The sequence below is a fragment of the Glycine soja genome, chromosome 9 (genome assembly GCF_004193775.1).
Source record: "Glycine soja cultivar W05 chromosome 9, ASM419377v2, whole genome shotgun sequence".
NCBI classification, from domain to species: Eukaryota; Viridiplantae; Streptophyta; class Magnoliopsida; order Fabales; family Fabaceae; genus Glycine; species Glycine soja.
In genome coordinates, this window is record NC_041010.1 from 35,904,246 (window position 1) to 36,015,162 (window position 110,917).

Sequence of the window (110,917 nt, forward strand, 5' to 3'; positions counted from 1 at the left end):
ATTTTAGATTATTTTATATCATTTGGTGATTTCTGTTTATATTATTAATATATTTTTAGGACTACCAACTAAATTAACGTTAGATTAAAAATTAAGGCAAATTATATATTAAGGCCTTGTTTAGCCTATTATAGAAGGTGTGTTATTTTTTTTTTGGTAAAAACAACTAGGAATATTAAAGATTTAATGTGAAGAAGATTTTTAAATAGGTTTTTAAATAGGCTACCAGGGCAGGCTAGGCTTTTAAAAAGGCCAGGCCGAGCCAAAATAAAAGTCTTTGATAGACTATAGGCCAGGCTCAGGCCTCAAAAATTAATCGTAGGCTAGGCTCAGGCCTTTTAAAGCCTGGCCTGGCCTATTTCCACCCCTAATTACAAGGCATTAACAAAATAACTTTTTGAGAATGAACGACAAATCCATTATGATTAATTGTTTATGAGATGGAATTAGATTAATAAAATAATTATGAATTGTTAATAATAATAAATATGTCTAACACGTATATTTATTTGAAATTAAGTGTATGATGAATTTGTTAATCTTTAAAGTGATCAAATTTATAAGGATATTTAATTTTAAATTAATGATTCAATTACTCAGAATAATTAATACTAAATTATATGAACATTGATTTATGGGTAATTGAAATTTATTCTTGTAAGACATTTATTGACCACCCAAAGGATGATTAGTTGTTCTTATAATTGATGAATATAATTGTAGGTGATTTGCGCTTATCATTGGTTTTATTTATATACCCAAAAGAAATAGGTAATACTAATTGGTACATATTTAATTGTCAATTAATGTTAAGAGTTTTATTAATATCCTCATGTTTGTATGTTATGTGTTGGTGTATCGCCCAAAGGAGAACATCAATATACATTGATAGTTATATGAATAAATTATATGTGTGACATGTGTTTTTGTCTCAAAACACATATGTGAATTATAGTTTACAGTACATGTTCTCGATTCATTGAACTCTCATGTATCATTTGTGTCAATTTTTAATGGGCTTAACTTCTCTAACTGGAATGAGCAAGTCCAATTTCATTTCGGTGTTTTGGATCTTGATCTTGCTATATTGGAAGAGAAGTTTGTTACTATTACTGATGCTAGTAACAATGAAGAGAAAGCTCATTATAAAGCTTGGGAAAGATCTAACGCACTCAGCCTAATATTCATGAGAATGACTATTGTAGAAAGTATTAAGACAACTCTCTCTAAGACTGATAGTGCAAAAGAGTTTATGAGGTTAGTGGGAGAGCTTTCTCAAACAACTGATAAGTCTCATGCTGAGATATTAATGAGTATACTAACCACCATGAAGTTTGATGGTTCACGTACTATAAATGAACATGTCATTGAGATGATAAACATTGCAACAAGACTTAAGATCTTGAGAATCATTGTGAATAAGAACTTTGTTCAATTTATTCTGAACTCATTACCATCTGAGTATGGCTCATTCCAAATGAGCTATAATACCATAAAAGATAAATGAAATGTGCATGAATTACACGGTATGTTAGTTCGGCAAGAAACGAGACTTAAGAATCAAGGAAGTCACTCAATTCATTATGAAAGTCACTAAGGGAATCAAGGAGCAGGGAAAAATTTGTGAAGAAGCATGATAAAGGCAAAAGGTCATTAAAGATCGATGATGGCCCTATGCAAATCCAGAAGAAGACATCAAAAAGCAATAATTTTCATTTCTGTTGAAAATTTGGATACTTCCAAAAGGATTGCCCAAAGTGTGAGTCTTTGTTCAAAAAGCAAGGTGAGCTTAATATTTTTGTATGTTTTGAATCAAACTTAATTGAAGTTCCCCATAATACATGGTGGATTGATTCTAGATGTATGACTCATGTTTCTAATACTATGCACGTATTCCTTACAATCCAAACCATAAGCTCAAATGAGAAGTTTGTTGTCAAGGGAAATAGAGTGAAAGCTCCAGTGGAAGCAGTTAAGACTTATCGTTTAAATCTCGATACTATACATCATTTAGATTTTTACCGTTTAAATCTCGACACTAGACATCATTTAGATTTATTGTAAACTCTTTATGTACCTACTTTATCTAGGAATTTAGTTTCATTATCTAAACTTGATGTTACTAGATACTCTTTTAATTTTGGTAATGGATGTTTCAGTTTATTTAAGCATAATCATCTCATTGGTACTGGTTTATCTATAAGACAATTTATATAAATTGAAAATAGATGGTTTGTATGTTGAAATCATTTTAACTCTACATCATAATGTTGGCACTAAACATAGTTTAATGAATGAACGATCTTCTTTCTTGTGGCATACACGTTTAGGTCACATTTCTAGAGAAAATATGAAAAGATTAATAAAGAATGAAATTATTTCTTATCTAGATTTTACAAATCTAAATATTTGTGTAGATTCTATTAAGGGGAAACAAACAAAACATACAAAGAAACGAGTTACAAGAAGCACTCAGCTTCTTGAAATTGTGCATACTAATATTTATGGGCCTTTTGATGTTAATTCTTTCAGAAATGAAAGATACTTTATTACCTTTATTGATTACTATTCACATTACAGTTATACCTACTTACTGCATGAGAAATCTCAAGCAATGAATGCCTTAGAAATTTACTCGAATAGAGTAAAAAGGCAATTAGACAGAAAGGTGAAAGTTGTTAGGTTTGATAGAGGTGGTGAGTATTATGGAAGATACGATGAAAATGGGCAACATCCAGGTCCATTTGCTAAACTCCTTCAGAAACATGACATTTGTGCATAATACACAATGTCTGGTACCCCACAACAAAATGGTGTGTCAGAACGGCATAATAGAAATTTAATGGATATGATTATGAGTATTTTAAGCAATTCAACTTTACCCATAACTTAGTAGATGTATGCCTTGAAAATTATCATCTATTCATTGAATAGAGTTCCTAGTTAGGTATTTCCAAAGACACCTTTTGAACTGTGGACGAATATGACACCTAGTATAAGGCACCTATATGTTTGGAGTTGTCAGGAAAAAATAAGTGTTTAAAATCCACAAGAAAGAAAATTGGATGCAAGAACAATTAGTGGATATTTCATTGGTTATCCAGAAAAGTCAAAGGGGTATATGTTTTATTATTCTAATCATAATATGAGAAGTGTTGAAACTGGAAATGCAAGGTTCATTGAAAATAGTGAAATTAGTGGGACTACAATTCCACGAGATGTGAAAATTGTCTTTCTTAATGGAGATTTAGAGGAAAGTGCTTATATGGACCAACCAATAGGGTTCTCAGTTGAAGGAAAGGAACACATGGTGTGAAAATTAAAGAAATCAATATATGTTCTTAAGCAAGTTTCCCGCTAATGGTATTTGAAGTTTAATGATATCATTGTTTCCTTTGGATTTATGGAAAATACTATTGATCGGTGTATATATCTGAAGGTCAATGGTAGTAAGGTTATTTTTTCTAATTCTGTATGTTGATGATATATTTCTTACAACTAATGATCTTGGTCTTGTTCATGAGACAAAGAAGTTTTTCTTTAGCAACTTTGAAATGAAAGATATGGGTGAGGCAAGCTAGGTGATAGGGATAGAAATATTTTGAAATAGATCACAAGGATTTGTAGGCTTTTCTCAGAAAACATATATCAATAAAGTACTAGACAGATTTAGGATGGAAAAGTGTTCAACATTACCCATTCCAATTCAAAAATGAGACAAATTTAGTCTCGCACAATGTCCTAGAAATGAACTGGAACCAAAACAAATGGAAGTAATTTTTTATGCATCAATTGTTGGGAGTATTATGTATGCTCAAATTTGTACTTGACCAAACATAAGCTTTGTAATTGGAATGTTAGGAAGATAACAAAGTAATCCAGGAATGGAACATTGGAAACTGCAAAGAAAGTTTTGATATACTTAGAGGGAACGAATGATCACATCTTTACATATAAGTGGTCTAATCATCTCAAGGTGATTGAGTATACAGACTCAGACTTTGCTGGATGTGTGGATATGAGAAAATCCACTCTTGGCTATGTATTTCTTTTAGCCGAAGGAGCAGTATCATGAAAGAGTGCAAAGTAGTCAGTTGTTGTTGCATCTACCATGGAAGCTGAATTTGTAGCATGTTTTAAGGCTACAATTCAAGCCAATTAGTTGCCGAACTTTATTTCAAAGCTTGGAATTGTCAACAATATTGCTAGGCTTCTGAAAATGTATTGTGATAACTCTGCAGCAATATTTTTCTCTAAGAATAACAAGTATTCTAAGGGTGCTAAGCATATGGAATTGAAGCTTTGTAGTGAAGGAAGAAGTTCAAAAATAAAGAGTGTCAATAAAACATATTAGCATAAACCTTATGATAGTTGACCCTTTAACAGAGGGATTGTAGCCCAAGACATTTATAGAATATGTTGAAAATATGAGCATTATTGTTATTGATGATCATTAAGTGTAATTTACCTTATCCATTTTACTGACACTCTAAGCTCATGTATGATATGTTTATGATTATTTGTTCTCTATGTTTGCATGCATATTTGTATTAGAGTAATGTTAACTGGTTTTTTCTTGAATAAAGACATTATGTTGGACCAATTATATACTCCTAACTAATGGTCATATTAAGGAGAAGACTAATTTATAGTACATGAAAGGGACTATGTCAATTAAGTGATGTACAACTTCAATGACCCGAATTGTTTCATATTCTTAATCATGAAATTATGATGTATCCAATGTATAGAATGGTTTAGTCATTTTAATGCGCATTGTGTCAGTTTAATCTATTTATTTATTTAGTCCATAATGTTTAGTAATGTCACATAAGTCAAGTGGGAGAATGTTAGAATTAATATCTCATGTGAGAGGCATGTGACTTATGTAAGGACTAATAAATAAATATTAATAATTAAGGACTAAATTGTAATTTGGTTAAATAGGAGAAGATTCTAAAGATAACTGTTATTTAATGGGAGTAGTGACACTTTAAATTTACTTGCTTGGAAGAGAATGATCCTTATCTTGAAATAGGTTTCGAATATGACAAAAATAATGTCAACTTCGCTAAATTAAAACCTGCTAATTAACCCTCCATATTTTTGAAACCTAATATATATGAAAACAAAAATTAATAAGTTTTTCAATCATAAATATGGTTTCGATGTAAATAAAGCTAATAAAAATATGTATATTTTGTTGAAGGTTAAACTAATTGTGCTAAGTAATGATCATAAGATACCTTCTTTTGAACAAACAAAATGTTGAAAGTATTGTAATTAAGTATCATCATGTATATGACCATTGGGCTAACAATTTATTCATTTCAGGAACATGATTCAAAAGGTTATTCGTGATAGAAGGCATAAGTTCTAGGAGGAAGTCCATGGATGGGGATATTGATCATTTCCATGTTCAAGTGAATTATGTTGAGCTTGTGCAAATCCTAATGGTAAATGCTTTAGTCTGTAAAGAAATTCCAAAATAACCAAGGTCTCTTATTGTCGAGGATAGCCTTGATTAAGCTTTGGAGGAGTTTGATGAGAAAAAGGTTGGAGACATTTATCCCCAAGGAGAATACTTGTTGATTTCCTTTTATGTTTAAGGTTTAGGATTTCCTAGCTTCCTTTACTATTTATTTAAGCCCACATATATAGACATTAATAACAACATTAATTTTCACAAAAAAAATACTAAAACGGCAAACAAAATGAAAAATGTTTTTCATACTTGTAGTAATTAAATTGGCATAACCAACAAACTACTTAATTAACTTGATGTTGGATGGAGAAACTAAGTAGGTCATATGTATAAGCCAATGTAAAGGCATCCTAAGGATAGACAGTGCATGTCTCAAGATCATGAAACTACTCTAAGGAACAAAAAAGCATGCAGGTGCATCAAACTCTTGTCATCAAAGATTGTGCATTGTGCAGCCTAACAATCTTGAGTAAAAGGAAAGCCCTTGTTGCAAAAACATTATATATAGTTGGTTTCCATGTAACTTAGGTATCTCTTCTTCAGCCACGTCAACGGCATGTGTACTAGGCTTTGTTGATCTTCAAGTGTCTGTAGGGCATCTCGAGTAAAGAAAAATTCAATGAGAGAGAGAACAGAGAACATGAAAGGGACAGGAAACACTTGGTGGTATAAGTGGAGAAAATGGAGATGATAAATAAATGGCGAATCGCAGAAGATGTTTCAACATTCTTCTTTTGAAGATTTCTAGAAAGACATAGTGAATGAGATTTATGGGACATTTTCAGGAGAAGGGGGAAAGTGTGGGAGGTATTCATAGCAAAGAAAAGGAATATAGAAGGGCATCGATATGGCTTTGTAAGATTTAAAGATGTAAGGAATGAGAAGGCAAGACATGCGCTTAAATGGTAAGACATATACTGAAGAGGACGATCTAGCAAGAGAAGAATAGAGTTAGGTATAATAACTTGAGATATATGAATAAGTGGAGAGGTTGATATTAGTATTTTGAAGGAGCACATAAAATGGTTAAAAGAAAGTTGGGTGGGGAAGTCAAAGGATTTAAAAATGTTTGACAAAATATAGGATGTGTATGACAAGACGAAACATATGAAGATAAGAATGAGGTATATTATGGATGATATAGTGTTGATATCTAGAGTGACAGGGTAAACATTGCAGAGAATACTCGATGAAGGGGAAGAAGGACAATTATCCATATTTAGTTCCATATAAAAATGGGACCCAAACCTTTCATCCTAAAACAGGTTGGTTTGGATTCAAGGGATGGTGATTCCACTACATATATAGGATAAGGATAACCTAACAAAGATTGTGTTGTATTGGAACGGTGGTGGATATAGGCGAGACAACATAAACAATGACCCAACTATAGTTTGCACGTATTTTGATTAAAACATCAATAATGCCAATAATTAATCAGGTGGTACAATTGAGGGTGAATGGAGAGATGTATTGAGTTAATCTAGTTAATAGATGGTATCTAACACATCCAAATATCACTGTGGACAATTGGCGTACCAAAATTCCATGGAGAATTCATTGATGAACGGGGAAAGTGAAAGGTTATCAAACTATGAAAATGAATGTGATATGGAGGAGGAAGAATTGAGATATAGTGGCGAAGAGGATAAGGGGTGGTGAAACACAGAGGAAGACTATAATGCCCAATATCTAGAGGGTATAGTGGAGGAAGTACAAAAGGACTCTAGGAATGAAGCAAGAATAAAGGTGTCAAATGACAAGAAGGGGAAAGTAAATACAAAGGAAGATTTTAGGGCAAATAAAATCTTACATCAAAATAGGGTAGGGGATTGCTCACAAATTAAGGAAACAAGGTGGAAGGAGGTGAGGGCATAAGAAGCAAATATGGCTCTGAAATGGAAAAGGGGCAGGTAACAGCAGACATAGGAAGAGGTCAAAAGAGGGGAGTGGCTAGACACAATGGCAATAAGGAGGGAAAACGGATAGTGGAAGAGTCCAATGACAAGATTCAAAATCCTAGTCAACATGGGTCGGAAGTTTGCACAAAAGCTCAATCCTTACTTATTAGGTTAGGTAAAATTACTCTTGACAAGAGGAAAACATGTAGAAATAAAGAAGGAGATGCAAGGGAAAATGGGCTTGTGGATGAAAGTGATAGTTAGCCTACCCATCGAAAGAATACTATTGGCGAAAGCAGCCCGTGGTGTAATGGGGGTGTGGATGGGGGATATCTAGTGGATAGTAACCAACCTGGTCCTGAAGTATTAAAAAAGTGAGGCCAAACAGAAATGCAAGTAAAGCAAAGCTTAGAAGTATCTATGGTGGGGGCTACTCAATTTTTTGAGAAGGAGTGAGAGTGTGGATGAACCTATTGATAGATATTTGCAGGAGCTGGGGTAGGGTAATGCATGGACTCATTGATTATGTCCTAAGTGTTTCATTTGAGGAGCCAAGAAGGATACTAATCACGCAAGGCAAGAAAAAGGTACTAAGAAATATGGCTTATGAAATGAATAATAATATTTCTAATGGGGCCATAAGGAAATGTAATAATATGATGAGATGAAGGGAAAAGATTAAGAAAGCAAAAAGAATTTACGATGATAGGACTAAAATTGGCATATCATATAAAGAATGTGAAGGGGAGACTGTCTGGCAAATTGAAGCTATGGAAAAGAGGGGTCAACAACAATTGAAGAAAGCAACAAACGCTCAGAGAAGGGAGAATGACTTGAGTGATCAATGAAAATACTATCACTCAATGTTATGGGGTTGGGATGAAGGATCAAATGGAAGGTAATACAAAAGCTAATTACGAAGGAAGATATACACATGTTGTTCTTGCAAGAGACTAAAAGAGAAGATGTTAGCTAACAAGTATGTGAGGCTTTATAAGGAGGGGATGAAATTCAGTGGGAAGTATGGCTGGTGACAAATTTGTCAGGGGAGATTGTTATGTATATGGAATAAAGAATGGTTTGAGTTGAGAAGCACGCCAAAGGAATTGGGATTTTTTGCATTGGAAGGATGATAAAAAAAAAGGGATATTATTGTTATAGTGGGGAATATATACTCACCATCTAACCTGGAAGGACAAAGGAAGTTGTGGCAAGATTTGAACGAATTGAAAGTTAATAGTTCTATATTCTTGTGGCGTCTTATTTGTGATTTCAATTGAGTTAGAAGACAAAGAGAAATAGTGGGTGTGAGTCGCAATGTATATAGAAAGGGAGAAGCTAGAAAGTTTAATGATTTTATTATGGATGTGGAGATGGAGGATGTACTTATGGTTGGAAGGAGATTTACTTGGTATAGGCCAAATGGAAGTGCAAAGACTCGCATTAATAGGGTGTTGGTCACAAGGGAAAGGATTAGTCAGAAAGGTGGAAGTACACAATATGTATTGGATAGAAATATATCTTATCATTGTTCCATTGTCCTTAAAGATACCACCATTGATTGGGGTTTTAAACCTTTTAGAGCTCTAGATTGTTGGTGGGATGATAAAGGAGTTGTAAAATTTGTTGTGGAGTTTTGGTCATCTATGGAGGTGGAGGGTTGGGGAGAATATGTACTCAAAGAAAAATTGAAGCGGTTGAAAATGAAATTGAAAGTATGGTACAAGGAACATTTTGGTTTTGTGCAAAACAGAGGCCAAATTGTTCAAAATGAGATAAATGATTTAGAAATGAGGAAGGTATAGGATTAAGTGAGGAGGAAGTAGTGGAAAGAAAAAGGCTACAAGAAGAATGGTGGTGGGTTGAAACACACGCTAAATCATTGTTAAGGAATGTTAACGGTTTGGCAAGTGCACCAAATATCCAAGTAGTAAAACTCAAAAGTCCGAGTGTCAAATTCCACAGGGGTTTTGTTTTGTACTTTTCTTGTATATTTTCAATTCCCAAGGGAATAAATAAAGAGTGGTGTAAAATAAGTAAAAGAATAGTAAAAGATGACAACTAATGGTAAAGAAAATAATAGAAAGCAAAGTAAGTAATTAGAGAATTCAATAGACTAAGAATGTTAGGACCTAGCATGCCTTGTTTGCCAAGGATGTATGATTTTTTTCTATATCAATTAGGTGAATTTATTCTACCCACATCTATTTGATTACTTGCCCCTGATGCTTCACGATGACAAGCCTATTTTACCTACCTATCTCCCAAATTCCTTTGCAAAGATTCAATAGATAAAATTCATGAAGCCTTGATTCTAGATGTGTGCTTTAATGCATGGGCATAATGTTATCACTCTATGTCTAGCAATGATTTCATTATGATATCTTTTCATTTTAGTTCTATTAGAAGTTATCCTCTGTCAAACGCCTAACCCCTAAAATTGATGCATGCATATTTTCTTTATATTTTTATTAAGAGTTACCCTCTGTCGAGCATCTAACCCCTAACATAATGTAAAGAGGAGTAATGCGTGAAATATAGATAAGAAAAGACAATAGGATAGAAAACACTTGTGCATAGATAAATATGGAGTACATCATACATCTCTTTGGCTTTTTAGGCCTGACAGACCCTAACTAGGGGTTTAGACTTTCATGGCCATTAAGGGCCTTACACTGAAATAAGGGGATAAGAATTGGTTGAGGAGAAGGGATGGAAGAAAGGAATAGAAAAAATGATCAGAGAGAAAAAAGAATTCCCTAAGGAACGTTCTTAGGTTGTGGGTAGGTATGAGAGTGCTCTAAGACTCAGTGTGTCTTTTCCCTTTGGATTGACTCCCTTTTTATAGTTGTTGTAGTGGACTTGGGCCTACGTACTAGCGCTTAGCGCGCTCTACTCGCTTTGTGCAAGTGCCTATTTTTGCGCTTAGCGCGCGCTGCTTGCTTAGCCTAGGTGCCTATTTTCGCGTTGTATGCTGAGCGTGTCATGGGTTGGGCCTCATGTTAAAATCTTCATCTTTTTTCGTATTTTTTGCTTTTAATCCTTCTATTTTTTATATTTGTAAGCCATAAACAAAAAACATCAATTCCTAACAATTAAGCATGGATAACTGCTAAATAATTATTTTTAAAGATATTTTAACTCTATTTTCATAAAATAAAAAAACAACTCTTATTTATCAGTTATCAAGGAAAAAGTCAATGATCAAATGGATTAAGGAGGAAGACTTTCAATTCAAAGTATTTCCATAATGTGGTGAATTGGGAGATGAGGAAGAATATGATAAAAGGATTAAATACTAATGGAGGATGGGTAGAAGAGCCAAATAAAGTAAAAAAGAAGCGTGCAAATTTTTCAAGAGAGGTTTCATGAAGAATGGATGGAAAGACCTACACTAGATGGTGTGTAGTTTTCCACGATAGAAGAAGTAGATAATGTTATGCTTACTTCATATTTTGATAAGGAGGAGGTTAGGGTGGCAGTGTGGGAATGTAGGAATAACAAGAGTTTGAGACCAGATGGATTCCATTTTAAGTTCATCAAAGAGTTTGGGCATGTTATAAAAGGTGAATTTTTTTAGATTTTTTGCAAAACTTCATCAAAATGAAGTATTTCCTAGGGGATGAAATTTGTCTTTTATCTCGCTAATTCCTAAAGTCAACAATCCACAAGGATTAGGAGGTTTTAGGTCAATCTCTTTGGTAAGGTGTATGTACAAAGTGGTGGCAAAGGTCCTAGCTTCGAGAATGAAAAAGGTATTGTGAAGATTCATTGACCAAAGGCAAAGTGTGTTTTTGGGAGAAATATTTTTGTTGCATAGTGTTCTTATTGCTAATGAGGTCATTAAGGAAGAAAAGAGGAAAAAGAAGAGATGCTTTATATTCAAAGTTGATTATGAAAAAGCATACAATTCTGTTAATTGGCATTTCATTCTATATATGCTTGGGCGACTTGGATTAAGGGGTGTTTGATCTCCAATTCGATTTTCATGCTTGTTAATGGAAGTCCTACAAAGGAGTTTGTGATGCATAGAGGGATTCAACAAGGAGACCCACTAGCACCATTTTTATTTACGGTGGTTGGAGAAGCTTTGTGTGGAATGATGAGAGAGGCAACAAATAAAAAAATATGTTTAAAGGAGTCTTGGTGGGAAACAAAAATATAGAGATCAATTTATTACAATATGTTGATAATGCAATTTTCATGGGAGATGCGACTTTGGATAATGTGTTGGTCATGAAGAGTATTATGAGGTGTCATGAAATGATTTCCAGGCTAAAAGTTAATTTTTTTTCAAAAGTAGTTTTGGAGGGTTTGGGGTGGATGATGAGAGGATTCAAAGATTTATTAATGTTTTGAATTTCCAATCACTCACTTTGCCATTTGTGTACTTGGGTATTCCTATTGGAGCTAATCCGAGGAGGGAGGAGACATGGATACCAATTATGAACAATATATCCAAAAGGCTTACATTATGGAAGTGCCATAAATTATCTATGACCGGAAGGGTATGCCTTATAAACTTTGTTTTGTATTCTTTACCAATTTTTCTCTTGCCATTTTTAGAATTCCAAAAGTGGTTGCAAAGAAAATTCAAAGTTTACAAGCTAGATTTTTATGGGAAAGAGAAAATGATGATAAGAAAATCTCTTGGGTAAGATGGGAACATATATGCTCACCTAGGAGCCATGGGGGACTAGGAATTAAGGATGTGTGTTTGTTTAATGAAGCTTTTATGGCTAAATGGAGGTGGAATCTATATCATCAAAAATGAGAGTTGTGGTGTGAGGTATTAGAGTCAAAGTATGGTAGATGAAGGGATTTGGTTGAGGAAGAACTGCCACCAAATGCTTCTATTTGGTGGAGAGATCTAAAAAAAATATATGAGGGGGAGAATGAATTGAAATGGGTGGATGGTTTGATTATATGGAAACTAGGGAACAGGTTGGATACTATGTTTTGGTTAGACAAGTAGAGAGGAGGTGAGAGTCTTGCTCATAAATATAGTCGACTCTTCCTGAATTCATAGCAACAAGGAGAAATGGTAGGAAACATGGGAGTGTGGATCGAAGATGAGTGGAAGTGGGAGTTTAAGTGGAGAAGATGATGGTTTGAATGGGAAGGGGTGATGGTGGAAAATTTCATGAATGAAGTGAGGGGTATAACATTGCGAAAAATGGAGAAGGATGAGTGGGTGTGGAGAGAGAAAAGTTATGGTTCATTTTAGGTTAGTTCTGCTTACGGGGATCTGCATTTGCCAATTAATTGATGAAAGTTGTCAACAATTGCTCTTTACGTGTGAAAAGATTCATCATATTTGGATGGAATGTTATCAATGGATAAATATGGAAATGACATTACAAGAATGTGCAGTCACACAGGTACTACAACATCAACAATCAATCTAGACGTAGAAATCTGAAAAAAGGAGCAATAGGGAAATAGTTTGATGTGGAATCACTTGGTGCATTTGGAGACATAGGAATTAGTATGTCTTTAACAATGTTCTTTTTGATACAGGAAAATTATGCAGGACATCAAGTTTTTTGTTTGGTCATGGTTAAAGAATATGGGAGATGGGTGGAGCTACTCTTATAACCAATGGATGATAACACAACATGCATGCCCAGTGGGATAAGGATGTGATTGAACTGTGTGGATCTGGATGTAGATTGTGAAATGGTTGATTATGATCACAATATTTTTTGCCTGATATGGATGAAAACTGCCTGCCAATACAAAGGTCCATGGCTACTGTCATCTTCTATTTTCAAAGCCATGTATTAGTGAGGAAAGGGAACATGGACCTTGTTATTTAAATTGATTTACATTTAAATACAAAGTAACCAATAGTTAGCTTGTGGGAAAGTTATGTTTCTGGCATGTGTAGATGTAAGGATTTGTGGTAACCATTGTACCCTATTAAAATAATTTTTGCTGATTAAAAAAAATGGCACGTGTATGCCAGTATTCGTCACCTGAAATACCTTTAATTGAAACACTCTTAGCTTGCTCATTAGCATCGCGATCACCTCCTCATTAATGAACATCTCTTTCTTGTTGAATGAAGCCACCCTAATAGATGTTGGCAGCATTATTTTCCGGTTTGTAGAATCAAAATAGGCATTTAGCAGAAAACAAAAAACAAGAATAGAGAGTAAAAAAATGACATCAAGAATTTTTAACATGGAAAACTCTTTCAATGTGAAAAATAAAAATCACGGGACCAAGCCAATAAATATCTCCACTATTAAAATAGGATTACAATAACACTCTTAATACAAGAAAATATCTCTCAACCTCACCCAATAAGGAAGGTTTGCAATTCCTCGCAACTCTCTCCAACTTTTCACAAGTCTCTCTCTTTATAGGAGAAGGGGGTGGCTTCCTTCAAGAGTGAGTGGTGGATTTCAATAAATGAGTTACATTCACAAAACTGATTGTAACTCTAATATTAAATTTCCTAAGTAGGGTGTGTAAGTCTAAACATCAAAGAAATCAATTTCAACTCCTTAGAAAATGCTCCACAACTTCCCATACATACTTTAAAATGTACTCTTCTATTTTTCATGTATTTGAATTTACATGTTTATTTAAATGTAAACCAACCTTAATTATTGTTGATATATGTTGTAATTCAGTTAGTTAGTTAGGAGTTAGTTAGTGATTCATTTTGAAGTTAGTTTGACAGCTATGAAGGTTGTTATAGCTACATGTGCAGTGTGTATAAAAATAATAGTGATCATGAATGAGATATATGAGAGTGCAAAAGTTTTAATTCAGAACTTTAAGTTCCCTCTATTTTCTCAATCAATTCTTTCATCTTCTCTTATTCTCTAGCACAGAGTGAGTGAGTGCATATTGTGAGTGTGTGAAGAGCTTTATTTGTTCCAACAAACTGGTATTTAGAGTTGAGGTTCAAGATCCTTGGATACTGAAATTGAGATGGCTTCCTCGAATGGAAATTTTCCAGCATCTATGTCTGTTCTCATAGGCAAAAACTATGATGATTGGTGTGCTCAGATGAAGGTAATCTTTCGATTTCAAGATGTGACAGAAGTGGTGCAAGAAGGGGTTCAAGAACTTGACAAGAACCCAATTGATGCACAGAAGGTGGCTCACCGTTATTTGATGAAAAGAGATGCAAAGGAATTGTTTATTATTCATCAGTGTGTAGATGCAGATAATTTTCAGAAAATTAGATCTGCCGATACTGCAAAGAAGGCATGGGATACTCTAGACAAATCCTATGCAGGGGATAGCAAACTCAAGAAGGTGAAGTTGTAGACCTTGAGAAGGCAGTGTGAACTTCTACAAATGAGTGATCAAGAAAGCATTGGTGAGTTCTTTTCTCGAATCTTGGCAATTACAAATCAAATGAATGCTTATGGTGACAAGCAATCAGACGTGGGGATCATTGACAAGGTATTAAGAATCTTGACACCAAGATTCGATCATATAGTGGTGGAAATTGAGCAAGGCCAGAATCTTGAAGAAATGAAGATTGAAGAACTACAAGGAATACTTGAAGCTCAAGAGATGAGGCTCAATGAAAGAAATTCACAAAGATCAGCTGAGCAAGCTATGCAAGCCCAAATAACCAAAGGGAAAACAACTATGATGGTGGCAAGAATAAGAAGGGAAAGGGAAAGTGGAAGAACAATAGGCGGAAGGGGTCAGGTGAGGGCTCCAACAGTTCTGGAAATCATAACCAGAATGAAGAAACTAATAAGAAAAGTGGAGGGAATCACAAAGTGGGCAAGAAGAAATTCAACAAGAAAGGGATTCAGTGTTATAACTGTCAGAAATGAGGACATTTTGTAGATGAATACAGAAATAAATGGGTTCCAAGAAATGCATATGAGGCTCAATTGGCACAAGATGAAGATTCTGACTTTGATAACGTGTTACTGATGGCAACAACAAACTCAGAAGAAGACAATGTTAATTTGTGGTATCTTGACACAGGTTGTTCCAATCACATGACTGGACATAGAGAGTGGTTTGTAAACATTGATGATAAGGTGAAGAGCACGATCAAGTTTATAGATAACAGCTCTGTAACTGCAAAAGGCATTGGAAAGGTGATGATTCAAAGGAAGGATGGACAACAATCATTTATCAATGATGTGCTATATGCTCCCAATATGAAGAATAATTTGTTGAGTTTGGGACATTTGCTAGAAAAGGGCTACTCAATGCAGATGGACGACAGTCAAATGAAGATATTTGATAGCAAGAGGAGGTTGATTCTAAAGGCCTCTTTGTTAAGAAACAGAACATTCAAGATTGGAATTCAGATTGCAGAATTTCAATGCTTGGCTGCTTCTATAAGTGATGAAAGCTGGATGTGGCATCATAGGTTTGGTCATCTAAATTTTAGGAGTTTAAGTGAATTGAAAATTAAGAAAATGGTTCATGGTCTTCCTCAAATTGAGATACCAAAACAATTGTGTGTTGAATTTTGTGTGTCAAAGCAACCAAGGAATTCTTTCAAGTCGGAAATTCCAATCAAATCCAAAAGAAAGCTTGAAGTGATCTCTATTCTGATGTGTGTGGTCCTTTTGAAGTGAAATCTCTAGGAGGTAACAGTTACTTTATGTCATTCATTGATGAATTTACTAGAAAAATGTGGACCTATCTCATTAAGCAGAAAAGTGAAGTGTTTAACATTTTTAAGAAGTTTAAGCTGTCGAGTGAAAAACAAAGTGATAAGGTAATCAAAGTGCTTAGAACAAATGGAGGTGGTGAGTATAACTCACATGAATTTCAAGTATTTTGTGATAAATAGGGGATAATTCATGAAGTGACATCTCCCAATACACCTCAGCATAATGGTGTTGCTGAGAGAAGAAATAGAACCATTTTGAACATGGCCAAGAGCATGATGAAAGGGAAGGGAATGCCTCATTACTTCTGGGGAGAGGCAACTTTTACTGCTGTGTATATTCTGAACAGGTGTCCCACTAAGAGATTGCAGGGATACACACCTGAAGAAGCATGGTCAGAAAAGAAGCCTAGTGTGAGTCATTTCAAAATATTTGGTTCACTGTGTTTTAAGCATGTGCCTGAGCAGAACAAAAAGAAACTTGATGACAAGGCTGAACCAATGATACTCATTGGATATCATCCAATTGGTGCCTACAAGTTGTATGATCCTAGAATAAGGAAGGTTGTGATTAGCAGAGATGTCTTGATAGATGAAACAAAGGGCTCGAATTGGGAAATAAATGTTGTTGACAATGGTGAAAGAAAGGTGATTGTGAACCTTGAAGACAAAGTGAAGAGGATGTACCATCATGTGGAGAGCAACTCAGAAGGTCACAAAGAGAGAGACAAGTACCACAAACACTCAGAGAATATGAATTATATCCTGATACAGCAATCACTGCAAAAAGGGATTTTGTGCACTTTGCTATACTTGTTGAATCAGAACCAATGATTCATGATGAAGCCTCACAAATTTCACATTGGAGAGCAGCTATGGAAGAAGAATTGAGATCAATTGAGAAGAATCAGACTTGGGAGTTAGTACACTTACCTCAAGGAAAAAGACCAATTGATGTGAAGTGGGTCTATAAGACTAAAGTAAAGCCTAATGGAGATGTGTCCAAGTATAAGGCAAGATTAGTAACAAGGGGATTTTTGCAAAAACATGGCTTGGATTACAATGAGGTTTTCGCTCCTGTTGCAAGACTTGAAACTGTTAGGCTCATTGTGGCAGTTGCTAGCAACAAAAACTGGTCTCTATATCAATTAGATGTGAAGTCAGCATTTTTGAATTGGTCACTTAAAGAAGAAGTCTACATAACTCAACCACCTAGTTATATAGTGGCAGGACAAGAGGATAAAGTCTACAAGTTGAATAAGGCACTATATGGTCTCAAGCAGGCTCCTAGAGCCTGGAATATGAAAATTGATAGCTTCCTAGTCCAACAGAATTTCACCAAGTGCACTACTGAGCATGGAGTTTATGTCAGAAACACAGATTCTGGTGAGTTTTTGATAATATGTCTCTATGTAGATTATTTGCTAGTGACTGACAGTAGTAAAGAAGATATAAGAGTGTTCAAAGGAAGAATAATGGAAGAATTTGAGATATTTGATCTTGGTGAACTATCATACTTCCTAGGTATTGAATTTGTTTCTACTAGTAAAGGGATTTTCATGAATTAAAAGAAGTATGCAGAAGACATTCTGAAGAGGTTCAATATGATGGATTACAATTCTTTTATCACACCAACTGAAACTGGAATTAAGCTGCAAATAGATGGGGATGAGAAAGAAGTTGATCATACCTTGTACAAGCAAATTGTAGGCTCATTGAGGTACCTATGTAACACCAGACCTGATATTGCCTATTGTGTTAGGTTGATAAGCAAGTTTATGGAGAAACCAAAGACACCTCACTTCCTGGCAACAAAGAGGATTCTGAGGTATGTGAAAGGAACATTGGATCTTGGCATTTTATATCCTTACAGTCAGAAGAATATAGAAGGAGAAGTGTTTGGTTATAGTGATTCAGATTGGTGTGGTTATAAGGATGATAGGAAAAGCACTACTGGGTATGTTTTCAAATTCGGAACATCACCAATCTCTTGGTGCTTAAAGAAGCATAGTGTAGTTGCTTTGTCAACATGTGAAGCAGAATATATTGCTCTGCTATGGCAGCCTGTCAAGCTCTATGGTTGGAAGCTTTAATGGAAGAACTAAACTTGAGAAATTGCAATCCTATGAGGTTGTTGATGGATAACAAATCAGCAATTGATTTAGCTAAGCATCCTATGGCACATGGCAGGAGTAAACATATTGAAACCAAGTTTCATTTCCTACGTGATCAAGTGAGTAAGAAGAAGCTTGAATTGGAGTTTTGTAGGTCTGAAGATCAAGTTGCAAACATACTAACTAAGCCATTGAAGTCTATCAAGTTCAAGGAATTGAGAGACAAGTTAGGAGTGACATCCTAGAAAAATCTGAATTAAGGAGGGATGTTGATATATGTTGTAATTCAGTTAGTTAGTGATTCATTTTGAAGTTATTTTGACAACTATGAAGGTTGTTATAGCTACATGTGCCGTGTGTATAAAAATAATAGTGATCATGAATGAGATATATGAGAGTGCAGAAGTTTTAATTCAGAACTCTAAGTTCCCTCTATTTTCTCAATCAATTCTTTCATCTTCTCTTATTCTCTAACATGTGAGTGTGTGTAAAGAGCTGTATTTGTTCCAACAATTATAAAGGAATTTCCAATAATAAATAAATGGGTGAGAGATAACATATTGTCTAGTGTTATGATTATCTATCCTTTTTGGTAGATGGAGGACAGACTAGGTATGTTCTCGTTGGGGCAATCTCCCTCCCTAAAATATTTAAATCAGTTACTATCTATATGTTAAAAATGTAATTGTTCACTTCTTTCGATTCCAATATTAATTTGAGATAAAAACTCACATTTCCCAACCTACTATTAATATTTGATTCTAACAATAAAGAGATATAAAACTCACATGTTTGTTACCATGAGAGACAAGTATTTAAAAAAAATTATAACGCAAATTATAACACATGTATTTGAGGTTGTTAGAATATATACTGTGATATTATATTTCTTATTAGATTAAATTATTAAATTAAATTATAATTTTGATCTTTTTTAATTTTTTGTTTTCGATTTTGGATATTTCAATTTTATTTATTTTTGTAATTTAATTTCTATATTTTATAAAAATCATAATTTTAGTTTAATTCTCAATTTTATATTTTAATTTTTTTATTTCTTATATTTTAATTAATTAATTCTTGATGGTACTTAAATGAAGATAGATTTAATTATATCAAAATAAAAAATAAAATTAAATGTAACAAAATTAAGGATTGAATTAAAATTATAAATATCTAAAGGGTGTTGCTAGGTACACCCAGCATTATTGCTGGTGCACCCAGCATTCTTGTAAATGCGAAAAATGTCTCTGGCTTCTTTCTCCCTTAAAAGTTGTTTTTATTCTAAACATCCACAACAGCCATTTTCTGTGCAGTCTTCTTCTCCCATTTCTCTCGTCGGTGCCACATTTTATTCGGTTTGTTGGCAAAAGTTAGGTTCGGTGAAGGTGAAGGTACCCGTGTTTAGTGTTGTGGTGGCCGTTGGCGGCATACTGTAGAAGCAAGCTTCATGATGATGAATCAAGATTGATTCATGGAGTTTTGATGATGTCAAAGAATCAAGAGTCAAGCAAATTCCAAAGATTCAAGAATGAAGTTCCAAGAATCAAGATCAAGATTCAAGACTCAAGATTCAAGAATCAAGAGAAGACTCAATCAAGATAAGTATTAAAAAGTTTTTTCGAAAACTGAGTAGCACATGAATTTTTCTCAAAACCTTTTACCAAAGAGTTTTTACTCTCTGGTAATTGATTACCAGATTATTGTAATCGATTACCAGTAGCAAAATGGTTTTCAAAAAGCTTTAAAACTGAATTTGCAACGTTCCAATTAATTTCAAAATGTTGTAATCGATTACAAGTATTTGGTAATCGATTATCAGTGTGTTTGAACGTTGAAATTCAAATTTAATTGTGAAAAGTCACATCCTTTCACAAAAAAACCTTTGTGTAATCAATTACACTGATTTGGTAATCGATTACCAGTGATAGTTTCTGAACAAAATCAAAAAGATGTAACTCTTCCAATAGTTTTCAGATTTTCTAAAGGTTATAACTTTTCCAATGGTTTTCAAAGCTTTTCTAAAGGTTATAACTCTTCTAATGATTCTCTTAACCAGACATGAAGAGTCTATAAAAGCAAGACTTTGATTTGCAATTTTAATCATCTTGAACAACCTTTACAATACAATCCTTTACAACCTTTGAATCTCTTTGAACTTCTTCTTCTTCTTCTTCCTTTTGCCAAAAGCTTTCCAAAGTTTTCTGGTTTTCTAAACCTTGAAAACTGTGTTATTCGTCTATTTCATTCCCTTCTACATTTGCCAAAAAGAATTCGCCAAGGACTAACCGCCTGAATTCTTTTTGTGTCTATCTTCTCCCTTTTCCAAAAGAACAAAGGACTAACCGCCTGAATTCTTTTGTGTCTCTCTTCTCCCTTGTCAAAGAATTCAATAAGACACAGTCTCATAATTCTTTTGATTCTTCCCTTTCCCACAAACAAAAGATTTCAAAGGACTAACCGCCTGAGAATTCTTTTGTTTCCCCCTTCACAAAGTTTCAAAGGTTTAACCGCCTGAGAACTTTGTCTTAACACATTGGAGGGTACATCCTTTGTGGTACAAGTAGAGGGTACATCTACTTGGGTTGTTGACTGAGAACAAGAGAGGGTACATCTCTTGTGGATCAGTTCTAGTGGAGGGTACATCCACTAGGTTGTTCAAAGAGAACAAGGGAGGGTACATCCCTTGTGGATCTTTGCTTGTAAAAGGATTTTTACAAGATTGAAAAGAAATCTCAAGGACCGCAGGTCGCTTGGGGACTGGATGTAGGCACGGGTTGTTGCCGAACCAGTATAAAAACTCTTGTGTGTTTGTCTCCTTCTTCCCTACTCTTTTAATTTTTGTTGTGCACTTTAATTCCTGCTTTTACTTTTGGTTAAGTTTCATTTATGTTCTCTATTTTCTTAACAACATAGTAAAAGCCTAAGAAGAGTAAATTTTTAATTAGTAAAGGTTTAGGAATAATTAATTCAACTCCCTTCTTAATTATTCTGAGGTCACGTGATCCAACACATACGAGGTACCACAGATCGCGCGGATCATGTTGATCCGTAAGCAACTTGCGGATCAACTTCATTTGTAAGAAACTTGCAGATCAAGTTGATTTGTAAGCAACTTGCGAATCAAGTTGATCCGTAACAAACTTGCGGATCAACTTTGTCAACTACAGATCAATTGCGGATCAACAAAATCATATGCGGATCACATCATAACATACACGGATCAAGTAGAATGAGTTGGGTGCACAAAAACTGCTTTAAATATACCTGGAGGGTATTTTTATCTTTTCACGTAGAGTGTTGGGTGCACCTAGCAACATCCATATCTAAAATGTGGCGAGTAAAATCTTGAGTAAAAATAAAATAAAATCCCAGACTAAAAAATAAATGATGATCAAAATTATAATTTATTTATTTATTATATTTTGTTTATTATATGATAATTTTTGTATTTTGGCCCCCTAACAACGATGTCTGGTTCCGTCCCTATCTTAAGTGCCATTGTTCCACAAATGTCGAAACCAATGTCGCCAACTCCTTGATGGTCACATCTTGAGGCTGAGGGTTACCTTACCTCATTGCTGACTTGCTCAAGTTATTGAGCGGTCTATTTATACTCACACGCATAACACAACATGGTTCGCAACTGTCATCAACAAAGAATCATTTATAAGGACGTGTTTGAGGGTGTGTTTGATAGAGAAAAAATAGGTAAAAAAAAATAAAAGAGAAAAAAATTTCAGATTTGTGTGTGGATCTCGTATTTTTATTTTTCTATGTTAATTTAAATATATTTTTTTCTCTCCAATCAAACAATCCCTAAGACCTCTCGGGTAAAGGAGCCCGGCCTCTGCAACAGCATCTATGCATCAACCTTAACAAGCTCAACAACATCTAGAACATTAATTAGCAGGATTTTTTTTTATCAGAAAAATATATATATTTATATATATAAAAAAACAGGAAACAAAACGGCACCAGAGGTACCTGGAGTACAACATATCAGTAGCCACAAGAGTTACAGCATAGAAAGGGAGCAACAAATCTGCAACCCATTCTCAGCATAACTCCCATACATACCCAAGACACATAAAGCTCACATCATTAGTGCTTTCACTACCAATGAAAACCCAAAAATAAAGATTTATACCCATACAAATCATTGCTCATTGTCAAAACATGAAAGTTGTGGCTATAATAAATTTTCCTGCATGCAGGTAATTGGATAACTCACCCATGCTTGCCATGAAGATTTAAAAGCCTCTTGTCTTTGGATGATAGCCTTATTAGCTCTATTACTTTTCGAATATTACTCTCTTCCTCGTTGAAAATTATCGAGTTCCTATGCAGCCATATAGATTCCACACCACTGCTAGCTTGCCATATTGCCTTCCACCTTTTTTATTTTGGACCGAGTTTCCCTTTAACATGTCATGTTGTTGGAAAGTGTTTTCGTAGCTCACAATGGTGAACCCCTTTAAGGCCAAACCATTCATAACATGAATTTCACACTTGACGTGCAAAATCACAGTTAAGGAGTAAATGGTTTGTTGTTTCAGTATGTTGAAAACAAATGGAGCAAAGTTGATCACCCTCACCACCCATTAATAAGTTCCTCTGCATAATTCGCTTTTGATTGGATTCTATCCAGCAATGCTTTCCACGTGAAGGCCTTCACATTTGATGGAGTGGCCATCTTCCAGATTGAATCAGAGCAGTTGTCCATCTCCCCTGCAAAGCTTTGATGTTGTAGAACTTTGTAACCTTCACTGATAGAGTACAGTCCTGAATCACTTGTCTTCCATCTCCAACTATCCCGAACTTGTTCCCTCACATCTAACATACTCACCTCAGCCAAAAACTCCCTTATTAATTCATGTTCTCATTCAAAACACTTTCTCCTCCATTTCCAGTCCCCTTCCCTCCAATGCCTCATTTCAGCTATAAGACAATTTCTTTTTTTCGGCATAGCATATAATCTCGGATATCTTACAGCCAAAGTCTCCCTTCCCATAATATTTTGTTTCCACAACTCCAAACCTTTTCCCATCCCCTGCTTACAGTGACAATGTTCTCATCAAACCACTCCCCATATTCCCGATTTCCGCAACCCTTCTCTACATCACTCCACCAAAAAGACGGGTTCGAGTACCTATCCCCTCCCCCTCCCCTATAACCCACCCCATACTTAGAGCCAATGCAAGCTCAAAGCAAGCTCAATGCAAGCTCAAAGCACCTAAGGATGGACTTTAGAGTCATGACATTATCCATTGAAGACTTTGCAAAGAAGAGAGTATCGTCCACAAATTGAAGTAAATCAACTTCCACTTGGTTCTTTCCTATGCTAACACCCGAGAACAACTTTTTACTTACCCCCTCCCTCATCAAACTGGCTAGACTTTCGACTACACAAAGGAAAAAAAAGTGTGACACTTTCTATCCCGACATACATATAAATAACAAAAACATATAAAAATGTAAAATTTAATTAAATCAATTTTATTCAAATCATGTAAGCAAATCCACGTGGATAAAAGGATCACATTTACTTCACTGTTATCAAATAAAATTTATTAAAAACATATTCAGATCAAAACAAAGTTGTCCAAGTTTACAAAAGAATTCATGTTAAGCAGCGGACTAAAATAAAATAAAATAATATGTTCAGAACATCATGCAATTGAAACAGAAATTCATGCCCTAATGTCACATCCTATCAGAGCATTATGTCCTAGCGTCCTCTTGCACGAAGTTCTTTAAAGTCATCCACCTAATCATTTGCTCCCACGAATACAAGGTTCGAGATTATTATAGGATTCAAACACAAACAGCACATAAGGAGTGAGTTATCACATTTCTAAATAAAATACGGATAAATAAAGACATAAGCAAAATATATTATAGAAATATTGATCACTTAGCTCAACTTAATACGATACATGTCACTTCACCACTTTATCATTTAAAATTCATTTTTTAATCACTAATCACATTACACATGAATCACACACTCGACTCAAGACGTAACAACACTTACCAATTTCATAATAAATAATTCACATGTGTTATGCAACAATTATACTAAGACTCAAGCATATATACAATGTGGTACCATGTCAGTGAAAAATAACACCAGGGCGCTTAGGAGTACATAACAAGACACGTCACACAATGGGTATGTTAGGTCACTCTCATTAAGTAAAATTATCAAGTGATCAGTTAGGATCACTCGATTTTGCGAGAATGCTCCAACCATATGGGATCAACATAGGCTTAAAGGAGCACTCAAACCGAGTGTATTAATCCCCAAGACTTAGACTCTGAAGAACTCGTTAGGGTCTCACCTTCCTGATTCAAGTCCAACCCATAAAATAACTTTTGCATGCAGTCATAAATTATACAATACCCACGACCTCACACTTGATTTTCAAACATGTTTAACACATTGCGCTACAATTTAACACCTCATGATCCTAACTTAGAACCCTACATTTTTCTTTTAACATCTCACGCATTGTGCTACAATTTAACACCTCAAGTTCTTAACTTGGAATCCTACACTTTCCTTTTAACACTTCGCGCATAAATATTTTTTCAAGGTAAACACCAGTCAAGTTATTATATAATTCATAACTCACAACACAAGTAATATCACATCAAGTATTAACCACACACTTATTCACAACCATATCCCATGTTCACAATTTAACATCTCACAATGTCACAATTCATCATCACATATTCACATGTATTCCCTTTATTAATACATACTCAACTTGCCACTTATATTCAATCTCAATCACAATTTCATAATCACAAAATGATATGTCATTATGCCTCATGTTTATTTATACATCTACATAACAATATTCATAAAGTACAACATACACATGTACATTAAAAATCTAACCATAATATTCTCAAACTCCAACACTTGAATAATTTTTGGAATCATACTATAACAACACTACAATATTATTTGCATCAAATATTAATATAAATAAATATATAGTTAAATCCATATATATAAAACTAGCACACATCATACTGAATCATGAATTTCAAAGTAAGCTTTCAATGCACCAATTCCAAATAATTATATGAACATTTTATCATATATATATATATATATATATATATACACACACACATGTAACTAACATGAAACAAGGCATAAGAGTAAACAATTCAAATATATAAAAAAAAAAGTAGAAAGCAAATCTATTGGACTCAATTATATAAAAAAAAAATTATAATAAGTAAATATTTATATAGTAACTAAAGTTGCCATTGAAAATACATTTCCAAACTAACATGCATAATATGAGTTAATCTCAAACATTTTTAAAGCTCATATATATGTATATATAAATGTAAAAAATAAGTATACATGAATTCATGTATATCATCTAATGATAAACCACACAATCTACTACGAATCTTCAATCAATTTCAATTAAAATATTAATTCCAAACTATATAAAGAAAACCCTAAAAAGCAAGAAAATGAGAAAATATAAAGTTTATATATATCTCACTCCCTCTTACGATAAATCTCTTCTTACTTAATTTCATTAATTCATGTTAATTAGAAAAAAACATCAATGTCAGGGGTTCACTCTCAACACAAGAACATATTAATTTCACAACAATTTCGCATCAAGACATCAATTGGTTCGTCAAACCCAATCAATTCATAGTCATCATTTTACAGGCAAAATTAAAATGCATAAATACCTTAAAATTAACCCCAATTTGATCCTTTAAGAATCCTTACACATGTTCACTCTAACCCTAATTGCAATAAATTCATCTCTTACCTCTAAGGTGGCTCACGTGTGTAGTCCAGTAGCGATAGTAGTGTCTCTAGCGGTTCACTAAGATTCCTCAAGATTTTTCTCGGGTTGCTTTGCTAGAATTTCCAAGCGTTGGAGAAAAAGAGAAAAGATTGGAGCCTCAATTTTATTGTCCTTATGCGAGGCTCATTTCTCTATCTAAAAACATTATTCCAAAAATCCAAATAGTCAGATGTGCAAAAATGAGTTCCTAAGGTGGTGTCCAAATTTCAAGAAGATTTAACGGTTAACGAGTCCGAGATCATAGTTTTACTAGGATAGGTTTTAGTGTATGTGGAAAAAAAAAGAAAATTTTGAGAGAGAACATCATAAATGTAAGAATTAACTTAATAGGTTTGTATTTATAGTTAGGATTCTCTAAGTCTATTATTTATAGCTAGGAGAACATCATAAATGTAAGAACTAACTTAATATGTTTCTTTATTTTATTATTCTATAAAAATGAACTCTATTTTACTTCCTATCAAATGAATAAATAAAACATTATTTTTTTATTTTTTTAAAAATAATATTCCTTTTATTTACCTTAAAACTATTATTTTAATCGATAAAATTATTTCTTCTTATTTATTTAATTATAAAATTCTCATTATTTTCTAAAATTCTATTTTTTAAATAAAATCATTTTTAATTTATTTTAAAAAAACGGAATGTTACACAAGGTGCTACGTTGTCTTAACCCTCTATGCATCCTAAATTCCGCAATTGGGCTTCCACTCACAAGCACCGACAATGAGGCCGATTCATTGCAAGCTTTCGTCCACTTTATCCATACCTCACAAAAACCTAATCTTCTAAGCATGCGGTAGAGAAATTCCCAAGAAACAAAATCATTTTTTAACATCAACTCTACAAATCAAGCATGTTTGTCTCTTCCCTTTCTTTACTTCTTCAACAACTTCATTGTTCACCATCACAAAGCATAAATCTCCCACCAACAAAGGCACTTTACGTTTTATCTATAACCTTTCCTAGCACTCTTCAATATGTGTAGCCAATAATTTTGCTATGACTTTAAACACACCCTACGAGAGAGATGACCCTAAACTCACCTAATCCTTGAGAGTTGTCCCTTTTAGGAATCAAGGCAATAAAAGACGCATTCTCTCCCTTGGGGATCATACCATTGGAGTGGAACACCTTTAAAGCTTTGATAAAGTCCACATTAAGAATATGCCAAAAAAAATTATGAAGGAAAAATTATACCCATCCGAACTCAAACTTTTGTCTCCATCACAATCTCACACTGCTTGCTTTATTTCATCATCATCAAAGGGAGCCATAAGCAAGCTTAGTAGCAGTATCAACAAGCCATGTTACGTTGTATCTCTCTCTATTGCCATGTGGACTTCCAATGCATTTATTACTACCAATGATCATACATGGACCCATACCTGAAATTAACAATTTCAAAACAATAAAAATATAAAATAATATCAAGTAAAAAAAAATTAACACACATGATAATATTAAAATTTGTAAGAATATTATAAAAAATTTATAAATCACAAATATAATATTACAAAAACTATAATGACAAAAAATTAGCGTGAGAATCCATATGTGATTCTCCTTGTGTGTAAAATTTTCTTGAGCTAGTGACAGTTAAAAATCGCAAGATTAGTTTCTAACTCAATAGATTGGGAAACATCGATCTCAGGTGCAGGGCCAAAAAAATGGAGTGCACCTAGTGGAAAAGGGTGTACCAATAACAATGACCTTAAACTGCCTTTAGTACTTTATTTGTTTGGGCTTGTATATTTTGGTGTGCCGTGTTATATTGGTTCTACCATAATTGTTCTTGGCCCCTACAAAACTTTAAAATTCTAAGAAAATACCCTTTTTACTTCTTTGTTTAAACACTATACACCTCTTTCTTCCCCCTTCATCTTACATGTGTTTTTCTTCTCCTCACCCCATATTAAATACACAACAAAAATACGATTATGTTGTGATCTTTGTTGAGATCCACTATAGAATCGTATTTTTATTTCACATTTTGAAAACAAAAAATAAATACACAACGGAAACACAATTCTGATGTCATCTTGGTTGAGACACACAATAAAATCATATTTTTATTGTGTATTTTTTGTTTTAAAAAAACATAATAAACTTGTATTTTCATTGTGTTTTTTTTTTGTTTTTATGATTTTTTTATTAATTATAAATGCAAGCTTATCTTTTTTAAGTAATCAAATTAATTGTGATATAATTTACCGTTTTTAATAGTGCTCAATATCTTTTTCAATTCAAATTAAATTAATTGGCACAAGTTACCATTTATAAAGATAATCAAATTAATTATTATAAGAATTATCTTCATTAATCGTAATCAAATCAATTCATGATATTATTTTTATTACAGATAAAAAGAGTAATTTATGTCATTATTAACTCAAATTTAAATAAAAAAAAGGTAATTTGTGTAACAATTAATTTGATTACCATTACAAAAGGTGATATGCATCATCATTAATATAATTTGTATTAAAATTAATTCAAGTAAACAAATAACTTAATTATGCAATTAATTTTTAGTGAAAAAATATTCAACATAAATGTGTGAAAATACAATTTCCTTGTGTAATTTTTTTGCACCCCTTTTTTATTCATTGAAAATGTGTTTCCATTTTTATTTTGGGGACTGAAAAACAAATATATACAATGTGATTCCATTGTATATGTATACAACAGAATCACAATTCCATTTTAATAAGAGAGTACAATAATTATATAATAATGAAATCATGATTTTATTATACATTTTATTCAATAGAATCACAATTCTCTCAGACGGATAATTCTAAAATAAATAAATTAGCTCCTTAATAAAGACCAAGAATAATTTACATTGGTCACTAGTAACACCCTTTGATGTGATATATGTCATGCTTATTTACTTACCTTTTTTTTAATATCAAGCTAGAAGGTGAAAACTTCTAGTTCTAGTTTTATTCCTTCTATTTCTCTTTATCAATTATTATTTATACCATAATTAATTAAGAAATATAATTAAGCTATGTTCGACAAAATTAATTAAAAAATTAATTAATAACTGCAATATTACTTTATTAAATTAGAAGTGTTCATTAAAACTAATTATTGAAATAGCTGAAAATATAAAATAACAAAAAAATATTAAAATTATGATTTACTTAAAAAAATAACAAACAAAATAAATTAAGAATAAAAGTAAAAAAATTAAAAACTAACATTTTAAAAAACATTCCTTCAAATAGTATTTAAAAAATATCAAAAATTATTAAAAAAATATTTACGGAACCGTCAAAATTATTTGTAATTTTCAATATATCATTTATTTCTTTTATTCATTACTTTGACATTTCTAATGGTATTATTCCTGTCCTTTTTAATAAAGGTATATTAAAAAAAAAATTATTAGATTCAACTCAAGAAAAAAGAAATCAAGGAATTGTATAGGAGTGAACATAAAAGAATGCACCTCCCTGCTACCAAGTACTAACAGTTACTTTTTCTTTGTTCTTGTGAGTATATCACCACTTTAAAACATCATGTATAACACCAATTTCATACTCTTTATTTTCAGTACACTACACATTATAAACACTTAACTTATTTCTGTATTTTTGGATTGGAAAAACTGGCAAGAGGGGGTATTCTCCCACAAACAAATACAGAAGTTAATTGCAACTACGTACTTTGTACTAAACTAATCTTCCATTGAAGTTTCGATGAAACCATACCATCCATTGAAGTTTATATTAAAGTACAAGGGGTGGTTGTGCAGTCCTAAAGAAAACCTTCAACCCCACGTCCTGCTCTTACATCTCTATATATAGTAACTGCTTCTTCCATTATATTAGCTTGGGCCAACAATTCTGCTCTTTTTTTACCAGAAGGATGAGTAGAGAGATAATCCCCAATGGCAGAATTACCACCAGTGATTTTTCCCAGCTTCTCATACACTTTGGGTGCCACCCGCGGATCATAGCCAGCTGATGCAATTAACAGCAGCCCAATGTAATCAGCTTCTATTTCCATCCTGTGAATAAATTGGGTTGTCTTAGAAAATTTGTAGCCCAAAATAGCTTGCATTAAAAGATATATTACTATTGTTAATGCCTCCATAATTAGCATTGCATCCCAAAAGGTTTTTACAATTACAATAATCTGAAGTTTCAATATGTTCAATATGTAAATCTACCGAGAAGAACAAACACATGCAGCTTGAAATCCAAAATAGGTTCGAAATCCATCAAAATTATAATGCAAATTCAAAATAGGTTCGAAATCCATCAAAATTACTTTTGATATGATTGTCATTATACAATATTCTAGAGAGCAGATATAGCTCTGAGAGCATACAACTGATATAAGCATTGCCCTCCTCTAAATGAATTACGATCAATAAACAAGAATTATCACTAGGACACTAACGGTAACCTACTTTGTTTAATGACATGTTTTCTTTATAAAATAAACATTACCAGAGTTTTCTTTTTATCCTAAAAGTTTTACCACGATGGGAATCCTATATGGCTATATATAAACGTGGAATTAATGCATTCAAGAATTGTGTACTAAGTTATGTGATGAGGCCTATATTGGGCACTCAGACCATCTATTTATCACTCACTCATTTACTAAAGCCATTCGTGCGTTAGTGCATGTAGATGTTAACTGTTAAGCATTGGATATACCATATAGTTTTGCTTTCTAATGCCTTCACAAGTTCACAAAAGATAGCCCAGTGAATGCTCTGTTTTTTTTCTTTTTTTAATTAGTCTCCAGAGTCCAAACTATTTGAAATCATCGCAGTCATCTGGATTTTATAGATACTTACACAAATCCCATGTAGGTTGTTCACAAAATCAATCATATGTTCTTATAATCTATTGTGATTAGGAAGCTAAAAGGATAATTATTGATCATACAAGTACAAGTGCAACTGCAACGAATATCAACTCTGCCACTCAACATGTATCCATCAACTGGATTCATCTTACCACGGTACAGAAACCATACATCTGGACACGACATATTGAAGTTACGGTATAAAAATAGTAAGCATGCAGTTTGCATATAGATTCGAATTGGTAATTAGACATGAATAGGTTTTTTTTTTATATTATTATTATTATTATTACCTCTTCTCTTGTAATGCAATAGAATCTCTAATTATTTATAGAAAATTAATATCAAGCTCAAATAATGTTTCGCATGTAAGAAAAATGTAAGTATTCAAGGTCTGACAGTCAAATTGAAGGAAAATTGTGATAAGCTACTGGTTCTGTTTGGTCTAAAAAAGCAATTTATTTGGAAATCCAACAAATCAGCAGCATTGCTCCACAACTCAACATATTTAAAAAAGTCATGACAAATATTATCCTTCTATGAATTTCTATGAAATGAATCTATTGCAATTAAAGACCATACAGAAAATTAATCGGTAAGAAAGAGTGACAGTGAATAAAGCATACCGCCTGGAGAAAGGTAGGCGCAAGAAAAGGGATGACATTGTGTGGACAATATCAGGTGTAACAAATTGATAAAGTATCAACTGTAGAATAGTAAACCACAAGTTCTTGGTAATCCCCTCAGCACCATGTCTTGCAACAGCATGCCCAACCTAACTCACAAGAAAATCCGTATAAACTAACATGTTCGCGTATCATTTGTGCAAAACAAAAAATTAGCAAGGTGCAAGCTTTAGGTCTCTTAATATTAAATTAAACCAAGCACAAGTATAATACCTCATGTCCAATAATAGTTGCTATCTCTGCATCACTTTTAAAATGCTCTAACAAACCAGTGAACACAACTATCTTCCCACCAGGTAAGCAGAAGGCATTAACAACAGGCTCATTTACCACCAAAATCTCCCAATTTAACCCATCCAAATGTGATGTTGCAGCTTGTGACCCTCTTTCCTGACCCTTTTTCCGGCTCTGCTGAATCCATTTATCGTCAAGAATCTCATCCTCCTTGGCCCAATTCCCTTCAATCTTCTCTTCACTCCCAGCCAATGCATTCAATGTCTCCCTTCCATCCCCTTCAACCAGCATAGCATGCTCTGATGCATACCCCAAATCACTCCACACTTGTTCCTCCTTCCTCAACCCTCTCTGCAATGCATCAATTATATCCTTGGCAATCATTGTCACTCTCACACTCTCAGGATGTATAGGAGGCAATATCTTCCCCTTAAAACCAGTCTTGATTTGTTCAAACTCGCTCTCCCCAAGCTTCCTCTCCATGGCTTTCGACAACAGAATCAAATGGGTTCGCTTTGTGTAAGGAACTGTTTCTATGTTACCAAAATACACAGTGATTAAAACCCCTGAACCAACCATCACAACAATGAAAACATGCCTAGGATTCTCAAACCAATGCCATGGCCCTCTTGGCTTGAAATGACGCACATTGCGAGGGTCAACATAGTAAAATCTCTTAGCCCCAAAAAGAACCGAATTGTGAAAGTTCCTGTTAACTCCAACAACACCCCGTGTGCCTAATCTCTGAGAAGTTGAACAAAAAGAAGAGAACCCATTAAAGCTAGCTACTTTAGAACCTGAATCCAAATACCCAGATGAGCAAATCCTCGCACCACGCTGAAAAATTGGATTTTGAGGGGTAACCCTTGAAGCCAATCTACGAAAATGATCAAGAGCGAGCTTTCCCCTTCTGTACCACCCCATGATCTTGAAAACACCAAATCCAAACGACAAAAACAAAAACAAAAAAGTGGGAAGTTTGAAGTTTAAGAGCAATTCAAAATTCAGGGTCTGTGGTGAATCGAAGCCTCAAGATTATAGATTAATGAGTGTGGCAAAACGCAGAAGGTTGACGAAGGCGTGAGAACATGCTACCGTTAAGAAATCGAAAAATCTGGATAGATAAACAGAACACAGAAATACACGGCCAACGACCATGGGGTTTTTTTTCTTTTAATTTCATTTAGGGTTCATTTTGAATTATTATAAAAAAAGAGAGAATAAATCGTGTTATAACCTTTGACTTGAAAATTATAACTGATATTATTAATTTTATTTTTTTATGACTTTAATTAATTTTACAAAAATAACACTTTTAAGTTGTAGGTCATATTTTATTACGACTTTTTAAAGTCGTTTATATATTTTTTTAATTTTTTTATAGAGGTTGTAAATATTTATGACTTTTTTTCGTGTATATTTTTCTAAATTGTAAATAATTTATTAATTTACTTATTTAATAAATAAATATTTTTAATTTTAGTTTAGCTTTATTTTATATTTTATATTTTTTCATATAATTTTATTTAATATATTTTTAAAAAAATTAAATGATTTTATTTAAATTTTTCTTAATTTTAGGTATGTTATATTGCTTAATATATTTTTAATATTTAATTTTTTTAATATTTTCTATATTTTTATTATATTTTATTTAATATATTTTTATATTTATTATTTTCCATATATTTTACTAATGTTAAAATATACTTAAATTAAAAAAATAATATTAACTTATAACTTATCAAGGATTATTATTTATTTTATAAATTAAAAAATAATACAAAACACTTAAATTTAAATAAAAATATTAAAATGTATTTTATTCAACAAAAATTTTAAAATAATTTATTATTAATATTAATTTATAATTTATCAAATATTATGAATTTTTTAATATATTTAACAATTTTTTTAAAACTAACGTTAAAACAAAAAAAAAATCAGCATAATCTATTTAAAAAAAATAAAGAAGTCGCATAACCTTCCAAGACTTTGAAGTCGGGTAAAAGGCTACGACTTCTATTTCAAATAAAAAATAATAACGCATAAAATAATTATATCTCAACTTACAGTTTCATAAAAAAAACAGAAATCATGTAAATTATGTTAAAATGTTTTATTACTAATATTAAAAATAGTATTAACTTATAATTTATCAAATAATTAAAAAATATTTACAATTTTAAATAAATATACGAAAAACAAAAAAAATAGAAATTGTATATGAATTTATAATTTCTATAAAAAAAATTAAAAAAAGTGTAAAGGACTTTAAAATCGTAAAAAAAAACAATTATTACGACTTAAGTTAAAAAAAAAAAGTCGAAACATTGTTTACAATTTTCAACTTAGAAATCCTAATAAATGTTACCACTTATTTTGTTTTTGGTAATAATTCAAAACCCACGCTCGAATAGTAATTAAAAAAAATGTCCCATTTGATCGTTTCGCCGAAATACGCTTGTGTAAAAGAAAAGAAAGACAACTAGATTAGGTGTGATTATAAATTGATTCACTCTGAGCTGATGGAAAAAACCAATGCAAAAAAAAATACTGAAGTTATTTATTGCATCCAATCAAATTTTGGATTTTATTTTAAAAATCAATTCAGACCGAATTTACATGTATGAATATATTTTTATTCATATATTTAAAATATCACTCCTTTTTATTTTTATTTACTATTTATTTGAGTTAATAAATATTCTATTATTAGTTATATAATGATATATAAATAAAATATTTGATATTTGATATTTGAAATTATTTGTTATTATATATCTTATATTTTATTTAATATTTTTTTAAAAAAATAAAAAGTAGGATTAAAACCAAAAATTAATTCAACTCAAATCATTTTAAATTAGACGGGATCCAATTAAAAAAGTAAATTAAACCAACCGGATAATAAATTAATAAAAATAAAATAATTAAATCTAAATTAATTTTTCTTTTCAGAATTGATTGGATCCAATCAGCCAACACCAAAAAAAAAAAAAACACAAAAACACATTATGAGAACAAATCATGGAAAACCAAATAACACCTTATTCTCAAGTATGAAATAAGTAATATGTAATAAAAATAGAAAAAGAGCAAGTTGATGAGAGGAATAATGTAATAAAAATAAAAGAGTTATTTATATTCCTCTTTTATGCAATATGTGAATATTACATGGCTTTCTTTTTTATGTTAAAATATACGATTTAGTCCATTTAATTTAACATTGTTAAAGTAATTTACACTCCCTTTCCTTGTGTGAGAGATACAAATATTACATTAACATTCCTTTCTATTTTAAACTATAAATTAAATTACATTTTTCTCTTTAAAAGATGCAATATTACGTTGTCCCTCCTCTTGTATGTTAAAATATATAATTTAGAATTTAGTCTATTTGATTTAATATCGCTAAAGAATACATTATGATTTGCTTAAGGAGCTTCAGTGGTGGCATGTTCAATATATATGTGTTAACAAGGATACAATAGTATCTAATGATAAATGGATGATCATTTCGGGCATAGATTTGTTTTTTTTATTTTTTTTGTCATCCATTTCGGGCATGGGTACATTATTGCTATCCATTATAACTTTGTATTAGTCCATTTATCCAAACTACATAGTTCAACTTGGACATTTTTCTCCTTAGGGGTTGATCTTCATCTCCTTCGTATCACTATTTTCTTATTAATGTCAATTTTGTCCAACTATCAAATGTGGAATTTAGAAAAATTATTCAGCGTATTTGTTTTTTTTTTTATCATGTGATTCACTAATTTTTTTTAACAAATATACCCTCTTATAGGTTTTATTTAAGGGATGAGATTTTGCTACCTCCTGTTGCACTGTAATGACACATATACTACATTGAAGAAGCTCATTCACGGGAAAATTCATTATGCCTATACAGTATTTCAACATTTTGTTTATAACTAAGAATAATAATAATAGTTAATTATATGAGAAAACTAAATCCAATACTCTATGCAAAATGTTCTCTTACATGGGATAGGTTTTAGGTTAACTCATTTATCATTTTATTTTCTCCTTCTACCTCGCTCATAACGCTCTTTTGATCATATTATGTTATGGTGGGCTGAAATTTATTAAAATTCATACAATTTTTTTATTCTTACTTATTATTTAATTTTCATACCTAATTTAATGATTTTTAATAAATTTTAACCAATAATTAAAAATGTACTAAAAAAGTAATTAATAAGTATGTACTATCAATACAAGTTTTCATATTATCAATTTGTCAGTAGAAAAATATCATATATGAATTGTTAATTTTTATAACTATTATCTTAAAAATCATACTAACAATAATTTTTAATTGATTAACAATATATAACAATAATTTTTATTATAAAAATTAACAAACTTAATATTCATAAGAGTTTATTCTTAGATGATAGTGTAAAAAACTTTTATATTATCAATACATATACCATTTTCTCTAAAATTAAGACATGCATTAGAGTATACTACTAGAATTTCTCCTTTCATAACATTAACTTAAATTTAACATAACTCCCACAAAGCATGAAAACCACCAAGTCACAAAGCAACTGACTTTGGCCTTACACATCTCATGTCCCTACTTTCGGCATAGAATACTACTACTACTAAGTTTCACCTTTCACGGCTATATGTAAAAGGTGTATTGCTATGTGTGATTAAGTTAATTGCATAACATTATTACAGCCAAAAACTAAGAACAGAGCCTAGAACCAAACTCATGAACCATTTCTGAGGGGATAGTTGGTATGAAGAAGAAGGAGTCTCGCACAGATTATACCCATACCATGTGCCATTGGGGATGGAGGTGTTGAAATCAAAAGTAATAGGCTCTGAGTTGTAGCCATAGATTTTCACACTCTCAGGCTCCCAACCTTCCTCTGCCCCAGATCTATATAGGTACACATAGCAAATTGGAGATGCACAAGCACCATCTATCTGAAATGTATCTGAAGAACACTGCTCAAATGTCCTTGAAATTGGATCATCCAGTCTTGGTTCATATACCTGATAAATAATAATAATAATAATGAAAATGTTTCAAGTTGGTCCAAATTAAGCTTCCTTTACTAGTAAATGTAGAAAAATACTACTGTGTTTTTTAAAAGTTCAATCATCAAGTTGGTCCAAATTAAGCACTTTTATTTTTAAATAAGCTAAAAATCAGTAAATCGACTCTTTCTAATTCAAATTAATTTACAAACATGAGTTTTTAAGTCATCCAGCTATTTATTAATGTTTTAGTCAAATGCAAAAATCCAACAAAAAACAAAAAGTCAAATTCAAAATGTAATCAACCACAGAAACATTCTAAACTGGTTATTTTTTCATAAACATAAGTAGTTACAAATAAACTATCGATACGATAATCAAGAAACTTTGACCATTATACCTTGCAGTTTAGACTATATATTGCCCATAGTTTACGAATCCAATTAACACAAGAAACGAATGATGAATATCTCTGAATATTTTATTTCATAGCACAATATAGATTAATTAACTTTTCATTAGAAATGAGAAGCCTCTAGTACTTTGTTAATTATAGCACTTAACAAAAGGCTTTTTTTTCTGCCATTCTAAACACATGTACTTTTGAGCTCTAAGAAGTGATATCAGTACTTAATTTACACTTTACAACAGTTGACTATATATGGACGTATTTGTTCAGTTTATTTAGACAAAAAAAAATTATTTTTGTCAATTTAAGACGCATATGTGATAACAAAACAAGTAGTTGTAAAACTAATGAAAAACAAGTAAATAATAATATCGTAAAAAAATATTATAATAATAATAATAATGACAAAACAAACCTACCTCCACACAAAAACAAATAAATAAATAAACTAGCTGCAAGTAACATTTGAAGCCCCTAAAAATACTGAATATTCATGACCAAGATTCTCCAGTCGAGTTCAATTTTAATTAGCTATTTGTTTATAACTCTTCTAGAAACAAAATATTCATCAATATTTCCTTCAAAATTAAATCTTGAACCCGTTAAATACACGCCACAATAAGTAACTAAATAAATCTAGAAATTGATTGAAGGAAAAAGGCAAAACCTGGTTGCCATTAGCATCCCCAAACGTGATACCGATCTTATCCGTTGTGAACTTAGGCGATGAACAACTCGTAGATATAACTACCAGGTAAGAACAGTTCGCTGCAGTCTTCATCTATTAAACACACACAAAACAAAACAAAACAAAAAAAGTATTATTTAGCTTTCATATTATGCACGAAACAACACCAAAAGAAAAAAAAAAGTTTAATTTATTAAAAAAAAAAAACATATTTTAGTACCTGAATATATCCAACAGAGAAAGATTCAGCAGCATGAGGTTGCACTGAAGCTGATTTGGACTCCGATACTGAAAGGGTCAGTGCAGAGGCAAAGCAGAACAAAAATAGAACAAACTTTATCATTTTTTTTTTCCTTCAGAAACTTAAACCCCAAAATGAAAACTTAGAAGATTAGAGTGAGTAATCTGAACTCTGAATATTATAGTCAAAGTTCAATGGCTCTTTGTTCTGCTTTGGATAACACTGTTAAGTCACCACTATGGTATTTATATGCATCACGGCACCGCATAAACGGCAAAAGGCAAAAACGTCGTCGTCGAGTCAAGGAAGGGTAAATGCGACATTACGACTCGCGTACTACCTTGTCCACGTCGTTCCGTGTTTATTTTACTGGCTGTACATTTTCCGTGCGTTGCACGAGTTTGAATTTTTAAATTGAAGTATCTAAGGACAACGTTAAAAAAACAATACGGGACCACGAGATTTCTTAATTAAAATGAAAAAGTTTCAGATTAGTTTTATTTTATTTTTTAGTTTCTCTTCTTATTATTTATTCATCGTAGTAATAAAAACGTGCAACGAAAAAAGGTTTTGTCGAGTCCATGCAAATTATATTATGAGGAATGCTGGCAACTCTCTGCCACTCTTTTTTTTCTAATTCTTATTAAATAAGAAGTGAAATTTATTAAAAATTAGTGATTTTATATCATGAAATTATAAGACACAAAAGACTTGTTAACATTAATATAATAAGAAACAAATTAAACCAATGACATGCAAGATAAATTCAACCTGAAAACAACGTAAAAGACCGAAAAATTAACTCTGTCAACACATTGACAATATTAAGAATAATAAAAAAAATATTAAGAATAATAAAAAAAACAAAATCTAACATGTACTAACCCCAGTTGCTTTCTGCTAACTTCAGTTGCTTTCTCAAATTCACCGGGGAGTGATAGCAAACTCTCTCTGTATGTACCAAAACATATTATCTCCATCTCATATGCACGAAATGCTTAACCAGCTTACCTTTGTAATTAACCAAGGGGAGATACAACAAGAATATGTCTAGTTTTTTGTCTTTGTATATGGATTTTTGACACCCCTTATATTATTTTAATATATATTATTTACCTTTGCTGATAAAATCAACATGGCAGTAAACTACATTAAATACACTTGATATGAAAATAACTACATTAGCAAAGGTTTTATAAGGAAGAAATGGTGAGGAAGAAAAAGTATGAGAGGTAGAGGGATCAATGTGAGCACACACCCACTAGTGAGGAAAAAAACCAAAATGCTCCCTTTAATATTTATCACACTGAGCGTGGTGGAGAAGTTACATACCATGGCCCTGGTCAGGTGTTTTATAACAGTTTGGAAATTTCCTGTTTTGATTTTATTTTGAGCAGTGTTTTATAACACTTAAGTGTGTTTTGTATTACAGCTAGTTATGCACCCCATTATCAACCTTTGAAGACACAAGATGGGTCTTCATTGGTGCCTTAGAACTCTTGAAGAGGTTGTTATTCATGTTCTTTCTTTATCATTTTCAATTCAGGCTTCTAGGCTGGAAGGTTTAACTGGTGTTTAGGTTGGTAAATCTCTAAATCCTATTGATATAACACTCATTGATGGTTTTTCAATTAAGGTAGAGACTGCTACTACAATTGAGAAATAAGATTATAAAATACATTCATTTATGCTTGTGAGTTTGTCATGATTCAATTTGAAATATAACAAGCTAGATTCTAAAACCATCTGTCTTTTACCTTATTCTACTTAGTAATGTATTACAGGAAATGAGAAACTGGTTGTTGTTGGTATTAGAGTGTCTCATTGGATAACCTATCATGGCTTAGCACTTAATGTCACAACAAATTTGTGTCTATTTAAATGGATCGTCCCGTGTGGAATACATGGTCACGGTCATCAAGTAGGAAGCATTAAGGGGTTGGTGAGAGAAGGCAAGCTATGTATTAATCATGGAACAGATTTGCATCATTTGGATGATGCTAGTCTTATTCATATTACATATAAGTCCTTGATTGAAGAGTTCTCACAAGCATTTCAGCTTGAGTACTGTTACAAAAATATTTCTGCCGCCATGTTGTATGAAAGAAAACATTGCTCTCTCACCAAATAGACACATCAAAGTTGTCTTTGTTTGATATATATATATATATATATATATATATATATATATATATATATATAGCAATCGCTTGTCTATTCACTTTTTCCAGATAAATGGCATAGAAAATATCACCAGTCTTGCAATAGAAACACACTTTTGTACTTATGTTCCAGATTATCGAATTATGGCTCTTGTATCTTGATAATGATGATTGGTTTTATCTAGGTTTATTTTAAGCAAGTATATCTTTGCTAATTTCTGAAAAATTTATCATTGTATAGACACTTTTCTTGGCTATAGTACAAATTTAACAAATACTGAAATTTATCAGTCAAGACATAATTACTTTTATTGTTTGTGACTACTTGCATAACATCTTTTATTCTTCAATCTACTTTAAAAAAGTTGTGCAAAGGTTCAAATAACCTTCCTTGGCTTTTATGTATGTTGAAGCATCAAGGCTCTTCACAATCATTGATCCTGATGGATAATTCACCCAAAATATTATCAAGATTCTATCTACCCTTTCTATCTGTCACAACCATTCAACACAAGGGGATCGAATTACATCTCACAAATATAACCTTAGAGATGACAAGAGTTTTCATTTTTCAATAGCCTTAACCATTTATTTGAAACTAGTAGATCGCAAAACATAAAGGAATTCTATTCTCATGGAATTATGTATTCTTTATGCTTTTTGATAGTTGATTAAAATTTCCAAAACGAAAGAAATGATGTCACAAGCCACTTTTTTCCCCACTTCAAATACTCACAATTTCTTGCACCTTTTCTTCCTCTATTTTTTTTTTTGTAACTCATTCAACTAGGAATTCTTTTCTGCTTTTTATTCTTCTTCACAAAGACTTCTTTAGAAATCTTAACTTTTGGTGGAGTTCTAATAATTCAAAGCACCCCTAATTCCCATTTAAAGTTTTCTAGTTCTAATAGCTCCTTCATTGGTAGTTTTTCCACAGATTCACAGGTGACACTTAAATAAACAAGTGAACCTTTATTTCACAAATATTGCTCTCCAAAATGTAGAGTTCAAGCAAGTTTTCAGCTAGTGAAATTAGACTTTAATACGTCTCTGAATCTCAAACTTAATCTACTAGACAGAAAGATTTACGAACGAATCCAAACAAAGAGAAGAATAGAAGTAAATCAACAACATTCAAAATCAAATCAAATATCAAACAAACGAAATAATGTGGAAAAGCAAACAAGAAAAGAAGAAGAAAAAATGATCCAGTGCAATGCGATGGATGGTTAAGAGAGAGAGAGAGAGAGACCTTGGTGTCCTCGTCAATGGCGGAATTGAGATCGGAGAGAAAATCGAAGTAGAGGAGTGACAACTCCAAATCCCAAACCAATGAATTTGTGAGAGAGGTAGGTAGAGTGAGGACTGAGGAGCCACGACGTAAATTAGGTTTTAGAAATTAGGTTTTTCAAATTATAACAAATACTTACTCAACTCCAAATCGGCACCTTTTCTTCCTCTATAATTCTGGGGCGGGTCGGGGTTGGGGTCGGGGCATATATCAATAATCCCATACCCACCTCCGCCCCCATTTTGGGTTATCGAGGAAAATCCGAATCCGACCACAAACCCGGTCAACACGGTTTTTATCCGTCAAAGTCGGGGAGAATTCAATTTAGTTCCCACGGGATAAGATTCCACTGCCATGCCTAACTAGGGATCAGAAATAAGAGAAAGTCATGACTTACACACGCATTAGAAATGCACTTGAGATCCCACTGGTAACCTCAACAAAATTTGTATGATCTAATCGTCAGCAAGGGTAAGAGGGTGAGTATTCATCTTTTCTGTTAAACCGCTCAACAATGGAATCAATCTATTTTTTGGGCACACAACGTGCAAGATCAAAGTGAGTATATGCATATAGTTAGTAAACAAAGATACAAATAGGAAAAATCTTCAAGGCATAACAAGGAAAAACTATATTATTCAAATTTTAAATACTAATGTATTTTATCAAGTTAAAGATATTTCCTTCCGATAAATTAAATCTCAAAAACACGTCGAAAAATCTCAAAATGAATATATTTAATATTTATAATCTTAATCAATCCTAAAAATTTTATTGTAATCTTAATATCATATCACGAAATTTAAAAGATTGATCAAAATAGTAATAATCTTAAAAAAATAGTTTATTTAAAAATGATATATTCAATTTAAAATAGTTAAAAATATTGCATATCAAGATTTAAAATTTAATCAAAATAAAAAGATAATTACAAGCCCATGTTGTTCTGACTATACATATTATGAAAAAAAAATCAATGGATGAGGTATCAAGAACACACATACACATATTGACAAACACACACATGAGAAGGCCTATCAACATCAATATAAGAAACAAATTAAACCAATAACATGCGAGACAAATTCAAATATAACAACAAATAAAACCTGAAAACGAATTAACTGTCAACATATGAACAATATTAAGAATAATAAAATTAAAAGATAAAGATGTTAAACACCATGTGCTTACTCCAACAAGTATCTGTTAACAAAGTTTCATTACTAAAAAAAGTTTTTTTTATGACGCACCTTCGACGACGATTGTGACATAATCGTCGTAGTAGGCTATGTGGTGGCATTTACGTAAATATGCTACTTCTCCAACGAAGATGGTTTTTAAAAATTATCTTTAAATGAAATCTACAACAACGTTTACCTATAAGACCGTCTTAGTAGGCTAGACAGTGGCATTTTTGCAATTAAGTGGAAGTTATTTAAGACGGTTTTTCTGTAAAAACCGTCTTAGAAATCGTGAGATACAAAGATGGTTTTATATATATAACGCCGTTAACTTTACATATATAATCTAATTAGGACATTGTCTTGTCGTGCGCTCACGGTAAGATTGTCGAAATCCCTTTCTCTCTCAGTTGTCCAATTTTTGTTGTTAGCACAAAATTCTTCATTCAGGCGTTGATTGTGTGTTGTTTTCCACCAAAGGAACCCCTGTCACACCACCTTAACCTCAGTCTCACATGTTGGCCTCACTCTCGCACCACCATGACCTCAGCTTTGTGTCCTTCAGTTGTCGCGATCTGCAAGTGTTTGTGAATGTGTTCGTGAAGGTAAGCTTCCATTTTTCTTTGCTTAATTGGTCTTGAAGAAGTTAGTTGCTTAAGGCTTGACTTAACTTAAAAAAATTTACGTACACATGTGGTTTAGGGTTGAACAAATGGAACAACAACAAATATCTGACTTTTGATGTAAAACAAACAAAATCCTATACTTGGCATTTGAACTTTAACAAATGGAACTGCTTTTTGCTTTCAAAACGCATAATAAAAACCCCTTTGTAACTTTGAGATTATGGGTCACATTGACATGATAGGTGACATGGTTTCTGTGATGGGAATTACATGGCACTCAATAATAGATATGTTGCCTCACACACACGTTTGATTATTGTCGTTTAAAGAAAATTGATTTGCTTCCTTTTCAGTATGAGCATCAATATCTGCCATGGAGTTAGTGTTGATGGTAAGAGTCAGTGTTGGGAACCCTAGAACAACATGATAACAAAATGCTTTTGTTCATATTGAATGACAACAAAGGTGTTCACAAAGGAGAATAGTTTATACTTTATTATTAGGCATAAATTAGGAATATAAAATCCTAGAATTAAGGAAAGGGATTGTGAAATCTCAAGTCACGGATTTAGCATTTCAGAAATACTAACTTGAATGTTGCCTTTCCCCAGAAATCATGATGTTTATGTATGGAACTTAACCATCTTACTAATTAACCAATTACTATAATCGTTCATAGGTACTTTGACTCCCATGTTGTTCCATGCAAATACCATTTCGTCATCGTAGTATCTTGCAAGACTAATTGAACTGTGGAGTTGTAGGCAACTCTATAAACCTTTGTCCCTCTATTAGTCCTCAAATTTGTTGGTTTTTCTGTTCCTATCAAGTCATAAACCACTGGAGGCTTCCCAGGAAAATGATCAGTCAAAACTCCACCTATGTTGAACAAATGTGCTTGGAGGAGACAAACTTTAGGCATAACAAGAGGTCACATTATTTATGGCTTTTATCCCCTTTCACCTCTGAAGGAAGAACAATCTCACTCTCACTACTCACCTTGAGTAGCTTTTGGCATGCTTTCTTCTTACGGTTTATAGACTTTCTGTCCATAAAAAGTTCAGATGCCTCAGCACATGTGTCTTGGAACCTTATCTCACCAATCCCATTAGGAAGCATGGATGGTCTCATGACAACAAGAAACAACATATAATCGATAACAATTTGCTTGCTTCTCTAAAATTTGGAGTACCCGTACTACTACCCACATCTTCTTCTCCAGCTGAGACACAATTGTAACATCAATCAGTCGCTATGTGCCATAGAAGAATACTTTGATCAAATTCTCCCGTTAAACTCCACCCTAATTGTGTGGAACATTTAAATCTTTCCAACACATTGTTGCCCCTATGATAGAAAAATCTTTTGATTTCATCTTCCACCTTCTCCTCATCATTGACCTATTTTGTCATGTTGACCTCGATGGAAGGATGGAAGTTTTGCGATGTGGAGTATTAGTCTTACTTTGCACTGAGTGATCTGTGGGAGTCTTTTAAGGAGTGGAGTGTGTACGAAGCTGGAGTGCCTTTGGTGCTTGATCAAAGTGATTATGTTGTTCAGTATTATGTTCCGTCTTTGTCGGCTATTCAACTCTATGCTCACTCTGCTGAGAAGTCAAGTGCAAAGCCAAGGTATTGTCATTTCATGTGCTTAATAAGAATTTTGGTAACTTTAAGACAATACTAACCACTGGAAATATGGTAGAATTTTCTATGGATGCAGCTCTTTTAGTCTCGCTAACAACTAACAACTAACATTTACTGATAAAAAAAAATATGTGTAATCAATTGATATACCAGTTGTTAAACCTTTTACTCTTATACAGAGGCTAAGGGGACATTTGGTTTGAGTAAATGTTTTCTATTTTTATTTCTTATTTTCACTTTCAAAGTTTTAAGATTTAGAAAATTTGTTTGGTTCTAACTTTCTGTTTTCTATTTTCAAAAAATGAAAATTTGAAAATGTATTCAGTTTTACTATTTTCTTTTTAAGTTTGTGATTTGGCTATAAAAATTTGCAGAAGCTTTCTATAATAGTTTTGTTAAAAAATTTGTTGCTTCTCAAGTACTGCATGGTTCACGTGGCTGAACTAAATCAAGAGTAAGATTGATCTTGCCTCCAAGATGTCAAATGGCCTTTTCCATATAGAGTGTAAATGCAGAGTGTGCATATCTAGGAAGCAAATTAATGGTGATGCAACATTTATTCAGTTGCTTTCATAACTTTCTTTTGATTTTGAATCAAAATCAACTTAGCCAACAAGGGAAGCTAAAAGATACCATGTTCATCCCTGTCGATAATACTTATCTCTCCCCACAGTTAAGCCTCTTCAACCCATCCTTGCCACATAGACCATAGGTGTTGTCAGCTTCACCCTCAACCTTTCCCACTGTTAGAAATTCTGTAGTCATCAATTGTAGGAAAAATGGTGTTCAAAAACACACATTGCGGAATAAAAGGATCTATTTTGTATTTAAATTATATTATAAACAGATGACATATTAAAAATGTACATGTTGATGAGCTCTTGAAGCATAAAAATTCTTCAATAGTGTGAAGACTCTACGTGTATCCACACCGAGATTGACTTCTATTCGTTAACAACTTTGACAAGTGAAAAAAATAAGAATAGAGAAGTGATATTGAGATTCTTTCAACGTGTAGCCCAAGGCTCTATTTATAGCACGCCAAGGATACCAAATTTTTGATCAAATCAAAATCATTATTAATAGTATCTTTTTTTAAGCTATATTATTTCTTGTTACCTTTTATTGCTAACCATTTAGCAATTAAAATTGAAATAATAATTGACCAAGTCAAACTTGTATCTAGCCGCCTTTTCAACCCAAATTCCAAATACAAAATCATACATGTTTGTTTCTTTTCTTTCACCAAATCTTTCATATTATTTATATTTTCAGTACTAGAAAAAATATAATAATATTCCACCTTTTTGAAATCAATTAATCATTTGATCATATTAAATTCTCTAATTTAATTAATCATCAAATATTAAAATAATTTCTTTAACAGAGATTAGAACACTCATTTGTGTGTGATCCCGTAGGTTCAATACTAAGCTGGTAATATATTAATCAAATTAATATACTAATCAAGGTAGGTGCCTAGAAACACTCCTTAACGTCCATATAGCATAAAATAGCATTTTACTTTCAAGAACCATTAGAAGAGTAGTGTAATAATTTCTTCCATCTTTACAGCTCTGGGTTAACTCTAGAGTATAGTATTACTGTCAAACCCTTTTGAGTTAACTCATAATGACTTAAGAAACACATTTCTTCTTTCATTTAATTTTCCTGGTCAGGATATAATTTTATTCATAGAACTCAAACTCATTACCAAGAGTTGATGGATTCCTTCTTGATTAATCATTAATTCTAAAGGTATTTAATCATATCCAATATCCATTCAACAAGTGTTCTAAAGCATTAGGTGTCCAGAATCAAAATACAACAAATAACCTGTTAATTACTATGACAATCTCAGGTCAAAGAAAGCTATTATACCTCTTCTTGAGAATTTTCTATTGACAGTTTATGGTAAATTTTAACCATTAGAAAATTTCAATTGAGTCAGTTTAATGATCACATCAACATGTGACTCATCTATATATGCAAATTAATAAATGAGATCTATTAATATTTATCCAATAAATACTATCAGATATATATTAATCTATCTGTATTATTGATATCATATTAACAATAATCCTATGATCAAGAACGGTTTAGATTAAAATTAGAACAAACTTGTTTCTCATTATCATACTCTCTATTATAATAACAAGTCTTTAATTTTAACCAAGGACATTATCAAATGAATCATTTAATCAAATAGTGAAATATGACAATGAAAATAAAATAATACTTTATTATTAAAATTAGAATTGATTACATGATGACTTAGATCATGGACATACAAATTTATTCCCAACAATCAACACCCACATCACAAGATATATGTGTTATTAACATGCTCCTGCAAAAAAAAAAAAGAAAAAAGGAAAGAGAATTAGAGATGGCACTAGATACGTTTCAATGTTATTACAAGTTTGCCACCACGTTTTCACCAAAAATAGAAAACAACATTTTTTTTTTCTTTCAGATTTGATCTTATTTTTTGAAACATTTTCAAAGGAAATGTTTCCTAAATTTCAACCAAACATATTTTCAGTTATATTTTGTATTTTCTTTGAAAATGAAAATAGAAAACGATGAAAGTAAATGGCCTTTGGCATTGACTCATTAATTATGTCACATGACTTCCTTTTTCCCTTCTACACCGATGTTTCTTAACTCTTGATGGTGAATTTTTTTCTTGAATATCATTGTTTTCATGATGTGTGTTTGTTAGTTTTCTATAACCTAACTAAATTGAATTAGCCTCAATTTCCTTCAGAGGATTGTTGTAGAACTAAATTGTACTCATATTTCCTATTTTTTGTTTGAGCTTTAGGTCATGTTGCATCAGTGGACCAAAATGATTTTACCCCCCTCTACACCACATTGACCCTAGTTGTGCTCTTCCTGAGAAAAACATTGAATGGAAGTTGAAACAGGGCACAATATCTAGCTTAAAAAGAAATCATAATGAGTGTTGAAAGTAGATATTACATTAAGCAATAAGCATTACATATAGAATAATCAGCAACCATTTCCTAGTTCTTATTATCAACCATATAAAAAGTAGTGAAATTGCTTGATTATTGGTCTTAGTCGTACAGTGAAAGAAATACACTAATTGACAAAAAAAAGAACATGCCAGACCTAAATTGCAGGATATTAAAGGAAAAGTTTGCATAAATATCCAATTTGCTGTCTAAGGTTAAGAAGCATCAGTATATGGAAGGTGAATGAGAAGAATTGGAGCCCAAAGAGATACAATGACATACTTTGGATCCACAAAATCATCACATTTTTCTTCAATATTATCTCCTACTAATTTGTTAGAAAGAACACCTAGTGAGATTGTTGCAAACCAATCTGATAGCATGTAGGAGAACGATAGTGTGATTCTGAGCCAGCATTTTGTGAACTGCTATCTCTTGTTCCCCAAAATGATTAGGATGTTTTGGAAGATGAGGCTTGACAAAACCATGAAACGAAGCTCCCACTTTTCCCAAAGATTCCGCACATTGGTTGCAAAAATCTACATCATAACTTTGTTCTTTGTGAAGGCCATACTGCTAAAAACTGAAAATTGGAAAAATAACACAAGAAAGAAAAAATTAGTAGTTAAAACTTTCAGTTTGTTGCATACATATGCCGAATGAAAAGAAAATTTGTGACTTAGACAAAAAACTGTAGTCTTACTTGTAACCAGCATCCTGTATAGATTTTTTTGTCTTATATCTTCCAACTGTATATGTGGTTCAAGTATTTAACAACTACTAATTAATATTTAAGAGAAAGCTATTTCACGAAATTGATATAATTAAGAGTAGTACAAGTATGTTGATAGAGGAGGGATATATATATCATTATCATATATACGATGATCTTATCTCAACTCTCTTTATTAGACATTTAGGCATTGTAAGCTTATGAACTATGATATTAAATGTTATTTTCTACTAGCAGTTTTGATATACTCCTAATAAGAAAAAATGTAGGGCAGTAAGATTGGTGATTTTTTTTGTTTATAGCAAGTCTATTTTTCACGAGAAAAAATTATATTTGAATTGAATATGATCATTATGAACAATAAAATTCTCCATCCAAGTATTTAACACAACCACGTTTCAGAATTTGAACCCAAAACCACATCTAATTAAACTGAAATAATTTCACTTCAATTAATTTACATACTTGTTCGTAGTAAAATTGGTAATTTGTGAGAACCAAATTAATAGTGTTTCAATTTGTGTGCCTCATTTACTCTCCAATCTTTAACAAATGGTTTTGCTTGTAGGTACAACTTTTTGACTCAAACTAACAAAGTCAAGTCTTTTTTTTTACAACCGGTGTACTTCCAGTCCATAGTTCTACACACCATAGCACTCCCGTATTGGCACTCCTTGCTTTTGTTAATGATCATTTTTCGAGGTATGTATTTCTTTGTCTCACGGGTTATTACATGTTTATTCATATATAACTATTGTTTTATATAACCATTTATGCATATTATGAGCAAATCTTAATTTCTCGTTTGGGATTGAATACAATGATTAATACAAACAGTTTGCATTAATATATGTATTCAATCTTGAATTGTTTGTTTAAATCGTTTGGAAAGACTAATTTTGTATAGTAAGTTCATACTCATACCTTACAATAACATATGTTCAAATATTTATTTTTCACACCCGAGGTAAAAACTTTATTGGTAAATTATTTATAAGTATTTTTATAAGTATTCATTAATCATTTAGACTATCCAACTTGATGAGTCATCCAAATCTAATTCACCTGAATTTTTTCATAAAAAAAATATAATGTAACATTGGAGGACCAATTAACAAGAAATGAGAACTCAAAATAAGTTATTTAAATTATATTAATTGAAGATGCTCTTGTGTATAACATAATACTCCCAACATCTTTATTTATAAGACATATTCAACAAATTTGAAAAACATTGAAATTATAAACAAGTTTAATGTTAATAATTAAATTAACTAACTTTTTTAGTAAATAAAAATTACTCAACTATGTCTTATAATTAGAGACAAGAGAGTATGTTGCTTATTAATTTAATATGTATATATACAAAACATTTAATTATTTAAGGCGTATAGCAAAGTAGTAATATTATTTAATCTCATCCTTTTTTTTGCTAAAAAATCAATTTTCGTATTTTCTAATAAAAAATATATTTATTATTTTTTCATATTATTTTTTATTAATTAAAAGAACACATACCGTAATATATATTTTACTTATTTTTAATGAACTTGAATAATGCAAGAATACAAGTTCTAAAAATAATATGCAGTGGTCATTTTTCTAGCTTTATGAAACTTATTATAAGAAAAGGGCAGTTAATGTTCATAGCAGGAAGAAAGGAAAACATTTGCCGGAACACGCAAAGAAATAGAAGAAAAGAGATCTCAGCCCTTAAAAAATTTAATGCCACGTGTCAAATGTATAAGAAAAGAAATGAAAATGTCCATATATCTAAGGAATGGAGAGGAGTTGGACTTGTTTTATATTGTAATTCAATTAGAAATCACCATTTGATTTATTATACGATAATTTATTTTAAAATTTAATAAATTTATCATATTAGAATTAAATGATTGTATAAAATTATTTATATTATTAATGTATAATCATTTTTCTCATAGTAATTAAACCAAAAAAAATATTAAAACTTCCTTGAGAAGCCACCACAAAACTTAACTGAGAAGTCACTTTTTGCTAATGGTGAATATCAAGTTTTTTTTTAAAAAAAAAAAGCTTAATAAGGTCTTGAAGAAGATGTAGAGGACACGAGTATGGTTAATTTGAAAATGAAAGACACTTGATGTGTAAGAGAAAGAAGATAGTAGAGTATTGATGCTCTAATTAGTAATTTTTTTGTAATTTCAAGTATTACTTGGTTGAAAGTAAAAAATTAATGTCTTTAGATATTGAAATATAATTCACATTTTCCAGCATATGTTTTTCTTCTACACTCACAAACCAAGAATCAAACCTGGGCAACATATTTAAGGAATAAGGCTATTTGTCAATTATGTCATCACATCATATTAGCTTATTAGTAATTATTGATGAGTGCATGAAATAACTTTTTTTAAAGAAGAATGAAATAACTTTTAGTAATTAGTGAAATATTATATTTGATTAGGGTTGATTTATTGGATAAATAATTAGATTTTCTAAGTTGGACTAGATTTTGAATTTTGATTATAAGAATATCTCTTGCTATCATGACCCCTTGAACATTATTGGTCAAGCTTCACAACTGTCCTATAAGACATTTTTATGATGTGACAAATTATTGAACTGCCAAGGTGGTTGTTACTTGCTGCTGCTTGAAGGGATGAACTAAAAATGTCATTGTTTTTTTCTTAAAGATTAAAATTGAAATTTACAAAAATTTGAAGAATAAAAATATAATTAATTTTATTTTTATTAATAAAAAATGAGTAAATATAAATAAAAGTATTAATAAAATTCTCTTAGATCAATAACAGTTATACATGGTAAGTAAGATTAATTTTTCTGGAAAATATCCATAATTTCTTGCCCAAATTAAAAAAAAAATAGAAGTATTGACCACTTGACTAAAAAGCTCTATTTGTTGGCAAGTTCCCTCTACCCTTGCTCGACTCTCCCCTATTGCTAATTGGTGCTTCTTTCAGTTTTTACTTCCATTTTGTGGTTCTCTCCCGTAAATGGGTTTTAGACTGCTTTTGTTGCTACATAGATGAGTGTTCTTGTGCTGACTTACCCAGCGGGCTTTGCATATTTTTGTTTTTGGGTTTTCCCATTTATGATGGGCTTTTGTTTCATGTCAGTTTGATTATGTCATGATTATCAAGGAAAAAAAATTAAGGTGGCGTTTAATTTAATTTTTTATTTTTTATTTTCTAAAAATAATTTTTATTTTCAAGTTTTCAATTTTAAAAAATATGCTTATTTTAATTTATAAAGTAAATATTTATCATTATGATAATATAGATAACAAGGTCATCCAAGCATTTGTCTTAAGTAGAATGCAAGTATAAATATACATCACAATAAAATAATTATGTTATATTTTAACATTTTAATAATTAATTGGTAAGAGAATTAAATGATTAGAAGTGAAAATAGAAGGTGTAGAGATATAGATTGGCATACATATGCACATATTAGACTAATTTGATTATAAAATATTAATATATAATTTTGTAACTTAGAAATCTAAAACATTATTTAAAAAATTATAATTATTATTTTTTTAAATTTCTATAAAAAAAAATTGACATTAGGTCCCTAAATACTTAGACACTGCCTTATTTATTATGTTGACATTGCTTTTTTCTTCTTCAATAAAGATTAAAAAGCAAAAAGGTTGATTTATTTTTTTCAACTTTACTCCAATTTTTTAAAATATTGTCAGAGAAAATATTTTTTAAATTTTAACTAAATATATTCAGTCTTATTTTCTATTTTCTTTGAAAATAAAATAAAAAACATTCTAACCAAGCGTCACCAAGTATTTTTCTTTTTATGTTTTTATATTTTAATTTAATGAGTCAATCCACTAAATCAATGAATTGAATCGGATTGACATCTTGAGTAATAATGAGCTGGCCTATATTGATAGTTATACAGAAAATGACTCTGGACACTTCTTAAGTGTGATCATCTTGAGGGAGATAAAAAGAAAATAAATGTATGATTTAATTGGTAATGTAATATGATAAGAAAAAAAATTAAAAATGTTAATAAGATATTTGTAAGTTTGTAAAAAAATATTATTATATCATCGTCCCAATTATACTTATGATACATTTGATGTAAAGAAAAAATACTACTAGCTAGTACTATTACAATGAAGAATGTGATTATGCAACATTCATTGCCGCTACAATAATATTTTGTTGCGACCATTTTCTTTCATTTTAATTCAAACTGTGGTATGTAGTTTGCATTGATAACAACTTGTTCCTCAAAGCAATGCTCTCACTAATTCTACATTTCTTATCTCACACGGAATTTTAACATTTTATTTTACGATCAAAAAATGATTTGTGGTGATTTTACCCACCTTATTAAACCTTTTTTATAACTACATTTTTTCTGACATAGCTTCTTTCCTGAACTATCTAAACATTCAAGTTTACCACTATAAATAAGCCGGGAAAGCTTTGAATATTGAAGCATAACTTAGGGAATACAAGGGAGAAAGAAAGAAAAAAATTAAGAAATGTAAAAAGATACTAAGTAAAAAAAAATGGAGAGGTAAGAGTACAAATAAGTTTCACAGCTATATGTAAAAGCAGTTATGGTACATCACTAGGTTAGATTAGTGGTAAAAGAAAAGAGTAATTTGTACAAATTCTTGTATTAATTCAAACTTCTTTACTAGTTTAACTACCTGATTTGTTAACCAAAGTCTCAACAACAAATGAAACCATTTTTGAGCCTATTACTTTCTTTTTATTATCATTAAAATGACCAAGGTAGTTAAAAAGAAATTTTGTGAGGCACCAATTATACCCAATCCACCACCTTCCCCTGAGTGGGATGAGTTTGAAATTCGTAGTAGGTAATATGTTCATCATGTCATAGATTTGCACTCTTTCAGGCTTCCAACCATCCATTGCACCATAGCTATACAGCTCCACAAAACAAATCGAAGATACGCATGCACCATTTAACTGAAATATATCTCGAGAACACTGCTCAATTGTCCTTGGACGTGGAACAATCAGTTTTTCTTCATATACCTGATAATCAATATTGATTATTTTTTTTCAAGTTAATAATATCGATCCAAACTAAGCTTCCTTTAATTAGTAAACATAGAAAAATAAAAGTTCAATAATCAGCTTGCTATAAAAATAATAATCAGCTCAATTTCGACCAAGGGTTTGTTTTAATTCTTCTATAAACTATTGGTTAATTAGTTACCAAGCCTTTTCTGCCCAGGTAGCCATTGATCTAAACAAAAATATAGATGCAATTTATGAACTTTTGAGCAATAAGAAGCGATAGAAGTACGTATCTCTGTTCAGTTTACTTACTTTTTTCAATTCAATTTTTTAAAAAATAAGTTTTTATAACCAAGCAAACAAAACTAATGTACCAATGCAATAAATAATAATAATTTAACAAAATGTGCTCCACCAAAGTAAAAAAAGCAAATAAAGAAAGAAAATTCAGCTCGAAATAAACATATAGTGAACAAAAACAATATTGAATACCCATGATTCTTGAGCTCAATTTCGATCAAGGGTTTGCTTATAATTCTTCAATAAACAATGTATTTATCTCAATGTACATTTCGTTCATGACTTAATTAATCTTCTTGGAACCCCTTAAACATGGTTGCACCACAAGCAAGAAAGAAAGAACGAAAATCTTGAAATTCATTTGAAGGAGGACAAAGCAAAACTAACCTGGTTGCGAAGAGGATCCCCAAAGCGAATAATGATGTCCCCCATTGTGAAATTGGGCGATGAACAACTTGCACCTATGACCACTTGGTAAGTACATGATGAGTCGTTCAATGCCTTCTTCCTCTAATATTGGAGTACACAGAGAATAAAAATAAATTAACTTTTTGATCGACCTTCATATTTTACATACACAAAAAGAAAAAGGGTTGTCACGAAAATGAGATAGCACTAGCTAGTACCTCATCAATGTAGCCATAGGAGTTGTACTCAGTTTCAGCATCGCAACGTTCGAGAGAATTTGAGACTGAATGGGTCGTCAGTTCCGATGCAATACATAACAAGAGAAGAAGAAGAACCTGCAGCTTCATCGCCATCGTTTTCTTTTTCAGAATCTTCAACCGAAAATTTTCTCAATGACTCTTGTGTTCTGAATTTCAAAAAGAGAACTTGTTTGTGCCTTTATATGTACCCCCGCATATGGTTGACACTCTATCTATTGGCCGTTTCATAAAATTGTTAGTAGTTAAATTGTGGTATTTTCAGAATTTTTTTAAAAAAATTACAGTATTTTAGAACAAAATATGTACAACGGTAGAAAATTCACATTCTAAATAAATATAGATATAAGAATTTAGGTAATTTATTTGGAGTCATTATATAAAATAAAATAAATTAAATTGTCCCAAAAATATTTGGTAATTTTTACTTTATAAAATGCACAACAACCTGATGATAGAAAATATGATGAGATACAGTTTAGGGTAAATAATTAAATTTATCCCTAAAAATATGATGTAGTGACAAATTGATCTTTGAATGTGAAAAATATAAATTTATTAGTTCTTGAATGTCTACAAAGTGCAACAAATTACTTATGTCGTTTAATTTGTGAGATCATTTTATTATTAAGTTATAATTTTCAAAGACCAATTTGACAATAAATTATATTTTTTGAGAATCAATTTGACGTTAAATAAAAAATTTTAGGAACCAATTTGTTATTAAATTATATGCAAGACTAATTTGTTATATTTTTTGCATATTTAGAAGCTAATTTAAATTTTTTTTATCTTTCATAAATTAATTTGTCGTCGTCTCACACTTTCAAACATAAATTTCACTATTTACTTTAGTTTAATAGAAATTATTTTTCATTTTTTTCTTATTAAGCTTTTGAGAAAATATATAAATATTATTTTGAGAAAATATAAATATTATTTTCAGTTAACTTCTATATATCATTTTTTTATAAAAATTTATGCGATGAAAGAAATGGAGAAAAAAAAATGGAGATGATGCAATCCTACCCCCAAGGGCATTGGATAGAAGACTCCAAAAAGATTAGGTCAAAGATGAAAAAGAAGGTCCTAGCGTTCTCATGAGCCTTAGGGTAGATTTCGGACCCATGAACTAAGTATGAGTCAACTTATCTTTGTACATATTAGATTAAGATTTCATTAATTTTGGGCCTTGTACTTAGGGCTCCATAATGTAGGTAGGGTACCCTAGAAATGTAGGATTTTCCAACCCTTGTATTTTAGGGCACCTAGACTAGTTTTTGTATTGAGGGTAATTTTGTAATTTTACATGCATTAAGTGAATATTTGATGTGTGTTGAGAAATAAATTTAATTGAATTGGGCAATTAAATTTTAGAGGGGGAGGTGAGCATTTGCTTGCTACACCTCATTGCCACATCATATAGTGACACTTTGTGCATGTCCTTTATGCTTTACATGTCTCATAACACCTAAGCACACTTAATGGAGAATCTTAGACTTGATCTTGGATTAGTGGGCTGAACCATATCTAAAATTCACTAATCATAATTAGTGAAATTTTGGCTTCAAATTTTGGCCCCACAAATTCAATTTAAAATCCAAGTGAAATTTGAATAGAAATTCAAATTTCTCTCCAATTTTGTGTGACACTTAGGCTATAAATAGAGGCTATGTATGTGCATTTTTTCCAACTTTGATGATTTAAAAATTAAACTTTAAATTTCAGAGCTCTTTTAGAGCATAAAATTTCGTGTTTTTCTCTCCCTCTCCCTTCATTCATCTCTTTCTTCCTCCAAGCTATTATCCATGGCCTCTTATGGTGATGAGCTTCTTCACTCATCTTTTCCTTGAAAGTGGCGTCTTCTCTCTCTCTTTCTGTTCCATTCCGCTGCCATTCATCTTCCAAGAAGCAAAGGAATCTATTGATGAAAAAGATCCTAGGCCTACAAACTCCAATAGAGCTTACATCAGGAGAGGATGCTTTTCCTTTTACTTGACTTCAACCTTCCTTGGTTCAAAACAAATATTTAATTAAGACTTTCTTTAACAGAAAAAAGAAGAAGAAAATATGTACAATCTAAGCACACATTGAAATTCCTTTTTTTTTTGTTTTTGCTTGATAAGTGTTGGGCTAGAGCCCAACCAAAAACAAAAGATAAGACCATGTAAATACAAGCTTGAAAAAAAACCACTCCGTTCAGGGGATTTTCTTCCTGCACCAGCTATTTTTCTTCTAGATCCAACAGTGAGAGAGAAATTTCAAAAACACCATTCCTTAAGACGGATCTGTAATGGTCTTATGGAATGTCAATCCGTTTGTCTATACATAATTTTTAAAATTTTTTAAAAATGTATTTTACAAATTAATTTAAAATTAATAGCTCATGTAGAATTCGAACCTATGACTTTAAGGTTATTAACACAACACTCTAACGCCAATAAGCCAATTATATTATAAAATAAATAATATTGTTTTATGTAACACTAAAATTTCTAATGTATATTTAATGCACATGTAAGTTTATATAATAATTTTTGTGATAATTTTGATCTCATAATTAATTTTTTTACATATATAAATTTTTATTAAACGTATAATTTTTATTTAAAATTTATATATGTAAAAATATACATTATTAGATCAAAATTAATTATAATAAAGCCAAAAATAGAAATTTACTTAATGTAATAATTATAAAAAAACTATAATTAAATTTACCAAAAAAAACATTAAAATATTTTTTTTAAAACAAATTTAATTAATATGGATTGCCCATCTACGAATTGCAAATTTGTATATTTATTAGCCGTGATAATTTTACAAAATTTGAAAAAGTATTAGAGTGTAAGAAGAAATCTACATAGAAATCTAGATAGTGCATGAAGAAAAGGTCATGCTTCAATTGCTAGAGTGGTGTGCAAGCATAGTTTAAAAACTTGGTCCGACTCGATTTGATAGCATAAACAAGTTGGTTTAATTATTGGATCGGTCATGCATCTGACCCAAAATGATCTGACAAGACCCAATCAGACCAAGTCGATTTGAGGTAAATTCAATCCGGGCGGATTTTTAAAACTCCTTTCATGTTAAAAAAAAATTCCAAAACACTTCAAAAATGATCCAGAACTTGTGTAATTATGTTATTGAATTATTATTTATGGACTTTTATTATCAACTTTAATACTTCAATTGTTATTTTAAATTTTAAAATATAAATAAAATTTTCTTAATTAAATAATATTAGTTGTATATATATATAATTTTAAAATTTTTAATGTATATCCTATCAAATCGAACGAATAATTAACCCACTAATCCATTACCTGATCATGATTAATCACCAGACCAAATGTGCCTGGTCAATTAGGGGACAGAATTTCATAACTGAGTGCTTTAGGGGAAGAAGAAGCGAAACACCGTGTCAGTATCTGAGTTTTTTCTTCAAACTCAAACCCTAACAAACAAAAACCATGTATCGTTTTTTCTCTTCCATTCGCCATGGCCGTGGATCTTCCCTCGCATCTCTTCTCGCGCCGAAACCTGCACTTCCATTCAACGCCGCTCTACGACCTCGCCGTTTACCTCAAAACGACGGTACACTTCAGATCCCTCTGCTTTCGTTTCCATCGTTTCCGAAATGGAAAAAAAAAAATTAAGTTTGATGGCGTCGTTTCGATTTGTGGATTTCATTGCTCTAAACTGTGGAAATAGAAAATCGTGTATGTTTGTAATTTGGACGGCGTCGTTTCGGTGTGTGGATGGATATTATGGATCAGAGAGTGTTTACTGTTTTCAAAGCAAAAAAAAAGAAAAAAAGAGAGAGAGAGAGAGAGAGGAAATTATGACAAAGTGAATGTTCGATTTTCGTTGCTGACTTGTGTTGTTTCATTTGTTAGTTTGTGCCTGAAGTTGTTAATTTGTTACGGAGTTCACTTTGCTGAAGTTGTTGAACTATGCTGAGAAGTTGTTTAACATTGTTAGGTTTGAAATTGTGGGTTTAGTGTGTGATCCTTTTAAGCGTGTGTAATAATAGTATGTGATATAATGTTCAATTTGTGCACGAGTGATTTGCGCATTGTTTCCTGTTATATGCTGAATCAAGGTTTTGCATAACAGCCCGTGACTGTGATTTTTGGCCACATTGCCAAGGTTTTTGGGGGCTCTGTGATTGCAATTGTGGCCGCACCAGTTCAGAAAGTCTGCCTTTTCCGTGGCAAATAGTGATTTTCGGACGGCTGCATTTGATGGACCCTTTTTTTAGTTAGTTTTATTACTGATATTCTTTCATTTTTGTAGAGAGATTGGTACAGTTGATGATTGGTTGCTTTGTTTATTTGGGTGTTCCTGAATTGTGTGTTTTTGGTTCGGAGCTGAATTGTTTGAGATCAGCACTTACATATGTTATTGTCAATATATGTGATCATCAATATCTGAATCCTAAATGGTTGAAATCAGGAAAAACAGGAAAGGAGTTGTGGCAGTAGTAATGGATGCATTGAATAACTCTATCTATGTCTCTATCATCTAATTTTGCAAGTAGAGGTTTATTTTTTTGCCAGCTTATCTCAACAGTGTTTATAAGGGGTCTTGTTCAATCTTCTGAAACTGCAGGGCATGTTAGAGGATTTTCTAGCTCGAATTTAGATTGGAGGAGGCTTATTGTGAACCAGAATGTGAATGCAGATGCAAATGCTCATCCAGATTCTATGCAGGATATAGAGAAAAGAAACTCCGAAAAGTGGAATAATATGAGACAGAATATGAATCCAGATGCAAATGCTCCTCCAAATTTTGTGCAGAATAGAGGGAACATAAACTCCAGAAGCTGGAATAATATGCGACAGAATGTAAATGCTCCTCCAAATTTTATGGGGAATAGAGACAACATAAACTCCAGAAGCCAGAATAATATGGACCAGAATGTGGATGCAAATGCAGATGCTCTTCCAGATTTTATGCAAGATAAAGAGAACATAAACATCGGAAACAAGAATTATGCTGAGACTGGCTGGAACTCTAGGCCTATGGACTTTGTAAGAGGAATTATAGATGAAGATAATTTTGGGAGGGGTTCTCCATATCATCAGTATCAATATGAGCAGGATGCTGATTTTGTTCATATAAAGATGTTGCGTAATAATACCTTTGTTACTGTAACAGATTCTAAAGGAAATATAAAACTCAGTGGCTCTGCCGGTCCATTGAAAGACCTGAAATCAGGGCAAAAGCTTTCTAGGTATGCTGCCGAGGCAACCGCGGAAGTTGTTGGCCGAAAGGCTAGGGGCTTGGGATTGAAATCTGTTGTCATGAAAGTGAATGGATTTACACATTTTAGGAGAAAAAGGAATGCAATAATGAGCTGGAAGGAGGGCTTTACTGCTGGTTCTAGAGGGGATAGAAATCCAATTGTATACATTGAAGATACCACTAGAAAACCCCATAATGGCTGCAGACTCCCAAAGAAACGACGAATTTAGGTGTTATGATACTGAGGTGGTTGAAGAAAGCATTATTTAACTTGGATGAAGAAACAATTTAGGTGCTTTTTTTAGGCACATGATGATATTTTTATTTAGCACATTTCATTATGCTTCTAGTTGTTACTACTTGTAGACTGTCCGTTTGCTGCCTCTTTACAGTTGTACAATTTCAAAGATTCAATAACCAGAATTTTCTGTAACAGTATGTACTGAATCACTATTCTCAATTGAATGGGGCTCATACTTTTTGATCTTGTGTTACTGTTGACCACTGGCCCCCATCTCAATATTTTTTATTTGCGTAAATAAATGAAATGAAAAAAAAATGCGGATATTTACATTCTGGTATATAAAAAAAAGATGGGATATTCATATAGTTTTTTTTTATTTTTTATAATAATATATATCATTTGTTGTGTTTATCCTTTTCATCATGCTTTTAGTTTACATCAGTTGACTGTGTTAAAATTTAAAATCCTTTTCATCAATGAATCACATCATTTTTTATAAGCTTAACTATGTTTTATCCTTTTCATCACATGAATCACAGTGGTCTTGAACAAGGCAAGATTTACAGTGACAAACAACTTAAGATTTTAAATTTTAACTGGTGCCTGTTGATGAATGAATTCACTGATTCTGAACGGTATAAAACATAATAAAAGCTATACTTAGATCTCAAGGAGGACCTTTACAATATATTTTGGATGAACACAATTTATTTAAGAAGTCTGTTATGGTCAAAAACATGGAAGAAAATGTCCAAAGCAAAACATTATCTCAATCTCAGAAATTAGGTATACGTGGCTGTTCACTGTCACTCGCAGCTGACCTCAACAAAGTTATTACTCATATACAGGTCAAAATATGAAAATAGACAGTAAAAGGAATCACATTCATATTATAAGCCACGTTTTATTTCAAACACTGAAATACCAAGTCTGATCCGCAAAAAAAAAAAAAAAACTTCCTTAAAAAGTTTAAGGTAATTCTCTGATAAAAATAAGCCATGGTCATCATAATTTTACTTTTTCAAAAGAAGAGGGCCAACATTATCTCCGGTGGCTTTGTTGTGTTTTACATGGCTTCCATCGCATAGAGGAAAAGTCCCTGATCTCCAACATCTGCACCCAAGCACTCAGAAAGATTAGATTTTGGAATTCAAATTACATCAAACACAGACTATAGATAGGTGAAAATCAAGACTTTCCACTTAACACAGGATTCTAAGGAATGCTTTTTCTTTTTTTCTTTTTTTTTTTAAATCAAAAAATTATATATTATAAATCAAAAGTGGTACCCAAACAATTCATAGGCAAATATCTTTGTGAAAGCACAAGGTTAATATGCATTTATACCTAACAAGGAGTGCTTTATTTTTCAACCCTTAACTTCCAAACCACATCAAACAAGTCTTTTTGCCATTACCTTCTAAATGGGGCTTGAAAGTAGTACAACTACCTAGGCTTCCCACACGAAACTTGTTTTTTATGCATCAAATGTTGAGCATTTTCCTGTGAAGGACATTTGATACCGGAACAATTCATCTTCATATTCATGCAACTTGTTTGAAGCAACAAACTAAAGCTTCACAACTCTAAATTTGACTATGAATGACACCAAGCAGGCTATTGATTCCCGAACAGTTGATATTTTATTTTTTCTAAATTGTACTAGTTAACATATTAAATTCAATGATATGGTGCATGCGATACACTCTTCTGGATGAAAATTGAGAACAGAACCTGTCATAATGCAACTACTATAGTTCTATTTTTCCCCCTTTCTATTTCATTTGGCTACCAAGTACCAACGAAAACTTATAGAAAAAAAACCCTTAATTTATCACAATTAAATAGTAACATGCTATCAAAAGAATTTATTTCCTGAACCAAAGTGAAAACATTTAGAGTTTTGTGGAAACGAATTAGTGGAATCATTCCCAATTCCCCATTTATATTTTCATGATAGAGCATAATTATAAACCAACAAATATGTTAACATCATAGAAATTAGAAGAAAAAAAAGTTCCAGTCCTCCTGCTGCACACTACTTCAAATAAAAATAAAAGAAAGCTACCAAAATCTCTATCCTTAACTTGTTTGAATGGTGAGAAAATGTGGGGGGCAAGGATGAATTAGAATACAAATTTTTTAATGACATCCTATTCTATTTCTTTCCTATCTCTTTCTCCTAATCTCCTCAATCAAGCACACATAATGGCATAGATAAGTATGGTATAATAATAGGATTAACCAGAAATTAAGAGCTTCACAAACTGAACTTACCTGCAATAAGGAGTGAGGGGCTTGGAGAGTTCAGTGACCACCACAGAATCCACCACTTTCTCTTCACTCTTCCTTATATCTGGGTTTATGCTCACAGCCTCAGCTTTCACCAACACTACACGCCTTGTTCTCACACCACCAACACCAACAAAGGAACTAGCCTTGAAATGGGTACCTAAAACTCCCTTTGAGGTCATGCCATTGCAGAAACCTGCACCAACGTGGCTTAGAACATACTCCATTCAAAAGGGTCTCTCTTTCTCACGCTTTCTTTCTCTGTGTTTTATGAGTTTATCTTCTCCTTGGCTTCATAAATCACAATTACTTGCATGCTATGTAACCGAGTGAATGAGATAAGACATGAAGAAGATTGATGTAGTGACACGTGTTCCTAAACTTGTGGATGCCACACTCTTGGGTTCTTATCCTCGTACGTCTTTGTTTTTTCCACTTTGATTTTGATGCACAATATTCATCAATTTTGATGATATTTAATTTTATTTAAAGAATTTAATTAATTATTTTTAATGAGATTTTTTTTTCAATTACATTTATTCATCCACAAGATTTAATCAAAATTTTATTTAAAAAAATCAAATTCAATATTACTTATATCAATAACTTATTAATCTTGTTAGATATTTTGAATAGACAAATAGATATAGTTGTTATTCTACTTTTTTTTTTGGGTGAAAAAAACCATTAATGCTGATTAGGACCATTAGGTGACCACTCAACTACTATGTGGCATTTGTAGAGAAAGAGAAAAAAAAAGTGTGAAAGTGTTAAATTACCAAAAACATAATAAAACTTGTAATTACTTAAGAAGAAAATGCTCTAATCATTGTCACACGGTAAAGCGTCATAAGTTTTGTATCATGTTGATGCTCGTAATTATAATTATCACCGTGAATCATTCAATGCAATGCAACATGTACTTGTCAACAAAAATCATCTCAACGGCTCAACATGCAATGCAATATGGACTTCGAAGCTTTGTCTGTCATTAGGTTTCAACATCTTCCAATGAAAATCATGAGAACTTAACAAGAAAGATGCATGCAGAAAGTAAAAACATATTTTTTTTTCTAAAATTCATAGTTTAACCTTCAAGTGTAAAGATGTTTACAATGTTAGTTAATCAAAATTAATTTTGAATATAATTTTTAAACAAAATATTGTAAAAGTCAATAAATTCATATGATAATATATGATTAAATGTTAGTGTAAAATCTGATTAAAAATATGTTAAGAGTAAAATATTTATATGATTAAATTTTCTAATCAAAGTCTTACTTTTATAATATTGTTGGCAAAGCTCAGAAAATGGAAACAAAGGAGAAATTCAGAAATCTCATTAAAAAAATTAGTGGTTAAAACGTTCGCTGTTGTGTTTTAAAATCAAGGAAGAAAAAGCGTGTACCACTTTAAAATAAAATTATAGGTTAAAATCTTCACATATGTGTGCATGTGTTTTCAATACTACTGTTTTGCTAATAGTTTTAAACCAGAACACTTCAATTTGACCGGGAACAATGTCAAAATTATCGGCATATCCTTAATTTTGGAGTTTAATTTAATTTGGTTAACGTTTATACTGTGTAAGAATTTAAAATCTCGAGTTAAATAATCAAACCACCAGACGTAAGCATAAACCCTTTTTTTTTTCTTCCAAAAGCAAAGGGCTCCCAATTAGTTGTAGCACCAAATAATCAATGCAATAAAATTGAAAATTGAAAGTTGTTTAAAATGAAAGAAAGAAAGTGACTCAACTACTACCATGGATTACAGAAACAAAGCGTAAACTTTTCTTCCTTCCAACTAACTAAACTTGAAAATGAAAAAGAAAAAGAAAAAGGAAAAGTACCAAAACGAAAATCATATAACATTTTTAAGGTAAGTAGTTAAAAATAGTATATTATAAAAAGAAATTAAATAAAACATATTAATAATAGAAAGATAATTTGACTTCTCTAGTAATTACTTTAAACTATATATAAAATATTTCTAATTAATTAACTATATAAAAATCTCTCTATGAAAATTAAATTTTCACTTATATGGAAAGATTTAATTTTTAAATATCAATTGTTTATATATTTAATTATTTATTCTTATTCTTATAAAAAAAAAAGGACACAAACACAGAAATATTAATGTAATTACACAAAACCCCTAAACTATAGACAAAAGTTTGATTGACATTCATATTCACACCAACGATAATGGCAATGCAACTAACCAGAAAAAGTGTAGCAAACTTCTGAAATCAGAAAAAACCGTTTTCCCTCTCTGCATTGTCTTCCTTCCTTTCCATTTCTGTCTTCCGTGTCTTTTCCCAGTTTTGCGGGGATTTCCCAAACAAACCCGAAACGACACCGAAACTCGCACGCACGCCGGCCGAAACGACGAACGATGAAGACGGCGATTCTGGCCCCGAATAAACGGCACGAGTTTGGGCTCTGGTGCTGCGTTTTGTGCCTCGCGATCTGCGCTAGGGTTTGCGGCGGGGCCAGATCCGACCAGGAAACGCGGGAGAGGTTCTACGGGAACATGCCCAATGGCTCCTCGCCCGATTCCAACAACACCTTGGCCAAGATGTTCGATCGCGTTCTCGAGAAGGAGTTCTCCGAGAATGACCAACCAGAAGGTTTTAGTTTTTAATATATATATATATATATATATATATATATATATATATATATATCTAATTTTGTGTAGTATAGTGTGTTTGGAAACTCGTTGAGGATGCAGGAATGACGTTTTGGATGTGGAAGCTATGTCTATTAGCTTGTGAAAACCACATCCCAAATGTGGAACCGAACGCGCTATTTTTTTATTTTTTGTGTTTGATTGGTTTTGGAGAAAATAGCTTGATGGATTGGTGTTGTTTATACTGGAGAGTCTTAAAACCAATTTCGAATTCGTGGTCCATTGTATATATGTAGTCTTATAGCTTGGAGAAAAGAGAAGCCCTTGGCCCAGGAGACCAAAGTTGAGGGATAAAGGAGCAGATTGTTTTTGTTTCAAGTGAGAGAGTGCGCTCTCTAGTTGACTTGTAACAATACCCGCCTTTTCTAGGGGTGGTGTGGATAGTGCCTTTCTCACATGTCAGGGGAAGGTGGTGTCTTTCCTGCTTTAACCACGTGTGAGAAGATTCTAGGCCTTCTTAAGTCTGGTGGGCTTGGGGGCCCACAGGCTTCTGAGGTAGTATGGTGATCATGGTTGAACTGAGATATGTTGTCTTGTCCGGTCGAATATGGTCAATTGGTATGTGGTTTGGGGATCGGCCAGTAAACCTGGGTGTTATGATTGGTCAGCCTGCCCGGATAGTCTGGTTGGGTAGTTGTGAAGTAGTCAACTAGTTGCTGTGTTGAATTGAATGTGATAGAAAATGATGGCTTTGAAGTTTGGGTGTATTGTAGAGGGTGCGTTTCGAAAGAAGAAAGTGTGGAGCGTGAGAACCTTGTTGGTGGCTTTAATTGTTGAAGGAGTTCTTGACTTGGAACTACGAATGGAAATGGTAAGTGAGCATGCACAGTGGAGATTGGCATGTGGGTGGATTTAATCAGACAATTCACCTCCCTTTCCTGTCTCACTTCTCCACATAGACATTCCTAGGCTTCGTGGGTTTGTTCTTTTCATCGTAAGATGATAAGTAGGAGGGGTGAAACTGCAGATCAACTGGTTTCCTTTTCATCTTGTCCTTCATAGTACAGTGATGGTGGAGTGTTATAGATACTTATAATTCTCTTTGATGGTGGAGTGTTATAATTCTCTTTGTTGCATGATGTGTACTAATAGTAATCGCATCTAGATATGCTGGATCTATAAAGCAAGGTTCGAAGGAGAATAGTATTGTTCTAAGTTTGTGAAATTAGCAGTAAGTCATGGTAGGAGGGATGAACTGTACTTGTTGAGAGATGTGTTTGAGGTTAAATTCATGTTTGGAGATGCACAAAAAAGTTCATTTTCCCCCTCAGTGCCTCCTCATGTTTAATCATACAGAGTTCATGAAGCTATAACTTCATTCAAAAAACGAAAGAATTGACACTTCAAGTATTTTAAAATGTATTTTTCATGGGTGTATTTTTACTGGTATGGCATCAATAATATCTGCATTTATCCTTATAAACTTTTACTCTTTATACTAATTGCTGCACTGTCACAATTTAACAGTCTTTTTGTGGTTTTAATATGTATGTTGTCATGGATGATCTGTGAGTATTAATTATAGTCTAAATGTTACTCGCTTTTACTTTCGATTGTTACTCATAATTTATTTTTCAGAGTTTGCTTGTGTGATGAAATACTAGATTCAGCTGTCACAAATCAAAATGTGAATCAGAAGCTCATTGATTTGTTTGAAGTAGGTTGTCTGCTATTCTCACTGGTTTTTTTCCATCTTTAACAGAACCTGACAAAAACAGCTTCAATAGCAGTGTAGCTGATCAGCAGGTAGGTCTGATACTCTGGGTTTCAATAGTTGTATTGAATTGGACTATTTCAGCTAAAAACAAGCCGATGTTTCATTGTGTAACGTGTATAAAATGATGCCTGGACTAAATACATGTCAATTTTGGCTTCAAATATTACATGAGAAGTGACATGAGTCTATATCAGAGATCTATTTTTCCCCCCCAAATCTTCACCCGTCAGTTTAGAAGTCTCCATTACTTCTAAGGATAAGTGTTTACTTATTGGTTTTATTACTATCTATAGTGTTAAATATGAGCTTATATGTTCCTCTAGTCATGTATGCATAATATAACTCCGATGCTGATGTTTGAGCTATTTTTGTCTTGATGTAGCCGTCGGATATCTTCATATTGTGCTAATAATTACTTTTTCTTGGCTTGGCTGTTGAAATTATATTGTTTTGATAGGAAAGGAGGAAGAGAGAGGAAAGCAATACCAATAATAATATGATTATATTATATGGTCTATAATGATGTTATCCGAAATTTCAAAATACTAACCAAATGGTCTTTTTACACTAATAATTAGATCCAAAACAATTGTAGTTCTACTGGTATAAGCCCAAACATACTAGTAAAAATTATATGATAAGACTATTAACCCTTATTAAAATTAAAATAAGGAAACCAATAAGGAAATTTAGTGAAAATAGGAAACAGTTCCTAAGATTACTTCCTCAATGAGATGTCTAATTGATCCACCCTCTAAGATAATCTACAAAGGTATACTGAGTATATTATGAATTTATGATATATTCTAATACTTTCCATTTCCCCCCTAATTGAGTGACTGGGTAAAAAGTTTATTCCCACTTTTTTTAAATGTAAAAATGAGTTTTGACCATCTGGTCTTCTTCCGCAGGCTGTATTGGAGACTGTAGCAAAAATTACTCATGATAAAGCAAAGAGAAATGATACACATGAGGGAAAGTATGGTTATACTTATATGTTCCCCGATGTAGTTTCTCAGTTGCATCTTATAATGGATTATTGGATTTAACTTTATTTATATACTCAATAATTTTTATTCTTTTTAAACAATTTTTTCCCTTAGTGCCACAAGAGCATTTCAGTTTCAAGATGTATTCTCACTGGAAAATGAAGATTCTGATGATGTGACAACTTTGATTGACAAAAAGGTGTGCTAAAAGATCTGAAGCCTCTGGGTTGTTCATCAATGGTATATGATATATACTACTTTTGTTCATGTTTCAACCTGCTTACTTGTTTAAGCTATCGCAGGACAATGTCTTTGTGATGTCAAACAAGAAATCCAAATATCCTGTGCTTCAAGTGGATTTGAGGTTGACATCTGTTATGATTTATGTCCTTGTAATTACTACTCAGAGAATTCTTTATCTGCTTGGTTGACTAACTGAAGGATACTTGATTGTGTTAAGAAATTGCTTAAGCTTGGGCAAATGCTATGTTTCTGTGCTGATTTCTTTTGTTAATGAATCTGTATTGCTGGATTATGGAATTTTTTATTTTAATGATGTATCAATGTTAGAAATCAAGTAGCTTTCTAAGATATAATTGTGAAAATGACAAATGAATCATCTTGTTTTCCTCTTTTTGTGCTTTTCTCTTTTTCCATGTGGAAAAATAAATGTAGATTTTTCTTTACTTGCTCTTGGAGGTTTTACCAAATACTTTCAAGTTAAAACTATTTTTGTGTTCTCAAAATAGGGGGGCCAGGTATCAATGACCTTTTTAGATTTTGAAGGATAGCTTGATTTCCAACAAGTATCATTTCATTTGTTCCAAGATTATAAAAACTTCGTACCCCATTGCCCGGAGGCTCTTCGCTATGCGAAGGTATGGGGGAGGGATGTTGTACGCAGCCTTACCCTTGCATATGCAAAGAGGCTGTTTCCGGATTCGAACCCATGACCAACAAGTCACCAAGGCACAACTTTACCGCTGCACCAGGGCTCGCCCTCATTTGTTCCAAGATTATAATTATGAATTTATGATAATATTAAACGATGACGCCTTTGTATTTTGTCATTCTTGAAATTTGTTTGAGTTTCTGAAGTTTTGTTCTATTTATTTTCTACCGTGAGATTTGATCAACCCTTGAATAATTGCGCAATCATGCAGGTTAATATCAGATTTGGTGGTTGTCATAGTTTCTGCAGCCATTGGTGGAATTGTCTTTTCCTGTTTGGGGCAACCGGTCTGTAACTGTTACCATTTCTCATTATGGCATTTGACATCCTTTATGCAGTAGATGATTTTCATATTTAAATTATATTTTAGTGATATTAAGTAATTTATTTGTGTGGACTTCAGTGATAAGTAATCTATGCAGAATGTTGGATTTCATCCACTTTTTTTTTTTAACATGTAGGTTATTGTGGGCTATCTTCTTGCAGGCTCCCTTATTGGACCAGGCGGTTTGAAGTTCATTAGTGAAATGGTGCAGGTAGGTTGTTCTTAGTGACACTATTGCCATTGGCCAAAACTTGTGATCAAAATTTTGAGTTTCTGATCTGTCTCCTCTATAAAATTTGTGGCCTCACTTATTGTAGTGAAAGATCACATTTTTTCGATTTACAATCTTGAGCATCTGGAGATCTACATTCCTCCATATGTTCACATCATGACACCATCATAAGTTTCCATGGCCATTAAATGGTTCTCCATCCATTAATTCTCAACATCTTTTAGAAATTGATTTTTTTACTGATCTGCCGGAGCCTTTGCTCAAGGTACTGATGGCTGCTCTCAAGCAGGACCTGGGATGGTAGTGGCAAAATTGGCAATAGGACAGTGAAGCAATAATCATGTACAGGGGTGGGATTTTAACCCTTAAGGTTGTGTTTGTTTCAATGCTTGGGAATGTGACATTCCTATGTTTGGTACAAGCTTTGAAAAAATATTCTTGGGTATGGTTGATTCTCAAGAAAGTGAAATTCCTGTATTTTATTTGATTTTATTCCGGGTGAGAATGTTGCATTCCCATTGGAATATTGGAAGTTACCTTGTAATATGGTATTAAATTTCCTTCCCACCCCCACAACCATTTGAATTTTCTAAATGAGTCCCAATAATATTAATTTATAACTAAATATATTTATGAATTTATCCAGCAACAACATTCTTGGCTATAATATTCCTAGGAATGTAATTATATACCTTGAAACGAATGCCACTAAGTAAGATGTTTCAAAGTTAGGAATCTGGATATGTTTATGTTTTATTAATGGTTGGTTGGGCAATTTGGAAGCAATACTACAATTAGATGATTATTAGGGCTTGATTGGTGGCTGTTGGGTACTATGCACTGAACTAGAAATAGATTTAGTGGTTTGATAACCTCCCAGCCTCCAAATTGGGCCCAAACAATGGTAATTTATAGTCTTAGGATAAGCATTCTTTTGAAGAAATTGAATTGTGTAATCCAATAAGAAAAAAATCTTAATACTAACTCATATGCATGGTGTAAGCATGTTGAGGTGCAAATACTTGATTAGGGATCATGAAAATTAATAAAAAAATCTTTTGAAAACTACTAAGATGCCCTAAACATTGAAGTTAAAATGATCTATCAGCATAACATATTATATGATCTCACAAGTAATATGGCATATAAAGTAATTTTTGACGGTTCATGACTACCTACTCCATCCATGGAAGAAACATTGAAATTTGGGTTTTTAACTTTAAACTTCAATTTAAGCTGTTAATTGTTCTTATATTGTTACTCAATCATTTTGTACTGGATAAGCTTATTTTCCTTTACTTGTATGCAGGTTGAGACTGTTGCACAATTTGGTGTAGTGTTTCTTCTCTTTGCTTTGGGGCTGGAGTTTTCCCTGGCAAAGGTTTGTTATTCATGTCTTGTAAAAATTTCTCTGTTTCACCTATTTTCATGCTACAAGCTTGATTCTAGCTAAATCGCAAACCATATTTTAAGATTGTAAGGAAATATATATTATCCTCGTCTAAGGCTTTTGATTTGGGTTTGTAGATTGCTAAAACTTTTCCTTCTGTTTCCATTTTCTAATTTTAAATTTTCTTGCATGAAGTTAAAAGCTGTGGGACCTGTTGCTGTTCTTGGAGGGCTACTTCAAATTATCATTTTTATGTTCATGTGTGGCATTCTTTCCATGGTATGGTGCTGACTTGTCTGATATGGTCTTGAATAGAGTTAAGGAGTTACAATTGTTTTATAATGGACACCAAACATTATTGTCCATTTGGTTTGCAGTTATTTGGAGCCAAATTGTCTGAGGGTGTTTTTGTCGGTTCCTTTCTATCAATGTCATCAACAGCAGTGGTATGCTTTTACACCATTTCCCAAAACATACTGTATACATTGTTATCAGTGGTTTTTAATAGATTCTAAGCATGGGTTCATTATTTATTTCTACCTTTTACCAGGTGGTGAAGTTTTTAGTGGAGCGGAATAGTAATAATGCTCTCCATGTTCAAGTTACAATTGGGACTCTTATTTTTCAGGTATCTTGTTGAGTTTAAATGTTAAACTCGTTAGCTTTTCATAAAGTAATATGCTCAAAAGTTAGACTTATATTGCATATCAATATTTCCTCTACCACTTGTTATATCAGGATTGTGCAGTGGGTTTACTATTTGCTTTGCTCCCAGTTTTGGGTGGTAACAGTGGCCTTTTACAAGGAATAATGTCAATGGGAAAACTGTAAGTCTGTCCATATCCACATTCTTTCTCTGATTTCTCTGTATTATTTCATAAACTCCTTTTGCTTAATGATGAATGACAACTTGTTCGGTCAATGCAAGCCAAACTGCATAGTGTTGCTATATATACACCTTTCTGTTTTAATATTACCTGAATTTAAGCATGCACTTTACCTCTCTGAACTTTTTGTCCAAATTAACTTTATTATACAAGCTCAAAGATCTTATAATTTAGAAATGCAGCTTGTAATAATTTTTTAGCTTAATATACATGAATATCTTACCAAGATATATTGAGATTTGTCTTATAAACTGGATAAAATGTACCAGTGGGAGACTGTAATTTGTGGTTGAAGTGTGACACTATTCTGTGTGTAAACTTGTGAAAACAGAGCGCTGGGAAGTATGATGTATCATGGTGTTGGATTTTCAGTGAAGAGGATGACCACAAAAATGCAGTTTTATTGAAGTATAGTTTTTTTGGGGGGAGGGGGGAGGTGCAATTTACTCTAAATTTAGCATATTGGCATCGGGATAAGATCTAATCATCTAACTACTTTGAACTTCAGGTTGCTAGTGTTGTCTTTGTATATCACTGCTACGTCTGTATTGTCTTGGACATTTGTTCCTCGCTTTCTTAAACTGATGATGCGGCTGTCATCTCAGGTTAGGCAAAAACATATTTAATTTGCTACCATTTTCCTAGCACTATTATTAGTAGCTCATGAATTAATTTTTCTTCCTTTCTGCACTCCAGACAAATGAACTTTATCAGCTAGCCGCTGTTGCTTTCTGCTTGTTATCTGCATGGGTAAGAAAAACAAATGCTGATTGCTGTTACTGACTCCTTATCATTCTGTAGCTTCTTTTTACATAAAAGTCACGCACTCTTGTTGATAGCATTTGTCTGCTAGACTGCAATGTCAGATGCACGTTATTTTGTGGAGTAGTTCTATTATTTGAAAATAACATGCTTTACATGTGTGTGGATTGGGGGTAAGGTATTTAGAACCAATATAGCCTTGTTTATCATCACTCAGTATATGCAATTTATTAGAGTTAAAAATTAGCAATGATGCTGTGCATTTTACTAACTTTTTATGATATCTTTCCAGTGCAGTGATAAGCTTGGCCTTAGTCTCGAGTTGGGTTCATTTATGGCTGGTGTTATGATTTCCACAACAGACTTTGCTCAACATACTTTGGACCAGGTATCACTCATAACTGATAACTTCTGACATGTGTCAGACTTATTTTTCTTTGCATACATATAGTACTTTCCTTAATAGTTTCTTTGCACACATTTATCTTTGGATCACTTCGGGTGCACTACACCTAGTTCAGTTTTGCTGCCTTTTGTCATGCTATTTACGAGATATTATTTGATTATCATTATTTTTTTTTCAAACAACCTTGTGTTACCTTGTCCAAACTTTGTAAGACAGCAACTGATCTAGCTTTACTTCTAAAATGTTTTGGGATGTTTCTTTTCTCCCAAACTTCTCAGGATTCAGTTTCTCTTTTGGATTGCCTATTGTATTCAGCTCATGTTTGCTTTAAGGGAGTTGCCATCTTCAACAAGCAGACAGATTAGGCAGCCTTTATTGCTTTTTATACTTACCTTTTTCCCCTTTGTATATAGGCTTTCTTGTTTTGACGGATTCCTTTATCATCATCGTAGTTAACTTCCTCCCTTTTCTTTCTCCTATGAAAAGACATACAAATAATGTGTTTAGGATAATTTACTGCTTTTGAATTATGAACTATGTTTCAGTTGTCACAAGATTAAAGAAAAAAGTTCTCTTAAAGTGTATGTTTGTTGTAGGTGGAACCAATTCGTAACCTATTTGCAGCTCTCTTTCTCTCAAGTATTGGAATGCTTATTCATGTGCACTTCCTTTGGAACCATGTGGATATCTTGCTGGCATCTGTTATTCTGGTTGTAGTTGTTAAAACTGCTGTTGCTGTTTTAGTTACAAAGGCCTTTGGTTATAGCCTTAAGACATCATTTATTGTAAGTTAATGCAGTCAACTTGTTGGACGATATATTGATTTCCTATACATACTTTTATATATTGAATCTCCGTTTCCATGACAACTTAGGTTGGTATCTCACTTGCTCAAATTGGAGAATTTGCTTTTGTCCTCCTGAGTCGTGCTTCAAATCTTCACCTTGTTGAGGTTTTTGCTCTCTTCTTTGTGGCATTGTTTTACATTTATGTCTGAAGATATTCCTGCTGCTTAGTTTTGTATTTTCCATTGGTTGTATGACCACCTGCTGTGAGAAATTATGAACCAAATAGCTTTTAGTAAGTGACCTTGTATGCATGCATGCATGGTATGGTACATCTGATCAAGAAACTTTAGCATTTATTTTAATCTCGTTTGCCAATGGATAAAGATGGATGGGCACGACAATCTGAGTCAACAATAATTAAGAACATTTTGGATTTCAAGTGAAGAAGCCTCACATTCGAAATGAATGTCCTACATGAGAACCATAGAAGTGGGATGACCCATAGAGCTTGGTTCCTTGTTAAGCACATGAAAGGAGATCCCCCTGTATTCTTGGCTGTCCTGACAAGCAAGTTTATTGGTAAATGGAGACATTCAGCAACTTTTGAGATATGATCCATTATTTTAACTAAGTGACGTATCTATCATTTAAGTTCTGCTATTAACTTGTTGAGCTCTGCTATTAACTTCTTCATTTGGGAGGTTGGACTTCACTTCTAGAAGTATGAGAGTGAAGTATATGATGGTTTTCATTTTACTAAGTGGATAGATAATGTAAGGAATAACAGCATAGAGAGGGTTTGTCTTTGGTGTATTTCCCTCGATGGCTGCAAACAGAAATAAAATCTACTGGGTTTTAAAAACAATGGAGTCCATGAGGGAAAGAGGGGAGCAAGCTATTCTATTTGTTATGTAAATGCTAGTAACACACTCTTGACATAGTCTTTTCAACACTTTATTATTGGGTAAAATTCATGTGTAGTCCACTAAATATGGATTGGAGAGTGGAGACTACTAAATAAGGAGCAGAACCCACATCATTTTGTGGAACTCGTGTGGATATCACCCAATAACAATGTGTTAAAAAGTATATTAATTAGCACTTATCTGTTTGAAAATAAGATGGTAGGTGGTTTGATCTCTGTACCTGCAAAGACCCTCCAAAGAAATGGAAAGATTGCTATATTTCTGGTGCATTGCATAAATTGCCTAGCAGAAATATTTTCTTATGGGCCCCAAAATATTAGTAAAATACTATCCACAAGCTTCAATATAGGTGATCTGGTTGCACTGAAAATCCGTTGCCTTTTCCATTCTTCTATGATCATACCCATACAATATGCAGTGTAATTGAAGAAGTTATTTACATCTTCCTGATACCTTTTCTCGATTATTTTTAGTGATTTATGTAATTTTCCCCTGTTCTATCTCTCTCTCTTGCTGACCACTGATTGCGATTTTTTAGGGGAAAATGTATCTTCTTCTTCTAGGGACTACAGCTCTTAGTCTGGTAATTTCATTTACATCTAGCTACTCCATACGTTCCTTCCTTTGAAATATTTAACCTTATCACTGATTAAATACAGGTTACAACTCCACTTTTGTTTAAATTGATTCCTGCTGTCATGAATCTGGGTGTTCTCATGCACTGGTTTCCCTCTGAAAGTAGCTCACAAATTGAGGTGTCTCTCTTTATTTCTCTCTTTTTAATGCCCTCATATATATGATCAGATAACTTCTTGCACTCACAAATAATAAGGGTGCTTCAGAAACCTTATTTGAGCATGTTAGAAACGTGGTATATAACCTTTTGAACTCACATTGAATCATCACTTTACCATTCAACGTACACTGCACATTTTTTATAAGTGGGGTAATGATTGCAAATCAAATAAAGCTTTTTTGGGGTCAACATTACAAGTTCACTGTTACATTTTGTCGATCACAAATCATATCACTGGCTTGAAGGGTTGAAATCCTTCACCTAATAGTATTTTTTGAGACGTAAGTGTTAGTAAGTAGATTTTTGTTCTCTTGGCGCTTAAGTAGATGCATTCCATTTCAAGAATTAAGTTACGCTGAATGTTTCTAATGTCATATTCCATAATAATATATATTATTTCTATTTTTTTCTATTGAATTGAGCCTCTGCTTATGCTAAAAATCATAGATGGTATAGCAAACAACGTAACCTGTTTTTTACTCTTAACAGGGAAAAGCTTCTGTGATTGAAGGAAACAGAATGTTGTGAGTCTTCAAGTTTCGAGGGCATCAAATCAAATATATATTGGAGGCAAATATCTACTTTTTGGTGACTAGAGAAATCAGGATTTCCTTACTGTGTTTCTGTTGCAAGTTCCATGATGAGCTTCACATGAAACAGTGAGCATATTCACTTCTTCCATTGAAAGTTAAATGGAAGATCTTGTGTATATATGGGCATATGATTTTTTGTATTCATTGAGCAATGTATATAGGAAATTGTAGACCATTCTTATTGCTTACGCTAATCCTATCACATCATACACTGGTTTGCCTATAATTGGTATAAGGGTGCTACAGATGAAACTAGAAAAGAATTCACAGTGTAACTTCTTTGAAGATTGATTTCACCAACATTGTTCTGTAACAAGTAAGGAGAATTTAATGAAGATCTCGATGAATAATTAGGGATCGTGATTCGTGATCGTGACCAGTACTATGAGTTTATGGCGTTGAAGTACTAATTTGGTGTAGAAATAAAGTTTTTGAAAACTAGAATAGTAATTGAAACTGGGAAAAGGACTGATTCACAGCTACTACTTACTAGTAATTGTGTGTATGTGTATTAATTCAAAAATTGTAACTGTTTTCAAGATAAAATAAGAATAAATATATAATTTAGTCTTTGAAAGATGTTATATGTATTATTGGAAACTTAGAAAGATGTTATTTTTTCTGAGGACTAAATTGTATGTATTACATATTAAACTCATCTTGCATTTTCTTAATGTACCAAAAAAAAAAAAAAACTCATCTGAATTGATATAAAGTTGTTTATAAAAAATGAACAGTACTCCTCTTCCTCTATATATACAATGATCCTCTATATTATAAATAATTATTTTCAACGAAACTATTTTTAAGAATTATTTTTTAACGAGTGTTTGTAAGAAGTTTTTTAATCTTTTATCTGTTTCAATCTATTATTAATTTTTCATTTTTATTTCTAAACCGAGTTACTTTTTATAAAAAAAAATGTATCAATAGTTAAAAACAATTTTATATTATAATTTACATATTAAAAATATTTATTATAAATTTAAATTATAATTTGCATATTTTAAAATGTTTTTAATGAAAAAATATTTTTAAATATGTAAATTATAATTTAAATTTTTTTATTTATTGTAATAATGAAATATTATTTATATATTTAAAAATATTTATTTATTATAAATTCTTGTTATATAAAATAACTATTTATGCTCAATATTGCCCAAATTAAAATAATAGTAGTATATTTAAATTAAAATGTAAAGTTTCACAGATAGGTGAGAATGACATGTTATATCATTCTTTCTTTTTTCTTTTTGGAGAGTGGACCACCACTATGAGGCAACGCCGGCAGACGTGCGCCGTGGACGGCGGGTTACTGGCGAATATGGCGCCGGCAGAATCCCCTGCTGATTCTCATTGCAATTGTTGGTTGCTATTCATACTGATTCATGGACCCAGACTAACCATATATGATTTTCTCAACTTTATGTCCTCTTATAATTGTCATTTCATGTTTTTTATGTATTTACTTGTCCTCGTTAGTATTTACATTCATTTTGTTTCTCAATCAAAATAATAATAATAATAATAAAACATTCCTTTTGTTTCCATAAATATAGCCACACTTTATTTTGAGTTATTGTGGTGTTGGACAAATTTTTGACATTATTTTGGAGCAAATTTTTATTTTGTACCTAAAAGTATAATGTGTTTTCATATTAATTCTTGAAATTTTAAAAAAAAAATCTATGAATTTTTTAGTTATTTCATCTAAGTCTTTGAATTTAACTATTTATTATCATTCATTTTAGTTATTAAGCATATTTTACTATTATTATCACTTAAAGTTATACATTTTTTAATTTTGGACTTACAAAAATATAACAAATTGCACTCTGGAGGATTTATTTTTAAAAAATTAGTTTCAAGAAATACTATGACAACATTATACACTTTTAGGAATTAAAATGACGGCTTACTCAATTGTTTTGTTTAGGTCTAATATATTAATTGGTCCTTGAGTGTTTGAGAATTTTTAATTAACTTCTTAAAATAAAAAAAATTACAATTGGATCTTTGATCTCGTACAACTTTTGCAATTGAGTCTTTGGAGATACTTTTTATGGAATAATTTCGTAGCAATACCATAATATATATATATATATATATATATATATATATAAACTAATAGTAGGAATAAGTTTCTTTTTATTTATTTATTCTTCGGAAGAAGAAAAGTTACGAGTCGGAGAGAGAAGGATTGAATTTTTGGGTTCAAATATATATGCATCTCTTGTTTTTAATTATTTTAATTCTTACTATATATTTTTTTGGTGGAATAATTTTGTTTACTAATTTGCCTAATATAAATAGTTGGATGTCATCTACGGTTAAACTTGCAGCTGTAGAGAGTTATTATCTGAAGGCCAAAGCTAAAAACTCCTGTAATGAATGACCTAAAATAAATAGTACCACTAGTATTTAAGAACCTTTTAATTCCTAAAAAAAACTTAAAGAAATATTTATTGCCTTTCTCATATTTATTAACCACGTCGCTCAGGTAAGGTAAACATATTCACGTGATCACATCCGCCATAATAATTTGCCAAAAAATGTTGGAAAACTTTGGTACTTTCCTCGTAAACTGCGTGTTTGAAATGACACTTTGTACTTGAGTCAAAACAAAAACCATGTCAACACTGGTAAAAGAATGCAGAAGCTATAATTATTTAGTACTTTTTTTTTTCGATAGAAGCTATAATTATTTATTTACTTTCTTGATATGTGTGGATTAAATTTGACATAATCCAATTTTTAAATAAAAATTGTTTTGGATCGATCCTCCAGAAAATTTAGTCCAAACTTTTTTTTTATTAAAGGCATGGCTGCAACTTGCAAGCATTCTCGATATTTTTTTGTTCGCGTAAATTAAGAAATTGAATCTACACGACACAAGTTGAAGAAAAAAATCTTGAAATATTAACCCATATGTTTATCTTTGATTAGAGACAAGCCAACATTCCATTTTGTTCAGGATTTGGCTCTTTCCTCATGGAATTTGATCTGATGATTTGGATTACTCATTACTCCTTGGTTCTTTGAATTCAGTACATAGACAATGGGTCACAATCTTCAGAGGCAAAGTGGGGATTGATGGTGTCATTACGTTGTTAACAAAACAAAATGAAAAGAACTATACTTCTCTGCCCCAACAAAGGGAAATAAATGAATATATTTTGAAAGAATAAAGACACAATTAAGTACATAAAGAAAACTAATAAAAATGCCAATTCGGGATAAATGAGGTTATAATTGAAGTGGGAAAAGGACAGACCTCTGAAATAATTGAATCAGCTTTATACGTTGCAAAGCCTATTTATTGCTCAAGCGACGAAAGCTGCTGCATTAGCTGAACACTGTTGCGCATTTTTGAAACATTGTATTTAAAAAGTACTGCAAAGATTACAAGAAATATAATATTTTTTAAAAGTATAGAAATTTGTATATGAAATTCGTCTATGATGAATTTATTCAGAAATTTGTGCTATTGAAGATTTCACGTTCACTAACTACTTACTGATGATATAATAAAACTAAAATTTGTCAAGATTAATGTTAAAAGGACCAAATATTAGAGGTATAAATACCTTCAAAAAATAGAGGTATAAAGTATAAAAGTAACCTAACCTATTGATTTGGGTTAACTCACTACAGATTATTTAAAAGATTAATTAATTCAATTCGGTTTGATTTTTGAGAATAAAAAATACATAATTTAGCTCAAGTGCTTAACTTATTAACGAGATTCAACTTACTCAATCCTAAAAGTTAATTTATAATTTATAATTATGGATGAAAATTGCTCCTCGGTCTTATATTATTTAAGTGCTAACGTGGGTTCTCTCTAATGTATACACTTCATGTGGAGAATTAAACTCTCAAAACATAAAAAAAAAAAAAATTAGAGCAAAACATGAAATTTATAGGAATAAGCATTGATGTGTGATTCAATAATGATGTGATAATAAGTGACTCAATGATCCAACAATAATAATAGTTGATAGATTATACTAAAGTTATGCATATGAACTAAGAGTTGCAAACTAACTGTTTAACCTACGGCATGCATGAATGGTTATCCTAAAAATTATAGTCAATTTAAGATTGTAAGCTTTTAAGCTCAATCAATTTAGCCCGTGATTTAAACAATTTTATCCATGATTTGATAAGCCTCCTGCAGGGTTGTCACTAAATACTACCTTAGGATCTAAATATAATATATTTAATTAATTTACACGGAAATTAGGAAAAATGGTTAATGTCATTTTAATTTTTTTTTCTAAAGTTCTATTTATTTAAATTTGATATTAATAATAAAAATGAGATATTAAAATTATAATTGAAGGATATTTTTGGAATGATATCATTAAATATAGATAAAATAGTTAAAATTTGTTTATATTTAGGTAGATTGTATATTTTATTTGAAAAAAAATACGATTTTTTTGAAAATTCAAGTGTCCCTTTTAGACACAAAATCAAATATGTTACAGTAGTTTTCTTTTTAATTAAGTACTCCCTTTGTTTCTTCTTAACTGTAGAAATATTTAAATATTTTTGTTCATATTTAATTGTATAAAAGAATATAAAAAAATTGTCAAACATAAATGCAAAAAAGTTCAACACATACTGATTCAAAATAACTAACTCAAAGAAAAAAAACTGAAATTAAAATATCAAGGAAAATTATAACAAGAAATTATGATTTGTGTGCTTTGTCACTTAACACATTTAATTCAGTCGATTCAATGGTTTTAATATTCAGTTCCAAAGACTTCTTTACATAGTTTTTTTTTGGATGATATTGATTCATTTTTGTGTTGGATTGGAAATAGAGTTTGTGATAAGATTCGTTTAAAAATATCATACCGCAACATATTTTAATAGATTGAAATGCTTGAAATTAAAATATTTGAATAATGAAAAAACAAACAAATCATAATTTCCATGGGACACCAAAATTCGGATACCGAATATTCAGGTATTTTGTTTGGAGTCTTGTGTAGAAAAAGAAGGTTCATGAATAATGACCAAGAGTCATTCCATGGCTTCTTTTATTCATGAGTAGTGTGTCTTTTCTGAAAGTGAGCTTTTAGTTGAATATATGGTTAGTCAAGGAAAAGAACGTGACCACTAAAAAAAGGTTGACGAGAAGATAGAAATTTTCAGTTCGATCTGCATTTCTATTCCTTCTTCCATACTGGTTTATAATGCTTTACGTACATATTTCATGAAGAAAGAAACGAGGAAGAAGAAGAAAGAGAAGAAAAATAACAAAGAGTGTGACATTTCACATTCTTATTCAACTTTAGGAAAATACAATAATAACTAACTACTGTCTATATATGCTACATGTAACACACTTAACATCTTTTCCACGTAAGATATTTTCATGAAGTGTGTTGACGAAGTTCTCCAAAAGATTAATGTAAACTAAAAATACAAAAAGACCGTATTAAATAAAAAAAGTTAAAACTTTGAGTAAATATAAGCCTTTTTTTAAGAATGAGTAAATATAAGCTATTAAAAGTATAATTTCGCCTATGATTCAAATAAAATATATTATTCTAAATTATTTTAAATTTATTATGCTTAAATAGTAAATTATTTTTTTTCAAAACACGTGATTAATAATTACCAAAATAGTTTTCTAATTAATCTAAAGACAAGATTTAAGTATAGTTGCTTAAATGATTTCACTTTACTCTCCAATCAACAATATAATTTTATTTCGATAATCTATATAATAAAGTTAAAGTTTAAAGTCAATACTAATCTTTGAAATAGCATTACCAAAGAATACCAAAAAAAAGAGAAAAAAACATTACCAAACAAAGAAATAGTAATACATTACTATCTCCTTCCCATATCTTTTGATATTTTAATTTTTTATTTTATCCCAAAATAATTAATATTTTAAGATTTTAAAATTTAATTAATACATTTTTTCTCTAATATGTTTTTATTTGATATCCATTACTAATAATATAAATATCAAATAAATATATTTTAGTTCAAATATAATAAATTTTAATTCTATTAAATATTTTTTAATTTAGGTGTAACAACCTTAAACATATTTGATAAGAGAAAGATAATAAAACTCTATAATAATTATTTTTCTATAAAGAGAGCTTTACAATGATAGGAGCACTATTATTTCTAAAACATATAAAAATAAAAACTGCGTTTAATTGTTTTCCTTAATCCAGATTTGTAGTATTTAGTTTACTGCTAACCTTTTTTTATTGTTTTTCCGTGGTAGTAGCTTATCTGAGTTATCTCTAAGAACCAGTCTAGTATAAATAAGTCTATAATGCTGTCAAAAGAATCCTAGCACGCGCCATGTTCGCCAACTTTCTCATTTTCTCTCATCTCTATTACATTATTATACATTTAGGCTTTCTTAGTTTTGCAAAGAAAAGAGAATCGAAAAAAATAAAATAAAATCCATACTTTTATATTTTATTTTAATTCAAATTTTTTTATCTCATTTTATTTTATTTTTCATTTTATCAAACGATATCTTAGTATATGTTGTTGGATTGTGTAGAAGAAAAAAATTGAAAAAAAAATATGACATCCATGTTATTTTTTGAAATTTTCTTATAATAATTTTCCGTCTTCAACCAAACCAGACTCCTATTAAGTATAGTAAATACTATTATATTTTTGTGGACTTCTTAATAAATAGTAGTAATATTTTGAAAAGCTTTTTTATTTTTACGAAAGTCATAATAAATTATAAACAAACTTATAAAAAATATTAAATCTTATAGTACTACTTTTATATAATAATAATAATAATAATAATAATAATAATAATAATAATAATAATAATAATAATAATAATAAAACGTGTTCAAAATTATTAATATTCCTCTTGAAGTTCCGTTTCATATTCTGTAAAAAAAAGTTGCGTTTGATATTAAAATATAACAGTACTAAAAAAACAACATAAAAAAGAAAATCATGTTTGATGAAAGAAAATACAAATATATTTTCTTAAAGAGAACTTCACAATTACTCGCAATGCTGTGTGAAATAGGGATATAACCTTTATCCAAGACACGTTCCCATCATTGAAGTATAATTAAATCTTTTACGGTTAATTATAATGAAATCATTTTGGATTTGCTTTTGCCTATTATCACTTTTCACACGATGATACTTAATTATTCATAGACCTTTTTGTCGAGTAAGAGGGGAAATGCTAAACTTTTCTGCTTAGATTTTTTGGCATAGTTAATGGATTTTAGCCTTTTTCTTTCTTATTAATTTTTTTCTTTCATAAGCATAGTCCCGGTAAAATTCTCACTTTCAGTTGATACTTTACCTCCTCCGAAAAGTTTCCCATATTAGAGACTCAATGGCGTATAAAATCATCTTAAACATTTACTTATAATGAATGGAAATAAAATCTAAAAAGTTAGCTAGTAATTCTTTCACGGCCATTACGAAGACTTTGCTTAAAAATGGAAAAAAAGCAAAATATAAAAGAGTGTACATTGTCTATTTTTATAATTGACTTGGCTCTGTATGTATTATGTAATTAATTTTTAATCTTATATTTTGATTATTTATAGAGATATAAAATGAATTTGATAGTTAAAGAAAGAAAAGAAGAGATGAAAAATTGTGTGTTCGATCCTCTAATAAAACTAACATTTTAATAAATTAATATTTATCATTTTTTTAATTATTTGAGTTTTGGAAGTGTAATGAGTCGAGTAATTTTATTTGATGGTTGTTTGGTTCACTTATCTATGTTGATCAAGTAATCGATCAATTTATCTCCATGAATAATGATGATTTTTAAGAATATTTAACATTTGACCATCAATTCCTTAAATCATGTAATTATTTTTGTCAACCATGCAACCTCTATAAATATAGGTCCTACATATGTTTGACATTCATCATAGTGTGTAATGTATTTTTTTTATTAAAAAAAACAGAGATGATGAACTCGTGATAAAGAATCACCTAACACATTACTGATACTCTCTATAAATATCACATGACAACCTTAAACAAATACGCACAATTCATATATCAATATCCATTACTTTGTCATATTCTAATTTGAGTGTAAAAGTCTTTATTATTACAGTCTTTTAAGTTGGTTTAGAGCAATTTGAGTTAATATCTTTATACAAAAATAACTTAATTTTTTAATATATTTTTAAGACATATTTCTCATAAAAAATCACATAATTTAGTTTATAATTTTTAATTTAATATTATCTTCATTTTTATTTATAAAATTTAATTACCTAATTCATCAATATTAAAAAAATAAATTAATTTAATTAATATCAATAAATTTATCCTAAACTTATAAACATTATCATTAATGCTCTTCTCTCTTAAATGTTTATGGATATAACTTCTTTTATTTAATTAAAATGTTTATTTTAAATTAAATTAATGTAAGAAATAATACAAATTGAATATTGTATAAAGGAACAAACATAATTTTGTTTTGTATTAGACCATAAGTAATACTCCATATTAGATTATATATATAACTTTTATTTTAAAATTATAGAGTATACTTTTTTTAGAGGAAATTATAGAGCAAACTACATTCATATGATTTCTCTTTTATAAATATTGAAAACAAAATAGGGATATGCAACAGCAAACGAGGGAGGTTTGAGGAGAGAGGGAGAGAGGGAGAGAGAGAGAATTTAGGCGCGTGTGGCACAGTTATGAGTTAAGACTTAGGAGAAGTACACATTGGCATAGGCATTGTTATTGGATTATGTGTAGAGTCCGATAGACTAGAATGACGGCTACTAGTTACTACTCTCTCTCTTCATAAACACACCATTTATGTTTTTCCCTTCCCTTCACGCCAAACGCCTGCACTCTACACTCTACTCTCTCGTGCTCTGTGACTACTGTCACTCTCTCATAAACCAAACATGCCCTTAATCCATTTTCCATAGTAGTTAGTGTTGTTACTCATCTCTTCCATCTTCAATCTCTCTTCTTTCCTTATTGTTGCTCACCAAGGTGGGGTTTTTTGTACGTGTGGTGGCAATGGAAAAAGCTGTGTTGGTGTTGGCTTTTGTGGGCAAGTTGAGAAGGCACTTTCTGCTGCTTGTTGTGGCAATGGTGCTTGTGCTGTTACTCTCTTCATTTGCTTCACCACTCAGCGATGAAGGTGTGTGTGCACGTCTCTCACCTTTGAGACACCCCTTTTTGCTCATTTTGTTTCCTTTGCTTTCCCCAAAGAGAAAAACAAGAGTTTCTCTTGCATTCGTGCATGTGGGTGTCTGTGAGGATCACGTTTGGTTATGCTGGAGGGTTAAAAATGCAAGCTTGGTTGTTTTCATGAGTTTTCCCAGAGAAATGGAATGAGTAGTGGAGTGAGTGAGCCCAGTTATTTTGGGGTGATGTTTATTTGGTTGGATTTTTTTTATGTTCTTTTTAAGGTAACTACCTCTCCCGTGTTTTGTTTGTTTAAGTTGAAACATTTGAGGCGTGTATTTTGTTGTAATGAGTGCAAGGTTTTTTTTTTGAGAACTGAGCTCTTGCTTTGTGATTTGATCTATCCAACCTCATGTGCTCTGTTTAAGGTTTGGGTGATTTGATCAATGTTATTTTCTTCCTTTGATATGGCAAAGCCATGCCTTTTGAGCGAAAGGCAAGGTTTTTTTTTTAAATCTCATTAGTTTGAGAAGAAAATATATAAAAAAAAGTACTGTATAGTAAGTAATAGTTAAACAAGAACAACCATAATTAAACTTAAGTGATTAATGTGTTGAAATTTAAGTTGAATCACTCCAACACTATGGAGTTTGATTCTTAATTGAAACAATTCTTTTGTCAAAAAAATTTAAAAAGAACAAGTGTTCATTTTGTTAGAAAGTGAACTTTTTATGAGTGTAGCTCAACCTTACAAAATAAGCTTGGAAGGTGAGAATTACTTCCCACTTATAATATAATTTATCTTGGTACTATTTTTTATTTCATATGAGACTTCAACATGTCTCATAAGTCTACCTGACTAAGCGTTACAATGATAGGATCCTTCCACACATTTATGCATTTGATATTCGACTGTTTTATTTAAGGGTCATGGACTTATATTTTTATAATATTAATTTCTGCACTTGTATATGTCTGGTTATTTTGCTTTTGCGGTACCTTGTTAAACTTTAAACTAGAAATAAAGATGGAGTCCACAGAGTTAATCAACCAAGCCTGAATTTGTAAAGGAAAATAATCATTTAATTTACCACCCCTTTTATATCTTTCACCTTTTTTTTTTCTTCATTTGCATAGATGAAGGTAACCACTTGTCCCTTTTAAATAATTTACTATAGTGTCTTCATTTGTTTTTTGTTAATTTACTTTTAGTTTACATTACTCAGTCGGTCTCTGAATATTTGAAAATTTCAAGTGGGTTCCTAAACTAAAGTGTTTTTTTAATTGGTTCTTTTGATCATGTAATTTTTTTAATTGAATCCATAAAATTTATACAACTAGCATAAATTATCATTTTTTGACTGTTTCTAGCCGTCATAAACTAACACCAAATCTACTATTTTTTAGTTTAAGGATTCATTAAAAAATTAGTTTAGGGACCTGAGTATTTAACCTTATTTTTATTTAATACTTTTTCGTAGATGGTGGTGCTTATGAGTCATGAGCTGCCTCAGATATTTCTATGCTATTGTCTAATTATAATAAATAATAAATAATAAATAAATGAAAAGAGTTGACATTATTTTCTGTTGGAAATTACATAAAGAATGGATGCTAAGATAGTTTATATTGTATAGTATACGAGTATATTATATATTATAAATAGATGTAGATTTTGGAAAATATGCTTTGAGCATCAACGTGGGTCAACAAAAAGGTGTCCCTTTTGATTTTGGGATGTATTGTTGAGATACATGCATATGAAGAAGATAAAAAACAAGTGAGAGATAAAGTTATTATATATGGAGTCATACAAGGTGTCAACTTTCTTATCTTCAAATGATATAGCTCATAGATTTTATACACCCATGAAATTTTGATGTGCTTGACTTTTCATGCACGTGAAAATGTATATAGGACAAGCATTGATGAAGATTAAGGCTTCATTCAGCAATGTAGCAGATGTTCTGCATGATTGGGATGATTTGCATAATGATGACTTCTGTTCTTGGCGCGGAGTCTTGTGCGACAATGTCAGCCTTACTGTGTTTTCTCTGTGTGTTCTCTATCTCTGAACAATTTAATCGTGTTAATCTCTTTGATTAGCTACATTTTCTGTTAACATTAAGTTAAATGCTTCCTGTTGTTTCTAAAGGAATTTGTCAAGCTTGAATCTTGGTGGGGAGATATCACCCGCTATTGGTGACTTGGTAACCTTGCAATCCATGTATGTATTATATCTTTTGATTTGTAATTATTTGATCATACACCTTTTTCTCTTAGCTCTTATTCTTTTAACCTGAATTTTGCATTTCTTGCAATGACAGAGACCTGCAGGGAAATAAACTAACTGGTCAAATTCCAGATGAAATTGGAAACTGTGCTGAACTTATTTATCTGTATGAACCATGCCATGATCTTGTTTCTATTTACTTATGTGTATGTGTCGTTCTTTTCATACCGTGCTGGAGTTTCCCGTGATACAAATGCTGATCACATGTTTTTCTTTGTTTAATTTGGAAGGGATTTGTCTGATAATCAACTATATGGTGATTTACCTTTCTCCATATCAAAGCTAAAGCAGCTTGTGTTTCTGTAAGTTTGAAACCAGAACTTGTCATTCAGTTTGTTACTTTGGTTTTTCATGCTGCTACAAGTCCTGAGTTGAGCTGGTGAATGCAGGAATTTAAAGAGTAATCAGTTGACTGGTCCTATCCCCTCAACATTAACCCAAATTCCAAACTTGAAGACTCTGTAAGTTCTCATTTTGTCATTAATGGGATGTAGAAAACTAATATGGGATCCAATGTGAGTCATGTCACAGTTTGGGAGTTGCTATGCTATGCTTTCACAAAGTTCTAATAGTCGAATGGTTATGTTTCTCAGTGATCTTGCACGAAATAGACTCACTGGTGAGATTCCTAGATTGCTCTATTGGAATGAAGTATTGCAGTACCTGTGAGTTTTTTTTAATAATTTGTTTGTATCATTTACATTTACTGCTACTACATGTTTCTCATTACAGTTAGCTATACTATGCAACTGTAATTTATAAATGTTTTGGGTTAAAAGCTTAACTATTTTTGTGTTGTTTATATAATCGTGTGATAGGGGGTTACGAGGGAACATGTTGAGTGGAACTCTGTCCTCTGATATCTGTCAATTGACTGGTTTGTGGTATTTGTGAGTATTTCAACCATTTCAATGAGGTTTCTCTTTTTTCTTTTTTAAATATCCTTTTGATCTTCCTTGTTTTATTAAATTTGCTATTTTGTTCTATTTTACCTGACTTCTCAGTGATGTGAGAGGCAACAATTTGACTGGCACCATACCTGACAGCATTGGAAACTGTACAAATTTTGCAATCTTGTATGTTACTTCACTGATGCATTCAGTAGCTGCATTGTAGTTGGTTTTTGTCCAATTTATAACTATTTTTTTAATGAATTTCAGGGATCTTTCATACAATCAGATTTCTGGGGAGATTCCCTATAATATTGGATTTCTTCAAGTGGCTACGTTGTGAGTGCTTTTGGCTGTGGACATGATACTACTCTAATGTTTTGCTCACATATCAGATTATCTTCTTAATATATCACTTCCTGGTAGATTTTTTTTATCATCTTGTTATCTAGAATTGTATAGAATGCAATAATCATTGCCTTCTCTTCCCAGGTCGCTTCAAGGAAATAGACTAACTGGGAAGATTCCAGAAGTCTTTGGTTTAATGCAAGCCCTTGCCATTTTGTAAGACTTATTATACTAATCATGATCATATTATTTTGATTTTACATTCTGGAAATAAATTTGGTTCACTGATGAATCATGCATTATTTGTATTATCACATTTTTGCAGGGATTTGAGTGAGAATGAGCTAATAGGACCCATCCCTCCCATACTAGGCAATTTGTCTTATACTGGAAAGCTGTAAGTATAATTTCACACAATGATAATAACTCTTGTAAACCATTACTTGTCTTAGTTTTTTTCTTTTCTTTTATTTTTTTATGATTTTAGGTATCTTCATGGAAACATGCTTACTGGAACAATACCTCCCGAACTTGGCAATATGTCAAGACTAAGCTACCTGTGAGTTGATCTCCAATTTTAGTGTCTGCTTGATCTCCTGCTTTCTTCATGAAGTTGCTAAGAAGATTTATTTTTACAGACAATTGAATGACAATCAAGTAGTAGGCCAAATCCCTGATGAACTTGGGAAACTCAAACATTTGTTTGAATTGTGAGTTTTAGTCATTCTGTCTCATGGTCAGTTTGCATTTTTCAGTGGCAGTGGTGTTAACTTGCTTTCCTTACTGTCATTCAGGAATCTTGCCAATAATCATCTTGAAGGATCTATTCCACTTAACATTAGCTCATGCACTGCCATGAATAAGTTGTAAGATTGAACTCTAGTCTGAGAGTATGTGGAATGTCATTTAACATTCTGTAGTTATCAATACCTTAGCTTGCAGAATTGTCCAATCATTTGTTTTCTTTTGCAGTAATGTGCATGGAAATCATTTAAGTGGTTCAATTCCTTTGAGCTTTAGCAGCCTTGGAAGCTTGACTTACTTGTATGTTTCATCTACTGTATTTATACTTATTTCATTTTTTTTATAGTAAATTTTTCCCAATTAGTAATGTGATGAAAAAGTTTTGTTGGATTTCCAGAAATCTTTCTGCAAACAATTTCAAAGGGAGTATACCTGTTGATTTGGGCCATATAATAAATCTTGACACATTGTAAGTTTCATGAAACTATCTGATTTGTCATAATTACTATATATGCTAAATTAGTTTTTCTGTTATGTTTTAGGGATCTATCTAGCAATAATTTTTCAGGGTATGTTCCAGGGTCTGTTGGTTATCTTGAGCATCTTCTGACCTTGTAAGATGAAAATTGACATTAAACCATTTGATCTACCTTGTATTTTTTAATTTCACTTATTGATGTTGTATTTCTGCATTGTATTTAGGAACTTGAGCCATAATAGTCTTGAGGGTCCCTTGCCTGCTGAATTTGGGAATCTTAGAAGCATACAGATTTTGTGAGTTTTGTTGCTCTTTTTAAAGGTTAAAATTCATAGTCCTATTAAATTGTTGTTGTGGTTTTAAGGATCCATAATGCTTTGTTTCTGTCTCTAGTGATATGGCATTCAACTATCTGTCGGGTAGCATCCCTCCGGAAATTGGTCAGCTGCAGAATCTTGCGTCTCTGTACGTCAAGCAATAATGTATTTCCTGTTTGATGTTTTTTTGCACTGCACATATTCAGAATAGCATGTTCATGACTTTTTTGTTTTGCTGAAACTGTGATAGGATTTTGAACAACAATGATCTGAGTGGGAAGATTCCAGATCAGCTTACAAATTGCTTAAGTCTTAACTTCCTGTGAGTTTTCCTAACAGCTAGCCACTGTCTTCTTTTAATAATTTTCTTCAGTGTTGTGATTAAGTGTCTCTTGTCTCAATGCTTTGTTTCATGTGTTAGGAATGTCTCATACAATAACTTATCTGGGGTCATTCCTCTCATGAAGAACTTCTCATGGTTTTCTGCTGACAGGTATTGTGGAAAAATGTAGGAATTTTTTGGTTTCTACATTCATTTATCAATGACTTTTAATGTGAAATGTTGCAGCTTCATTGGAAATCCATTATTATGTGGAAATTGGTTGGGATCCATATGTGATCCTTACATGCCAAAATCCAAAGGTGCGTGACATCCATCTGAAATGACTCAATAGTTACACATATATTTATATATAGCATTGGTTTGTGATGGGTAAAAAGTATCTGAATACAATGTATTAATGAAAACTTATTTGTACTTTTTTGTTCAGTGGTTTTTTCAAGGGCTGCAATTGTTTGTCTCATTGTTGGTACCATCACATTATTGGCCATGGTAATTATAGCAATCTACAGATCAAGCCAATCAATGCAATTGATTAAAGGATCTAGTGGAACTGGGCAAGGCATGTTGAACATAAGAACTGCTTATGTTTATTGTTTAGTATTGTTATGTGAACCAAATTCTCACTCGTTTTCTCTTTTGCTTCCTTCTCTTCAGGCCCCCCCAAGCTTGTAATTCTTCACATGGGCTTGGCCATCCATACCTTTGATGACATTATGAGAGTTACTGAGAATCTCAATGCGAAGTATATTGTAGGGTATGGTGCCTCTGGTACTGTGTACAAGTGTGCTTTAAAGAATTCCCGGCCAATTGCAATTAAGCGACCATACAACCAGCATCCACACAACTCAAGGGAGTTTGAGACAGAACTTGAAACTATTGGCAATATCAGACACAGGAATCTTGTCACTTTGCATGGTTATGCTCTAACTCCTAATGGAAATCTTCTTTTCTATGACTATATGGAGAATGGCTCTCTGTGGGATCTTCTTCATGGTAATATTCACTCACCTTGAAATAACTCCTTGGAATTTTTTAATGTGATATGAAATCTTGTCTTCAATAATAAATAAAAAATTGTAGAAGGTGCATCGAAATTGGAATCTTTCTCAGATTAATGATGTCTTACTCTTAAACTTACTAACAGATTTGCTTCTTTTGTTCAAGGAAAATGAGTAAATGTAGCTTAAGATTGTTTTTATGACATCTCTGTTTTGTCGGACAGGTCCCTTGAAAAAGGTAAAACTTGATTGGGAGGCACGCCTGAGGATTGCCATGGGAGCTGCTGAAGGACTTGCTTACCTCCATCATGACTGCAATCCTAGAATCATTCACAGGGATATAAAGTCCTCAAACATCTTGCTAGATGAAAACTTTGAAGCTCGTCTCTCTGATTTTGGCATTGCCAAATGTTTGTCAACCACAAGAACTCATGTGTCAACGTTTGTTCTTGGAACAATAGGCTATATTGACCCTGAGTATGCCCGGACATCTAGGCTGAATGAAAAATCCGATGTGTATAGCTTTGGAATTGTTCTACTTGAGCTACTAACTGGGAAGAAAGCAGTGGACAACGATTCCAACTTGCATCACTTAGTAAGTAATTTCTGCATTATTCAATTTTTGGTTCCAACTTGCATCACTAAGTAATTTCTGCATTATTCAATTTTTGGTTAATATTTCTAAGGATTTGGTCATCAATTGAGCTGACTATTTTCGTGTGATCCATAATAGCCAACTTCATCTAGTGATACAAGGCTTTGTTGTTGTATTCAATTTTTGGTTTATCATATGATATGATCATCGTATGTATAGTATATACCTAGAATCTGAGTAATGACAATTATGTGGTTTGTAAGGTTTGTTTGTGCATTTGGTATGATCATATTTGAACAACAAATGTTAAGTATATATCAGTGGTAACTCTTAGTGCATCTTTGGTAATACTTAAATATAGAGAAATACTCCTTATAATTTTCAAAAGCTCACTCGGGAAACAGGTAAAAATAAATGATTATTTCTTCAAAAGCTAAACCAAACACATTTATTTCTTCGATATGCATAAGTCCTCATATTAAGTCTTTTCCTGTTATAAAGCTGGCAATAATTAGTGTAATATGGATTGCAGATATTATCCAAGGCAGATAACAACACTATAATGGAGACTGTGGATCCTGAGGTGTCTATTACCTGCATGGATCTGACCCATGTTAAGAAGACGTTTCAGCTTGCTCTTCTTTGCACAAAAAGAAATCCTTCCGAGAGGCCAACCATGCATGAGGTTGCCAGGGTTTTGGCATCACTACTCCCAGCACCTCCCAGTAAAAATATATTTGTACCTTCTTCAAACACCATTGATTATGCACAATTTGTGATTCAAAAGGTAAACAAAAACAGCCTTCACACCCCACAAATGGATCAATGGTTTGTTCGCTTTGAGGATGTTGTATCAAATAACAGCCTCTAGGCAATTCATATTCAATGTATCCATCATTCATGCCAAAGCCAAAGGTTGGGGTGAAGAGGGTGGAGACTTAAGTCTTCTAGATTGACAGTAAAGAGAATAGAGCTTATAGAAGGTTTCCACTGTATTTTCTACAACTTTTTAGCAGTACTGGAATGGTTTTTGCAGACATATTGCTTTCTAGATTAACTATATTACTATTGCAAATCTTATCATACTAATGTTTATTCCTCAATTTACGTGCAAGATAATAACTATAGAATGATAATTCAAAATCATCTCGAGTTTATAGGTTTTAATTGAATGACATAAGGGGTTGGTATAGTGGAAAACTAAACAAAATAAACAAGATAGTGAATTGAACTAACATATCAGGAGAAGCATGCCCATGCAAATCCTTATTATATATACTCAATTTACGTGCAAAATAGTAACTATAGAATGATAATTTTATAAGATGTATTTGAATTATGTAAGTGGTAGCCAAGACAATGCATTTTTTTTGTAAGGCGACAGGACCAGCATTTTCCGGAAGGCTATTAGCAGTGTTATGGAAAACATTTTCGGAAGGCTATAGCAGTGTTATGGTAATCATTTTCCGGAAGGCTATTAGCAGTATTATGGAAAACATTTTCGGAAGGCTATAGCAGTGTTATGGTAATCAATTTTCGGCAGCTATTAGCAGTGTTACGGGAAATATTTTCCGGAAGATATATTTACCATTTTGGAATGAGCATTATGGGTGTTTTTTTTTCACGAAAATTTTACTTTCCCAGAAAGTTTATCTGGAACCCTTGCAATACAGTTACGGAAGAACTTTTCAAGAAATGTATACTAAAGGTTCCGGAATGACCATTCAAATTATTTTTTCCCAATGTTAGAACAAATCTCTTTTAACCTGTGATATTACAAACTACAAAAGAAACACAGGTTATTAACAAAATGCGGAAATTACAGATCAAAACATACCTCCAGCCATTGTCATGAAGAGTTTCTTGTTTTTGGTTCTTACAAGCTCTCTCTCTTCCTCTCTCTAGATGGTGTGTAAGACTGAATTCGAAGGGATGAGCTCAGGGACCAAATTCATGTGCTTATATAGGCGTTCTACCATCAAGAATGCATTTACCAGCCATTACCACTCATTATTGGCTGTTACAATTCATTAGTGGCCATTATCATCCATTAACAGCCATTCAATTTGGCTTTCAAAACTGATGAGCGTTACAAAATTTCAAAATGTTATGACCATGAATTATTACATTCTCCCACTTGCTCCAAACATTTTAACTTAATGCTCAATCTTCTTAAGAAATGAATATATGAATCATAGTGATAGTTCCTCTTATAACGAGTAATATCATCTATGTATTACAATATACTCAATTTCCCAAGCAGTATACTTAAAGTGGTAATAAAACTTCATGAATAAACCCAATGTTTATTCTTGGTCCAAAACATAATTTTTCTCAAATAAATCAATGTGCACCAAAATATGAGAAAATATCATAATATAAAAGTTTCAATTTTTACATATATGTATACAATCATAAATTGGAACCAAGTCTCATTCTTTCTACATGATCCTTAAATTTAAACGGTGGCATGCCTTTAGTTAAAGGATCAACGATCATCAACTCAGTGCTTATATGCTCAATGACCACTTTCTTGTCTTTTACTCTTTCTCTAATGGCTAAGTACTTAATGTCGATGTGCTTACTTCGACTTCCACTTTTGTTATTCTTAGCCATAAAGACAGCAGCTGAGTTATCGCAAAAAATTCTTAAAGGTCTTGAAATAGTATCAATTATCTTCAGCCCAGAAATGAAACTTTTAAGCCATACACCATGTGATGTAGCCTCAAAACAAGAGACAAACTCAGCTTCCATGGTAGAAGTAGCAGTTAAAGACTGCTTAACACTCCTCCATGAAATAGCTCCACCAGCCATCATGAAAATGTACCCAGATGTTGATCTACGAGAGTCAACACAACCAGCAAAGTCTGAGTCTGAATAACCAATCACATCTAGATTGTCTGTCTGTCTATACATAAGCATGTAATCTTTGGTCCCTTGAAGGTACCTCAACACTTTCTTAGCAGCTCTCCAGTGGTCAATACCTGGATTACTCTGATATCTTCCTAACATTCCAACTACAAAAGCAATGTCAGGCCTTGTGCATACTTGAGCATACATGAGGCTTCCAACAACTGAAGCATAAGGAATGTTTTTCATTTGTTCCCTCTCAAAGTCATTCTTTGGACATTGGTTCAAATTAAACCTATCACCCTTCACAATGGGAGCAACACTTGGTGAACAATCTTTCATCCGAAATCTCTCTAGAATTTTGTTAATATAGGTTTCCTGTGATAGACCCAAAATACCTCGAGATCTATCTCTATGAATCTTAATGCCGATGACATAAGATGCATCACCCATATCCTTCATGTCAAAATTCTTAGAGAGAAATTGTTTCACCTCATGTAGCAAACCCCGATCATTGGCTGCAAGTAAAATATCATCTACATATAAAACAAGAAAGCATATTTTACTCCCACTAACCTTGTGGCATATGCATTGATCCATGGGGTTTTCATCAAAACCAAATGAAGAAATTATCCCATGAAACTTAAGGTACCACTGACGGGAAGCTTGTTTTAAACCATATATAGATTTATTAAGCTTGCAAACCAAATGCTCACCACTATTAGAGGAGAAACCTTCAGGTTGTTTCATATAAACCTCCTCCCCTAAATCACCATTAAGAAAAGCTGTTTTCACATCCATTTGTTGCAACTCAAGGTCAAAATGAGCAACTAATGCCAAGATTATACGAAGAGAATCTTTCTTAGATACTGGAGAAAAAGTCTCTTTGTAATCTATTCCTTCCTTTTGAGTAAATCCCTTAGCAACAAGTCTTGCCTTGTATCTCTCAATGTTGCTTAATGAATCCTTTTTGGTCTTAAAGACCCATTTACATCCAATGGCCTTCGCCCCATTAGGCAACTCTACAAGGTTCCAAACTTTGTTACTCTGCATGGAACTCATCTCATCCTTCATGGCATCATACCATAAATTTGACTCTTTACAACTCATGGCTTGATCAAAAGTTTCAGGATCATTTTTAGCTCCAATATTATAGTCAGATTCTTGCAAATATACAATATAATCACTAGGAATAGCTGATTTTCTTACTCTAGTAGACCTCCTTAATGTTGCATCAACATTTTCTTGGGGATCATGTTGTTCAACTGGTTGTTCATCATTTTCATGAATTTGATGATCAACTTGATCTACTGGATTATCAACAACAGTTTGTGGAATGCCAATCATGTGTTGCTCATCATCCCTTTGAACTTAAGGGGTATGAATTACAACCAATCTTTCATTTGACGTGGAAGGTTGAGATTCTATATAATCAATTTCAGAACCTAAGTCCCTCAATTGATCACTCCCACTGATCAAATCATTTTCAATAAATTTGGCATTTCTTGATTCCACAATCCTAGTAATATGATGTGGACAATAAAACCTATAACCTTTAGACCTTTCGGCATATCCAATGAAATACCCACTAATGGTCCTCGGGTCAAGTTTCTTCTCTTGTGGGTTATATATTCTCACCTCAGACGGACAACCCCAAACGCGCATATGTTTCAAACTCGGTTTCCAACCTTTAAATAACTCAAAAGGTGTCTTTGGGACAGCCTTGGTTGGAACACGATTTAATATATACACTGTCGTCTTTAGTGCTTCAGCCCACAAGGATTTAGGAAGATTGGAGTTGTTAAGCATACTCCGCACCATGTCCAATAATGTTCGGTTCCTTCTTTCTGCCACACCATTCTGATTCGGAGAACCAGGCATAGTGTATTGGGCAACAATCCCATGTTCTTGAAGGAACTTTGCAAAGGGACCAGGTGCTTGTCCATTCTCAGTATACCTGCCATAGTATTCTCCACCTCTATCTGATCTCACTATTTTTATTTGCTTGCCACATTGGTTCTCAACTTCAGCCTTAAAGACTTTGAAGGCATCCAATGCTTCGTATTTGTTATGAAGCAAATAAACATTCATATATCGTGAATAATCATCTATAAAGGTGATAAAATATTTCTGACCATGTGCATCCATATCTGGACAACAAATATCAGTATGAATTATTTCTAATATGCTTGAACTCCTATTAGCACCTTTCTTAGACATGTTGGTCTGCTTACCCTTAATGCAGTCCACACAAGTCTTAAAGTCAGCAAAATCTAGAGTATTGAGTACCCCATCTTTCACTAACCTTTTAATCCTCTCAATGGAGATATGTCCTAATCTCCGGTGCCATAACATAGAGGAATTCTCATTAATATTACACCTTTTAATACCAGTTTGAACATGCATAGAACTATAAGTGGCATTATTTTGTAAACCAAGAAGATAAAGACCATCAGACAATATACCATTCCCAACACATTCAGAATTATAAAATAACTCAAATGATGTGTCTTTGAAATTAAAGGAATATCCAAACGGTACAAGCCTTGAAATAGAAATCAAGTTTTGGGAAAAACTTGGTACATAAAAAGTCCTTTCTAATTTTAAAATAAAGCCACTACTTAAAGTCAAAATGCAAGTTCCAATGGCCTCCACATGTGAGCCTAGCTTATTGCCTTATAAAATGCTTTGCTCACTTCCCACTGGTTTCCTTAGGTTTTGCATACCCTGTAAAGAATTTGCAATATGAATAGTAGATCCAGAATCAATCCACCAGGTGTTAATATTAACACTAACCATATTAGATTCATAACATACTAATGAGATTGATTTACCTTTCTTCTCAAGCCATTTCTGGAACCCGGGGCAATTCTTTTTCACGTGTCCCTTCTTCTTGCAAAAGAAACACTTTGCCACCTTCTTAATATCAGCTTGAGGTGGTATTTTACCATTCCCCTTCTGATAAGCTTGAGACTTAATTTCTTTGTTCTTCCCATAAGCAGTAGTCAGCAGTGCACTCTCACCCATCTCCATTACAAGCCTTTCTTCTTCCTGAACACACATGGTCATTAATTCATTGATAGACCATTTATCTTTATGTGTGTTGTAGGAAATCTTAAATGGCCCATATTCATGCGGAAGGGTGTTCAAAATGAAATGCACTAGGAAAGACTCAGACATATCAACCTCTAGTTTCTTAAGTTGAGCTGAAATATCTCGCATTTTCATGATGTACTCACGCACACCTTTCACACTGGTGAGCCGAAGAGAAGAAAACTTCATGATCAAGGTGCTTGCTAAAGTCTTATCTGAAGTGATGAGCTGGTCATCAATGGCCTTAAGCAAGTCTCGGACCTTTTCATGCTGGTCAACAGAACCACGTATCCCAGCCGAGATTTTAGTCTTAATGAACATCACGCTGAGCCGGTTGGATCGCTCCCACCGCTCATATAGCGCAACGTCAACTGGGCTACTTTCATTTGTGATTGCAGGTGGTTCGTCTTTCCTTATAGCATAATCTATGTCCATCCACCCCAATTGTAAAAGAATTCTCTCCTTCCATATCTTATAGTTATCTCCTTTGAGTTCGGGAACATCACATGGAATATCAGAAAAACTAATAGTTTGAGAAGCTGCAAAATTCAAAGGCTTATGTCAAAATTTGAGGCATACTAATCTTAATTGTATCTTTTACCAATGTAAACATACCATAAAATTGAATCTTGTGACATAAAAATTGCCTGTGGGCTAAATTTTTAATTCAATAAGAAATAATTAAACCTTATGATAGAATAATCAAATTACTTGCTCAATATTCATGCTTTACGGGTACAATATGAAAATAATTTAATTTCTATCGTAAATTTTTACTTTATGATAAAATCGACAAATTATACATACATCATGATGCCTGTGGGTAAATCATGAAAAATAATACGTCATTTTATCCCAATTAGTTATACAGATATAATAAAAATTCTTGTGAGATAAAATTCATTATATAAGTATAATTAATTACAATATTATGTCTAATTCCTTATATGATCTTTAACCAACTTAATATATAATTTTAATCAAATATAGATGCTGTGGCTAATCCATAATTAATCAAAATTATAAAGATCACTTAGACATAAAAATTTATTATATGAGAATAAATAGTATTTTGCATTTCAAAATCAAGATACAATATAATTATGAATAAGATTCTCATATAATTTTATAATTGAAATATAATATTATGCATTTTATTTCATATATATATGCATAGAATAAAATGTTCTAGAATATATTCATGCATAAATTAAATCAAAATTCCAAAAACTGTAAAGCAGAATGTGTATATAACGTATTAAAAACGACTACATATCAAAAAAGCTTTATTGGTTTAGTGGTTTGGACATACTTTAGTGTTCTCAGAGTCAAGGGTTTGACACCCAGCTAGCACAAAACGTAGGAGTTTTCGTCTTTTTTTTTTTTTTTAAACACTCTTCATCATCTTCAACCTTTAGCGGGTCAAACCCGACCCATACGCAGACCCGTTCGTTTTTCATTCATTTGGACACCATTTTTCACGATTCAAAAGCCAAAATAAAGGAAATCAAACGAAATACAAATTTCTAATTTTATTTTTAAGAAACAAGGCCCTTCATACCATAAACGAAATCAAATCGGAAAATACCGAAAAACGAAAATGGACAAGGCAGAGGCAATTCTTGCTCTGATACCAAATGTTAGAACAAATCTCTTTTAACCTGTGATATTACAAACTACAAAAGAAACACAGGTTATTAACAAAATGCGGAAATTACAGATCAAAACATACCTCCAGCCATTGTCATAAAGAGTTTCTTGTTTTTGGTTCTTCCAAGCTCTCTCTCTTCCTCTCTCTAGATGGTGTGTAAGACTGAATTCGAAGGGATGGGCTCATGGACCAAATTCATGTGCTTATATAGGCGTTCTACCATCAAGAATGCATTTACCAGCCATTATCATCCATTAACAGCCATTCAATTTGGCTTTCAAAACTGATGAGCGTTACAAAATTTCAAAATGTTATGACCATGAATTATTACACCCAAAACTTGTTTTCCGGAAAATGATTTTCAGAAGCATATTTAAATAGTTATGGAAGAGCTTATTACTTTTTGGAATAGGCTCCCCGGAAGTGTAGTATGAAAATTATGGGATGGTTATTCTGGAATGCATGTTAAGTCATTTCGGAACGTCGATTTCGGATAATAATTATTTATGTTAAAGATTTTCCGTAATTGTGATACAAGTGTTCTAAAAAGTCTGTTCCAAAAGAGTTAGTCATGATTGCTTTACGAAATGAGTTCTCCAAACAAAAATCGAAGAAGAGCCAAAACAACCACTTACCTACAGGGTCGTTGATACAAACTGTGTATATAAAAAAAAATAGTCTTTGCTGCAAACTTTTGTATAAATTGAAATGATATAAGAGATATATGAATAAACAATGAAGGTTGAAAAGTTTATCTTTAGTAATAAAAGTATTAAGATCATTCAAAGATTAGGAATGAAATTATCACCAAGAATAAGATAAAGATCATAGATAATTGATAACGCTTAATTCAGGAAAGTAGGCCCATGGATTCAAGGTAATTCATTGTATAAGCTTCCCTAAGGTAATTAATTCATGGTGAAGGTTCTCATGCAACTCAGGTGCGTATCTAAGTAGTGGAACTCTCTCATTTTGCATCCTGATACTTCAAAGGTCATCCAGAAACACTCACTCCCTTTTTAAGTTTCTTCTATAACAATGTTGAAAGATTGGTGCTTCCTTATAGGAATTCTTAACAGCATCTTGTTAGAATTAGCTATGTTAGTTCAGATAGTTATTTCTGTTATAACCACTCTCGTGCATGTACATATATAAGCCCTCACGTTCATTGAATAAGAGGTGTTGCAGTTTCGATCATCAAGAGCCAAGCGTAGCTTTCACTGCACTACCTAATATTTTTCTTCTCAGAAACATGAGTTTCACGTCTTTCTTCCAGCTTAGTTCAATATTTGCTTTCAACATGGTATCAGAGCTCTTCTAAACGAGGAGCTCTGCTGCGCACTCTTTTCTTCCTTCTTTTCTCCCAAACACTAAACCTTCACCATGAACGAAACAGTACTCAATAGCACTGAGAGCTATTTGTATCTCCATCCAAGTGAGAACCCAGCTACAGCTCTCGTCTCACCTGTCCTGGACTCGACCAATTACCATTCCTGGAGCCGATCCATGATCACGGCATTAAGTGCCAAAAACAAGCTGGAGTTCGTCGACGGAAGCGCGCCGGAACCACTCAAAACAGACAGAATGTATGCAGCTTGGCGACGGTGCAATAATATGGTAGTATCTTGGTTAGTCCATTCCGTTGCAACCTCCATAAGGCAGAGCATCCTTTGGATGGACAAAGCGGAAGAGATATGGCGAGACTTGAAGTCAAGATACTCGCAAGGAGATCTTCTAAGGATTTCCGATCTTCAACAAGAGGCTTCGACACTGAAACAGGGAGCACTCTCGGTGACGGAATATTTTACTCGCCTTCGTGTTATTTGGGACGAGATTGAAAATTTCAGACCGGACCCGGTCTGCACTTGCAACATTAGATGTACCTGCTCCACCTTCACCGTCATTGCACAAAGGAAAATAGAAGATCGAGCTATGCAGTTTCTACGCGGCCTGAATGAGCAATATGCTAACGTTCGATCTCATGTGCTCCTCATGGACCCCATACCTGCTATATCAAGAATCTTCTCCTATGTGGCACAATAAGAACGACAACTAATAGGTAACTCAACCCCTGATCTCAACTTAGAACCTAAAGACATTTCTATTAACGCTGCAAGAATTATATGTGACTACTGTGGACGTACTGGTCACACGGAAAATGTGTGCTACAAGAAACACGGCGTGCCCCTTAATCGTGAAGGAAGAAGCAAGAATACAGGTGGGAGGAAGACGTGCACCCACTGTGGTAAAACTGGCCACACCATCGACGTCTGCTATCAAAAGCATGGTTATCCACCGGGATACAAGCCATACAATGGAAGAAGCGTGAATAATGTAGCAGCTACAGATGGCAAACCTGAAGATGATCACATACAACATCGTGAATCCCAGGAACTCGTACGATTCTCACCGGAGCAGTACAAGGCCCTACTTGCTTTAATCCAACGGCCAACTGCCGGAAACTCAGCATCTGATCAACCCAAACAGGTTGCTTCCATCTCGTCGTGCACTATTGATAAATCATCAAGTCCAGGTAAGACCCTACCTCTTGTAACTACAAAATCTACCTCCTGGATATTAGATTCAGGAGCCACAGATCACGTTACTTCTTCTCTCGACAATCTTCATTCCTATGAATGCATCAACCCAGTCACAGTAAAGCTTCCTAACAGCCATCATGTCCACGCTACTCATTCCGGAATCGTACACCTCTCACCCACTATAACGCTGTTTAATGTCTTATTTATACCCACATTCACCTTCAATATTATTTCCATTTCAAAACTCGTGTCATCTACTGACTGTGCATTGATATTTTCTTCCAATTCATGCATGTTGCAGGATACGAACAAACGTATGAAGATTGGTATAATTGAAGCGAGACATGGTCTTTATCATCTAATACCAGACCAGCTAACCACCAAAACTATATGTTCAACCGTTGTTCACCCTAAGTGCAATATCCTTCCCATAGACCTATGGCACTTTCGAATGGGCCACCCCTCAACCGAGAGATTACAATGTATGAAATCGTACTATCCTATTCTAAGCAATGATAAAAGCTTTACATGTAACACTTGTCACTATGCAAAACATAAGAAACTGCCTTTTCCTTCTAGCATCTCTCATGCATCTCATGTTTTTGATTTACTTCATATGGACATATGGGGCCCGTGTTCAAAACCATCTATGCATGGTCACAAATACTTCTTAACAATTGTCGATAATCATTCACGATTTACATGGGTACATCTCATGCATAATAAAGCTGAAACACGGCCCATTATCATGAATTTCATTACGTCCATTGAAACCCAATATGATAGCAAAGTTAAAATAATAAGAAGTGACAATGGGCCTGAGTTCATGATGCATGGCTTCTATGCTTCAAAGGGAATAGTGCATCAAACCATGTGTGTAGAAACGCCTGAACAAAACGGCATAGCTGAACGAAAACATCAACACTTACTTAACGTCACACGTGCACTTTTGTTTCAGGCAAATCTACCTCCTGGTTTCTGGTGTTACGCGTTAACTCATGCTGTATATTTAGTAAACATCATTCCTACTCCTTTTCTGCATGGCATATCACCATACGAAAAAATTCATGGTCATCCTTTAGATATAGCTAATCTTCGGGTTTTCGGTTGCTTGTGTTATGTTAGCACGCTCAAAGCAAATCGAAAGAAACTCGATCCCAGAGCACACCCATGTATTTTCATTGGTTTCAAAGCAAACACAAAGGGATATCAGGTTTACAACATGCATTCACATGACATCATATCATCACAAAATGTCATCTTTTATGAGAACTATTTCCCACAAATCTCTGAAATACAACAACTTGAATCCAATTCTAGTGCACTATTACCAGTCTCGTTCTCCACTAACCAATATGATTCACCTGTAGAACCTATCACACAAGAACTCATAAACATTGACCACCTAACGGAACCTTCTTCCTCACCACCAAGACGTTCCACACGAACTAGACATGCACCCACCTATTTGCAGGATTATCATCGTGATCTCTCCATCAACAATACCAGTACTTCCATGTTTGTTCGTTATCCCCTAAGTTCCGTTTTGTCATACTCGCGTCTTTCACCCACACACAAACACTTCGTCTTGTCCATATCATCAACCGTAGAACCTTCTTCTTATGCCGAAGCTTCACGGCACGACTGTTGGATTAAGGCAATGAAGGCTGAACTACAAGCTCTACAGTCGAATGAGACCTGGAGGCTCACTCTTCTTCCTCCACAGAAAACCGCCATTGGTTGCAGGTGGATTTACAAGATCAAGTATCGCGCTGATGGTTCGATTGAAAGATATAAAGCACGTTTAGTGGCAAAGGGTTACACGCAGATGGAGGGTCTTGATTATCTTGATACGTTCTCTCCTATAGCAAAGTTGACTACCGTTCGTCTTCTTCTTGCCCTTGCTGCCGTGAATCAATGGCATCTGCGGCAACTGGACGTTAATAATGTTTTCCTCCACGGAGAACTTGATGAAGAAGTTTATATGCAGGTTCCACCGGGATTGACCGTTTCGAATCCTCAACTGGTATGTCGCTTGTAGTGTTCCCTTTACGACCTCAAACAGGCGAGCCGTCAATGGTTCACAAAGTTATCAGGTTTCCTGGTATCCCATGGCTTTCAAAAGTCTAATTCAGATCACTCCCTCTTCTTGCGGTTTACTGGTTCTATAACAACGGTGCTCTTAGTCTACGTAGATGATATAATCCTAACAGGAAATAGCATCAACGAAATACAAGACATAACCATGCTCCTTGATCAGGCATTCAAGATAAAGGATCTCGGGACTTTGAAGTTCTTCCTTGGCTTCGAAATTGCACGCACTTCAACAGGGATACACTTGTGTCAACGAAAATATGTTCTAGATATATTATCCGATTCGGGAATGCTCGGATGTCGACCAAACGCCACCCCAATGGACTACTTTACCAAGTTGCAGGCTATGGTAGGCACTCCCTTATCCGTTGAGTCTTCTTCTTCCTATCGACGACTTATCGGGAGACTCATCTACCTCTCTAACTCTCGACCTGACATTGCGTATGCCGTCCAACAACTCAGTCAATACATGTCTAGTCCGACCAATGTTCATCAACAGGCTGCGTATCGAGTGCTTCGGTATCTCAAGGGAACACCCGGGTCTGGTCTATTCTTCCCGGCAACAAACACTCTTCAGCTTCGAGCCTTCAGTGACTCCGACTGGGCAGGATGCCCAGATTCCAGGAAATCTACCACGGGATTCCTGATCTACTTCGGTTCTTCCCTCATATCTTGGCAATCTAAAAAGCAATCTACAGTTTCACGAAGTTCTTCGGAAGCCGAATACCGAGCTCTAGCTTCGACTACTTGTGAATTGCAGTGGTTAACATACCTCCTCCAAGACTTCCGTATCACATTCATCAAGCCCGCTACCTTGTATTGTGATAATCAGTCCGCAATTCAGATAGCAACAAATCCTGTATTTCATGAACGCACGAAGCACATCGAGATCGATTGTCATATTATCCGTCACAAAGTCACCATGGGTCTCATAAAGCTTCTTCCGGTTTCATCCTCTATGCAACTCGCAGATATATTCACCAAGGCTTTATCTCCTTCTATTTTTCAACACCTTTGTACCAAGTTGGGAATGATAAATATCCATTCCTAGCTTGAGGGGGGGATCTTAACAGCATCTTGTTAGAATTAGTTATGTTAGTTCAGATAGTTATTTCTGTTATAACCACTCTCGTGCATGTACATATATAAGCCCTCACGTTCATTGAATAAGAGGTGTTGCAGTTTCGATCATCAAGAGCCAAGCGTAGCTTTCATTGCACTACCTAATATTTTTCTTCTCAGAAACATGAGTTTCACGTCTTTCTTCCAGCTTAGTTCAATATTTGCTTTCAACAGGAATTAAGCTACTTTGTATTCTCATAGTCATGTAATTATTGCCAAACACCTTTTAAATCCTGTAATGATTCTGTTTTTACATAAGTACTATGTTATTCTTGGAAAGTCCAGTGATACATTTCTGTGCAGTTACATGATGATTTCTGTTAGGAGGGACAAAACAAACCAGCAAAAGCACCACTAAGGGCACAAACCCCTTGGTGGATTCCCTTTAACAGAATCTATTAGAAGGTGTTGAGCTGTCAGGAGGATACTGGTTCATAGGGAATATGATGTTGGCATGTTGCTTCCCATGGTGCAGCACTGCATTGTCGTCATTTTCCACTTTTCTGTTATTTTCTTTTGGCATTCTAGCACGTTCTATTTCTGTAGCAGCACCCTTGACTAGTGCCTCTATATAAGGGATGCTTAGTATGTAATAGAGGACATCAGAAAAATAATACAAGTTTCTTCTTTATCCTTCTCTCCTATGGAAGTTCCTAGCCCTCGAAGCTAGACTGTTCTTTCCCGTCCTAGCATTCATAACACTATATAATTCATGTGTAGATTGTAAACTCCCATGCATATATTGGCGTAAGATATTTTATAACTCTTAGCAGTATAAACAGATTTAACAGAAATAGTTAGTTAGCTAGCTGAATTAGTTAGTTAGTTTTTCAGTTGTAACAGAACTCAAGTTGCAGATGTATATAAGCTTCACCATTAATGAATAAAGGCTGCAAGCTGTAGCTGATCATTTCTTTCCGATAGTCATAAGCTTCCATCTATATGCTGTCCTATTCTTTCTAACATGGTATCAGAGCGCTTCTGACGGAGAGTTCTGCTGCGCATACCCTTCTTCCTCTTTTCTCAACTATCCACCATGAACGAAGCTTCGATCAATAATACAGAAAGCTACCTATACCTTCATCCAAGCGAGAACCCGGCAATAGCTCTCGTTTCCCCAGTATTAGACTCAACCAATTACCATTCATGGAGTAGGTCCATGGTTACTGCGCTGAGTGCCAAAAACAAAGTGGAATTCATTGACGGAAGCGCACCCGAACCGTTGAAGACGGATAGAACCTATGGAGCTTGGCGCCGGTGCAACAATATGGTCGTATCGTGGATAGTACACTCGGTGGCCACATCCATACGACAGAGTATACTCTGGATGGACAAAGCTGAGGAGATTTGGCGGGATTTGAAGTCACGATATTCACAGGGAGATCTTCTGCGAATCTCCGACCTTCAGCAAGAGGCATCAACGATGAAGCAAGGTTCACTTTCAGTCACGGAGTATTTTACTCGTTTGCGGGTAATCTGGGACGAGATTGAGAATTTCAGACCAGATTTAGTCTGCTCGTGCAACATCAGGTGTTCATGTGCTGCTTTCACCATCATCGCACAACGCAAGCTTGAAGATAGAGCCATGCAATTCTTACGAGGTTTGAACGAACAGTACGCTAACATTCGTTCTCACGTGCTTCTCATGGATCCTATACCCGCCATATCCAAAATCTTCTCTTATGTAGCTCAACAAGAAAGGCAACTGCTAGGGCACGCAGGACCAAACATTAACTTCGAACCCAAGGACATCTCCATAAACGCGACGAAGACGACTTGCGATTTCTGTGGGCGCATTGGACGTGTAGAAAGCGCTTGTTATAAGAAGCATGGAGTGCCTGCAAGTTATGATGGAAGAAACAAGAATAACAATGGAAGAAAGACGTGTACCCATTGCAGCAAGTTCGGGCACACAGTAGATGTTTGTTACCGGAAACATGGATACCCGCCGGGATACAAACCCTATAGTGGAAGAACCACCGTAAATAACATGATAACAATGGAAGATAAAGCTGCAAATGATCAAGCTCAGCAACATGGGTCACAAGAGGTTGTTCATTTTTCTCCTGAGCAGTACAAGGCATTACTTGCCTTAATCCAGCAGCCGCCGGCAGGAAGCACGGTGCAGTCCAAACAAGTTGCATCAGTTTCCTCGTGCACTATTAACACACCCTTAAACCCAGGTAATTCACTATCTACCCAAACGCATCACACCTCCTGGATCCTAGATTCGGGAGCAACGGATCACGTAACCTGTTCTTTGCATAATCTCCATTCCTGCACGCAAATTCACCCGATCAAAGTGAAGCTTCCAAATGGTAATCTCGTTCATGCTACTCACACAAGAACCGTACATCTTTCACCCAATTTAATCTTACATAACGTGCTCTACATACCCACTTTCACATTCAATCTTATTTCAATATCAAAACTCGTATCATCAAATAATTATGAACTAATTTTTTCTTCTACATCATGCATTTTGCAGAAAGCGAACAATCATATGAAGATTGGTATAGTTGAAGCAAGGCATGGTCTTTATCATTTGATACCAAACCAGATAACTACCAAGGCCATCTACTCTACCATTACTCATCCTAGCTGCAGCATCATCCCCATAGACTTATGGCATTTTAGAATGGGACACCCATCGAATGAAAGGCTACAATGTATGAAAAACTATTATCCTCTTCTAATAATAAAAATTTTGTTTGCAACACGTGTCACTATGCAAAGCACAAGAAAATCCCTTTTTCATCTAGCAACTCGCATGCATCTCATTCTTTTGATTTACTGCATATGGACATATGGGGTCCATGCTCAAAGCTGTCCATGCATGGTCACAAATACTTTCTAACCATTGTAGACGATCACTCGAGATTCACATGGATATATCTTATGAAATCCAAAGCGGAAACGCGACATATAATCATTAACTTCATCGTTTTCATTGAAAAACAATATAACAGCAAGGTTAAAACTATAAGGAGTGATAATGGCGTAGAGTTTCTCATGCATGAATATTATGCATCGAAGGGGATCGTACACCAAACCACGTGTATCGAAACCCCAGAGCAAAATGGTATTGTAGAATGGAAACATCAACACTTGCTCAGTGTCACACGAGCACTTCTCTTTCAGGCAAATTTGCAACCTGTTTTTTGGTGTTATGCCTTGCCGCACGCTGCATTTCTAATCAATTGCATTCCCACACCATTCTTAAATAACATTTCACCCTACGAAAAACTGCATAAACAGCCCTGTGATATGTCCAATCTCCGTGTCTTCGGATATTTGTGTTATATCAACACAATCAAAGCAAATAGGCAAAAATTTGACCCCAGAGCACACCCATGCATTTTCATTGGCTTCAAAACTCATACAAAGGGATATCTTGTGTATGATTTGCATTCTCACGATGTTGCAGCATCAAGAAATGTTATTTTTTATGAAAATCATTTTCCATACTTACCTAATACACAATATCTAAACTTAGATAACTCCGTTCCATCTCCATCTCCGACATCCTTCTCCGGCAAAGACCATGACCTACCAGAAGAAAGCCACTCCTCTCAACCCACAAAAACAATACACTCTTGTGATGAACATTCAACCAAACCAGACCCTTCACACCTTAGACGTTCAACCCGATCAATACATTCCCCAACATACCTTCAGGATTACCACAGAGTTCTTGCTTCATCTACACCAGAAACTTCAATGATTGTTCGTTATCCACTAAGCTCCGTACTTTCATACTCACGCCTCTCACCTGCTCATAGGAACTTCGTGATGACCATTTCATCAGCCACAGAACCTTCATCATATGCCGAAGCCTCTCGCCACGACTGCTGGGTTAAGGCGATGAAGGCCGAGTTACAAGCTTTGCAGATGAATAACACTTGGAGACTCACACTTCTTCCTCCTCACAAGGTAGCTATCGGATGCAGATGGATTTACAAGATTAAATACCGGGCTGATGGTTCCATAGAAAGGTATAAAGCACGCTTGGTGGCCAAAGGTTACACCCAACTGGAGGGGTTAGACTACCTCGACACGTTCTCTCCGGTGGCAAAACTCACTACCGTTCATGTTCTTCTCGCGTTAGCAGCACAAAACCACTGGCACTTGCGACAATTGGATGTCAACAATGCGTTCCTCCATGGAGAGCTTGAAGAGGAAGTATATATGAAAATTCCCCCTGGACTTGACATTGAAAACCCAAAGCTTGTTTGTCGTCTTCAACGGTCTCTCTACGGGCTTAAACAAGCCAGCCGACAATGGTTTACCAAGCTATCAAGTTTCTTAGTCTCCCATGGGTTCCAACAATCTAACTCGGACCACTCTCTTTTCTTAAAGCTCACTAAGTCAGCTACTACCATACTTTTGGTATACGTCGATGACATCATACTCACGGGAAACAGTATGCTGGAAATACAAGAGATCACCACCCTCTTGGATCAAACATTCAAAATAAAAGATCTTGGTGACTTGAAGTTCTTTCTGGGACTCGAGATTGCCCGTACCAATCATGGAATCCATCTATGCCAACGAAAATATGCCTTAGACATTTTGTCTGATTCAGGTATGCTAGGATGCAAGCCGCACTCGACACCCATGGATTATTCCGTCAAATTGCAGATGCACTTAGGGAATTCTCTTTCTGACGAGTCCTCATCTTCCTATCGAAGGCTCATAGGAAGATTAATATACCTCACCAACACTCGCCCAGATATTGCGTACGCTGTTCAACAGCTCAGCCAGTACATGTCAGCTCCTACCACTACTCATCTTCAAGCTGCTTTCCGCATATTGAGATACCTCAAGGGCTCACCCGGATCCGGGCTCTTCTTCGCAGCAAACGGGACTCCCCAACTCCGAGCTTTCAGTGATTCGGATTGGGCGGGGTGTAAAGACTCTCGCAAATCCACCACAGGGTTCCTGGTTTATCTGGGTTCTTCACTCATCTCGTGGCAGTCAAAGAAACAGTCCACCGTCTCCCGCAGCTCCTCCAAAGCCGAGTATCGAGCTCTTGCCTCTACTGTCTGTGAGCTGCAATGGCTAATGTATATTCTCCAAGATATTGGTGTATCATTCATTCAGCCAGCCACTTTATACTGTGATAACCAATCTGCAATTCAGATAGCAACAAATCCCGTTTTCCATGAGCGTACAAAGCATATCGAGATCGATTGTCATATTATCCGCCACAAGGTCACTACGGGTCTTGTCAAGCTCCTTCCGGTTTCATCCTCCATGCAACTTGCCGACATATTCACCAAAGCTTTACCACCAGCTACCTTTCAGCACCTTTGTAACAAGCTGGGAATGATAAATATCCATTCCCAACTTGAGGGGGGCTCTTAGCAGTATAAACAGATTTAACATAAATAGTTAGTTAGTTAGCTGAATTAGTTAGTTAGTTTTTCAGTTGTAACAGAACTCAAGTTGCAGA

At 33.0% G+C, this 110,917-nt stretch overlaps 7 protein-coding genes across 7 annotated transcripts; 3 read left to right on the forward strand and 4 right to left on the reverse strand.

Annotated features, from left to right (window-relative positions):
* Positions 1 to 29,438: 29,438 nt before the first annotated feature.
* Positions 29,439 to 32,901, reverse strand: LOC114368618. The gene is made up of 3 exons (XM_028325835.1): positions 31,703 to 32,901; positions 31,430 to 31,578; positions 29,439 to 29,991 (listed from the first exon to the last, which is right to left on the reverse strand). Exons 1-3 carry the CDS (start codon positions 32,645 to 32,647, stop codon positions 29,739 to 29,741), a joined length of 1,347 nt encoding a protein of 448 aa, XP_028181636.1. The 5' UTR covers positions 32,648 to 32,901; the 3' UTR covers positions 29,439 to 29,738.
* Positions 32,902 to 36,209: 3,308 nt separating this feature from the next.
* LOC114368952 (embryo-specific protein ATS3B-like) lies at positions 36,210 to 38,307 on the reverse strand. The gene is made up of 3 exons (XM_028326255.1): positions 38,063 to 38,307; positions 37,822 to 37,935; positions 36,210 to 36,760 (listed from the first exon to the last, which is right to left on the reverse strand). Exons 1-3 carry the CDS (start codon positions 38,183 to 38,185, stop codon positions 36,434 to 36,436), a joined length of 564 nt encoding a protein of 187 aa, XP_028182056.1. The 5' UTR covers positions 38,186 to 38,307; the 3' UTR covers positions 36,210 to 36,433.
* A 7,342-nt stretch (positions 38,308 to 45,649) lies between these two features.
* Positions 45,650 to 54,794, reverse strand: LOC114368419 (embryo-specific protein ATS3-like). Its single transcript, XM_028325701.1, has 4 exons — positions 54,660 to 54,794; positions 54,421 to 54,543; positions 53,616 to 53,748; positions 45,650 to 45,747 (listed from the first exon to the last, which is right to left on the reverse strand). Exons 1-4 carry the CDS (start codon positions 54,792 to 54,794, stop codon positions 45,650 to 45,652), a joined length of 489 nt encoding a protein of 162 aa, XP_028181502.1.
* Positions 54,795 to 58,011: 3,217 nt separating this feature from the next.
* LOC114368619 (probable ribosomal protein S11, mitochondrial) lies at positions 58,012 to 60,442 on the forward strand. The gene is made up of 2 exons (XM_028325836.1): positions 58,012 to 58,295; positions 59,313 to 60,442. The coding sequence occupies exons 1-2, from the start codon at positions 58,172 to 58,174 to the stop codon at positions 60,176 to 60,178; spliced, it is 990 nt and encodes a 329-aa protein (XP_028181637.1). The 5' UTR covers positions 58,012 to 58,171; the 3' UTR covers positions 60,179 to 60,442.
* Positions 60,443 to 60,940: 498 nt separating this feature from the next.
* Positions 60,941 to 62,794, reverse strand: LOC114367040 (CDGSH iron-sulfur domain-containing protein NEET-like). Its single transcript, XM_028324123.1, has 2 exons — positions 62,470 to 62,794; positions 60,941 to 61,305 (listed from the first exon to the last, which is right to left on the reverse strand). The coding sequence occupies exons 1-2, from the start codon at positions 62,709 to 62,711 to the stop codon at positions 61,206 to 61,208; spliced, it is 342 nt and encodes a 113-aa protein (XP_028179924.1). The 5' UTR covers positions 62,712 to 62,794; the 3' UTR covers positions 60,941 to 61,205.
* A 1,872-nt stretch (positions 62,795 to 64,666) lies between these two features.
* On the forward strand, positions 64,667 to 76,323 carry LOC114368620 (K(+) efflux antiporter 5-like). The gene is made up of 20 exons (XM_028325837.1): positions 64,667 to 65,119; positions 66,884 to 66,927; positions 67,810 to 67,877; positions 68,002 to 68,086; positions 68,190 to 68,251; positions 69,051 to 69,126; positions 69,301 to 69,375; positions 70,706 to 70,777; positions 70,982 to 71,065; positions 71,164 to 71,232; positions 71,337 to 71,414; positions 71,525 to 71,613; positions 72,182 to 72,278; positions 72,370 to 72,423; positions 72,728 to 72,823; positions 73,438 to 73,626; positions 73,716 to 73,793; positions 75,094 to 75,138; positions 75,215 to 75,310; positions 75,841 to 76,323. The coding sequence occupies exons 1-20, from the start codon at positions 64,885 to 64,887 to the stop codon at positions 75,877 to 75,879; spliced, it is 1,731 nt and encodes a 576-aa protein (XP_028181638.1). The 5' UTR covers positions 64,667 to 64,884; the 3' UTR covers positions 75,880 to 76,323.
* An 8,387-nt stretch (positions 76,324 to 84,710) lies between these two features.
* LOC114367166 (LRR receptor-like serine/threonine-protein kinase ERL1) lies at positions 84,711 to 93,195 on the forward strand. Its single transcript, XM_028324279.1, has 27 exons — positions 84,711 to 85,119; positions 87,024 to 87,162; positions 87,262 to 87,333; positions 87,434 to 87,505; positions 87,630 to 87,701; positions 87,789 to 87,860; positions 87,993 to 88,064; positions 88,218 to 88,289; positions 88,404 to 88,475; positions 88,560 to 88,628; positions 88,782 to 88,853; positions 88,963 to 89,034; positions 89,125 to 89,196; positions 89,276 to 89,347; positions 89,432 to 89,503; positions 89,610 to 89,681; positions 89,779 to 89,850; positions 89,924 to 89,995; positions 90,084 to 90,155; positions 90,253 to 90,324; positions 90,427 to 90,498; positions 90,598 to 90,669; positions 90,745 to 90,818; positions 90,947 to 91,078; positions 91,174 to 91,512; positions 91,742 to 92,112; positions 92,645 to 93,195. The coding sequence occupies exons 1-27, from the start codon at positions 84,996 to 84,998 to the stop codon at positions 92,981 to 92,983; spliced, it is 2,955 nt and encodes a 984-aa protein (XP_028180080.1). The 5' UTR covers positions 84,711 to 84,995; the 3' UTR covers positions 92,984 to 93,195.
* The last annotated feature ends 17,722 nt before the right edge of the window (positions 93,196 to 110,917 follow it).

Coding starts and splice junctions, on each gene's coding strand:
- LOC114367166 (XM_028324279.1), top strand. CDS start 84,996: ATGGAAAAAGCTGTGTTGGTGTTGGCTTTTGTGGGCAAGTTGAGAAGG. Junction 85,120..87,023: donor TTCACCACTCAGCGATGAAG/GTGTGTGTGCAC, acceptor AAATGTATATAG/GACAAGCATTGATGAAGATT. Junction 87,506..87,629: donor TGTGCTGAACTTATTTATCT/GTATGAACCATG, acceptor TTAATTTGGAAG/GGATTTGTCTGATAATCAAC.
- LOC114367040 (XM_028324123.1), bottom strand. CDS start 62,711: ATGGAGTATGTTCTAAGCCACGTTGGTGCAGGTTTCTGCAATGGCATG. Junction 61,306..62,469: donor CCCCTCACTCCTTATTGCAG/GTAAGTTCAGTT, acceptor GCTTGGGTGCAG/ATGTTGGAGATCAGGGACTT.
- LOC114368952 (XM_028326255.1), bottom strand. CDS start 38,185: ATGATAAAGTTTGTTCTATTTTTGTTCTGCTTTGCCTCTGCACTGACC. Junction 37,936..38,062: donor TCTCTGTTGGATATATTCAG/GTACTAAAATAT, acceptor TGTGTTTAATAG/ATGAAGACTGCAGCGAACTG. Junction 36,761..37,821: donor GGGATGCTAATGGCAACCAG/GTTTTGCCTTTT, acceptor ATTATTTATCAG/GTATATGAACCAAGACTGGA.
- LOC114368618 (XM_028325835.1), bottom strand. CDS start 32,647: ATGGGGTGGTACAGAAGGGGAAAGCTCGCTCTTGATCATTTTCGTAGA. Junction 31,579..31,702: donor CAACTATTATTGGACATGAG/GTATTATACTTG, acceptor CTTGTGAGTTAG/GTTGGGCATGCTGTTGCAAG. Junction 29,992..31,429: donor CGCCTACCTTTCTCCAGGCG/GTATGCTTTATT, acceptor ATTTATTCACAG/GATGGAAATAGAAGCTGATT.
- LOC114368620 (XM_028325837.1), top strand. CDS start 64,885: ATGAAGACGGCGATTCTGGCCCCGAATAAACGGCACGAGTTTGGGCTC. Junction 65,120..66,883: donor CGAGAATGACCAACCAGAAG/GTTTTAGTTTTT, acceptor CATCTTTAACAG/AACCTGACAAAAACAGCTTC. Junction 72,279..72,369: donor TGATGCGGCTGTCATCTCAG/GTTAGGCAAAAA, acceptor TCTGCACTCCAG/ACAAATGAACTTTATCAGCT.
- LOC114368619 (XM_028325836.1), top strand. CDS start 58,172: ATGTATCGTTTTTTCTCTTCCATTCGCCATGGCCGTGGATCTTCCCTC. Junction 58,296..59,312: donor CCGTTTACCTCAAAACGACG/GTACACTTCAGA, acceptor CTGAAACTGCAG/GGCATGTTAGAGGATTTTCT.
- LOC114368419 (XM_028325701.1), bottom strand. CDS start 54,794: ATGGCGATGAAGCTGCAGGTTCTTCTTCTTCTCTTGTTATGTATTGCA. Junction 54,544..54,659: donor CCTATGGCTACATTGATGAG/GTACTAGCTAGT, acceptor CTCCAATATTAG/AGGAAGAAGGCATTGAACGA. Junction 45,748..53,615: donor TAGCTATGGTGCAATGGATG/GTTGGAAGCCTG, acceptor TGATGACTACAG/AATTTCTAACAGTGGGAAAG.